Below are 144,179 nucleotides of genomic sequence, written 5' to 3'. Positions count from 1 at the left end.
TATGTACAAGAGAAATTTTGTGACTGCTTTTTTCCTCGGGGCCTCTCCTGGAGCCCTCACAGTGACAAAGGAGGGATACCAGGAGGTAAACAGTCAACCAGAATTTGACATGAAAAATACAATACATGCATCAGCCTCAAGAAAGATGAAAGGAATTATGCCTTGAGTACTAGGCCAAATTTGAGGTATCTTGCTGAGTTGATTGTCAAATTTCCTCTGTCAGATGTTAGAGACTCACCAGATGAAACAAATTGTTAAATAAGGGTTGAAAAAAACCTTCTCATATTCAATGATTGCTTTTTTCATCTTTACATAATGTACAACTCAAGTATTAGAACGAAGAGTGTAATATAGGAAGCTGCAGCAGAAGTGATAGATGCAGTCATTAGATTAGAAATGGGGAAAGTTGTCTTCCAGATTGAATATCTAAGAGTTCAAGGAAATAGGCAAAGTAAAACAAGCATCTATAATAGAACAAAGATAAAATGAGGCAATAAGGATTCATTAATTAATTTTTAAAAATATTTATGTTGTTTTCCATTTGACATATTCACTGGCTCTTTAAATTATTATTCCTGTCATTAGACAGTACTAGTAAAAAGCTGCATACTTTGGTTTGATCTGAATATATTGTCATTAAGATTTAGCAACCTAATGAAACAAGAATAAATAAATAAAATTTTCAGTGTTAAACTGTATCTCATATGTAATACTGCTATATCACTTTATGTTTTGTAGGCTTTTTATCTACATAATGTACTATTCTTATACAGAATGCAGATAAACTCATTTAATAATGAAAATTACTAATTGTTCCATAGATTCATAAGCTGGGCCATATGGGAGTTTGCTGTAGGGAACTCATATTTCATAAAGAAATAGAAATACATTTGGGGGCACATTCTAATCCAGTGTACAATACTAGAGGTACAGCTATACAATTCAGAAATCCCACATTTTAAGCAGCATATTAAAAATTTGTTTAGAAAATTTATTTTTATTAACGAACTTTTAACATCCCTGACTGACATGAAGCTCTATACAGTAAGAACAGAAATCCTTCATAACAACAACTGAGAGCAAATAATGTTATAATGATCAGTGGTTTAATATAATTTTTTCTTTCGTTGTTCTTCAAGTCCAGATTAACTTTGGGAAAATGAATATAAAATCTCCAATACCACATTTAAAAATTACAAGCAAAATATTTGCTTTCTCAACATGTTTTCTGTAAAATGTTAATATATATTTTTGCATTTCTACTACAAATATCTAAATTACAGTGAGAAAAAAAAAAAGAAATTAGACCAACATTTTGTGCCAAGACAGCACATTGAGGTCTCTAAAAAGCCAAATGAGTTTAAGTAAATTCTTTTCCTCTCCAAACTGGAACCTTTTCCTACTGTGTTTGAATCAAATGCATTAATGCACCAAGGCCCACAGAATCAGCTGTATGTCTGTGCCTGTAAGCTTCTGTTGCATTCATTTTAATGGATCTTTGAGGGTGGGATGTCAATTGCAACTGCACTTTCTGTGGAGCAAAAGGTGTAACTTAGAAAAGTTCCCTTCCTGATATGAGTGGATTTCACTTTTGTATCTGGTGTGCTTGCAAATTAAAAAGATGGGTAAATCTTCTCAACACTGTTAACATCCTCAGATTTAAATGCTATAGATTAAAGATCCAAACAAGGCTCTACATCCCTTCTCATTTCAGATGCAAGGGTGTGAACTGAAAATAAAATGCATTAGAAATGTTTGTCTCAAGATCAAAAATGTTCTGCAAATTATGTTATTAAACCAAAATATTTCCTTTAACGGAAGAAAAGAAACAAAACAAAACCCCCATATTCTATATTGGATGTTATGACCAATCCCTGGTCTTTGCAGTATCGGGCATGGAAAAACCTACAGGCAGAATACCAAGTGTTCCCATTTGACTGAGGATAAGCACAACCCAGTCAGCATTCCCAGTCTGATTTTCCAGAGCCACGGTCTCAAACTCTGACCATGGATGGGGGTCCTTGTTCAGCTTGTAAAGCTCTGCAGTGAACTTTCTCTAGATCCTGGAATCAATGCCTACACAGCCTGAGCCCACACTCATATTTGCACAGTCTTCATCAAAGTATCAAGTTGCCTTTCAGTAGTTATTGCTTGGCTTTCTGAATTCCTCATTATGGCTTCCTTTAGACAAACAGACTAGAAAACAAGGGAGCACAGACTTAGCCATACTAAGCCAGGCTTAGCCAAGGAATATGCTGCATCCTTGTCTTTTAAAAGTATTGTAGGATTGGGGTGATAATCTGTTCTCCTGTTGGGAAAAGCAGTCCTTTCTTCCTCCTGCCCAGGCAAGCTGAATGTTTACAGCAGCTCAAACTATGCTGAGGAGACAATCCACTGTTCGGAGGCACTGGACCAGCAGTTCTGAGGCAGTAAAGGATGATGGTCCTTAATTCCTGTGTCATCTGTGCCACTCACAAGCCTTCCAGAGCTTGTCACAAACCTTCTGTGGAATACATCATAGGAAGTTTGCCTGGCCAAGCTTAGACACACACTGAGAATTTACTGCAAATAAAGCAAGTGTGTCACAGCCACCTTCCACCATCCCACTTTCAGTTTAGAAATAAAACTGAGCTGCTGATCATTCACAGTCCCTGACATTACCCTGATATTTTACTATCTTCAATATTTTGTCACTGGTATCCAAGCCTGATTCTGGAGAGGTTATTCTTGTATCCTACCTTCTCATTTTCCTTGTTATCCTTAAACTGGATTGGATTTCTCTCACATCCCATTCTAAACTGGTAAATATTTCTAAGCAATTTTCCATCTCCCTACTTTTAACTAACCAAAGTAATTGCTGCAATTATTTGACCTGCTTGCAATTTTTATACTAAAACTGGTGCAGTTATGCTACTGTTCTTTCCTATATTTTCATTCTGTCTACTAACATCTAGAAAAGCCCAAATGAACATATCTCATATCCACACTTACTATAACTAAAGAAATAACTTTCTAAAAAATCTGTCCCAAATGAAGATGTATTACATGAATAATGCAAAGCAAAATCATGTGATACCAATTGGATAATGTAATCCTAATCTTACTTATCTCATAGCAATCATGTCATTGATGATTTACAATAAGGGACACAGCATAAGGTACTTTTATAAAAAACTGTAAAGATTATAGCTGAATGTAAACAAAACAATCCATGAAACTGGAAATAGCTTTAAGATCATCCTTTTTCCCATAAATATGTATGAATTTATCAAAGAAAGAAAAGGCTCAGTTATTTTATCTCATTGGCTTCTTATCACTTGTCACAAATGATAACTACTCTACACTCTCTCAATATATTACCCCTTCACTCTCAATCTGTGATTTTTCAATGTGAGAAGATTCTGCTTTCAGCAAAACACTCAAACTATGCAGTGGAAGGATACAGATTATTTGGGCACCAACTTGGACATTAAAAGCCAGCCTCTAAAAATGTAACAGTGACACCTGTCCAAGTTCCATGGACAGGTGATTGATTCTCACCTGATTTTTCCTGAGAAAGCATTAGCTACATAGTTCAGAAAAACTGTGGATAAAATAATTCATCTCTACTCCAGACAGATCTTCTGAGACTATTGAGTTTTTACCGGAAATAAACGAACACCAGTGACAGAACTAAAATGGTGCCGTTTGCATAGCTCTCTACGACCACAGATTTTTATCATAAATAGAAATAAAGCCAACTTTTTTTAATGGTTCCTGGACCCTCAAGGCTTTGACTCTAAAAATTTTCATTTTCCTTCTATAACTCTGTGTCCTCAAAACCCTGCACTTTTTGCTTCAAGTGTCCATTTTTACAATGTTTTCCTTCCAAGATTACAGGTATTGAGCCTTATATGTCTTTTAATAAGTGGCCACATTCTACAAGGCAACTTCTTTAAGAGATCAAGGACGATTCACAGTTCCTTTACAAGCTCTCTATTCTGGAGGATTCAGCAGGCTTTAATCCCTTAGTTCATGTTCTAAGAATAAAAATTTACTGTAAATTTATTACCTACAAAGGCTTTCACCAGATCAGCACCCTCATGATTTAAAACACTGTATCTGGGAGTCCTTCCTTAAATTTCACCAAGAGGGAATTAAAATGATGGAGTATCTTTCAGCTACAGCCATATAATCAAAACAAAAATGGTTATCCACTAAATCTATTTGCTGATGTGACTAATGGGAATCATTGATCTAGTAAGTTAATTACATCTTTGATTTAACCATATTTTTGTTCTTTTTGTAATAGATGTAATAGTAAAAACTCAATAATAAATTATACAGATAAATAACTTTGATTTCATTAGAAAGTTGAGCGAGCAATGTAAGAAAAAAAAATACACCAATGGAAGAGGGAGTAGATCCCCAGTCATCTGCATCATGTCACTGTTAGACAGCATTCCCTTTGCTTCAGCTCACTCCAGCCAGCTCTTCAACAGAGGGGACAAGTCCTAACATACTGAGACATGATCCAGTCATCTGCATTTATACTGAGTGCTAACTGCCCCTTCTTGGCCCTCCTTTGCTGAGTAGCACAGACACAGGATGCACCACACCTGACAGCTGCAGACATTTCAGCAAAGCAGCCTACACACCTCAAAACTCCACTTCCAAATGAAAACCAGTCCATTCATGTAACTGTGTTGGACTATATCAAATTCATACAGAATAATATGACAATTAAAAAGCTGCAAATATATTCAGGTCAGCATCTTCGTAAGTTTTTATAACCAGACTTCTGAATATTTTTGAGAAGAACATGGTCTGAGTGCAGTCCTGCAACATGCAAGATTTGACAGCCATCAAAGGACAGTTAGATCTGAGATCCTTTCACTTGAAGTGACAACTGAAATTATAAAGTTATGATGTAAATTGTATGGAAAGTACAATTCTCAGTAATATAAATATAAATAGTCACCTTTTAAAATTGATTGAGTGAATTGGAGAATCCACAGCATTACCATTTCCCTAAAGGTGTAAATTTAAATGAAGGAAATAAATGAATAGAATATGCCATCACCTTAACCCAACAACATTCTTATCCAACAGGTTTCTGACTTCAGTAAACATCAGGTCTCTTCCTGGATTTTACCTTTTTTGTGCCGCATTTGTTCAAAGATTCAAGGCTGCCTAGAACAGATACCATTAGTGGTAGGAATCAGATTCCTATAATCCAAATACTGATGTATTGAAGAGCCATTCCACTCCTATTAGCCTGAGACTTGTAGCACTTCAGCAAACTCACTGGTAGATCTATCACAGCTTAAAAAATAAGATTTTCCTTAAAATTTACATTGTTACTCCTTTTTCTTCCATATCCATTTCTCTCTCTCTTATGGATGCCTTCCATGACATCGTTTATTCTAATGACTGAGCCATACCAGCTTTGTTCCAGGATATATGGAACAATGCCATTTCTAGTGGCTCAGTATCTGCACCAGGTATGGGAAGATGAGACAAATCCTACAAATTTACTGCCATAGTAGTTGCACTGGCTGGATTAGTTACTAATGTGGTGACATTGCTGTGAGCTGTGACGTGCAGGGTACAGCTACACCAGCTGTATGTCAGCACATGTAAGTTCTGGAGACAACCAGGACTATCCACTGTTATTTTACCTAATGAGTGTCCCTGAGAGATAACAGGAGGACTTTAAAAGCCATGAGTTCCATTCCTTCATTCGCTTTTTGAGTATCCCAAAACTTTTGTGCTATACTTAGTTCAGACAAAGCTGAGTAGTTTAGCTCCTATTTCACATAAAAGTCTTACACATATTGACAATCCTTGCCCTTCTGTCCACATTTTGAATTAGTCACTGGTTTCCACTGCTTCTTTTTAAGTCAGTGAGGGGACTGATTATGTAAATTCCTCCTCTTTCTACTTTTCCTATTGCACAACACCAAATGTCACTATTATGACTTTTTCCCCTCTGTGAAAGAGAATGCAGCCTTTTAAATACAGATTTTGCTATGTGGGAGGGTTTGTCCCAACAGTAGTTTTCCTGACACAATTCTGAATTTGAAATTTAAATACTTATATATATTTTACATGTAAAGTGTGAATTGCATGGATAAATTAGACAATACACAGGCAAACCAAGAAAGGGACATAGAAACCATGAAAGGAACACCATAATAAGATAGTACTGCAAAATACTTGTGATTACTGGGTGAATTTTCTATCTTCATTTTACTGGAGGTCATGAAATGTAAATGCTAGCAAACAGGTACTGCACACATTGAAGATTTTTCTGTTTCAGCATTTTGTGATAAGGGTGCATTGTCCCCACCAAGAATATCTGAAGAAATGGTGCCCTTTGACAAATATTTTCTCCCAAGTAAAGGCAGAATTTTATGCTGAAAACAGCATAAAACAGATTTGTTTTCACAGTACTCCCTAAAAAATAATTTAAAAATTATTTAACAGGTGTAATGCAGATCAAGAGCTTTGAAGGAAGAGAAAAAATAAACGAATAAAATGGGTAAATGGAATTAATAAAATCACATAAATGAACATAAAATAAAACTTATTTATAGAATGAAAAAATAAAAGAAGGAATAAAACCAGCTTTAAAACTAGCTCTTAAAACTCTCAGGTTCTAAACCAAGAGCTCCCAAAGAAGAAATATAAAGCCACTTGAGGTCATACAAATTACCAGTAAAGTAATGAACTTGATGGAAATTCTGTTGCAAAAGTGGCTCTTGCAATCCAACCTGGGAACCAACAGCTGCCAAAGAAGCCTGGTTCTCAGGCTAACAAAGAGCTGCACTTAAAATCCTAATATCAAATACAGTGATAAAGAATAGGAACCTGCAGATAAAAACAGACAGGTTTTTTTATCAGCCATTTAAAATTAGAGTGCCTGGATAACAAACAAAAAAAGAAATGTTTGTACTCAAAACTTCAAGTATTAACTTGAATATCACTAATGAGTCACCATTTCACTGGAAAGGCAGCTAACTTCAGCTTAGAGACACAGTTTCAAAGACCCAGGGGATTGAACTCAATGGAAATTAGCACCTGTTCCTGAACATAAATTTAGTGCAAGGTAAACACCATTTTAAAGCACAGTATCTCTTTATAGTGGTGTCTGCCATGTAGAATCATTTTCTTACTCTGAATGAGTTAAGTGAGTATTATTATATGATTTTCAACCACATAGATAAATACACATATTTTAAGTTTTATTATCTAAAATTATTTCACATTTTAAAAGAAACCTATTGGTCTATTTTGAATTAAAATGTCTTTCAAAGTTTGCCTGTGAAAAGCCCTAAATCCTTTTTTATTTCTGATTCTCCTTCCTGACAACAGTTTTCAGTCATCTTATTTCCCATTCATACAACTAAAGTCAAACTGGATCTGTATTATCTGTGACTTTCACTTATACTTTACTAAGCTTTTACCTTTATTTATTAAAGCTTGTTTAAGGACTATAAAATGAATTAATGCTTGATGGCAGACCTCAGAAATAAGGTCACCTGTGGATATGTTCAGAACTGCTGCTGTGGAGAAAGATGAGCTCTTTAGACTGACAGGAAGTGTAAAGAGCATCCTCGAAGCTGCTTTGTGTATATGTGTTATTTAGCCCAGATTCTTATAGCAGCTCCATAATGAAGGACCCTTCTATCCCAGTCTAGATTACTAAAGAGAAAGACAGCTTCACTGGCACAAGATTTCTACTCAGATATCTTTCAAAGACACTTTGTGAATCACAATAACTTGGCATGAACTCAGTACTAATTAGCAGTTAAACTCATTTAGACAAGAAAAACTTCCATTTGAAGCCCAGAAATTTAGCTTTGACAATGAAAATTTTGGTTAATGGTCTCAGATACATTAGTTCTCTGCTGGAGTGTCATATTGAATATATGGTTCAGCATTCATCACAGGTAGTAATAGAAGAGGAAGACTCAGAGATGATTTTCTGGAAGAATGCAATGCAAAGAAAGTCTTTGCTGAAGTCCCAGAAGACAACAGCACAAAGTAGCTTTCCTAGTCTGTTGCTATATAATTTTGAAATCATTAAATCTAAATGAGATGCAGAAAATACAAGTCTTGGGCCTGACATCACCTGCTGAGGCAATATTCCTCATGGACATATCAAAACTGTAGAGTTGTGATATTTGTTGAAACCAAACTATAAGTGTGTTTTGTTGGAGAAGATGGGGGAAGGGATAATGGAAAGGATAGTTTTTCTCTCATAGATGCATGTGTCTCTGTGAAGAATCATCTAGCATCTTCCTGACAACCCTGTTATGCTTCCTTTTTAATTTGTTACACAACTGTCACACTCCAAACTCAATTTGTATGTTATTTCTTTTCGTTTTCTCCCCTCTTCCTCCCCACAACATCAATTCTCTCTACTTCAATTTTCAACTTGCACAATCAGCAATCCAAGCAGTCAAAGTAAGAAGTTCCATGATGGATCAAAAAAAAATATGTGCTCTCTCTGCCAGTCCCCCAGTTGCCAATACTAACAGAACAACTTAAGCCCTGAAGCATAATGTTGGACATCTTTACAAAATAAGTGCTGTAATACTCTTTCACAGAGATTTGTATTCCTTCTGCATACCAATATATTCCTTCCCTTAAAAAAATTGCTAGTATATTGGTGTGTGATACTGAATTTGAGTCTTATGTACATGAAAAAGAATGGGAAGGGGAAGAATTTAATCATTTTACTCAGAAAGTCTTTTGATTTATTTCAGTCTCAGTTTGCTCTTGTGTTGCTCTGTTTGCCCTATCAGCACAATATGCCAGATTTAATAAAGTCCATTCGTGCTTCACTGTCATTTTTATTTAAAGATTATTAAAGCACTGATATTTAGAAATTTCAGTTTAACTAAAGGTGAAGGTTTGAGTTTCTTAACTATCATCAGGTGCTTAAGCAGAAATGTTGAGGTATCAAAGGGTGGCTAAATCTCAGGTTTTGGATTGCTGGTCTTGATCTGAACTTTTGACATATGGCATTTCACTCAACTCGCTAAAAACGTCCTTCAGAAGTGATGTTGCTGTGGAGATCATGACACAAGCTAATTAGCACCAACAGATGAAGTGTTGATTTCTCACCGCAAGTGAAACCTGATATAAAAAAATAAATAACTGATAAATGTTAGTAATTAGCATTCGTAATCCTTGTTTTCATGGTTCACACAAAAAATATGGAAGGAGGTTTGCATGGACAGCCTGTATGAAAATAACTGCACCTGGGAGGGAGGAAACACGAGGCAGCAGATGGAGGAGCCACATGGACTCTTCACTTTCTTTGCTTTCCACTAAGTGCTTTCTGTCACCTGCTCCATAGCCCAAATCAGAAGGCATTGCAGGGACAGGCTGTCCCACAGTCCAGATGAACATATGGATTTGGAATCACAAGAACCAGCCAGTGTCTGTAGTGGAAGGCATTTGGCTGTGTTTTCAGCAGTTGGATTAGCAGCCACAAGGAAGTTACACAGTTACCAGGTAAACCCTGCTGGTGGATGCTGGAGTGATGCTCCAGAGACACTAACCATGAAATCCTCACTGGGTTGCCTCTAAAAGCCTTGAATTGTTGTAGCCTAATCCTCACTCTAAACATCTATACTTCAGAGAACAAAGTACAGGAGAAATAAATTGCCCTCTTAGTTTAAATTAACCATTTACACTCCTCTGTGTTCAGTGAAGAGAGATGAACAATGAAATAAAAGGTAATTCATCTCATCTATGTTAAGAGAGAATGAATAGCTCTCTGGAGAATGCTCTTTCTCTCCACTGACTACAGAGTGAGCCTGGATGACTCCTTTGGATTAGAGCTGCATCTTTTTTGATGGCTGAAATAAAGTAAGATGAATCTAGGCAAAAATTACTACAACTTCTAGAATCCCATTTATTTTTCTTTCATCTCAGGTTACCTACAATCACTGTGAACCATACAGATGAGTACATTTTCTCTGCTCATTAAATTTAATTCAGTAACATTCCTTACAAAGCACAATATAAATTTCTTCCAAAATGCCATATGCTGCTCAACTCTAATAAATTCCTACTAACCCTTCAACTCTGTTTAATTTTTGAAATCGATTATTTTCACCCCACATCATAAATTATGCAGTATTTCAGTTTATTTTAATAGTCTGAACAGCGGTCTGTGGGATCTTAAATTCTGTTCTTTAATTCTCTGTCACTTTTCCATTTTATCTTTTTACTCTTAATGGCTATTTAAAGACAAATCTACAGGAGTGATCAAATTTTAGAACTAACATTAATTAGTAAAAAAATATTATTTTAATTCAACAGAAAGACTTTAGCAGATTTAGATTTGCTTTTTTGTGCTGGAATAACTTTTAGGTTTAGTTTAGTATATATCCTCCCTGGGCTTGCGCTTCTTTCTTTTACAGAAAACGATGTAAAAATCTGCAGCTTGCAGAGGATAATTTGCATTCAAAGACACATGGATGGCAATGATTCCACATTCTTTCTGCTTAATTATCTTTCTTTCCCTCTCCATAGCAAATGTAAAGGAGAGGTGAAGAATGAGTTGGACTTTGGTTGTGCCTTTCACAGAGCACTCTGCACTACTGAACTGATGCCAGTCACAGACTAGCAGACCCTGGAGTCCCCGAAGCTGGGCAGAATTTGGATCAACAGTATTTCAGGAGAACACTTCTGTAGAAGACAACACCTAACAAGTAATAATAAGATAAAGAAATTCAGGAATATTCTGCAGACTTGCTTATTTATGGCAGTATTTGGAAATTCCAAATTTTTAATGAATTTTTGTGCAGCATATCCTTCTCAAAAAAAATATATCAAAAAGAAAAAAAACTAATGTTCAATTCATCAAATCCAGAATTATCAGCAGCATCCTACGGCTTAGGGGACCCACACTGCTATCTAGGTTATGACACAGTGGTAATAAATAGCATAAAGGCAGGAAAATGGAATGAACTTCTTGTCCAGAGCAGGACACAAAGCTGGTGAAGGGCCTGGAGCTCTTCTTATGAGAAGTGGCTGAGGGAGCGGTGGCTGTTTAGCCTGAAGAAAAGGAGTTTTAGGGGGATTGTTATCACTCTCTGTACCTCCCTGAAAGGAGGTGGTAGCCAGGCTGATCTCTTCTCCCAGGTAAATAACGAGAGAACAAGAGAAAATGGCCTCAGGTTGCACCAGGGGAGGTTTAGATTGGATATCAGGAAAAACTTCTATACCAACAGTGTTCAAGCACCAGAGCAGGCTGCCCATAGAAGTGATGAAATCACAATTCCTGGAAGTGTTTGAAAAATATGCAGCTGTGCCAATTGGGGACACAGTTTAGTGGTGAACACTACAGATTTGGGTTAAAGGTCATACTTTATGATATTAGGAGTCTTTTCTAGCATTAAAAATTTGATGATTCTATGAACAGTTTGCCATATGTCTTGAAAATAACCTGTTTAGACTTCTCTTTGAGCACAAAGGAAAGGTCAACAAACCACACTTGTGGTTCTCCCAAGCACAGTGAGTGCCAACTGCAGGGCACAGAGGAAGGCTGAGCATCAATTAGTCTGCCTAATTATCTCCACTATCTTCCCACCCCATGCTACTTAGTCAGGACCAGATTTAGTCAGGGCTGCTTTACCACATGGATGCTGGCTGACCTGCACCCTGGGGGCTGAGGTGGAAACCTCTCTCTCTGCAGGGTGGCCTGAGGCAGGGGGATTTGGGGCTGCTCCTGAGGGTCATGACAATAAGGTGGCCACAGGCAGGGCAGGGTGTCCAGCTGCTGCTTGTGGTCAGCACACACAGTGTGCAGGACTGAACTGGACATGGCTCAGACAGAGCACCCCCGCCACTACAGGCCCAGCTGAGGGGGGCCCAGGTTAAAATGGCCTCTGGGGCTCCCTTTTCACCCCAATTATGATTCAATACCATTATTGTCTCTGAATGGGACACTGCTCAGCAGCACAGCAGAGAAGGTGGAGCCACAGTGTCGGTGTGGCCTTGGACAGGAGCTCAGGCAAAGCTTGTGGCAGGCGCCGATGCAGTGGGACAGAGTGTAATAACTCATGCTTGATAAATGTTAGTAGTTAGATGCAAGCCTAAGGGAACCTAATTCACATGTTAAGCTGCTTGGGAGAGTCTTCTTAAGTTTATACCTGAGGGCAGACCACAACAGAGAGCTGAGCTGGCTGGACTCACTGCCTTAGCTTGTGGTTCACAGTGCTCATCAGCACTCAGGGACACTTCTACATGGGCAGGGAATTGGGCAAAAAAAGTACACGAGAGGTAGTGTGAATGGGAAAGGAAAAGTACCTATAAAATAGGAAAGTCTTTGATACTTGAAAGAAAAATTCAATGCTTTATCATTAGTTTTATAATAAATTCAAGCATAAATTATTAATTTGATTATCAGTGGAACTTCTATAAATATCAACCATTACTTCACAAGTTAATATTTGAAAGACATTTCATTGAATTGAAATGATTGGGGTTTTTTCTTTTTGCTGTTGAGAATTTGTCAAAGATATTAGAAAGAAGTGGTATTTAGAATAAGGCTTATGCTGCTTACTGTGTGCAAGGACCTGCCAGGACCTCTCGGAAGGGGCCTCATGTTCCCACCAGGCAGCTCCCACCTCTGGGGAGTTACCCAGGCTGTGTGCAGAAAGCTGCAAGGCCTTTCACATTAAAGTTCAGTTTTTCTAACTGAACCCTATAAACAAGGTCAGACCCAGCTAGGTACATACATATAAGGTGCATGAGAGGACAGAGAAGGTTTCTGACTTCCTGTGGGCCACTTCAGCAGTTAAAATGTGTTTATACTGGTGGTTTGTGTGGTTAACATCTACCCCATTATTCTAGCAAGTGCTGCACTAGCAGCCTCACTACCTCAAGCCCACTGGTTTCTTTTCCTTTTTGTTCTTCCTGATAGAGAGCAATTGCTCATAAGTTTTGTACTATTATGGCTGGTTCTGCAGGAGCATTTATCTAGAAATCTCCCAATCCAGGCCTCAGCAGACATCAGTGATGAAGCAGGTGCATTACATGGTCAAATATGCTTTGGCAGACAAAGTGACATTTCAGCTAAAATTGTGATTCTGCAATAAAACCAGTTTCACTGTGGGGCAAAATCAACAAGGTGTGTAAAGGCAGTGATAATTTTCAGCCTTCTTAAAGAGTGTTACAGACGAAAAAAAAAAAATCTTTCTTCAATCTCTATTCTGGTTTTACTTCACATGTAGAACACATTTTAGGACTGAAGAAGCCTTAGCACTCCAGTCTGCATACATTGCTCTACTGTATTACAATGTTATGATTTCTTTATGATTTATTATGAGTGCAATAACTGGCTTCACCTTTTAGTTTGGTAACTTCTCAAGAGAAGAAAGAGATGAATTCTATAACACTAATCCTTTTATGGATAGCTCCTAAGAAGAGAATGTATTTTTCACAAAGGAAATCTGGCAATGATAGCTGCATAACATAGTGAATGCATAATTGTTTCATCCTGACTTCAGACTGGAAGAGGTTTTTAACTATTCCTTCCATCCTACTTGCCAACAATTGGCACAAATTTCACAGATTTCCATTTGCACTAATTGGAATTAGTTTGTTTTGTAGCACATGACAATTTTGTCACTTTTTAAAACTTTTCAGAGTTTTGCAGAGTTATCAGATTAGAAACTTTGGAAATATGTGGCCTCAAAAATTCAATAATTATTTGATGCCTGCAAACATCTATTCCAAGTGGCATCTACTTCCCTTTGATATTAAAAAAAAAGTATTTTTATTTACATTCTCCATTCCATTTTTGCATACAAGTCTAAAGAAAACCTATTATAACATTGAAATAAAGCAGATGATATTTAGATGCACCCATGCTTTCATAATAATATAAAAATATCTGAAAATTCTGCATGGCTCCCATTGCTGTAAATCAGGTCTGGGTACCTAGAAATGGCTTAAATTAGATCAAATTAATTGGCTTTGCTTTTGATATATTGCAGAGGCAAAACACAAAATTATGAGCTTTGGTGACTCCACCAAGAAGGTAGCTCCATTCTGATGGGTCTGTAGTAGCAATTGACTCAGAACTAATTCTGGGTCTCTCAATACTCAAACTCCCCACCAATGGACATAAAGACTAGAATGGTCCTGCATGGCTAAAAAGCAATTTTAAATATTTTAAAAAGAGAAAATATGAATGAACAAATAAACAAAACTTATTCAACAGGGACAACATCCAAAAACCCAAATACTATGTTCTGGACATGTATTAAAAACATGGGTCTTCACAGTCAATTACTTGCTTCCATTAATTTACCTATAAGAAGTTTTAATTAATTTCCAGAAGTGTTGCAAGTGCTATTACTTTCTCCCTGTACAAATACCCATCTATCCTGACTGTTTTGAAATCTGTGAATAAATAGAAATCCCACTAATCCTGCATGAATAGCTGATCCTCGGATACTCTCTTCTGAAGAATGACTCAACACAATGAAATCCTACTAATAATTAAATTTAGGATGCAATTAAAAATAGGATGAATTTATTATGCATTTTTTAAAGTTATGATGTGCTCTCCAAGGATCTGTCCACGTAGCTCTTCCAAAAGCTTCTTGTACACCGTTAAGTAGTACAAAGTGCTGCAGATAAGTGAGGCCCCACTTTGCAAATAATGAAAGTTGTGTTACAATTTTAGCTCCATGACATCTCAGCAATGCAATAGGATGAGTAACCAAGGAAGGGAGAATATGAAATGAGAGATTTAGAGATGCTACATACTAACTAAACCCAGAGTATCAAGGCTATCAGGTGGCAAAACTCAAACTTTTTATTGCCCTGTTTTTGACAGAAAACTGCCCTTAGAACTGGACTGTTCACGTGATAGCATCAGATATTTTCATCCAGTTTCCTTATGAAAATGAAAAGCTTTCAATTTTCCAGTTTGTTCTATTGCAACATCTTCAGAGTTTTATTAAGACTTCCTTGAGACATTCTGAAACATGCATATGACTATAATATAATGAAAGATTTACTATGTAACTCCAGAGTACATTGCTCTACCTTTCTAAACTATAAGAACAGTTATGAATGTTTTTCAGTTCACGCAATTTCAGAGACCCCCACAAATATATTGCAAGAAGGAAGAAGTGTTCCTTTGTACCTCATCTCCCACCTGTATTTGCCTTGACAAGCAGGTTGATGTAAATTCAGGTCTGGTATTGATACACAGACCTTACTAAATACATTTCCTACTCAACCATTTGGCAGTTTTACCACAAGCTGTGTTGGGAACATGCTGTCACTTACTTGAAGAAGGTCTATAATTCTGTTTTGAAAATTAGTTTGCACTGCTTTATTTTTAAATTCAAATATGAACCACTCTCAGATCAAGCATTAGTAGGATAGAACAATTTAGGAACTCTGTGGCTCAACACAGCATTGATGACTGGACTGCTAGTGACCTTGTTCCAAAAACTGTCAGGGTGTTCTTGGAAAAATTCCTTCCTGATGAACCTTTATAGGTATTTTAGAAGAGGTTATAAGTCAGCATGTTACATATAAACCTTTCAGTACTTTGAAACACCTACCTATTGTCATTACATTGCAAAGGTTCCACATTGCTGGAGTTTCATACCTTCTTGATGTTCCTTGCAGGCATCTCCTCCAGGCACTGGCTCTGCCTTATCCTCACAGCAGCCACTGACTCCAGTTCCCCTCAGCCAACCAACCCACTCTTTTATAACACTCTGCTTATTGGCTACAGCTGTGGCCTGTTAAAATCCAGCCTGCTCCTAATCTTTAATCATTAACCCAGCTGCAACTCTTTAGGGGGTAAGATTACTTTCTATACTACCTTTATTTACTTATATTCTGTCCCCCTACATCTACCAGCCATGAATTTGAAGTATGAATTTTTCACGGGGAGAGAGCTAAATCTCTACCCCTCAAAAAATCAGTATCAAATGCCATATGATAACCTGACCTTAGGCTAATCTATGCATCCCCTTGTCACTCTAACATAGGTCTAGCCTGTACCTACACCTGGATCCAGACCAGTTTATTTTTATCTGTCATTAAAACTGGTATTTCCAGTATTTTTATTAGCTGCTTACTCTTTCAGTGTTTGTTTTCCACTAACACCTGTTGTCTAATGGAAATAATTTAAGCTTTAAGCTTTTTGCCAGTCTGGCTTTCAGCACATGAAAGCACTGTCAGCTGTCAGTTTTCTTAAGAAAGGGTTTAAAATAGAAAATAGCCAATATAAATATTTTTTTGTAAAGAATAAGTTTACATTTAGGTCTGCCTTGCCTCTTCTACAAGTCCAGCACATCTGCTTTGGCAAAATCACTGAAAATGAGGCAGAAGGATCAAAGAGTCCTGCATAGGTGGAGTCAGAGATGTACACTGTAAGAACACAGTCATCTACCATTAAAGTCAGTGATTAAGCAGCAAATAGACTTTCTGAAAAATTGAAATCAGCTTCCACTACTATAAGGTATGTTTTCTACAAAAAGTGATGGTAGGAAGGAATGTTCTCATGAGAACATTGTGTCACTAGGGTGTAAGAACCATAAAAGTACTTTTTTCCCAGATATGAAAGCCAAAGTGAAAAGACAACCTTTAAGAATCTCCTATTTACTCAGATCAAGTTTTCCTTCTGGATTTACAATTTCCAGATGTTTCAGGATTATAATGCCAGCCTAAATTCTGATTTGACATCAAAAGGAGAGAAAAAGAATGAATAACAAGTTTCAAAGGGAAGTAAAGGCCAAAACATGTTTATTGGAGAGTTCTTCATACATTTTTAAAAACAATTATTAAATGTCACACAGATGTCCCTGCATAAGTCACTTCTCCCAAAGCATTGATACTCCACACTCCCAGACCAGACCCTGAGTGAAATCACTCAAGTATTTTATGTCTCCATTTAGGCAGCTACAAGGCTCAGGAGGACAGGAGGTTTTCCAACCTCACACCCCTTCAGTTGCAGAACGTGCAATTGTTTAATTGGTTTGCTCACAATTACTGCAAATTTACATGGTTTTGATCCTTTAAAAAGTTATATCTGGGCAAGTAGAAAAGTTGCTTCATTATCTTTGGCCCAGCATGTGCACTATGACTCAAGGACAAGGGGTAAAGATATTCCTTTCTCAAGGGGAGCTGAGGGGAAACCAATGGGAAGAAAGAGATACTCAGCACTTTAGTGGTATCAGATTCCAGAGAGATTTCTTGAAAGAAAAACAATTAATCAATGTTTACCCAACACAGACTAACTTTTAAGGACATATATTAACTTTTAAGACATATATATATATGTGTATATATATATGTATAAATTTTAAAATTTGCATTAACAAATTTCAGATCACTTAATTCAGTATTATGTTCTTTTACTTTTATAAGTGGCTTAGATTCTACCTTGGATTTTGACAAAAATAACAGAATTTAGGATCCTTAGTACAAACAAGTTTTTTACTAAGCCTATCAGGGATAAAGCAATAATGATGTCTCAGAGCTACCAGGCCCTTTTAGTCAGTATTCTACCACAAATTCTCTCAACACTTGTGTTTTTGTAGTCACAGCAAGTTTTGGCATCTTCATTTTTTTCCTTCTGTGCTCTGGCTTGACTTTGCCTCACTCCAAATAAAAATAAAAAAAAATATTCCACCGAAATAGTTCCAACCTTTAAGTGATTATACATGTGCCTTTTTTTCTATTTGGAAAATTTTATTTCATATCTTCTTACAATCATAAGTTCAGAGCAGGGCCACATCCTCACTCAGCTAAGCTCTTTTAAGATTTATTAGCTTTGTAATAATAAGCATTGCATTTATCTCCTATTTTTAAAATAGACTATTCTTTTACTCACTTTGAACTTTCTATAAAGAAGCTAGATTTTTAAACACCTTTTCTACCTCAGCATACCAGATGATCTTTTAGGTCCCTTCCAAGACAAACCATTCTGTGATTGTAGGATTCTAAAAATAAATAAATAAATAAATAAATAAATAAATAAATAAATAAATAAATAAAGCTTGTATATTTCAAAATTACTTAATACTATGACAAATATGATATATATAATTTTTATGTTATTTTCAGAGTTTTTTGTTGGTATGGAGACATATTGCAGTGCCAAAAATGCCCTCTTTTTTCCCTGTGGCAAGTTATTTTATTCCTCTGCTTCCGGCAGGTGTCCAGGCAAGCTTAAAAACTAAAAAAAAATGGTAACGGTTGGTAGCTTCCCTCCTATAAGTCCAACATATGGCTTTACTTCTGCCTTAGAGGATGAAATTGAGTCTCCAACATCTGTGTGTCCCCAGCCCTAAGCACTTCATAGCACTTCTCCCCTTTTCATTCCTCTCAGAAGCAGGTAACTGATTCTTGTGAAACAGGATTTTTTCCTCCCAGTTTAAAAGATGACAGATTCTCCCCCCAGCTGCTTTCTTCTTTGAAACTGTTACAAAAATTCTTTTCATTGATTTATATAACCTTCTAACTTTAACATTTGACTAAATTTAGTCAACTGCATGCTCTCATACACACTTGTTCCTGTGACAATTTTGTTTAGTTTAAATAACTCTGCTCTCCCTGTTACTTTCACTCATAGTATGGAGAATCTCCTCCCAGACTTTGTTATACAAGCTGTTCCTCTTTATTTTCATCAAATATACATTTTGTTTACCTTCTCCTTACACTCTGCATTTCAATTTCTTATTTTCAGGTAAGATTCTAGACAGTATTCTTGCTCCCCACTAACCAGCAACAAAATTTACATAAGGACCTTTTTGGGAAATAATTTAATGAGAAAGAAGTTGAGCATTGTAATTCTCTTCTTTTGAATTTCTGAAGAAAACCAGACTTGATCACTCAAAAAGCAAGAAGATAATAATGGCAACACAAACACACCCACATCCACCTTGGGCTATATTTTGGCAAAGAACTGTCAATGATGGAGAAAAGTTATGAAAAGTTAATCTTGGGGACATTGTGATAAAAGATTCATAGTGAAACTGAGGATTCTACAGAATGATAAAGTAATAATACTCTGTTTTCTACAGAAAGATGAGAATGTTTTTTAATCTTCTAGCCATAACTATGTAATCTGTTGTAAAGAAACCTTCCAGACTTTTCTTCCAAACAATGAAGACAAGTGGACCTCTCCTAACAAATTGTTTTATGCCCAGTTTCCCATCTCTCTTCCTGTTTAACAAGCAACTAGTTATCTGCTTCACATTAGTAGTTAAACAGGAACTTAAAATTTTCTGCTGAATAAGCAACTATCAGGAAAAAAATTGTTATCATATAGCCCACAGTTTGGAGGATAATATGATAAGCCTAAAACTTTTCAGTCATGGTGCAGCATTGCATTTCACTCATGGTGACATTTCATGCAAACACAGAGAAGTGTCTGTCTTAAAAGTGATCTGAGACCACAACCATGAACTCCAGGGCTCTGGATCTATTATAGAATAATTTTTATTAAAAAGTTAATTTTCCCTCTGATATTCAAATAGACTGAATGTTCAAGTAATTCTTGCTCATTATGAGTCCCACTCATGTAAAACTAAGTTGAAAATGTTTGTTTCTATATAATCTTTCCAGATACTTCTTTCTCTCCTGAGTGAGGGATAAAGGTTGCTTCTGTTCTTACCATTCATTTCATATAAACTTGAGCCATTTGGCAGCTTTTTGGGTAAAGGCATATCATGCTATTTAAAGTATTAGCCTTTTTTAATCTACAGCTCTTTGAATTTGTTCTCTATTAAATTTTCAATTAGTTGTCCCCCTTAAGTCGTGTTGCCAACAAGAAATTATTCATTCTAGCACAGAAGCTCCTCAGCCACAGGAATGCATGGCTAAAAAGATCCTCATTATTTTCTGACAACTCCTTAGGAGCAGTTGTTTGAAAACACTGCAAAATAGGTTGCATTTGAATAATGTAGAAGTGCCTGTAAATGCAGCCTGATTCAAAGCAAAAGCAACAAAATGTCAAGGCTGGCTAATTTTAGAAGGGGTAAAACTGAATAGTTTTAAACTAATCTTTTCAGGTTTTCAGATTCCAGCTCTACCTAGATCCATCCCTCATCCTCGTTTTTTCTCTCCAAACATTTATTTCTGTTTATCCCTGCCCTTCTATTTGAAAAACACCAGGAGTAAGCCCACTCTAAGCTCTGCTCCAGCTCTGTGCTCAAGCCCCCAGGCCACCTCTCATTTTCTTGTCCACCACAAAGGCCCAGAAGGGAGGATGCAGGAGGGGTCAGAACCTCTGCAGGCAACCCCACTGGCCTTCAAATCTGGATATTCAAAGCAACATTGCTAAATAAGGCCATTCAAGAGCTGAAACACTTAGAAGTATTTTGGATGAGGTGTAAAAAATCACTCTCATTGTTTATTCCAGGAGTGTTTGAATATTTTTTTCAAGTATCGGCTTTATATGCTCAAGCTTTTCCTCTGAGGGTTAGAAACATAATTCCCATGTAAAGGAAAGCTGAATCTCACATAACCATGTGATTTGGGGGCTGTGGCCTCTGAGACAAATAAAATGTGTTACAAGACTCACCCATGAGAACTGGCAGGAGTGAGTGCAATGATAGCATTTCAATCATCTTAACAGAATGTTTGGAATCAAATATATAAAATCAGAATAAAATGTGACAAATATTTCTGCCAGTCTCAATTATATAAAAGTTTGTTTATATGCAGTGTACAAGCCAATCTAAGTTGGCATAGTCCCTCTAAACCAGAATGAGGAAGAAAGCTCTAGACAAATATGAATAACGCTTTTTAAAAACAAAAGCGAATCTGAATCTCAATAAAAATATTTCTCTTTAAGACATGATAAACATTATTTCTTATTTTATTTTCCTTGTATTATGTATCCTTAGGGATTTTTTAGGAAGTTGTAGAAACAGAGTTTTAAAAATAGAAGAATTAAGATGTAAAAATGCATTAAAATTGTGAGGCTTTGCTATGCTTCTTTTCATAACAGAAAACACAGTCACACCAGAAATTAATCATCACAAGCAATAACTTCTAAGAAATTGAGAATCACAGTCTATTTGTCTATAAGATGTTGTTTTTCTTAGACTACTTAACACCATGATGTCTTATTGTGGCACACAGCTAAGGAGCATTCTTTTTTGTGACTATGCTTTGAACTAAGTTTCAGTTGAGAATCCCAACAAAATATATTACGTTATGTGAAACAGATGTATCTGTTATTTTAAAAATTCCAGCCACTCATAAAAATGATGATTTGAGTGCCCAGAAACATTGTTTGGAAAAAATATACTGAAAAAAATTGGTATTATCCAAATCAGTCCCTTGCATAAACACAGCAGTAGTGGAGCAATTTACTGGAAGGTGATCAGCCTTCCTCCAGCAACACTGTTCATTGCTCTAAGTCAGTTCTCACCCTGCAGACTATTTCAGAGAAATCTTCATGTAACAATATCTCTTAAAAAACCTGCTCTTTTCTAGCCCTATTTCATTACAGGCACTTTTCGGAATCATTCAATGTGCTATTTGAAGCAGCCATCTGCATTTAAGTTATGTATGTACTGGTAAAGTACAGTACTGCTCATTGGTGTGTGCTACTGACATACATTCATAAACAGAATTATTTGACACAATGATTCAATTCAAAGCATCAAAGTCCTAGAAAACATTTTCAATGTATTTGTCTGCTCAGTCACCTCATGAGGTTCAGAAATTGCTGGTTTTTTGAAGGGTTGCCTTTTGGTAGAGGGCACTAATGAGTTACACCCAGCCAGCAGGATGGACGGTGTATACAATGAGAAGCATGTGCCAAGATGAAAACTGCTTTAGTAACTGCCCAGAAGTGCCTTGAAGGACTAAATGTATAAAAGATATATGAATAACAAAAGAAAAAGCTGAAACTACACTCAGCATAAAGAGCCACTGACACACTTCCTATTCTGGTTTACTCTGAAGAGTAGTTCTCATTTGGTTTGCTAAATGCTTTTGCTCTCATTTAATATGATGGTAGGTGTTTTTAGCATTTGCACTCCCATGCTAGAAAAGTGACCTTTTCTGTAGTATGCAGGGCAGAATTATATACTGGAGATTAAAATAATTTGCAGATGCACGTTAACATATTAAATATAAAATGCAAATGCAGAAAAATAATAAATATACAAAGTTCACCTGTAGATTTGCTTGCAAAATAATGAGTACCTTGTAGAGAACTAGAGCCCTCAAGGGGTATTTCCTCTGCATATTATGGGAACATTATAGAGAAGTTAACATGGAAATGATTGTATGTAGCACTAACAGTTCACAATAGACTCTGCCAACGACAGGCTAATTAGAGGATCTGTCCATGAACAGCTATGGACCACATCCAGTGTTAGTAAGAGCAGTGCAAAAAATGTTGTATCTTCTCTGTTGTCCACAGATGAAAGATGTGAAAATGCAAAGGCAGTTCAAAGGAGGGCCAAAATAATGAACGAAAGTATAAGAAAAATAAACCCTATTATAAGAGTCTTAAAGAGCTCAACTTATAAAATAAGTGCTTGATCATGAATACATGAAATAGTGGGAGGCCTTTGAACCTTGCTGACAATGACATAACAAGATCCAATGACTGGAATTGGAAATTAGGCAACTGAACTTCAAAGTAGCTGCAATTTCACAAAAGATGACATTTCAGAGAAATTACACCGATTAAATAGTTCATCAACTTAGTTTTACTAACACCTTGGACCTGTAAAGTGAGATTAGATACATTTCTCCAGAAGAGAATTACCTCATCTTTTGGAAGACATTTTTTGGATTGTGAGCGTGTTTTGAAAGGAAGAATAAAACTGGAGAATCTTCCTGGGTTTGAACTCCTCAAATTGGATTAGTATCAGGCATGTCTTTTATTTCTGAGCCCCAGGGAAACCAGGACCTGCACGCACATCCCCCACAAGCTCTGTAGCTCTGCATTAAGATAAGGATTAAAAATTTCATGCTTTTGGATTTTTCAAAATGCTTGTAAGGTATTGAAAATAGGTGTTTTGCCATGACACATTTTTTGGTTCAGAGTGGGGCAAAGGTTCTCACCCTCCAAAAGCAGCAGAGCTTAACTATGGGGAAGGGTAAGTCATAGAGAAGTATCACCCTCTGAGCGTCCCAATTAGTATATTTTATAAATTAATTAATTAGTTAATCATGTAAGTTGATATAGGGAAATAAGTTTCCTCTCCAGTGAGGATGACCTAAACAATCATTTTCCACAATTTTACAGCTTAAGAAGAGTAATTCTGCTTTCTCCATATCATTTTCACTGCAGAAAAATCAATTCATTATTACATGTAGTAAGCATTTATTTTCCAATCACCAAAGTCCTTGGTCTTATGTATTTTGCCTGACAAGCTGTAATATAAATATCAAACAAGTTCTCATGAACTACTACTGTTTGACCTGATTAATTAAATTAATTAAAAATAATGTAAAAATCTTAAATATTGCATTTAACATTTGGTCAGTCAGTGCAAACAAAAGGTGATACACAATACCTACATTCATATATATGCAAATATGATTAATTGCTTAAATAGAGCAATTTTACTAACAGAACATTTCTTTTCCTGGTGCTACTAAAATATGATCAGGTTTCTGTATGTGCTATTACTAATCTATTTCTTATAATTTTTATATTCCTACTGCACTTAGAGAAAACCTAGAAAAATATTTTAATGATTTCCTGCCTTGGCCCAAATGACTCAGTTATTTCTCAGGTGGCTACTAAGGATTATTATATTTTGCCCGTGTACACCTTTAAATGCATTTGAACCATGTGAGACTAATTTTCACCGTTTCATGTAGAAAGCTAGTATTCCAGCACTCAAAGTTTAAAGAAAGTTTGTGACAGAAAAATTGTGTAGATAGATAGATAGATGATAGATAGATAGATGATAGATAGATAGATAGATAGATAGATAGATAGATAGATAGATAGATAGATAGATAGATAGATACTTTTTGTACTGGCAAAAAATAGCTTATTTTGTAGATTTCTGTAAACTAAGTAGTCTCACAGATCTATAGGTGCTTATAGACCTGAGCTGCCAGATTTCTGAGTGATTTCTAGAATAATCCTGCCAGCTGTGACTCTAAAAATTCCCTTCTTGCAGAGTCCTGCAGGGTCTTCCAACGTCCTAAGTCCCACCTCCACACTAAAGGGTTTAGAAACAGGGAGATGTGACTTGTACTGAGTGGACTCCCAAAATTAATGGAAGTTTTCACCTGAATCCCTCATCAGTCATATTTGGATAGTAGCATGCCTTCACCTCCCAAGGGTGCTGTGAGGTTTAATTAGTTAATGCTTATGCAGTGCTCAGATGCCACAGCAATCTTGCCATAGGAAATCTGTCAAGTAAATACTCACTCTTCAAAGCAGGTTTCCAACAACATGACACAAAAAGATGAGGGACAAAGTTCCCACTCACTGAATGTATCTAGCAAGGCATCTTAATGTTTTGGGTTTTTTGTGTGTTTGTTTTTTTAATCTAAACAAGAAATTGAATTGGGGAAAAGAGGATCTGAATAAAATTGCCCAGACAAAAATTGCAGCATTTCTTAATTATGAGTACAGACAGAGCAACTTCCAGAAAACTCTTCTAAAGTTGAATATTTATACAATCTTTCAGAGATTAAAACACACAGTTAAATGTAGTTTACCATATATCTTTAATATCCTTCATGTACCACCATCCATCACATGTTCTACATTTTATGTAAATGAGAATCTATTTGCTAATCTCTACAATTAATTAATTTTTTATTTTTTTAACAAGCAGAAAGCTGAACTCTAGTAACTTGTTCCAGGAAATATGGCCAACCACAAAAAGATAAAATTTTAAAAAGAGTACCTTACAAAAAAGATAAGCATATGCAGAGGTCTTCAAATTTTTCAGCTCAGTGTGAGTTTTTGCTAAATTCTCTATTTCTAAAATTGGTCAACTCACATTTTAACTTGTTCAATTCAAAGTAAAATTTTGAAGTACTCAGTCTTGGGTCACACGCAATGGGATTTGTTATTTTTTTTAATAAAACATTCTAAAATTAAAGGGTAGTTGCGCAAAAGGAAAGCAGTGCCCAGAAATCACTCTCAGCCATTGAGTTTTCTTTCTGAGCAGAATATCAGCTAAGTGCCAATTCCAGCAGAAAACAGCTGAATATATGGGGATGTGCACAGGAACCCAGTGAAGATAATGGGTTCTCAACTGGACAGCTCAGCTCAAGAAGCCTTACAGCTCCCAAAGGAAAGGTGGTGGTCTTGCCCACAGTGTCTTGGCTTGTCTTGATTCCTGACTTGTGCTTCCTGCTGAGCCTTGAGCTTAGCACTGGCTGGCGCTCTGCAGTGCCAGGATGGACAGTGGCTTTGGGACAGGCAGCAAGTCCTGCTTGACCCTTTTTGCAGCTTCATGTCACGTCAGAAGCTCAAAGCTCCTCAGGGTGGCAGAAAGTCCCCTTAGGATCAGTGTGGTGCTCTGCACTGCACAGGTTAAAGCAGGAGGAGAGCTGGGCATCCGTGGTGGACAGTGTTAAATCAGTGCTACCTTGGTGAAATTTAGGTACTTCAGTGCTTGATACTGAGGCACACAACATACAGGTGGGCTAATTTTAACTGTTTGAAACCCCTCCACACGCAACATTTCAGAGCTGGGACAAGAAGAAAAAAGAAAAAAAAGAAATGAAAAGAAAAAAAAATCATGCTTCTCATCTCTAGAATTTGGGAATTTGGAGTCCATGTTGAGTCCATTTTACGAAAATTGAAAAGACATAGTATGACATGTAAAGCCTGGGCAGTGTGATCATGACTCTGGAACTCAGCAGAAAGAAAGGATACAGGAAAGCAGCTGCCCCAACAACTCAGCTGCTCCTTCATATACCAATTAGACACAAGATACTAAATGTTATCTCACCATATCAGCTCAATTGGGAGAGGCAGAAATAAAGTAGGGTTTGAGTATTTTTTGAGGCAGAGGAATCAGGAGTGTTTTGCTGATCCTTTTGACAATCTCACATTAGCACCAGGCACATCTGTGATAGGGGGCGTTCTGCTCCAAAAGCATGCTCATGTTGTTGGGGAATTTAGAAATATTTCACAAAGGTATCTTTGGGTTTAATTGAAATGTACCATTGAACCTTTCCCCAACCTCAAACTTTATTAGAGGGATATTCTTGCAATTTATACAAACTAAGCTTACCATTCCTATTCCACAAATGCATTGATGTCAGCAGCTTTTACCCAAACCCATATTTGATAACTCTGCAATTTAAACCCACAGGCTGAGTACAAAAAGCTACCTAAGTTGAAAGTAGCTAAACTCATAATGATTTGTGCTGGTTTTAATTAGTATATTCTATAAGAAGCTGAATTGGAATAAAATATTAATAGATATTATTTTCATTGTTCAGCAGGCATGATAGGTTTTTATTTCTTAAACAGTGCTAAAACTTCCATCTGATTTAAGTCACACTTCTTGACAGCACAGTATGCAGATTTCAAAGCTTGTGTCTCTGGGAAAACAAAACAAAATTAAACAAAGCCCATGCAAATGAGCATAATCAGCAATGAAAACTTGATTTGTTACCAGTCAAAACCTTTATAATTTTTTCAGTAAATTTTTGTACCTCACAGACAGACATTTTTTTGCTATATGCAAATATCACATTTCTAATCAACTTGGAGAAAATGAGATAACTTCAATGGAAAGGAAACCAGAAATACTAATAAATTTGATCAAAGTATCCTGGTGTAAAAATAGCAAGATTTATTCTGGTCAAGAAAAATAATTCTGTACTGCAACCTCACCTGATCAGTAATTAAGCAAAGGCTCCCATAAGGCTTCCCTGGAATTATGGTCTTTTAATTTAGCTTTGAAGAAGAATACCTTTGGATTAAAAAGATATGCTCTAACCTCATTTTTATTGACAGAGTTGATCTACTGCTGTAGAGTCTGGGACCTTGATAACACATACATATTTTGGATATGGACATGATCTCCATTCAAAAAATTGCAGAGGCACATTGCACAAAGAGCTTCCCCACCGGATACACCAGCCTTATTTATATTAGCATTTCATACAGGAGGTTCTGGCCTTGTAAGTGACACTGAGGAATGTATAAAAACAAAATTGAGAAGCCAGCAAAATGCCTTTTAAATAGAGGGGCATACTTTGCTTTTCAAAGCAGTATTATGAGCAAGAGTACGGTGAGAACTGTCTATAAGTGATTGAAAAATCACCTTCCTAGAAAGGTTTAATTACAGTTCTGTAATACTACAAGCACATTATTATTGCTTCAGGGAAGAGATGCAGAATAAACATGTTCCACATATACTAGAAATTCCATTATGGATTTACCCATAAAAGTATCCATAATCAAAACATAGCTCGGAAAAAAATTGGGTGAGCAAATATTGTGGGTTTTTTTCACTGACCAAAACACAAGGACAATGTCTGTCAGACAGGATGTCATCTGTAGGGGCAAAACATAAACAGTGTATAAACAATAGGTTTTGCCCTGCTTTTTACTAATTCCTTTCCTCAGCACAGGGTTTGGATGAACCCAGGTAAGACAGGAGGTTCCTGCTTAGCACTCATGCTTTTAAATATTTTTATAACTTTTCACTGAAATTGGAAAAACAAGTTTTCATTCCATTTATCTCAAAGCTGAGTTTATTAATCATCCAAATTTTGTTGTAAAAGCTGTCTTTTTGTGTATACCTTCCCATTATGATTGTATTGTTAGAAAACAAGTTTGGCGTTTCTGACATTTCATCCTGTGCTGGTGGCTGCCTGTAATATTTAAGAATGTGAAGGATATTCCCATGCTGTCATGACTAACAAGATAATTAACTAAACAGAAAAACAGAAGATGCAGAAATTAAATGAAGTAAATTGGAGATTTGAATGTAGGACATTTAATTCTTCATCCAAGAACAAAAGGGGATAAATAGAAAAGAGAATGTCTTGCAACTCGGAAGAGTCAATGTTCTCCCAACCAGAAAAGGCAAAGTAAAACCCATTCTTCTCTCTGCCTCATAGAGAAAAATGATCTTTGCCTTTATAATTCATGAAAGGGCACTTCTATTGGCTCTGTCAAGCCTCAGCTCTTCAGTATGGGAGAGCTGTAAGGGACAGGAAGCCTCCTTTCCAGCACAGGGGAACTTGCAGGTCCAAGGCTGCCCATGGGCACTGAGCCTGTCCCCAGGCAGCCTGCAGCTCCACCAGGGCAGCCACGCAGATGGAGAGCTGGCAGGAGGGGAACCATGCTGTGTTTACATCTGTCCTGGGATGCTGCACTTTCAGAGGCACAAAGACACAGCCACTGAGTCCCTCCACTGTAAACGAGACATTTTCCCACAGTGAACAGCTTGGGTATTAAAGCAGTAATGTACCATTTACCAGGCAAAGTACTACTGATGTTAATTATAAAGCTAAAACAACATTTTCTGAAGAAAAGAGGCTTTGAGGGACTTTAGAAGCTAACCATTTCCAGACCCTTAGAAATTTTCTAGGGAAGTTAGATTTTTCAAATTCCTCTCATTGAAACAGGAGGTCAGCTCTTGCACATTTTAGCTTTTATCAATGTCTGTTGCTGGAATGCTGGTTACACATTACCTTATTGTTCAGCCATATAAAGGCACATATTTGTCACAAACATTTTACATAAAAAGTCACTCAGGAACATTTGTTCACTTGTAATCAAAAAGTTCTTTTATAAATGGTACCTTTGTGGCCTTTCTGAACTTAGTCTAACAAATGTTTAATATCAAAAATTTCAAAACAAATTGTCTCAAAATGGCTGGGTTTTTTTCCCCCCACTTTTTCTTCAGTTGAACTATTACTGGATCCCAGTGTTAACAGAGTCTGCAAGCAGATGTAGATGAACTGAAATTATTTTTATCAACAATTAAAGCAAATAAGTCTCAGCAAAAGAATACCACAGTCATGGAGTCATAAGCATAGCACAAAAACACTGTCCTTCAGAAACTGCCTCACAGCTCCAGAACTTTCTGTTCTGCAAAACATGAGCAAGAACAGACTTGTGGAACAAAACCAAAAGTCGCGTTATTACTGCTTCAGCCAAAAAACAGACAAAAACCCTGACCTGAACACAAACCAAGCAGATCTGGAGGCACTTCTGCAATATACACCACAAAGGTCCATCCTGCAGCAGACAGTGTTGGTGTCATCCCTCCATCAAAAGTCTTCCTAAGAATTCCTGTACTTACTCCTCCTCAGCAGGATGGTAAGGACTCCCCATAGCACAGCAATAAAAGGAAGAAGAAACTTAATTTGCAGTGGTGTTTTACAAAGGAAGCCATAATGTGCATCCTCATTCTCTAACAATAATTAATGAGAATAATAGGACTCATGTTGACTCCAGTTTATGCTAAACTGGCACTCTGCAGTTTTACAGACAATAATTATAAATGTGTTCATTTACCATAATGATGGTTCCATGCAATATTTTAATTACAATATTTTATTTATGCACAGAGCACTCTCAATGTTATGGCTTAAAATGTTTGCATTAAAAATCCAATTAAAAATATAGTATGCTTTGCAAACACAGAAAAAGTATCTATTGGTTTGGGGGTCATAGGCTGATTTGATTAAGAATTGGAAATACCTACTCTATTTTTGACTGATTTCTTGAATGGAAAGCATATTTTCAGATAAAATACACTTTTTTTTTTTTCATGAGAAACCCAATAAGCCAGTATAAAAGCTGTTGAAAGGGAAGTAAGCTTACAACAGAGGTATTTGTTTCAAAAATTCTATCAACAATGTTTATTGGGGCTATACTGTTAGTGGCCCATGCATTCTAGATTCTGGGCTCTCTAAAATGTTGCCAATGTTCTTGTGCTGGGCACCATTCCTGTATTCTATGGACTGATGTTTTCAGGATATACATTTTTTTTCCCACAGCAACACTGACATTTTTTACAAAATGTTATTTTTAGTAGGAAAAAATATTTAATGAAATATATCTTTAGAAACCTCATACATATTTTCTACTTACATATTGGTCTTATGTTTTAAAATACAAGGAAAAAAAATTCTTCATGCTCTCCAAAGTAATCCTATACATAGGCACAAAGATTTTCTGAAATCCCTTGAAACCATGATGTAAGAATAAGGACATTGTTCCCAAAATATTAATTTAGTTTTAAGGAATAGATAATGAAAATAGTCAAACATACCTTGAAATAATATGTAAGCTCTTTTAAAAGATTTAGAAGTTGAGAAAATTTAAAATCAGGAGATATATTTTTCCCCATTAAAAATAAGCAGCTGCCTATTGAAACAAAAAATTTTTCTGTGTGTTAACATTTGAAATGGCTATTGCCACCCAGATAGAGCTGCTGAGTATGGGTTAAGGCAGATGAGAATGAGAGAGCATGTTGTCTGTCTTAGCTCACTTTGAGGTAGATTCTTTGAGAGGAAAGGATGAATATCTCACAGAGCTGATTGGTGCCAGGGCTGTTGTGGCTGTCCACAGGAAACTCACCAAAACCCCACAGAATATTTGTCCACTTGCACCATTTCAACCTACCAGTGCCTCTGATCTTCAGAAAGCTTTGTGGAGCATTTAGCAAAGCTGCAAAAATTTGTTTTACAGGGGAAACCACCTGGGCATTGTGCTGGCTCCAAACCCACGCTCCGTGAAGGAAGAGCTCTGTGAGTTGCCTTTGATTCTTCCTGTGCTCTTCTGCTTTTAAAAGGTTTCTGCTGAAGAGTTTTATCCAAGGGATTAGCTTGTGTTCCATAGTCTGGTTTTGCTCCAGCAGATGCCTATTATATCTTGAAACCTGTGAATGTCATGGGATGAGGGTCCTAGAAATAGCCTAACACCTTGGGTGGTGGCTTTTGCCTTGTTTAACAGTTTTCTTCTCAGTTAAGAAAAACTATAGAGACCCTATTAAGCAACTGTATTATTTTTGCCTAATTGCACTGCACGTTTTTTCTGCATTGCTAATTTATGTTTCTGGGTGAAAGTTAGATATTAGAACTGCATTACAAAGTTACACTTAATAAACCAATGCAAAGAGTTTCCTTAATAACTGTCTAAACAGAGAGCTTTGGCAGCTTCTATTAGAGATATATTTTGTTACTGTGAAGCTTCTGGTTGCATTTCTGGCAAGATCAGGAATCAAATTAATGTGCTATTAAAATAAATTGAGCAACATGATAATTATTGCCAGAAACGAATTAGTGAAGCCAGATTGTGTTCATTTAAATCAGATAAATAAGTACTTCCTCCTACATGTAACTGCTTGTTGTTGCTGTAAAGACAGCCTTTGAAAAAAAATTTTGACAATGCCTTCTGACAACTGCTTTTCACTTGCTGGTGAAATGACTATTTCAGTCTCTACCACTGTTTCCTATTGTACCAAATACAATTGGTCTGGTGCTATAAAGTGCTTCAAAATGAGATTGAGCAGCATAAAAATTAAGCTTCCCAAGAATTCCCACACCTTAACTGTAGTCTAATTTTTCTGAACCAGAAATATGGTCGTGTCTGTGGCAACTCCTACTCATTTCCATTAATCATTACTGAGATAATACAGATAGCCGAATAAGCAAGAATACCCAGTGAAAAGTTTTCACAATGCCTCTGTAGTGTCAGTCTCAGCATGAAGATCTGGGCCCTGGCAGACATTTTTAGCTATTTATAGGTTGAGTTAATGATATACAGAAGTGAAAACTAAATTCTTCAGTTCTTCCTTCAGAAGTACTTGACAAGTAGTCCAGCTATGCTGTCAGTAGATTTTCAAATCCAGTTTTCAAAGGTGTCTAAATGATTTTAGAAGGCTATATCCCATTTTCAGTTTCAGAAGCAAGTTACTTGTTTGTTAACTCACATTTGATTGTAAGAAACCTTTTTTTTTTTCTGCATCAACTCCATGTAGGCTTGGTTTTGGTTATTTCCTGTTGGGTTTGGGTTTGTTTGGAGTTTTTAAAGAAAATGTAAATGTCCCCAAAAGCCTGTATATTTTTTTCTTAGTCAAATAACAGTGGCAAAAATCCTTAAAGCACTAACAAGGATGTACTGTCTAGCAAGATATTAATAGAACAAACTTGCACTAACTATCCAAATCAACAGAGAGAGGCCTTCTCAGTTATAAAATGAAACATTTTAAAATGCTCAGCTTTTTAATATACTGGGTCACCCCGAGGATAATGCAGGTTCCTCTGATTTGCTCCAGTCTGATGTTTGGACAAACAACTCATGAAATTTCCTGCAGGGCCCTGAAATTTGTTTGCACTGCACATCCCTCTTCTGAAAGTAAAAGCCCCAGGAAATCTGCTGCCTTTTGTGCAACAGAGCTAAACTAAAAGCAAAGCTACACATCTTCGCTTTTCCCTGACTTTCATTTTGAAATTTCATTTAAGTAAGTATAATTGAAAGGTTTTGATTATTTTTTATTGTTCTTGGCAAGTAGTGCTTGGCTGAATTTTTAACTGTGCTTCATATGTTGACTAGTCAATTTTTCAGACAGCACATAAAAGCTAATTCCCATTTTCTCATTACCCTCAGTTACGCTTTTTACAAACTCTTGGTGGCTTGGGGCCTTTTATTTTTCTTGCTTCTTTTTAAGTTGCATAGAAGCACTCCTCCTGAGCCTAGTTCATGGGAGACGGGATTTTTTTGTTGTTGTTATTTTGAATAAGATGGTCCTTTAAGGACAGGGGCATGACTGGCATGTGCCCTGCTTCAGTTTGCTTGGCAAGGGGCCTCTGTACCACAGGGTTTTAGCCAAAAGAAACAGCCAATCTCCCCGACTCCTGCACAATGTGCTGCATGTCCTTGTGCTCCTGTGTTTGATGGGCAGAGGGAGAAGGGCAGTGCAAAGCTCATCATGAAGTCCCAGCATTTTTCTTGTCTGCAAAAGACTTTGTGTTGCTGATGAAAAGCAGATATACAATTAAGATTTGTTGTCAGTTCTCCGTTCATCCATGGAACATCTACATTTACACCTGGGCCAAGCTTGCTAGTTTAAACGGTTGCAAAACCTTTTCTTAATCAATAACAGGCGTGGTTGGTAGTTTTACTAGTCATATTTATTCCAAGGATTTTATTTCCAAAGGCCCCCACACCCACAGTAAAGGCAGACATCCAAACTCAGTAGGTGTAAACTGCTAGAAAAGTCACTTACCACAACACCTGTGTAGAGAAACTTAGTGCAGTGTTACTTCTGCACCCTGGCTGATTTCCAGCTAGATTAAGATATAACAAATAAGGAGTTATGTCTGTGATCCAGTGAAATAGGAGTTCTCAGTTGAATCTGCCAATTTATTCAAAGTTTTCTCCCTACTACATTTTTCATCCCCTCTAATGACAACTTCAGTCTTTTAATACTCTCAAAGCAATTTTAAAAAATAAGGCTCTTTTTCATGTGAGTTTTCTCTTTTAGTCCCCCTCTAACATAGACCTTGTCTTTTAAGATCCAGTCTCCATCAAAATGCCCATAAATTTTCCAAAAAAGGGATTATTGAATAACTATGTAATTATTAAATTCATAAAAACACACACATTTGGAATATTGTGAGTTATTAGTAGTTCACAGTTTGGCTCATGCCATCTTTGAATACTTTGAAATAGGTTCAACAAGTGCAAAGACACAAAGAAAATGCTGGCCAAACTGCCTCAAAAGCGATCACACATTTGATAGCAAATTTTCAGGTAGCTTTTTTTTTAGAATACAAAGGGCTTTTCAGATGTTTGAAGCATAATCTTCAATATTTAAGGCAGGAAAAATAGCCTTCATTCTTGTAGTATGTGGCAACACAAGTCTACACTCGTTGCTGAACTTTTTTAAAATAAGTTTTTTTGGGAAAAGTGCTGTTTCTTGCATATCTTCCAAAATTTTAATTAATTCTTAATTTTAAAAATTAATTAAGGAATTATTTTTCTCAGATATCCATCTGCTTTACCAACACTGGTTATCAACACTGTAATTCACATGTCATCATTGGTAATTTCCATTATCACAAACCCATTATTGTGAGTTCAGAGAAAGAACAACCTGCTCTAGAACTCTACTAAGAATACCAAAACCACAGAATAAATACAGAACAACAGCAGGAGAAAATTAACTGTAGAAAAATAAAACAGTTTGGTTCACTACCAATATGATTCAGCGACAGCTAAAACTGGGTTAAAGCATTTTAAAATAAACTGAATGTGCACACTTATGGGTAAATAGAAAGCTTAAGAATTTTTGTCTGTAAATGTATGGCCAATTTAAAAAGAAAATGTAAAATAGGGTGAGGATAATAGAAAGATCAGAAACAGTTGATATGCATACAGTTGCAAGTCCCCGGCATTTGACAAGTTGCTGCACATTAGGAGAGCAGACAATAAGACTATTTTTTACTCTCACTGCAGTTATTAAGCTGAGAGAAAGTAATGGCAGTGGACAATGATAGAGACAGAGTAAATGGAAAAGTTATAAATTCCATTTTTATGTCTAAATTATGTGACTACTGAGGCATCTATTAGGAAATATCAGGCAGAGACAAGCAGACAATTGGAAAATTGATTGAGTCATCATCTTAAAAGTCTTGGCAATACAAGAGCTGACAACTCTGAAACAGCTTTTAGAATTCTAGATTTCTTCAACAAAATGGTAAAATCAAACTTTTGAAAACTGTAAGTCTGTGTGTGTTTGTTTGTGCATATACATAAGTATTTTAATTCCCTCTTTTGTGACCAAGGAGTTTCACAGACCCATAGTGTTTAGATTTGGCTTTCAGAGATACTTTTCAAAATTTATGCTTGGTTTTTAAAATTGAAATTTCACTTCACAAATTCCAATATAAATGCAGATCTGTATGTACAAGTTCCATTAATGACTGCACAGACAGTAATGGTAGAACAATGTGTGCAATAACTGAAAATTTGTCCATGTACAAATAGAGATATGAAGGCCACTTTTAAAAACATTATCACAGTCATTATCATATCTTCAAACACCTGTAGATTTACACCTGCCAAAATTGAAACATTTTCTCCTTAGAATAGAGGATAATTCAAGATAAGTTCTTTTCTACTTTAGAAAATATTCTTCTGAAAAAAAGATGTAAAATTACTGAAAATGAATACATCTAGATTTTTAAGTCTCTAAATGAATAGTATATCTATTTTTTCACCACAGACTATTTGAATATGTGCATTTCCCTGACTCAAGAATCATGAAGAAGTAAGTACTCTACTTGAATGTTTGTCAACCTCTCTTTGCCACTCAATACTTGGTTGTTATTGCATTCAACTATTGATTATTGATGTTAATTTTATGCTTCCCTCATGCTAAGGAGTACATGGCATCAGTCACAGTCTTTCCACATCTAATCTGTTACTGCCTTCTACTTTTATCCTTTCTGAAACTGCCATGTCCTACTTTATCTCCTGGTTCTCAAATCACCTCTCCAGGATGATTTCTGAAGGGTGACTTTAATCCCACTACACCTGCCTCTATATAAACTGAGCATAAACCTCTAAGGATTGAGTATATAAACTTCACCTGTCTTTCTGGGAGGGCATTTCAGGGCTTTTAAAGAAGGCTAAAGAGCCATCAGCCCCATGCAACTCATCCATTGAGGGGATGTGTGGGAGGAAGGGAAATCACAAACAAATTTCACACATGCAACTAAGGATCTTCCAATACCTGAGAAAAACAGATGTGGGACTCTAGACTCAGCTTGTAGGGCACCTTTTTCCCCTACTCACCTCTAGTAGGGCAAAAAGATGAGGCTTGATTTTGAAGCCAGTTAAAATCCATTGAATGCATGACCAGACCCAAGCTCATACAGAGACTCAGTAGCATATCCTGTCAAGGACTGCAAGCTTTCCAAATCCCACTTGGTTGTCCTTCCCTGTGAAACACTGCCTCCCGTGTTTCTTTTCAACTGGGGCCTTTGAACACAAAGTTTTTCAAAGCAGTTCCAGAGTCATATATTAGTGGATAGCTTAAGAATATCTTTTTAATAATCTGGAGCCAATGGATTTTTTCCATGGGTAATAAGTGGACTTTAAAATTATTATTGTGCACTTTATCCCTAAAAATACTTCTCGTGTATAAGTATCCAAAATTAACAACTCATCTGGGAGATGGACTCAATAACTTTTCACTTTCTTCATATGTTTTTATTTTTTCTCTTGCATACTTCTCCAAATTTATGTCTGCTTCTTGCAAAAATATTAAGACAGAAATGGAAGGCAAAGACTGAAAGCAACTTCTGTGTTTGCTTTGAGATATTTTCCCCAAAGGAGATCTAATTGTCTAACAAGGTGACCCATTTTATTCTACTATGAGGCATCTTGTCTTTTACCCACAATGAGTACCTGAACTTCTGCTCAGGTTACCTCACTTTCACCACTTACACTGCTGTTGCAACACTGTACCATGGATGCAATCCCTTTATCTTCATTTTAGGGTGGCTTTGCTTCTGGGTAGCATCACAAAATTACTGTCCATTTGCTGCACTTAGCCATCCCCACCCTCTTCTCCTCTGTAGCAAACATCTAAAGCACACTGACTCATACCAGCTGCCTGGGAAGGTATGTGTTGCATCAGGATTCACCAGCACACCCAGAAAGGAAATATTCAGCACTGAAATATATTCCCTCTGCTGCAAACCAATTCAGTTATAAGGAACAGAGCAATTCATAGGCTGCTGGGAATGTGTGTTTTATTTCAAAACATGTCTCAGGTAATTGAGAGCAATTACTAAAATTGACAAAGGAAATAACTCCCCAAATCTGTCTTTTGTTTTAGATCCTTGTGTCTCAGACTTAAAAGCTTTACCTTCTTTCTCCTTTATATTTCTCATGCCCTACCCTTTGACTGTCTTTCCACGTGCCTCCTCTCCATGGGTTTTTCCACGTTTCCTTCAGTGCTCCCAAGAGATGGGAGCCCACCCCACAAGGCCTTCCTTTAAACACAGTTTAATTCCCTTAACAGATCCTCTGATTACTAACACAAAAATGTATTTTTGACACGTGGAAAGCTTTAATTTGATGTAATATTTAAGTGAACAAATCAGAGCATGGTTGAGGTTGGAAGGTACTCTGAAGTACCTCTGGAGGCTACCTCGTCCAGCCTCCCTGCTAAAGCAGGGTCAGCTATAACAGCTTGTCCAGGGTTGTGTCAGTTGAGCTCTAAATATCCTCATGGATAGAGACTATAAGAAAGCTGTGCCAGTGTTTGACCACCCTCAGAACAAGGACATTATTTCTTGCATTTAAACAGAATTTCCTGTATTTTAGTCTGTGTCCATTGCCTCTTGTTCTGCCACTGCACACTACAGAGAAAAGCTTGGCTTTCTCTTTACTCCTTCCTGTCAGGTATTTATGAACACTGCTAAGATCCCCCCAGGCCTCCTCTTTTCCAGAGGGAACAGTACCAGCTCTCTCAGGCTGTCTTTGCATGAAAGATACTCTGGTCCTTTGGTTATCATCATGGTTCTTTACTGGACCTGCTCCAGCAAGTCCATCTTTTTCTTTTACCAGTTAGCCCCAAATTCCATACTCAGGGGGAGGCTGCACTGGTGCAGAGTCACCATCCTCAGCCTTGCTGGCAACCCTGAGGGTACATCTTGCCTTCTTTACTGCCTCGTGTTCAGTTTGGTGTCCACCAGGACCCTGAGTCCTCCAAGCTGCTTTCCAGCCTCAGCACGGATTGGTGAACAGAGTTGTTTCCTCCCATACACAGAAGTTTGAATTTCCTCTCTGGCCATTTCTCCACCCTGCCCAGGTCCCTCTGAATGACAGTACAACTGAGTGCTGTATCAACAGCTCCTCCCAGTTTTCCATCTCCTGAAAGCTTGCTGAGGCTGCACTCTGTCACTTGGGCCAGCAATGAAGAAATTAAAGAGTGGTGGCCCCAGTATGAGCCCCTGGTGTTCACCACCAGTGACTGCCTCCAGCTGGAACTTGTGCCACTGATCACAATCCTTCAGGCCTGGATATTCAGACAGTTTTCAGTAGAATCATATATGTATATGGCACATTCTATTATGCTGTAGCTCTTTTTTCCTATTCTTTTCCCATTCTTCTAACATCGTGTTAAAAAGGATATTATCACATCCTGCACTTACTTTAATGTCCCTGACGTTCCCCGAGTGGGGCTTGATAGAGCAATGCCTGTGACTGGTGCAGTTTGGGGAACAGTAATTTTGCTTCAAGTATTGAATTTTGCTAATTTGCAGTTTTCTTCCAGAGGCACAGCCACATTTCACTTTTTTCATCTGCTGGCTTCAGGGAAGAGCTCAAATTCACAGGGAACATAAAGGAGGCCATGTAATTTCCTGCTTAAAGGTTTGCAAAACCCTCAGGTTTTGCATGTCACAGAGGCTACAACAGAAGCTATATTTCAGAAGTTGTTATTTTTGGCAGCAGCAAGAGGTCATAGTTTGGGGAGAGGGTGGGGTTACTGAAATCTTTTAAGGTATGGCACTCTTTCATCCCAACTTGGATTCATCACACAGAATCGCCTCACAACATTTCTACAGAGAAGAGGGGACCTGCAGCTTCTGCCTACCACCCTAACAGGAATTATAACGATCTGTGAAAAAGTCTAATTTTCTGTAAAAAAGCTCAGCATCAGCTTCATTTTCTCTTATGGTTATTTTTAGGCACCCCTGACACCAAGAAAATGTCACTGCAGAAACATCCTACAGCTACCATGACTTGTAAAGAAACAGCTAATTCAGCTTAAACTAGACAGCTCACTGTGGAGAGTAACATAACGACAGCAGCTCACTGCTTGATGAAAGCAGTCTTGGAGGATTTACCTCCATGAACACAAAAGGCTCTCAGTTCAAAACTAGCTCTGGCAGATTCACCTTGACTGAAGTCCCTCTGGTAACTAAATTAAAGATATGGAGGCAGGTTTTATGCATGAAGTTGAATTTGTGTGTGTGTAGGAGCACTGACATAAAACCTAGTACAAATTGGTGTTCTGGCAGGTAACAGGGTTACCAGCTGATCAGCTGGTCAGCTCCTTACAGAAAAAAAAAAAAAAAAAATAAAAAGGTTTGTGTACAACACCCAGTATCAGGTAATTCTGTCTGAGAAATGATACCTATGCTGCACTTGCAGATATTTTTCTTCAGATGGGGAAAGGGACTGCTCGGGTTTAGTTAAATGAACTAATTCATAAATACTAATTTTTGAGCTATCACAAAAAATATACTTCATTTTTAGGATGTTAGAGTTTCATGGGGCACTGGACTTACAAACAAGAAGGGGCAAACACAAATTAAAAAATTAAGAACCATTTCTGAGGTACTGACACGTTTATGTATACTTTATATAGATGTCAAATATGTAACTAGACAGCTCTCCATCCTAGCTTACCCTTGTTTTTTAAACTGTGATCCCTGTGGGTCCCTTCCAACATAGGATATTCTATGATTCCATGACTGATGAGTGGCAGGACTCACCCAGTGTGGGTCTATAATTTTGAATGCTTAACAAAATCCAAAAGAATGGTCATGTGCTAATTTACACCATGACACACGTTCTGTAAATACAGAAATGTACTAATCACTGAATGAACTACTGTAGTTCCTTCAGCTGGCAGCAAAACACATGGCTGTGGACCTGCCCAGTATAACTTTGGTGGAAAAATCCCATGTGTACAAAGTCACTTAGCATTTATCATATCAGAGTTACAGTCAGTAAAATAATACAAAATAAGTGATGCACATGTTTTCTCTCCTATCATAAGAAAAATAGGAAGATACTCCCAAAACCTCTCAAAACCTTGCTACAGTCAGTCCTCTGGTACAAAAAGCAAAGACATAACCCATTATTCCTGACATTTTTAATTAAGACAACAAATGAAAATAATATCTCAAGCGAAACTTTCTTTGTACATCATAAAACAACATCAAAGAGCACAAACAACCTTTGTGGTTCACCCTTCCACATACTCTTGCTCTTGCAGTGCCCTACAGAAATGGGGTTAACACAGGGTTTCTGGAACAGTGCACTCATCCTCCTTTCTGTTTTTTCACTTCATTTTCTCACAAAGCTGACCAGAGGGAAGGAACACAGTGCTGCGATTACTCTCTTCAAGGTCTAATAACAGCCGTGCAATATATCACTTTAAAATACATTTTTTTAAATGAACAAGTTGCCCTCGAGCCTGAAGACTGGTGAAATCTCCCATGTTAGATCAAACCAGCGCTTCTGGTGTCAGCCACAGCCCCTGCTGTGAGTGCTCCTTTGAAGTGCTCACAGGTAGGGGCAGCTCAGCAGAGAATGCCCTGCTGTGCTAAACCAAGGAGCTTGAACCCAGAGATCTTATTTTCTGCTTCTTCTGGAAAAAAATCCCGCTGAGCTGCAGGCATATGAATTCAAATAGGAGGCCTATAGGTACATTAGAAATATTGCAATTGATTAAATGACATTTTGCATGGGAAAGGAGCTCAGATTTAAGCCAGGGTCTTTTTGTCTAAGTATAACATAGCTATAAACTGAATTTCAACCTGTTTTTTAAAGCTGGTGGCTTACTTTTGCTGTGGGAGTGGGTTTTAACTACATCTGAGACTGAAGATGTGGCATCACCTGCCTCTAAAGTAGATACAGAGATGTCTCTCTGCATTGAGAAACAACTCTTCAAGTCAAGTTCCAGCTAAGCTACAGCAATGTAAAGCCAATGTTTTAAGACAGTGTATTTCTTTGTCTGCAGAGAGGAGCTTCAACCCCAGCTGTGAGTGCTTCAAAGGCATAGATTCCACAGCTGGTACTAGAGCTAGAATTAAGATGCCAGCTTCAACATATGCTAGATTTCATGATCTGAAGTTTTTCATCATCATTTTTATCAATGTATACATTTTAATAAATTGGAAGACATCTATAACACTAATTTGCAATTTTAAATACAGCTAGGCTCAAAAATATTATTTAGATGAAGGAGACATTTTAGAATTTGTGAATTATTTACATTTTTCAGAAGTTATCCTTTTCAAAGGATCAGACATATACCTCCTGTAGTTTGGTAAGGTGCTGAATGTAAGAAAGACTTGCCTTTATTAGCACATCTAGGTAGAACTTTCCTATGATCAGTCAAGGCTCTGAAATATTTATGCCATATACTGAGGAATGATTCATATCCTAGCCAAGTACAATGTTCAAACTGCAAAAAGGCCAGTGCTACTATACAGAAAGATAGCATTATTTCCCAGAATTTGTTCTGAAATAACTAAAACACTTCAAGCACACAGCTTGGCATGTGAAGGGAGAGCCAAGAGTGAGAGTGCAGCTTTTGCCACCCTGTAAGAGTGGCAAAGCAGGTGAGAACAGGCTCCTCATCACAGAGTCACTGTATCCAGGGAAGCTTGGCTCACGCTGGGCTAGAGCACAGATTTCAGAATATTGCTTAATAGAAATTCCACTGATACATGCTTCAATAATATCTCCTAGACTAATCCAGAGACACACCCCCCCTCCCCTTATCCCTGACCCACAGATAATGTGGTTCTGTCGTTCTCCATCTCCTGAGTGTGGAGCCTAAACAAAGGATGTAGAGGTAGGCAAGGGACAGAATAGGAAAACTCCTGCTGGTCCATTGTCTACAGTGTGTATTGAGCCAATAGGACTGGAAAAATATGTTAAGAACTGGCTTTTTTGGAGGCTATCAATTCCATTTTTAGTCATGGCATTCGTTTCATCTGAATTGAAGCGTACTTCAGAGTTTGCCCTTTTATTTTTAATGAAAAATCTAAGTCAATAATTTACAACCTTACTGGCAAAAAGATATCTTAAAAAAATCCTTAAGGTTTTCTTGGTGAAATAGCTTTATTTTGCCTTGTCTGAATTATTTCATACACAAAGCATTCTTGTGCATTTGGTTTTGTTTATGTGTTTCCTGTCCTTCAAAATGAAATTAAAAGGGACAAAAATGTAGAGAATGAGATGAAATCAGGAACAAAAGTGAAATTAAACTGGAGGCAGCTCGAAGCTTCCTGAGAATCCTTTCTGCATACTCATTACACCTCCCATTTCCTCCCTCCTTCTCTAGGCAAGAGGGAGCATTCCATTTTATTAGCCCACGATGAGAAGCAATACAATGTTTGCTATCTGGCCAGGCTGGAATTATTGTCAATTCTGCTGCTCTGTGCAAGAGACATTAAAGAGCATCTCTTGTTCCATACTGGGGTCTACATTTTGTCTGCAGCTATGAAGCTTTTCCAGTCTTTTTAACAAGGGCAGTACAATGTCTTTGGAGGGATTATATGGTTGCCCTTTTCTTACTGCAACTTAAAGTATAATAGAGAAGCATGGAGTAACTATAGTGCTGTAATTAACTGGAGTGGCTCTGCTGATGTTATTAACCATGAGCATATAATTCAAGTGACTTCTGAATAGCCATAAAGCCCCAGGAGTGACATACAGCTGCATATTCACTTCATAACCATCTGTTATTATCAAAATATGTTGGATTTTCCAGTTTATGGTGAAAGTTTTAAAGTAATGCTCTCTGTGAGATGTTGGAAAATGCCAGACCATTTTCTAGATGGTCAGTGACTGGGGAATTAGGCAAAAATTATAATACATTTGTACGAAATATTAGTTTTTATTTTACTCTATCAAAGCAAATACATGCTTGTAATTCTTATTATCATTTTTTCCCTCTCCAATGCAATATTCTTTTTCATTCTAATTCTTCATTCTGGGCAATTTACGTACATCTGACATAGCTGTAGCCTGCATTAGGGAGAAGTGGAAAACACAGTTCAAAGCCATTATGACTCTGCCTGCCCTGTGGTGCAGAGCTCAGCTTGTGAGAGTTGTCATGGCTCTATTAAGGTCAACATTCCAGCAACTGGTAGAGCATCTGATGCTCCTATGGTTTTGATCTGAACACATTCATTATGTCCTTCCCATCTGCTTTCCTTTACATGCTAAACATTTCTATTTCAATAACTATGTGCCTAGAATTTTACCTTTTAATTCACACAAGCACTTAAAAGTGGGACACAATCAGATCTAGGACTGGAGTTTGAGCCTAAAGTAACCAGAACTGGTTTATTACAGGTGTCTGAAGGGTGTTTGAGGTTAAGTGAATGCTGCTGCTGCTATGGACAAAGAACCTGTGTTGGTTTGAGGCTGTATTATAATTATTACCAGAATCAGAGTTAGTGTAAAATTCTCAGAGAGTAAGCAGTAAGAAGATGGTTGATGAATGACAGTGAGACCCATAGGGATGACAAATGTGACTCTACAAATGGATATGGTTTGTTGAGACACAGTAGTGTCTGGGGCAGAGGTAAGGAATTAAATGAGCATGAAGTGAATTAAATATCATGGTAAATTTTATTGGACTGGTAGAGCTTGGATAAAAACTGCCCCAAGGGATGCAGAATCAGGAGTCAAGGGAATTTATAGAACTGCCAGAGCACGGGCTTTGCCAAGCAGTGACAGCCAGATTCAGGGTCCAGATCAGACAAATTCATGGCAGTGAGGCAGGGGCAGGGTTAACATGGGGGGTCAGTTTTCTGGTCAGGGTTCTGACCTTGTCTGATGGGGGTAGGAAGGGTCAGACACAGCACCGTGGTTATTGGGCAGGATCAAAATCATGCTGGGAAGTCCTTTGTAGGATGGGGTATCAATCAACAGGGTCCATGAGCAGACACTGGCATGGCCTTGGCTGAGCTGGAGCCTGGAATTTCTGTGAATTCATTGTGCAGGGCCTGAGAGCCCCCTTGGACTGAAATGGGATCCTGGGCCAGGGTGGTGGGCTGGTCAGAGCTTTAAAGGACTATCAGTGTGCTCAGGGTCCTGCAGCAAAAGATGAGTGGTGGCAAGAGCCTCTGACAAGAACCACCTTTTGGCTTCAGAATTGGGGTTGAGGCTAAAGGCATAGATTTATGAGATAGCTTTAAACTGTGTCAGATAAACCCCCAGAATTAGGATGTGGGCTGACAACAGTAGCATGGTGGTTAGGTCTATGAAAGGCTTCACTCAAACACAGTTAAGGCTAAGTTTCACTCAGGGAAAAAATAAATATAATAAAAGGCACAGTTTATTTCTAGATCAGTATACACTAGGATGAGAGCTGTGAATTAATTTAGCTGCCTGTTGGGTTGCACAACAATGGCAAAAAAGAAAAATGAAGATAGATTTCTTGAGTTTTTTACTTCTGGGCTTGAACAGGAATAAGTTGCAGATTGATCTAAAGCAAGGATGAAGGGCTTACCTAATCTTCTTCCTTCAGAAAAATAGATGGGGTTTTGTGTTTGTCAATTTAGCATGGGCAAATACTGAACGTGGATCCCCCTTCCAAAGAGGTTTTGGTTGTAATTGACATTATTGAGTGTTAGATATTAGTAATACTATGTTTGAAGCTGACACCAAAGTGTCAGCTTTAGCAAATCTGTTGAACTAGATGGAAAATTATCCAGTCTTTCACAGGACTTTTCTGAAGCCACCCCTTTGGGCACACAATCACAGTAAGGCCAGCTGGGTACAGGAGCAGGGATCTTGGCCTCGAGAGTAAATCAGCTGGTTTCATTTGGAACAGCCTCAGGGACAAGCAGCAGAGGCTGCACTTTTACTGTGCCAGTGGGTTAGCTGAAAGTAGGACGAAGAGTGACACATTCACGGACAGTGAAGAACCTCTGAGTCTGGTGTGGTAATAGGCAAGGCAGAAGAGGATAAATGGTGCCTTCCTTTTGACTCTCCCAGGTGTCTTTCCCTAGGTTTCGTCCCATATTTTAATGGGAGAAAGAATACCAACAATATTAATATTGGACGTATATTGAATGAAACTTTCAATTTTTTGTAAATGGATTAAGTTTGACTCCAAAACAGAGCATAACTCTTTTCAGCTTTCACCAAAGACACTGGTGAAGTATCTTTTTTCCTGCAGTGGAGCCTATCTGTTCTCATTTGACCGACTTTCCCAGCATAAGTTTCTATTTGCAGATATTTTTCACACACTTTTTTGACATTGCATGGATGAAGTCCCAGGAAGCCAGGAGCTGGGGTAGCCAGCAGCATGAGCAGCCGTGACTGCTGCAGCATTTACACCTCCAGAGCCACAAATGTGGCCAAAAGTGAGGAGAGGCTTAGTCTGGGATTAGTCAGGAGCAGATGCCACTTGCAATGCAGGACAGGTCAGGAACATGAGCTTTTATGACAAGATGGATAATTGAGAGGGAGGAACGGAGAATTGTTCTGAAGAGGAGGACTTTTGTGGGTTTTTTATTTTCAGAGGCACTCAGCTACAGCCAGAGAAAAGCTACTCTTCTCAAACATGAGTGCTGACACTGAGTCAATAGCAGGTTAATTCAGCCATGTAATTTATATTTTAAGACCCCCAGCCTGAGTGATATGAATGTTTAAATAAGTAAATATAATCTATTCAGCAAAGTCTCTTCACTTCCTCCCAAATTAAGCCTTTCTCACATTTGATTTTTCAGTGTGAGTTCTACAGATTGCTAGATCAAGACATCAAAACACTATGAAATTTACATATAATTAATAAACACAGTTTTCCGGTCAGAAATCCCCTGCAGAAACCTCTGGCTTATGAGTTGTTGTTCTCCCCAAAGAAATTTGTGTTTAGGAAATGCCAGCAGCTGTTTTTCTAAAAAAAAATACAATGAGGTAATTTAAAAAGGAAAAATAATAAAATTAATTATTTTTGTTTGTGTTTTGCTGATGATCCAAAAACTCCATCAATATGCTTATTAAAAAAAAAAATGAAACAGCTTTGAAGGTACTTTCTTGCTTTCATTTCTACTTGGAAGAGTTCCCGCTATACTTACCTGTAATACAGCATGGGAGCCATTCCTGGGATAACACTTGAAGCAATCATTTTTATCCTCGCTTAAACTGGATTTCATTGGCAACCTGTAAATACAGTGTGACACTGTTGGACGCACAGATACTAAGGATGTGGATATAGGTTTAGGGGACAGTAGCTGTGCCAGTGTACCCTGCTCTTTTCACTAGGCACATATTTCTCCCCAACCTTGGGCAGGGTAATTTTATTCTCCCTGGACACTAAGAGTCACATTCTAGGCTGTGTTCTGTGTCTGTGAGGGAGGGATCAAGGACTTACATTATTACATTTATATGCAGATTAGTCCACCTTGACTCAGAGTGAAATTAAATTAAAAGCTGCTTACCTGCTAGCTCCTTCCTGACAGCAGGTAGCAAGGAAGAACAGAAATGGCATTTTCTTCAAGTTCTGCCTTGTTACTTGCCTGTCATATGCAGTAGGTAGGCTCAGGTTGTTTCATGATTTGCTGTGGTAGAGAAGCAGTAAGCCACCGACATGATGGGAATAAGGAGGGAGTTTTGATCCAGGCACTTAACTCTAAGCCAGTGTCTGCGGAAACAGTAGGTTTGCCTGGGGCTGTGGGGCAGATTGCCAGACTCTGGCCTCTGGTATGTGCTAGAAAGATCTATACATGTAATGACAGCACCCCTGAGGTTCCCTGGCGCCCATCCCCTGAGACACAGTCTCATCTGCTGACTTCTTGTTTGCTCCCGGGATGTCGCTCATCCATGGAAGAGGGAGATAATAAACTCCTCTGACTACTGAGGCTGGGATTCCTGGGTATTCCTTAGGTGAGTGAAAATAGTAGAAAACTAGAAGGCTTCAACTTCCATTTTCACATGAAGCAGTCCCCAAAATGTCTGCCAGGTCATAACTGCAAGATTTCAAGGACTAGTGAGAGACTTAAAAAGTTAAATATTTTTCCCTCTGATTTCCCCAGGTCATTTGGGGATTTGCACCCTCCATTACAAGATGCAGGGACAGAGATCAGTGATATACTCTACTGTACAAACTTAAAGAGTAAAAATAACTTGGCAGGTTAGAAACAGAAAAAGTCTGAAAACTGTATGAGAGGGACAAAACAAAAAATAATTTAAAATACATATATGACCATTCAGAAAGACATACACTGTAGGTAGAATTATCTTTAGATGGCATGTTTTCAAATTTTTTTTGTGTCTTCTGAGACTGCTTTTTTTACAAGGATCTTCATGAAAATTAAAACACATTTGTTGCCCATTCACATCTTTTCTCTTCATTCCAGAAGAAATCCTCTATGATTTAGATGTGAAATATCTCAAGGGTTTGCACAGAAGCCAGGGAAGGCAAAAATTAGTGTAGTCATAGTGATGCAACCCTAAACCTCTACAAAGTGTTAATATCATCCAGGAACAAATTCAGACGAAGCATTGTAATTCAGTGACTTCCATTTCTATGATCACAAACCACCAGTTCTTCAAAGGCATCTTTTTTGTTGTTTTTACTGTTATTATGTTACTATAAACCACTTTACATGCATAAAGAATTCCCTCGGTCATGTCCAGTCAGTTTAGTATTTACCTGCTTGGACTGGAAAATGTGAAAACATTGTCCATATGATAGATTTGGTTCTTTTGTAGTCTTACTCATCTTCTCATAGAATACATGATTTCCAGTGAGTTTAGCAAAACTTACTGAGAGGCAATTTTTATTCATTCTTAATAAACATTTTTCTTTCAATCCACTGTTTGCCTAATCTCTCTGCTCTATGCTGTGCCATGGCAGAGCTGTTATTTTAGATAAGAAAGTGCTTGGCATAAGAAGCACAGTAGTACAAACAGTAATTACAGGTACCCAGGCCTCCCAGCAGCATTCTCCCAAGTGCCAAATATCTGTGGTTACCTTTCAGGTACCCACAGCCCCTGTCTTGCCTGACATCCCTTCAGCCAGCCAGTCACTGCCTGACAATCTACCAGTAGTTCAGACCTTTGCAATAAAGCAGCTGAGACTCAGTTTATTCTTGCAGAAAAGTCCCTTTCTTTATTCACAAATCTCCTATTTATAGGAAATATCAGAAGGCACTGTTAGACCCAACTGGTTAGCAATGACGCTCAGTTCATTGGTTGGTAAATGGCCAGGGCGTACCTCTGTCAAATCTCTCTATATTTTTAGTTTGTAGGGGGATACAGTATGGGTAAATGAAGGTGGTATAGAATGTAAATCTTATCCCCCAACGAGTTGCAGCTGGACCAGTTACTAAAGATTAGGAGCAGGCCTGATCTTAACAGGCCACACCTGTAGCCAATAAGAACAGTGGTATAAAAGAGTGGGTTGGTGGGATCCAGAGTCAGATGGTGATTACTGTAAGGGCCAGGAACAGGCAGTGCTTAGAGGAGCTGACTGTGAGAAACATTGAGGAGGTATGAAACTCTGGTGATATGGAATCCTTGTACTATAATGATAGTAAAACTCTTGATATATAAGACAACATAGTTTATGTGTTTTGTTCGCTGATTCCCATGGAATAGATTTCTTGTTTACAGGTGCAAACAGTTTTCTTACCAGAATAGCTTGTTGTATTAACTGCTTTCATTCTTATGATTTTTCACATGGGAAGTTAGCTAGCTGCACTTAGAAGAAGTAACAGGCCAGCTGGTAATTTAGCAGAGTAAGGCCTGATTTTATAAGACCTTTCTTTCTATTTGTATGCAACATCAGGCTATAGGAACCTGACTAAATTTGGGTTGTCCTGTGGTCCAGGAGTTTAACTGGATCATTCTTGTGAGTCTCTTCCAATATGCTGTGGATTCTTTAAAAGCAGGTTGGTCTCAAATGTATGGACTTGAGGTGAGAGATGCTGTCATTAAGCAAGTACATATTATGAATTAAGCAATAATACTGTCTTGTGCAATGCATACCATTAGGGAAACACACAGGAAGGGTAAAGCAAGGAGGGGGCAGGCTCATTGTTCTAACCACCTTATTCAGAGGCAAAGTTTTCATGACGCACCTCCCCAAGAAATCTGTGCCATGTGGTTCAAATTATATTGCAGCGTTTGGCTTGAAATGACCCATACTATTCCACCGCTGTGTGAATATGCTTTATCTTAATCAGTACAAAAGTTGTGGGAAGAAAACCATGCCAAACACTGAATCTTTTCCTGGCATTTCTTTGCAAGGCATGGTGCCATGCACAACAACAAAACCAAATATCGGTTTCAGAGGAGCAATGGCCTAAAGTGACATTTTTCTGTCAGAATTTGCAATTGAGACTGAGTGAAATATTTTCCCCTCCTGGAAGATTTCAGGCTTTTGGCTTGAAGCATACCTTGTAGAGAGTCAACCTTTACTTCAGCCACGATGGCTTACCATTTGTTCTCTTTTTCTCTCATCCAATGCAAAGTCATCTGTCTAGGATTCATTACAACACTTCCACGTGAGATGATGCTGTATTACAAAAAAAGTGTATTCTGTGCATCCTAGCTGTCAGCCTGAATACTGTCCTAACCAGTAGTAGAGAAGTGGCATTCATAACATTCACCAGGCACTTGACTCCCTGATAAAGCTAGTTTCAATGTCTTCTACAGTTGTGTATGTGGAAGTAGAGTTCTGCACCCAGCTCTGGAGTCCCCAGCACAGGAAGGACATGGACCTGCTGGAGTGAGCCCAGGGGAGGCCTCCAAGATGAGCAGAAGGATGGAACCTCTCCCATAAGGAGAGGCTGAGAGATTGGGATTGCTCAGCCTAGAGAAGAGAAGGCTTTGGAGTGGCCTAATTGCAGCCTGATGGAGCCTACAAGGAAAATGGAGAGAGACTCTTTACAAGGGCATGTAGGAATGGGATGAGGGAAAATGAAATGGCTTCAAAGTGAAGAGAAGAGGTTTAGATCTGAGATTAGGAAGAAATTTTTTAGTGTGAGTGTAGTGAGGCACTGAAATACATTAAGTATTTGTGGATGCCCAATCCTGGAAGTGTTCAAGGTCAGGCTGGATGGGGTCCTGGGCATCCTGGTCTAGGGGAAGCTGTCCCTGCCCACAGCAGGTTGGCTGGCACTAGATAATCTTTAAGATCTCTTCCAATCCAAGTGAGTCTGATTATATGATTCTTGCAAGGAGTTGCCACTTTGCAGTTTGGTACTACAGTATCTTGTTTCTACTTGACATTTCTAAAATCTGAATTTAACCATTACAACAATTAATGGCTGTTCAAAATGTTTACGTTTCTGTGGAGTTATCTGAACTGAGGGCATGCAGATTGGTTTCTGTATTTACATATAGCATTGTAAAGGTTGCCAGGGAAACCCAGAGCACTCTTTTAGGAAGAAGAGAGTAGAAATTAATTGTGCCAATCATAAATTCTAATTAGTTTTGCAAGTGGTCAGTTACATAATTTTGCTAACATAATAGAGCCTTTAATATTTATTATTGTGTTCCTAGCATTTACTTTAGGTAAAAAGAACAGCACAAGTGTCCTCCAACATGGCACACAGAGGTCTGTAGTAGTTTAAATGTGGTAATCAGAAGAGCATCTGTTTTACAGAGTATTTATTGTAAGTCCCAATAGTGAGTACAATGTTGCCATGGATGATCTTATTACTGATTCATAGAACTGACCTTTAAAAATTAAAAGAACAGAAAAAGCTCCATTTTAAGGCAGTAGTTGGGATTATATAAAAGTGGTCAGGCCTTTGTCTTGGACCTGGATGATATTTTTATGCCAGTGTCAAAACTGTGATCCTGAACCCTCTGTGATCAGCTGAAAGGTCAAATGGCTCTTTCCCTCCTTTCCTGTAATCCCTACCTGCTGCTGTGCCTGCAGCAGGCTGCCCCTGGCTGGGGAAAGATGGAAAGCAAATAAGGAAGCTTGTGGGCTGAGATAGACATGGTTTAGTAAGTGAAGGAAAGAAAAAGAAAAAAAGCCTGAAACAAAACAAGCGGTGTGAAGGCAATAGCTGAGCAGTGGCTGTCTTCCAAAAAGAAAAAAAAAAAAACACTTGTTGTTTTGTTGGTTTTTTGGTTTTGGGGTTTTTTTTTTGTTTTTTGGGGTTTTTTTTGTTTGTTTGTTTTTCTGAGTACATGCTGCGCAGTGTGGGATATCCCTGCAGACTACAGCCAAAAGAGAGTCTGTTGTCAACACTGCTCTGGTCACAGATCCACAGTACAGCACCCAACACACTGCTCTCAGCACAATTAACTCCATCCCAGCCTGAGCTTGTACAGCAAAAAACATCTGACATACCTGGGGAGGTAACTGTGCCTCTCCAAAACTCTCCTGTTGTCCTCCTGCATTCAGTTGCAGCATACAGGAATATTTGGGCTCACCTTTTGGGAGCTGCAAGCCAGAGGATGAGGACTGCAGGGTATTCTGGTGAGAAGCCTTCATCACCTGCCCAGGCACTGTGCAGGAAACCTCCCCTCCTCCATCAGCACATTAGCAAACTGTAAGGGAAGATCCAAGGGGTGCAGGAGCCCACACTGGGTTCCTGCACCTCTTTTCTTTTCAGTGGACACCAATTAGCTAAGGAAGACACAGTAACAGTCACGGTACAAAAGCTAAATACCTTCTCTGACTACTAGATTATTTCATACAAAAGATGGTGGATAGCTGTCCTTCATTTTTCCTCAGAGGAAAGTGTTTCCAACGCTCCCAGCTGTGTACTGCAGGCACTGGCTGCACCTCCTCTGCAGCCTGAGCAGCCACCAAGGCTCATTTCAGGCAGCTGCTCTGTGCTGACTGGAGGCAGCTCCCTGTTCAGCAAGCTTGAGATTTCAGACCCTGCTTTGAGGTGTCCAAATTGACAGGCACCAGCCAAAGAAGTTCAATCCAAGATCTGGAAAAGACCTACAGCCCTCTTGAGCAGCATCTCAGGCCAGGCAGGATACACCAGGCGCCCAAAACAGAAAGGCACACCTGTGTTCAGCCAACTTTGAAATCCAAGCTCATCAAGAGTGACCTAGCCCAGTGAAGCCAGGTTCCTAATCTCTCTTACTTTCAGGTATCATTTTCAAAAATGAACCCTTTTCTATGCACTTCCTTAGAAGTTCTTGACTATGTTAACTGTTGTTAGATTTAAACTATTTCAAAGTAAATTCTTCCCTCCTGATTGCAGTTTTGCTTAACCTGGTCCACAGCAGAGGTGGCTAAACCTCCTCCCAACCCAAACCCTGCTATGAAGTAAAAGCATCTACAGATATAGATGTGACCAGAAGACAAAATGAACAGTACAATGCACTTTCAAACCAACTGAAGGACCTTGTGATTGCCAAGTGGCCCACAGTCCAATCACACCAACACATATGGTACACATATCACCTTCAGTAGCTGTTTCTGAATGAGAGCATCCCTTAATAGCCACCCTGGTAAAATTTATTTAGAAAATAGCTATAAGCAATGGATTGGTATAATCAGAGTGCTAAATAGTATGATCCTTTTGTTGTTTTAAGTAGCCCATAAAATATAATATTGATCTCTTTCAATAGTAGTAATGGAAATGCAAATATGAAATACAAATGTGGTTTTCTCTCCACAGACCTGAGAGGTGCCTGTTTTTCAAACTGGGGACTGACCCCCTTTAGATGTCTACAGTCAGCACAGAGATGCATACTCCTTGCTTTATTCCCTTCCTTCTAGAAAAACTCCTTTTACCTTCAGCTTGTTGTTTTATCTCCATTTTTCAGTTGCATCCACCTATTTTCCCTTGGTTTCTGAATCCTTTGGATGGGGACTAATTTTACAATTGTGCCTCATCTGTCACAGTAGGACTGTTCTATGATAGGAGCACTCAAATATATCTGCAAAACCAAATAAATATGCAAATAACTGTAAAAATAAGTAGCAATAAAACCAAATAACCAAAATGATGTTTAAGCAATTCTGGCTATTTTGGGCCAGATTAGGCAATTTAAAGTCTGTCATGAAGAAGGATTTGACATGAATACAGCAGAGCCTTTGCAATGTAGCAACTGATTGAACAAAACATCAGGCAATATTTCAGTGTTTCATGCAGTCAGAGGAGAGCTAGTAAATATGATCACTACTTTTCTTCTTGTTGTTTCACTGTTGAAACAGAAGAGAGACAATCAAAATAAGAGGAAGTGGATTTTTGTCTCTTTTTATCATCTGTACTTAGCCAACTTTTATTCTTAACAAGTAAAATTTACTCTGGTAACAATCCCCTTAAATTCTGTGAAATAAATAAAGTTTCAAATTGAGTATCTTAAAATTTACCTAATAACTTCATGGTTCTTGGAAATTATAAGATCTTTGAAACAGACACTTTTATCCAATCAATTCATCATAAATTAAGCATAACATTGCAACAGAACAATAAAGATGAATTCAGTTGACTTAAATGTAAATGTTATTTCTGTTTCTCTAGGTGCTCCATAACAATTGGTCAGCATTTAAATATGAGTCAATCTTGGCCTAAAATGAAGTCTGTCCTCACTTTTTTGCTCCAATATTTCTTCTGGCTATATATAATGTCATTGAATCTTGAGAGGAATGGGTATTGTTGCTCTGTCTATGCCTCTAGTGCGCACTATCACAAACACAGCTTAGAATTTTGTATCTGGTCAGTCTGGTATGAGTGTCGTAAATGGAAAAACTTATAGAACGTACCCAGCTAAATGAAATTCTACATTTTAAGTAAAAAGAGAGGAAAGTGTTCTAAATTGCATTAAAGAAAATCCCACATTTTTGCAGGAGGAAATAATGTTGCTGTGGTGTTGACCAGAGAATGAAGAAAATTCCATGAAGGAAAGATGCTTTGACCCTATAATTAGGGGATTTTAAAAATGGCATAACAATATTCCAAATAAAAATGGTGAAAAATACTTCTTTTAAAGCAAGGTCAGGATTTTATTAACATTGAACATGCAGAAGGTCCTAAATGTCCTCATGGCCTTAGTCATGAGAAGTTTTTGATAAATCCTGAGCCATTTATGTTACTGGTCACCAGTAACATGTGTGTATTTCTGACAGACTCACAGAGATCTCAGTCAAACCTCAGTGCTGCATCTCACAAAAGACAAAAACTACCAAACAGACCAAAGGAGCTCCCTGCTGCAGGCAAAGGAGAACCTGCAGAAGGTCACTCTGCAGGTACATGTTGGGAAATTTGCCATAGGAAGGGGCAGGGAGGAATGAAGTCAATTCAAACACGCAAAAATTATGTTCACCGTATGTATAATACTCATGCAACGGCCTTTTGCAATTGTAATACAGACTGCCTTGGGGGAGCTGCAGGAAGTGTTTTGCAAGGAATGAAACTGTTCTTTTAAAAGACAAAAAATTATACATGAATGATAAAGGGCACTGAGATGACAGAAATCAGTTACCTGTTCATATTCGACATGCTCCAGAGGCATATCACTGCAGTACAGATTTAACCACTAATCCAAAATTCTCTATAGCTATAGCAACTGCTCAGGCACACCTCTCCTGCTAAATCCGCAGCTGAAAATAAACATATCTTGTATTTCTTGTAAAATTTGCATCTTTGCATTTAAGCCCTTTAGTATTTCCATAACAAACTGTCTAACATGACAGTTAAAAAAATTCATTAGCAATGTGTGCATTTAAATATTGATTAAATTGTGTGTGGGTGGGTGGTTTTTGTTTGGTTGTTTGTTTCAAATAGGTTTTGGAGCATGTTTGGAAAGAAAAACTGAAATCTGACTTGACAGCACTGATTATGGGATCTATGATTTTAAATGAGTTTGGGTAGGTCCAAAAGGACATGACCACCTTTTCATTTGTAGGAATAATTTGCTGGATAATCCTAACTCTTTTTGCTGAAAAGACTCAAATGTCCAGTAGTCAAAAGGTAAAAGCAGAAATCATCTCAGTTTTTGTTTCAAGGATTTATAAATCAGTATTATTTCATCTGAGTAACATAAGGAGTTCTGTTTCTAAGAGAGGCTCAAGGGCAATCAGAACCAGAGAGGCCAAGAGAACTGAGCTCTGTTGTTTTGGTATCTACACCGCTGGTGTTTAGCAACTATTTTACCAGCAATAGAGATCTTGGATAGGTGCCCCTGGGTTTTAATTCCTATTCAGTTGAATTCAATAAGTACCCTATTCTAATGTAACCAAAACAGTGGATGCAGGAATTCAGTTTCCAGCTTTTCATTCCCTCAGCAGGAAATCATTGCTCTTTTTTCCAAATCACTGAAAAGAAAAAAAAAAAAACATCAGGAAAATATTCAGAGAATGAAAATGTTTGAAATAGAGAAGAAGGAAATAATTTACATATGTGCATTGAAAAGTTTTGAAACTTAGTTTTGGAGCTGTGCTTGCAGTTGCATTTCTTTCCCACTTACTGTTGCTCTCTAACAGCAAACTTTGTTCAATTCTGTCAGAGCCAACAGGAAAACAGTAGAATATCACCCAGCAGATTCAAACAGCAGGAAAACATCTTTGCCAAAAAATAAGTAAGTAAATAAATTATTTTTTAAATCACTGATAAGTAATATAAATAGAAGTTTTATTATTGATGTGTCCATGCTATTATCACACACTCTAGTACACAATCTTGTGTGGTTTACAGCTTGTTCACTGAGCAGGAAACCATTCAGCTTCACCCTGAGCTCAAAAGCTGCTGCTAATCTAAGTTATTTTGTAATGGTAAGAGTGGGCTAGTTGAAACTCTGAGATTTGTGGTGGTATTTCCCAAACTTTAGGCAATTCCAAGGGTGGATGCTTAGCTATAGCTAAAATGAATGTGCATTAATGCAGTCTTAATGCGATCCCTGGCCAAATCTTCGTTGCAAAATAGCTTTTGATGTTGCTTCTGAATACTAAGTACTGCTACTGCAGTGATCCACAAATATTGCTGGGCAGGCTGATACAGAGCTACAGTCTGGGTAAATTCCAGGGGCAGTCTAGCTACAGTCCAGTGGGTAAAGAGGGTCATGTTGAGAGAACCAGCACCAGAGTAGGGCTTATGTGGTTCTTCCACACCCAGTATATCTCATATATTCTCCATGGCAGAGGAATAAGAGGATGCAAGAATACCACATCAGGTCTAGGGAAAGTGTTATACTTATTTGGCAGAATGGGAAGGGAGCCATGTGGAGCGGCACAGCTGCACATGGAAAGAGAGTTTTAGCTCCTATCTCCCTAAGGAAATTCATCCCTCCAATAATACACTGAATATGTAAAGCATCAATAAGGCTGTTACAATATTTATGTCTACAATGAATGTTTGCAAAATGAGTAGAGCTCTCTGCAACAAACTTGGAGCTGTAAGTGAACATAAAATGTAAGGTTTGACCCAAGATTGTTGAATTTCCAAATCTGCAAAGTCATTTCTCAAATGCACTCTTTATCCTTGCAACTTTCACTCATTAATTTAAACTGGATTCTTTAGAAGTTTCATAGAACAAAGGAAATTTCTAGTATTTAAGGGGATTTTTTTTCTGTTTTTCTGTATTTAGATCTTGGCCAAACATACATGAAGTAATGAATCCAAATAGACATCGGAAAGGTAAAATTCGTTCACTGCTGTAAAAGGAAGTACTGTAGCCTGTTTCTTACTCAGAGCCAGTAAAAGTCTGTGATAGATCTGAACATTTTAATATCATAAAAATTAAAATGAATTGGTAGAAAAAATGAAAAGTAATGGATATCCACTAAGGGGATACCCACTAATGCAGACAACTAAAACATGTTTGCTTCCACTGTGCACCAAAAAATGTTTGGCTTCATGATGGTATACACTGCAAAAAACTAGGAATAAGTTATTCTCTTCATGCAGACTGAAAACATTAGCTTGGCTGATGGCTTCTAGAAAGAAACTGAGGGAACTTTCTCTTTTCCCTCTGCTGCTACCTTTGAAAGTAGGTATTTTGCTGTTTGCTGTTCCAAAACAACAAGACAATGACATAGGATCTCTAAACCTGTTTCCCCGACAGATTATCGTCAGTAGCAAGCATGTGTTTAAACTGCATTAATTTCAAAAGCAAATCACTTCATTTACTTAAATTCTTTGTAAATGATACTGCAGTTCACAACTGTAGCTGAGCTGAAACATTTAATGCAAAGCATATAACATTATCTAACTAAAAAGTTAGATAGCACAGCTAGCCAGATAAATTTATTTGATGTACCATATCTTTATAGTGCTAGTTTGCTTAAATGCATTCAATATCCATACAATATAGAAGATTTAGGTTTATGGCTGGAAAAAGGTGTTCTTGGAAAAATAAAACCCAGCAATCAATCATCTAACTGTAAATCTTTTATTGTTGTGGATAGCTGGCCTTAGCCCAAATGCCCACCATAACTGGTATTTATTCACACGCCTTTTTCATGTCTCTGAAGTGAAACCTGCCTAATCTTTTACTTGGTACTCCAATTAAACCTGTATTATTCAGGAGGCTTGTTTGTCTAGCCCCTCTTTATGCTTTAGGGAGATGCCTGCATACCTGAGCAGGACAAGGCTTTGCATCATAATTTTGGGCAAGACAGTAAAAAAAGTCACTCTGAAAACATCTACACAGCTCTTCCTTGCAGCATTTCCAGCTTCAGGGTTTTTTCTGCTGAAGTGGTTAGGATACACCCTTGCAGGATCACAGAGTTTATTAAATCACAGCCCACAATTCTTTATCCCTTTCTGCCACTGACTGAAACACCACAGGGACTAAAAAAAACTGTGCACTCATAGATTCAGAGAAGCCAATGGGAACAGATTTACCTTCTGCTTTCCCACTTAAAGGGTCATATTTTTGATGTTGGATTTTTGTTTTATTCCTAACCTGCCACCCTTTTAAACAAAACTTTTTTAGGTTACCATGAAACGTTAATGTTCCCACAAAATGCACACACTGTTTTATTACATTGCAAATTAAAGGGAAGATAATTTTTTCCATTTTGTCCTTTGACTTCAGGCATTCTCTGTCAACTGGCAGAAACACACCCACATGTGTGCCTCAGAAATATAACATCTTACTATTATTATAAGTGATAGTCTCTATATATCAATTTCTCAGGCAAAGCAATGAAAAATTTCCAGACTGAATAAAACATGAGTCCCCTATAACTTGAGGAGACTCTAGCCTGTGCCAGCTTTAAATATTTAGCTTGCAGTGAAAAAAATTATGCCAGAAGGTCCAGCTGATTGCAGCTACCATCTTCATAATGAAAATTATATTCTTAAATAACAGGAAGAGTGGTTTCTCACTGGTTTGCACTCCTCAGCTAGCACACAGCAAATATTTGGGCAGTTACCTTATGTAGAGGGCAGACCCATGGAAAAGCAGCACCAGGGCTGCTCCCTTCACTGGCCCAGTGCAAAGCAGGCTTAAGAAGAAAGAAGGCAGATGGAGTTCATCCCATCTCCAGTGATTCATGCAGAACAGAAGAGATGATAAACTGACCTGGACATCAAATTGTAAACTGATACTAGATAGCAATACATCACCCCACAGGCTTGTGTTGAACAGTCCCTTTTTAGCATTAAGCCATGAAATGCATGGGCAATAGCATTGATGTTTATCACTGTAACTCATTTTTAATTGTTGAGGATAAATCAGCCACGCTTGTTTTATGAACAGAAGTACAAAGGCTACAAATTAAGACACTGCCTTTTTATTATTATAGTGGTATCACCTTTAACTGGGTTTACTTCTGATTAGCACCAGTATAACTGAACAGAAAATCAGACAAGTAGCTTGCATGAATAAGTCTCCTTCCCCGTCACCCAGAAATGATCCTGCGAGCAGAGATTAAAGTACTGCCTATACTGAATAAATGAGCATTCAATGCCATCTGCTGGGGTATACAAATATATGCAGTACCAGGCTCACAGGACCAGAGGGACAAATGCAAAAAGGGTGTTTAGGCAGAAACTTGCTTCTTCTAAAACACAGCTGTAAGGGAGGGTTGTGGGATGCTGGCTGTCCTTAATACCCTTCAGCTATGGGGTACAACCCCTGGACAAGAAGTAATTCTGATTTTAACTTTCTCCTTAGCATAAAAGTGTTTCAGTGCACAATTATCCCTTTTTTCCTAAGCATTACAACATGCGGTAATTATTTGTTATTGGTTGATTGTGATAGAAAGACTTTCATGCTCTGCTTTTGAAATCAGGTCATTATCTAGCCAGAGATTCAAGATTTGTGAGGTTACAGGCAGGCTAAGGATTGAAACAGTCCAGAATGAGAGCACATACTGGGCAAGGTCATACCCATGGCTGTTTTGCATTAAAGAGTCACTGGGTTAAATGTGTAAATCAGGTGAAGTGCAGAGGCTGGGAGTCTCTGTTGAGCAGCTCTTTGGCCCTGTAGCTCATGCTCTCCTGGCTGTACCTTGGGACAGCTTCATGGGCACACAAACACCACTGAGAACAGTTTGTAGCCTGAGAGCTGGAGCGTTCCCAGATTTGGGATTTTCTTCTGCTTCGAAGAGAACAAAACACGTTTCTATTCACAGAGGGATTTCCAGACCAGGGGTCCCAGAGGTCTCAAAGTTCTGCACCAAGAAGCAAAACTCAGGAGAGGGACAGGAGTTCAAGCACATCCTTTTTTGGGTGTTTTTGGGGGGGCGGGCTTAGATGTGCTCATGGTTGTGAATCCCATTTCCACGCAGCTACTTCCTCATGCACTGTACAGGTCCACAAGCCCCTGGGTGGACCTGCTTCATGTCCTTTTTTCCATATCTCTAAAATATTGTAAATAAATACTCTAAAAACTGCAGTTGGCAGACTTTATTCCTTTATATAAGTTACTAGCTACTGCTATAATTTACAACAGAATGGGACCTGCTGACAGCTTTTCTCCTTTTTATACAGAAAAGAGAACTATTCCTGCTAACACCTTTAATTCTGTAAGTACCACATGTTTTTCCTAAAATTTTACTTTTTTTTTCACTTCCTGATGTATGTTAATATCATCTTGGCTATAATACTAACAAAAATGCAATCATCACTGGTTTTTAATGCAAAATAAGGCATAAGAATTTTAAATTATAGATGAGAACTTTTACCTTTTTTTAGTGGAATCTAGACTGGTGAAGTGACTCACCAATTCTCCATTTATGGGCTGAATCTAAAATACACCTTTATCATAAGATCAGGTAAAAATAACAGGAGTCAGGCTGAACAAGGATGTAAGTCATAAATCTCAAGATTAAATATGTAAGCAATACAAATGAAAGCTGAAAAGCAAACAGAGGACATTTCAATATCTTTCCATTTGTATTTGAAATCTGGGTTTGAGTTTCAGTTCAGGCGCATATGAAAAGACTGAAAATACCTTTTAAATCACAAAAATATGAAAATAAAGCACTGTAATTTCTGTGTTTTCATAAGGAAGTTGGACAAAGGATGACCAAAGAAGTTTGATGCAATCAATACTTATCTTCAGATTTCACAGAATGATTAATAACAATCAGATGCTCTATGGCATTAATTCCGAATAGAATGCAAAAACAGCACAGAGCAGAATTAGGAAAGAATGGTCAGGAAATTATTTACTTATGCTAAGACACTTAAAGAATTATTTAAGAAATTTCTGAGATATTAATTTATTCTCTTTGGGAATTCTCCAGAGTCCTGAGTTTCTAAAATTATGGAAAAGAACAGTGGTAACCACAATTTCTTCCAAGAAAGAAAGCAAATGCTGAGGATTTATTTGGACCTGGAAAGATTATTAAACAAAGTCAATCTGAAAGCATATTTTGGAAATAATAGGTCTGATTATGTAAAGAATTGTCAATATGACATGAAGAACATCTCATCAATTCCTCAAACTAAAAGTAATTTCCTTTCCAGCAGAAATACGACTACAATAATGAGAAAGAAAACAGTAAATATTATATATATTGCTTTTTATCAGGCCTCTGAAATTTCCCAGAAGACATTCTCACAAGTACATGCCTGGTCTAGATGAAAGTGATTTCATCTAGATGAAAGTGCTCGCACAACTGATTGAAAAAATAGCCACTCTCAGCCTAGCTGACAGTACTGATATTGAACTGGAAAGAGTGGTGCAGAGAAGAACCTGAAAACCCAGGTACCTGCAGGGTCTGTCCAGGGTGTGGTGACATTTTTGTGTACTGTGATAAAGACAAACCTCACCCTGCAATGTACTGTAAAGAACACTTCTGGAAGGTCTGCCTCATGTTGTAACAAAGATGTTTACAACATAGAGTGTGCTCACAGGAAAGTAACATTGGGGATATGAGATTCAAAGTCTTTTAAGTTGGTTGACAGTCCAGGAAAGATTTAAAGTATATTTGCTTAGTGAGGATAATAAAAAAGTATATAATTATAGGCATTAGTATAATAAAATTTGAAATAAGGTGGATAGTAATCAATTTATTTCGTGTCCTTGGAGAGTAAAACAAATTGGCTTCAATTCTAGCACTCAAGAGAAAAAGCATGAGCTGAAAGGACAGTTAACTGAAGGGTAGAAGGTACATCAGGAAGATATTGATTCCCCATTATTAATGAGAATAAAACAAACATCAGGGAATAAATTTGAGAATCAAATAAATTTGAAAGGTTCAATGAAAAACAAATTCAGAAGAAACATCAAAGAAGACCCAAGTGCATGGATGCACCTACGCTGTTGGTAACAAAATGTGACTTGTAGAGGCATGGGGTACCCCCAGTTGAGATTCCTCAGCAGCAACATTGGCTCTGTGCTGAAGGAAGGCAGCAGTTGTGTTTCAGTGAGTGAACAGTGAAGATGAAGGATGCAGCAGCACTCCATAACACAACCTTGAACAAACCTACACAAGTGTAAAGACACATCCAGAGACATCCTGAGTCACTCTCAGCACCATATTTCCATGGACTCCACTCTTCAATACATAACTCACTATCACTATCACTTGGACTGCACATTTGTTAGCACAAATTCCCCAAAACACTGAATGTTTTTATTTTGAAGTGTGACATTTATTATGAGCTAGTTAAGATATTCTTGCAAGTAACATATGTAAACAGTCAGTACAATACAAATACCACATGGATAATATTATAATAAAAGATACAGTTTCAAATGTCTGCAATGATCATAAGTTAAACACTCTCATTATATTTTCAAGAGCAGAGAGGCAAAATTCAGAGAAACATTTAAGCTGTCTCCCAAATGGCAACTTCATGAATCTAAATTAAAAATTGAGGCACTCAAACCACTTCCTCAACCACTTTCCAACCTTTCAGTTTCTGTCAGAAAATTTCCCATGCACCAAAATGTCTGGTTATGGCAATGATGTATTTCCACACTGAAATCAATCTTGAACTTAGATCTATTTGTATTATCTGTATTTCTCCTCTTCTCTCCAGAGTGAATACTTGACAATGAAGGGCAAGAGTGACTTCCAGCTTTCCTCTGAGCTATCTGAGGAGGAAGACAATATGTATGAGACTGTAAATTCTTCAGTGCTGGAGGCTGTTCACTCTTTGAGAATCCTTCCTGCCAAACCTCTACAAGAATCTGAATATGCAGGTAACATTTTCTGTCTGGGGAATCTCAGCAAAACCTAGAGTTGAAGAGGAGCAGTACAGACCTGGAGTTTTCTGTCCAGATTTTTTTTTTAATTAAATGGTTCAACTGGAAAATAACACTGGTAGGTGGAAACATGGGAAGAGCTTTGTCTGCTTCTTCATATTCGAGTTACCCTGATCTTCATTAGATTATGCTAAATTAATAATTACACATTGCTCTTTAATTTTAATATTACCTTCACAAGATAAATTCTATTGTCCCATTCCACACCGAATGTGCAAAAAACTGGCTGATCAGACCCACAGCCATTTCACAAAATCTCACTGCTATTTAAGCCTGGAAACCTTTAAGATTGAAGGCATATTAAAGAACACACTAAACTTTCCTCCAGATGATAATGTAGTATCCTTTCTAAAGGAGTTCTCTGATGCTTTAAATAGCAGTAATAAGCAATTACTGTGAGTGTATTTCTCAAGCATTCTTAACTTTGTAAGGTAGCTGCTTTAATCACCTTCTGGTTTACTGAAGATTTTCTAAGTCACATTTAATGCCTAAACATACAGAGGCAATTAATATCCCATTTATGGAAGTGAAATGTCATCCTGGCTGTGCATTGCTCCAATCCAATATAAACACTCTAAAGGTTTTAAACAGATTTAGAAAATAGGGGGGAGTCCTAGATGAGAAAGACTGGAAACCATAAACCAGACAGCTTGCTTCAGTTCACATCAAACTCAGCAAACACATTTTCTACTCATTTTTGTGGGAGTTTGTTTGATGTCTAAACAAATAGATGTCTTTTAAAGTGAGTAAATTCATCAGTGTGTGAAAGGACCACAATCAGTCTGAAAAACAGATATTCTACATTATGTTCCAAGACTAATTTGTCCATTTTATTTGGAAACTTGAAGTAAATTCCAAATACAGTTTTTATCTTGGTTAGTAGTAAAAACCTTCATTTAGCAGTCAGCATCTTATGTTGTTTATGTAAGATTGCCCTGAACTGGCCAAAAGGCATAGTTCTTGTTTTGTGATTTAAGGTAAAACACATTAAACAAAAAACTACTTTTTGCCTATGTATTATGCCCAGTAACTATAATGTGGCAAGATACAGGAGCGAAGAAAGGACTGAAAATATTTTTCAAAAGGGTAAAATTCAATGCTAAAATTTTTGCCATCTTTAGATAAATACAAGTGCCCTTGAGATATAAAATTAATGACTGAAAAACACATGTTAGCATACAACCTGAGCATTTCTTTTTGATGGCCAGGGATGCAGTTTTTTATTAAAAGCTAAAGTAAAACTTGAAATACTACCTAGAGAATAAAACCCCTACAACCCTCACAAAACCAGAACATCATAACAGCATTGCCAAGAGCAAAGGTTCAAATGAAAAACAAATTCAGTAATCTAACCACAGTTAAGGTCAAATGTCTGCCTTAACTGTTTACCAGCTTATGAAGGTTTTTATTTATAACCACAGTGGGGACATTAACCATAAAGCTGTTACCAGGATCACGCTCATGTTCTCAATATAGCTGCTATAATGGTTGTTAAGTTCTGAAAAAAAAAAAAAAAAAAAGCTATATAAATGATGAGACCTGACCTGAAAAACACATTTTGAACATTGAAACCTCTCCTTCTTCAAACATTATATTACTGAATTACTCAGGCTTGATTTTTCTTCCTCTTTTGCAGATACACGGTGCTTAAGGCCTTCAGGTACCACTTCCCCAGCGAGTGAGAACCCATCTCAGCCCCCTCAACACCCAGCTGTAAGCAAAGATACTAAAATTTTTCCACAAACAGATTTCCCCTTTTCTGTAATATCCCCCAAAGTGCAGTCCATTTAAAGTGCTGGCCACATCACGTTCATGTGCAGCAGGCAGCCCAAGTTCCTGTGAGCTGTTCCTGTTTCACTTTGCACAGATGCCCCTGTCTCCTCCTTTCACTCCTTGGCTGCTGGGCTAAGACTCAGAGGCATCCCAGCCAGGAGCAGCACCCTTTCCACTGGCCACAGCTTCTGGAATGATGGCTAACATCACACCTTTCTTTTGGTTTATTAACAGATTCACACATCTGATCCGGAGGGGAGAACAGTGCCAAATGTAAGAGGTATAATTAAAAAAAAAAACCTCACCCATTTCTGCGAACAGAAATAGTAATTTCTACTTCTATAATTAACTTTTGTACATAGGCAGAGATTACAGGTGACAGAATGGACACGGTTTTCAGAACAGCAGCTGGTTTCCAAAATAATCATCCTGCAAATTTTGCAGTACTCTTTCAACTACCTAACACTGAAGTAATTATTTACAGAAGGAGATCTATTTTATCTCAGGAGTTGTCTGCTCCTATGAGGGGAGAAAAAAAGGCCCTTCAGTTTAAAATCAGATTTTCCTTTTTGCTATGTTGTAAGGACATAAGGGGCAGGGAGAAGCCAATGTCTCCTGAACTCTTTCACCAAAAGCCTGCAAGATGTCCGCTGGGTTTTACTTCTAATAACATAATTATTTTTCACTCCCCATCCTTCTCAGTGGTTTTCCATTAATATATTGTAAAACATAATCTAATAACCAATTTTAACCAGTAATACCAAGTTTACCAATTCCCACTAGGGATTTACATCCTAGGGTGACTACTTACAAAGGCTTTTGGACAATGTTCTGACCTACTCAGAATATGCCAATGGTGGGGTACATCACCTAGCTTTTTTTTTTTTCTCTGCTGTTTAACCTTCAATCCTAAATTTGCTTCAAAATTCTTTAATTTACAGTCAAAAATGTACCTTTAATTTTTGTTCTGTTTCTTGAGGTGAAATCAGAGAAAGGCAATCTTATTCTTCAAGAACTTCATGAAGTCTCCAAATATAAAATCCTCTGATTGACAATTTCACTCAATTGTAGGATTGTTTTAAAAGTAGGTTTCCGTACACTTTTTTGCATTTCATTTACTTTGGCTATAGCAGTACCTCATGAAGTGAGCTACTGAAGGATTAAATATATTATTATCTTTGAAAAGAAACTCAATTTTTTATCTTGCCATTTTCAAATCTTTGAACACAAGGTAATATGGTTCAAAAATTGCAATTGCCAAGCCAAGAAAATGTGATCCTTTTGTGTTTGCTGTAACAGCTGATTTTTAGAAAGTATTATAATTTGACCAGCCAGAAAAATAACTCAATGTAAAACAGCATTTGCTTCCCCCCCCCTTATTTCACACTGTAATGCAAAATGTAGAGAGTAGTAATTTCTACAGATGATGAGAAAGCACTTTATAGGTTGAAAATGAAAGGTTAGATTGATTCTTGTGAGCAAATCCCCATGTAGCCTGGAAAAAAGCTGAATTGAGATAAATTCGAGTAAGCAAGCTTCAAAATCTGCAGAAATCAGTAGGCAAGGACAGTTTGCCAGTTTATCTAAAGCTCTGAATTCCACCAGGATTTAGTAGGTTGGATTTACATGTCTCCATGTGATGTGTGCTGGTGTTAAGATGAGCCAAAGCCAGTACAGGAAGGTAAATTAAACTCTGGTGTTTGAGAATGCAACTGATACATATTTTTAGTACTTCTTGAGTGAACAGTGCTTATAGAGATCACTGTTATTTTTACATAATAGTTACACTGTTTTTAAATATATCCAAACATTTTTTCATATGCCCAGTGCTATTAAGTGGCCTTGCCACAAGATGGCATAAATAGCACAGAAGACTTTTTAAAACAGTATTTTCTAGAAATGTTGAACATTTAAGGTATCATTATTTTATTCAGAAAAATTTGTTATGGTTTATTTGAAGGAGAGCTCGAGATCTGTTGCATGTGCCTTGCATTATTTAGGATTTCAGCATGTAGAACTTAGAAAAATAATTTCAATATAGCAAAAATAAAGATATTTTTTTTTAGTAGTAAGATGCTAATTAAATAATAAGTCATATTTTGATATATTTGAAAAAATAGAACTGAATTCATTGGTTTTCAGTATTTTTATAAATTTCTATACAAAAATAAAAACAGACAAAAAATGCATCCCCAACTCAATAAGCATATATATATACATATGCATATAAACTCTCTGGAAAATATTTAAATTTACTATAACTGAATAAATATCACCCTCAAATGTTTAATTCTGAAAGCAAGAGCAGAGTTCTAGAGGTAGAGCCAGGGGAAGGCAAGGAATGGGGTTGGACTGCCCATAATAATTACAACAATACCAGAATAAAGCTGCAACTTCATTTGTGAATTATTGGGTAGCACTCTACTAAGAATTATTTGCAATTATTCTTAGGAGGAAGAATGAAACTACATGGATACCAGGTAAGCAGAATCTCTCATCAATTCAATTTTTTACTGGTTATTTTGCCATTTAATAGATTTTTTAAAGCAAGCTGCCATTTTGCTAGCACTAGGCAAAGGAAAAGAGAACTCCTGTCTACATTACCTCACTTGCATGCACATGAGGATGTCTTTTGCTCCTCAGTGATTTTAAAATGCCATGTTACAGAATGATGTTTTGTGCTGTAGAGCACATAAACCCTTTGACTCTTGACACAGGCATGCCTACTTAATCTAAATTCCCCACATTTCTCTCAGGTAAGCGAAGTGGGGGTGAAAAAGCTTACAGAGATTTTTGTTTCCTCTCTTTTCCAGGAGCCAACACCTCCCCCACGGTAAGAGCACATCAGAGATCACTTACCTGTGCTCCCCGGAGAACTCAGTGCTAATGGAAGCTCGCATCCATCTGTGCTGCTCATGGTAATGAGGTGGCTGGAAGTGAGCCAGCATCCTTCCACTGCTGGCTGTCTTTGGACTTAACAGGTTCTGATGTGGAATTAGGGAGAACAAAACACGAGCTCTGAGCATTCATAGCAGGAGCTCAGGCCTGCGCCTTCAAAACCAACCTGGCTGTGCCTGCAGACAAGTCAAAAGCCCAGAAATATTGAATCTGGTTCAACCCAGGTATAAATTGCTGGGGAAAAAAAATATTCCACCAATTGAATTCGTGCCTTAGGCTCTGTTCACTGTGATAATATTGACTTCATTCTCACTTAAATCAATTTGCCTCTTTTTTTTTGCTACATATCTAAATCATGTATGGAAATCAACTGGAATATTTCCATTACTCCCACAGAAGACAGATCAAGCCCCATTCCACAAATATATTTTTCTATATATATTTGTGGAATATGCCCACAAATAAAAAATTAATTACTTCTTGATTTGGTCAAACTCAAATAATAACTGCTATAATTAAAAAATCCTTTCAAAAGGTCATCTAGGAATGGCAAGTTTATTCCTCCATGACCACACTGACTGCCCTAAAACATAAAAAGAATTTTAAAATATTATTAGCATTACATATTTATATTTGACTCTAAAAATATGAAATAGCATAAAAGGGCAGTAAATCTTCACAAATTCAAAACCGTATTAATGCAGGAACAAGAGCATTCTCAATCCATTATTCTATAAAATTTCAAAAATTTGTTTCTGTTTGTATTACAGTGGCCAGAATGGTTCTTAATTCTCTCACTTGACTTAATTTGGGTAGGTACTGTGCAGGCACACAAGGCTCCCTCCCCAGGAGCCCACCACTGAAGGCAGCTCTGCCAGGCGCTTTGGATGCCCCTCCAGTTCTGTCCAGCCAACCTCTCCATGCTGCAGCTTCCAGCTGGAGCTGGGCTGTGGCTGCCTGGTCTCAGAGCACAGACAGGGCATGTCCACATCCCTCAGAAAACACCAGGCCATGGCACCTTTGAGTTTTCTGGGATGAAGAACATTTTTTCCTCTGCGTCTGAAACTGGATTGTGTTCCGTGGACCATACACAGAGCCATACCCACCTGGAAATATCCACACTGCAGAGCTGTACTTGGCACACAAGAGCACTCTTTAGTGGCACACACACAGTGCAGTAATGTCTTGCAAATGTAGAATATTATCCAACATTACTGCTGCTGTTGAAGGGCCCTGAAGAGCTCCTGGATCTGAGCTTGGCTCAGCACAAATACATGGAAATACTCTCAGAAAATTCCAGTCTCTTACTTCCAGAACTTGCGCTTAAAACACAGTCCCTGCACCTCCTTTTTTCCCTAATAGCTCTTCAAGGTCTCTTTTGACTTCTCTAGGCCTCTGAAGATGCTGCCAAAGCAGTATCAGCCCCTTCCTCCAGAGCCAAGAATAAGCAGCCAGGTCTTACCCAAGAGGAACACGCTCAGCCGAGACCCCACCTTTCCAATATCAGCAGAAGTCACAAGGTACAGTGCATTCCTCACTTTGTTCCCTGAGAATCAAAACACTCTCGCTGCTCAAACCACAAAATTTTACTTCTGTCATACCTCTGCTTTGCTTAAGAAAGTTATTCTTTAGACAGCTGTGAATAATTGAGAGAAGTGGTATTTAGTGTAATGTGACGCTGGCATTTTTTTTTTTTTAAATGACAAAATAATGGTAAAGGAGTAGAAAAGCACACAGAATTTTCATGAACACTTCGTTTAAGATTTTTTTCCTTAATAATATTTAGAGGTCTTGCAACCACGTTTAAGTACAAAAATGCTATTTACTTAGCACAGTTAGTGAATCAAGTGCTGGGGAAGCACACTGACTGCTCCAGAGATACAGAAACTCACTCCACATCCCAAAGACATTACATGCAGCAAAAGAAATGACTCATCTGTAGGCAGAAGTCTGGCTTCAGCCCATGGGACCAATGAGTCCAAGCTACAAATCACTTCTTGCCCTTTGCATTTTGTACTCCTCAGCCACACAACACCCGTGGGCATTCAGCATCCTTGCACTTGCCTATTTTTTTATAAAGACCTGGCAGTGAGGATGAGCCACCTGAGGCACAAACACGCGTGCCCAGCTGTATGACCCAGCACATGCTCATGCCAGGCTAGGAGTCCGGTTGCTTTTTCCACAAAACACACACCTGGCCAGATGAGCAGGAACACACTCTGCTCACTGCCACACAAGCAGATGCGTGCCTGCTGTGTGACCAAAATTCACATTCAGTGTTGGACATGCAGGGAACAGGCATGACACAAATCCAGGGGTTATGATGCTCAAATGACTCCTATAGCAGCCAGAAGCTGTGTCAATCTTGTCCATCCTCCCTTAAATTATTTCAATTTCAGCTCATCAGGATGGAATTTTGCTTCATTTTACAGACGTCACTTCAAATCCTTTGGGGGGAAAATAAGCTTAGAAATCAAGAAAATAATCTTTGGCTTAAAGTATGTATTTAATGAGTGAGCTCTAATTATGGGTTATTGGGTTGTGTTTTTTTCCTGAATGGTGCTTAAATTTTTTCATGGCTTAGGTTCCAAAATATGTTGTTTGCTAAGACATTTTATTAATATGAAGTAGCTTCATATTCAGATGCAAGACCTGGCATAGAGCTGCAAAGTTCCAAATCCCACAACTGATCCCCTCCCTTGGTAGGGCAGCACAGATTGAAAGCTTTTTGAGAAATGTTACAATCCACGCTGCCAGCAGATATCAGTATGCAGAGCACTTGGATTTAAAAGGTCCTATTATAAAGCCAAATTCTGTAATATAAATACAGGTCATGGCTGTTGTACTAGGGAGTTTTATTACATGAGTAAAACAGAAGTGGAACAGAATAAGACAACACAATATCTGGGGAAGGCACTTGACAAATTTCCTACAAGCACTTCACTCAAAATATTTCTCACCCCTCCTCAGTCCAGTTACAGCTTTGTAAGGAGAAAACAGACCCATGAGCTGCAGAGGGAAGGACAATGGCACCACAGCTTACAGCCCTTTGCTAGACTGAAAGCAAAGCTGTCCCACCAAATATGTGATTTAGGAGTGCAAGTCTTGTTTTCCAACAAAAATTGGAAGACTTATAAGATTTAACACATCATTATTTATACACTCTAAAAAATAGCTTTATAAAAAAATAGGCAAGTGCAAGGTCCTGGAATGTATGTTAGAAGCTCTGATGTGATTGAAACTTGGATATGCCTGTGGCAAGCAAGCCATGCAAGGGCCATGTCCCTTGGAGGTGGAGGCCAGCCCTGCAAGCACATCTTTAATGTCATGGAACTTTACCACACACCCAGAGTCCCGAATATGAGCTTTCACACACTAAGGAATGGCCCTGGAGACCACACTAACAAATTGAAGAAACTAACACAAAAACAACTATCCAAAGCAAAACAGTTCCTCTCCTTTCTCCTAGCCTTCTTGAATAGTACTGATAATCTCCAAATTTCTTGCCTCAGGCCTCCATGTTGGTTGATGTTTTCAACACAGACATGAGGAAGAGAGCCCTTGTCCCTGTTGAAAAATAGCTCCCAGGGTTTCCTATACCAGATCTTCCTTTTGTCTTCTGACTGATTTAGCAAAATATCTCACTGTCATATTTTTTCAGTCCAGGAGACAGGCTAAACAGGGACTAAATCTCAGAGCCTTCCAAAAACTACTAGATGCTTATTCACACCTTATGTTGCTAAATAGCTTGTAAAATCTGGTACCCTGCCTCTTTCATTAGGAGATACAAGCTACTAAAAGCTGCCATAAGCTTTCATCATAACCAAAACATCTAACAGAATTTGTCAGACTCAATACCTCATCCATTTTTTTTTTGAAGGAGAATATTTCCTTCCCAGGAAAGGATACTTCTGTTGATCAGGCATATCAGGAGAAGGCAGAAAAATACCTTAACACCTATTTAACCAGGGCCATGAGGAACATTCTCCACTCATCTTTCCCTGTTTTGCACCTCCTTTCCTCTACACTTTCCATTTCAGCTCTGTAAATGTTTCACTTTTTAAATTCTTCAGTCTTTAAGGAACTTACTTCCATTTATAGCTGACTCTAACATGTGTAATAAGACTTTTTGGCATGAGATGAGAAGTGCTGAAGTTGATACTCCTCTTTTTCCCTTCCTTTCAGTATAAATCCTTAACAAAGTTGTCTTTTACCATAATGAATTCAGTGGATGCTATTCTTTTTTTAGGGAGGTCCAAGATAATTCTCCTGAAAATAATTCATGTAAAAAATAACCAGCCTCTGAACTTCTCTAGCAATAGCAAAATCCTTCCCTTGTCAAGACGTAATCATCACTGATGATGTACTCAAAGTGATTTTTATTTTATCATAATTAAATATTTTGTTTTTATTATTCTTTCTTTTCCAGACATTCATCTGTTAGGAAATCAAATACAGTAAGTATTCATCTTTGTATGTATTAGGACCATAAAATCCAGACACATTCCATGGCTATGTATGTATATGTAATAGTATTTTAGCCTATCAGGTTAAAAAACCTGTAAGAGTCACATTAGCTTTGTGTCATAAAAGTGTCCATCTTTAATGTGTGTTGCAATTTCAATACTGCTACTTCCTGAATGGATGGGGTCAGTTTCTGAATTTGTTTGCAGAAATAAAAACAAAGGTACAGTGCAAAGCTCCCTGTCCAACTATCCACATAAAGCATCTCTTGTAACTGACTGATGGGGATGCCTGTGAAGAGGGAGGCACTCTCCTTCAGACAAACAGAGAATCCACATACATTTTTACAAGCAGAAAACTGAAATTATAAGGTCAATAGAGGAGTATAATAGCATTAATGTAATATAAATACTTGAAATATAAGATGACCCATTTCAATATGAAACAAGAACGGACAAATTTTAAATCCAGTTTTAACAGTGCCTGCTATCCCCCAGCTCCCTTTGGCCTCTCCTTCCCCACTCACTTTCTACTCAGACCAATGAAGTAAAGCAGAGGTTTTTTAGCAATAAAGGAGTTTAGTTATGACAAGTGGTTTCCTATAAAACTTACTAAGAAATACAGTCCCTACAACCATGCAGAGTGTTTGTAAAATTTGGAAAGAGGTTATCATCTATAGCATTTTGTGCTTCTTACTGAATGTTTTAGTTCCTGCACTAATGTGTTCCTACTGAATTGGTTTTACTTTTCTCTCATTAAAGGGAACAGAAGAAAGGAATCTAGGGTACTTAATCCCAACTGTTTCCTTCTACAGCACGTTGAAGCACAAATCTACAGACTTGTCTAAATTTTAAATCCATTGAGTTTTCCCTCCCCGCAGCTCTGACTGAGAGGCTGTCCCAAACCTCACTCCTCTTGGTTAGAAGCTTTAGTTTGAAAGATGGAAGATGGTGACAAAAACATGGTTTGATAGCAATATTGTAGTCAACACTTACTGCTTAAAAAAAATGATATATTGGAAAAAAAGACACCATTTAAAAAAGAAAAGGTTTTTCTTCTCCTGGATGCTGACTCATTACAAACCAAATATGAAAACACTCCCAAGAAAAATAAATATCTTACATCTGTAATTAATATTTCTGGCTGAACACTGTACAGCTGCACAAATACTTCAGCTCTTAACAGACTCTTAGTTTGGTTACTTCTTAAGGAGAAATAGTGTGTCTCATGACACGGAAAAGATAAAATTTAATTTTGGTCCCTTCCCATTCCTATAGATATGAAGGCCTAGACAGTTTCAGTGTGACCTGGAGAAGAGAGTGTGCCCTTGTCAGGGTTTCAAACAGCAAAGAGCAGGTTTGAGAGAGGGACTGCCCCTCACCACAACCCAGCCAGGCTGCAGGAAAGGGTACTGAGGGGCCTCTTGAAATTGGAAAGAACAAAGGCAAAATGCTACCCAAGAATGAACTAAACCTTCTGCTCAGCTCAGAAGGACCTGGGGACCAAAGGCTGAACACGAGCCCCTGGTGTATCCTGGATAAAGGCCAAGAGCATACCAAGCTGTGTCAACAGAGGCACTGCCAAGAGAACAAGGGAAGGGACAATTCCCTTTTTACTTTACTCACCACTCACTGGACAGCACCTGCAGAACTGCTCAGAGAGGGTCAGCACAGGGTCTCCAGGACGTGCAGTGCCTGTGGAATGAGTCTGGTGGGACTGGGCTGCCCTTGCCTGGAGAGGGACGGCCCTGGGGGAGCCCAACAGCTGCCAGCCGGTGTCTGAGGGATGGTTGTCCAAGGCAGAGCATGGTGCACCACCGAGTGCACAGGGGAAGTACAAGAGGCAACAGTCTTGAAATGATGAAGGTTTCAGTCAGAAATAGGGGAAAAAATAATTATGAGGGTATGGAAAGAGGTTTCCCAGAGAGTTTTGCAAGACCTGGTTAAAGCTCTGAGATCCCAGGTCTCATCTCACAGTTCTCCCTGCTTTAAGCAGGTCCTTGGGCTAGGACCTGCCCAGGTCTTGTTCAGCCTGAATAAAACTTAAAATTTCTAAGTAATCAGTAAACATTATTGGGGAAGTAACTTATAAGGAAAGTTCAAAATGCAGTACCTACCAAAAAAACTTTTTTTTTCTCTTTAATATTTATGCATTATAGTCTTAGATGCATCAAATTAACAATCAAAATAATTTATATTACCATTATTTTTATCTGTGAATCAAAATAAAAAAGAAATACAGTGCAAGTTTAGGAGCCAAACTCCAATCTTTAGAAACCTATCATTCTTAATTTTAACATAATGTGTTGGATTAAGACTCTCCACACAGTGATTTTGAATGAAATACCTGCCATGACAGTAAAATAATTGTGCTGTCAGTTAAGGAGCCTAAAAAGAAGTGACTGATTTTAATCTTTGGTTCTCTCCAGTCAGCCATAATCAATCTCAATTTAATACAAGATCAAGGAAGGAAAACCATATTGTAAGTTGAATTGATACACAGTAGCCATCATGAAATAGTGATCTTTGCAGTAAACCACATGTTCACTTACACCCCTAAAAAGCATAATTCTCATTGTTGCTAGCAGACTGAGATCAGCATTCAGCCCAGGTTTTTGACAAAGTGATCAGTTATTAATGATTGAATGTCTATAAATGACTTAAAACTGGTGGACAGTTGGATCTGTAGTTGGGGTAAATTCAAGTTACAAATCCAAAGAAAAATATTTACTATGTTATCATTTTATACAGGTACCTGGAAGACAGCAAGGTCAGTATTCAATATTATTATAATAATTTGTTGTCTTTTCTTTATATTCCAAAACTAAAATATTATATCATTAAAATTCTAACTGAAACAAGAGACATTCCCCAGATATACATCTGCTACGCATGGAGAGAGTTAGAAACCTCAACAGTTGCTGATAAGCAGCAGAAAAAAGGAAACTTAACTTGGCCTTAGCTACAGCTATTTGGGGAGCCAGGGTAACACATTTGTCCTAAGCAAATGTCTTATGGTTTTGGGGAAAATAAGAGTGTTGGTGCCTAAAAAAAACTCCAAAAGAGATCTGCACAGAGGACATCACCCTTCTGATAATCTTGCTGCTCTACCATTATTTGAGGGTGAGAATTTTGGAATAAAGTTTTTTAAAAGCTTTAGGCTTTTAAAGCTAATTTTTTCTTTTAAAATTTGAAACCTCCAATGTTTTAAAAACATGTCAATTCTTTAAATGTACATACAGGTTTGAAGAAAAGGCTTAAACCACTCACTGTGTCCACATGCACAAAGGTCCATGACAAACAACATTACTCCAAAATACTTTGAAGATAAATACAGGTTACATGGCTTTCATGCTGTTTATACTTTGTGTTAATTTAATAAGTTCATCATTTCCTCTGGCTTTTCCTTTTGTGGATTAAGGCACCATTTCCTGATTTTCAGCAAGAAATAGAATCGGCTGCTTTAATAAATTCAATGCCTATCCTGTCCTATAAAAAGGATTGATGAACTCTCCACATACTTCTTGTTCAACATTCTACATTATTTACTATTATGTGAAGCCATATTTGGCATCAGCAAACCCTGTAATGTCCCCCATGTAACATTCAGTCCTAGTCCAAATGTTTCCCACTGAAATCATTAGCTAACTCATTCAAGCCAGACTGATTACAGCCCTTTAAGGTTTTCTATTGAACTGCCTCACCCTGATGTACCCTGAATTTACTTAATTCATTTCACAGGAGATGCTAGGTGCTCTCAGTTAGACCAAAGAGGAAATACTAAGTTCTTATCCTTTTTACTAACAGTTACAAGTTTGGGGAAGAAACCTGAAGTACCTTTTCAAGCACAACATCGTCCTCCTGAAGCCAGGTAGGAATAGAAGAATTTAATCAGTTTGTACTGGATGCTTCAAAGACTAAACATTCTGCCCTAGAAAATTGCAGTTCACTGTGCAACAACAGCAAAATGATACCACTTTCTGATGCCATGCAGTGATATCTTTTGCCCTGATGTATGTCAAGAACATCTTTGGGAATTTCTTTCAAGCCTTTGTAATTGCACAGCCAATTTTTACCTTTAATAGCATGCTGCTGTATTACATTTCTGCTGCTATTTCTGTGATAGGTTGTTAAATATATTGTATAAAGAAGTTCTGCTATCTCCAGCCTCAGAATTTCCTCTCCCCCTCATTTTCTATTTTTATTTACAAAGGATACACACCTGGCTCTCCAAAGGCTGATTATTCTTCCACAGAAATCTTCCATAGTTAGACCTACTTTGTTTTTCTAACCTATACAAATCTTTCCTTTCTAAATGTCTGTAATCTCTATTCCACTGAAATATGCAACAAAACACAAAAATATAGGAGACAGCATAGGAAGTGTATGAATGATTTAACATCCTCCCTAGACAAATACAGTATCTCTCATGCAACATTGTTTACAATAAAGGCATTTCACTGGGATAAAATTACTGTATGGAGCAAATATGACCATATTTGTGACCCCTAGCATTCTCTTTTTTATGCTTCTGTTGTGAGAAGTTATTTGGTCAGTATTCCTCCCGGTGTAACACAACAAAATACTACCTGGCCAGCCACTCAGGAGTGGTCTAGAAAATCAGAAGAGGCAGGGAGGAACTGCTCCCTGGGCCTTCCTATAGAGGCACTGGGAACATCACCTGAAATTAGCACTGCTTTACTACACATGCAGTGTATCCTTTTATGAAGACTAAAAACCCCTAAAACTCTATGCAATTTGGAAAAGTGGCTCAGAAAATAAGGAAAATCTGTCAAAAGACACTAAATACAAAATTACCACCCAAAACCTGGGAAGGCCCAAAGCTGCCATCAGTAAGAGAAAGGGGTATTCTGGGGAAGCACAGCTATGCATTGCTCTCTAATTTGACTCTTACACTGCCACTATAAGAAATATTTTTCTGACATTATTTTATTCATTGCTTTTTCCTAGCCCTCAATGTACACGGAGCTCTAAAAACATTTGCAGATCAGGTAAGAACCAGAGATTGCTTTGAAAGCCAAACTAAACATGGAAAAATCAGAATAAGAAAGAGATTCAGGTTGCTATGCTTGTATGTCTGCACTGAGGACTTTCAATGCACTTCCTACTGCCCTTGACTACACAGCATACTTTTACTCTCCTGTAACTGTCTCTGCAAATGTCCTTTTTGATCAAAAAAAATAAACCCCTAAGCTGTGCCAAGAACCTATGATTGCATAACACAAACTTATGGTAAAAGCAAATACCACCAAGAAGAACCTATGGACTGCATTACGTGTTCAGGTCAAGTAGGATTCAAATTAACTGTGGTCACTGCCAGGCAAACCAAGCCCAGCTCCCCCAGCTTTGCTTCACAGGCCCCAGCTCCCAGATTCTGGAGGGCTCCCTCCATTGAGCCTCTTCCTTCTTGTGCTGGGGTGCAAACACACTCTCCTCTGGACACCTAAAAACCCTTCTCTGGACACTAAAACCCCTTCTCTACAGAATCCATAAAGCACATCTAGGTGTCTGTTTGCTGCTGCCACTGCAGACACTTCCTACCGTCCTTACCAGGGCTTTTGCTCCTTTAGGCTCTCTGGGACAGCAGAGTATCTTTTTTCCTCTGTCAATTCCTTGCCCTCCTAAAGCAACAGGGGGAGAACAAATAAGTAGCCTTTCCCCTGCTACTCTATAATTGCCTTTAAAGTCTATATTTGGCTTAAAGAATATTGTAAGAACAAATATTAATTTTATTAAATCTTATTTCTTGACAAGGTGTCGTTAGCTCCCTCTCAGCCAGACTTGGTACATAAGCATTGCAAGAGAATTTTAATTTTACCCTTCTTATCCCACACCTTAAGACACACCAGGAAAAAGATCTGCAAAAAATACACAGCACAGGTCCAAAGCAACTATGGCCCTAGCAGAGGGGTCTCTTTAAAATAAATCTGGGGATGCCAGCCACTAAAAATGCAATGCAAACAAAAATGCAAAAATCATGATCCAATAAGCTGAACGGTAAGAATATATCACATTTTGACAAGTCAAAGTGATTGCAGAAACAAAAGGTTGATGTCTGGTGCCAGGCCCTTTGAACAGTGGTTTCATTACTGAACAGACTGACTGCCTGCTAAAGATCATGGCTCTTTGTCTATTGCTATCTTGTTTTAAAAGCAGAAGTAACACAGTTATAAATCAGAACAGGGAACAAATATGAACAAATATGAATGGAACGGTGAAAGGCAGTGAAAACCACTCCCCCTCTTAAAAGAAAGTCATCCTAGTAAAATTTAATATTGCTATATGCTACACACCAGCATAACAATAATAAACTGATAAAGTATGAGCAGATAAAGCACAATGAAATACCACCCTGACAAACAGCACTGTCTCTGGTGAGAGTAACCAGAAGGAAAAGATGGAAGCCATTGATAAACACATTTTTCTCATTTACTTTTAAAATAGACACTGGATCATTTCTCCCACAAGCATTGCATGAAAAACACAAAACTGTTTTCCGTTATACAGCAGAATATGGTGGTTTTTATCTTCAATTAACAATTTTTCCTCATGTCACATATCTGAAAATTACATTTGATCTTTACATTGAAAGGAAGCCCTTGCTTTTCTGAGGCTGTTTCTGCATCCTCACAGTCAGCCCAAGCCTCCTGTATTACATGACTTCTTGTGCTCCTGACCCAACCCCTGCATTTCCTTAGCTCCACAGAGACCTGGGTAGCTGGGTCCAGCTTGTAAAGACAGCAAATCACATTTGCTGTGGGAGAAGGATTTCAGCTACTCCAGGCCCCTGTGCCAGCAGCACTGCATGGAGAGGCACACTCAGCCAAAGACCAAAAGCTTCTCCTTAATGTGAGAGCAACCTCAGCCCTTGGTACTGAATTTGTTAACTCAAGTCACAGAGAAAACTGAAACTCAGCAGCATGGCAGAGCTTCTGAATCATCTGAGGTTTCAACAGCTTGGTAGAAACAATCCTAGTTGGCAATGGAATAATGGGAGGCTTTCATATGATCCAATGTAACAGCAACTGGGATCCAACACAAATAAAAGGACTCAAAGGTGAAAGTAGAACAGAATGAACCACTATCCTTGTCCTACATTTAGTATTTTATTTAGCATTTGCTGTTTCATTTACAGTTTATTATTTTGCTATGTCCACGATAGCCTGTCAGATTGAAGTCAATTAAAAACCATCAGGAATCTTATGTGTTAAATCTCTGGGGGCATTAATCTGAAATCATTGATGCGGCATTAGCATAAGACCACTCTTAACAGACAGCTCTAAATTTTAAAGGTTAATATCAAAATACTCTAAATTAAAAGTACTATGCTCAAAAATACTAAGTAAAACATAGTGTAAAATTAAATTATAGCTTTTAAGAATGCAACCTTTTTCCTTCTGAATTTACTTTTACAGGTTCCACATTAAGTGTAGATAATTTGACAGTGAAGAAGCCACCACCTCCTACATCATACGCAGCATGCAAAAACAAATCAAAACATTTGCTTGTAGAACAGGAAATGCAATCTCTTACCAAACCCACTGAAAAGGTAAAGAGCAGCTTTGCTACATAAAAATACAAGTCTTTATGAAACAAGATTAACACTATATGGAAACACCCCTGATCCCCTCTTAAAGCTGTGGGTGTTCAGCACGACTGAGAAAGTCCAATATGAGCTCTTGAAACAATGGATAAGACTGTAAATGTCTAATTTAATTAACAATTCCTAACAGGACTTCTCAATATAGATGCATTACCATTATATACTGTGCTGCATGTGCTTTAAATGCAGATTAGAGAGAATCTGGTTTTTATTCTGCTTGTTGTTAATTTCTATACACTGATTATGCTATCTTAAAATTAAGGATTTAAACAAATGTGAGTGGTATGTTGGAGAATACGATCGCCATAAAGCAGAGAAGATCCTGTTACAGAAAAACACTGTAAGTACCATTTATGTCAAAACATGGGATGTGAACTCCTGGGGGAAAATTTCTGTAAGCTGTCCACAATGGCATACAAGTTTTGTTGTGAACTAATCATACAATCTATAATTTAAATCTGTATCATTCAGGATGAGACATTCTTGGTTAGAGATTGTTCAAAGAAATCAAAGGCTGAACCATACGTGTTGGTTGTTTATTATGGAAGAAGAGTATACAACATTAAAGTACGGTTCCTGGAAGAGAGCCAACAATACGCCTTGGGAACAGGGCTCAGAGGAGAGTGTGTAAGTAAAATCCCATCTGCTGTTACAGCCCATGGCTTTTATGTTAGACTTCACAAGTTCTTAATACTAAATATTAGTTACAAACTCTCCCACATAACAAACTTGCTGTTTCATTAAAGTTTCTTTTACAATACCCGAATTTTAAGTGTCTCAAAATTCGAGCAGCTTCAACATAATTTAATACCAAATTTTGCATACCATGCTGAAATTCATATTTTCATCAATTTTAAAATCTTCTAAGTACTTACAATACTTCTATCTATTGTAAGTAACACCTGCAAACTAAAAAGGAAAGAGAAGTTCTATCTTTTCTGGTATACATATTATTTTAGCATATTTTTAAACTTGTGATAATTTAAGCAGGCATTTTCAAATATATACAGCTCCACATAATCTGACAGCAGGACCTAGTGCTATGAAGCAATAGGATAACAGTTGTCATGGATATTCAGAAGCAATTAAATCATGTGGGTCCCTAGCAATCAGTCTTTCAGATATGGTAAATTTCAATTAGAAAATCCCTTTAGATGAGCAAAGCTTCTTTACATAATTAAATTCAATTATAGTCATGATAAAAGTCTAATTCTTATTCTACATATATGGTTAAATGATAAACACTGTATCTTCAAGTCTTTCACACAAGAAAAAATTCATTAAAACTGAAAGTCAACTCTATAAAAATGTGATACTTGCAAAACAAAACAAAAGAACCAAACAAAGATTTTAAAAAAGACAAACACAACGTAAAATTTAAAGAATGCTCAACTACAGACCAAAAAAGCAAGGCAACAAACTCCTATGGGTCATTAGCTATGTAAATCACTAATAGAAATCCAACTCAGGTGAACCAGCAAAAACTCTGCAGCTGAATCTTCAATTATACCCTTTTCATGCATGTAAACACTTTTCAGAACTTACCTTTTGTATAGTTAGACTTTAAAAAGCCTGAAATCACAAGTGACCTGAGATGATTTAAGGCATTTGATGGGTCCAAAGTTTATATTAGAATTTTTATTAGAAAACATGGGATAGGATCCATAAGCTTTCACAAGAGGAACAATGTTTACTGGCAAGTTGTTCTTCGGGGACATTAATGATAAAGGAGGAAAAATCCTTCATTAGGCAAGCACAGTGAAACAGTTTGGAAGCTGGAAGGTTGCACAAATCAAGACCTGTACTGCATCATCCTGGTGCTGCTGTAGTGACCATCAGTATTCTGTAAAGCACTGGCTTCATTACTGAACTGAAACTCCCAGATGATTTCCTGGAATTTTAGTATGACTTAGGAGAAAGCAAGTTTAGTTTTCCATGGTTCTGACATTGTTTAGTCTTCCTGTAATGGCTCTAATACAAACAGGCTCAGAACAGACACAATGACACAAATAAGGCATGCTACAGCATAATGTAGTATATGTGTATTCTCAGTAGAGAACAAAGATCCAGAACTAAATTTTCATTAGGTTTAACAATTAGGGTAACTGGAAAATTACTTGAACAGTGCATGAACAATTTTTACTGAACTAAAAGGAAAGAGAACACAATCCCTCCCATCTCAGGAAATACCAAAATATATGACTTTGTTGTTTGTTCCAACTTCTGCACAGACAGTACATATCTTAAACAGTGGGTCGGGACTGACTAGTCAAATTGCAAAGTACAGCTCCAAAATAAGAATTCCAAGCATCCAGTTAACAACACACAGAACATCCAAGACTTGGCTCTACCAGGCCAAATCTGTAATCATGACTGCCTACCTTATGCCTTCTTCTTGGAGGATTCTTTCTCTTTAACTCAAATCTTCCCCTGGATCAAGCACAACAGAAAAAATCAGAACTGCTTTGCTGGTCAACTAAGTGTTGCACCAGGGAATCACAAACATGGCAATCTTCCACTCCTATGTATTATTTTCAGCAGTAGACATGAAAATAGAACAGGGCACAAAGGACATATGCAGTAATGAACAACCAGTGGCACCAACATTGCTCAGAACTTCTTCCTTCTCAGGCATTCTCATAGGGTTCTTCAGAACGGTTCTTTCTTGAAAATTCTCACCTCAATTTTTGCAGCTTATCTAAGGGGTTTTTTCCAAAGAAAGTGACAACACTTTGTAAGGCTGTGAATTACAGAAAATTGCTGCATGTAATTTTTTAGTACCCATTAAAAAGCTTTCCGGAGCATTCTGCTTTGCCCATCTGCAGGGATATCCTTTGTTACACCACATTTTGCAGTGCAGCCAGACCTTGCTGCTCCATCTAGATTAGCTGAATATTCCCTCTTCAAGCCAATGAGAAAGAAAACTAAACACCAACCAACATGTGCAGACCTATTACATTTTTCCACATTTGTTGATTATATTCAGAGGTTTGGTCTTGCAGTGTGTTTTCACTTTTGAATTAGTCTATTTTCATCCATTAAAAACACATTTTTCCTCACACATAAATATAATTATTCAAAGTTTCTGTATCTTATTGCAACTTCCGATTTTTACTATACAGCCTACAAGTTGTTAACATATTGTATCACCAAATAAGATTTTAAATTAACAGTTACTTTTCAAAATGTATTTCATTTAACTCTCATGAGTGCTTTTATTATTAGTTCCCATGTAGCCCTGTAAGGTCGTAAGGAGGGAAAAAAGGGATTGATCATCAGATTTTTATGGTAAAAGTAACTGAAGCTCCATGCAGCCAAATTAGTATCAAACTCAAATATAAGAAATTGAAGGATAAAAAAAAGAAAATAATTTAATCTCTTAGTGGAGCTACATTTTTGCTATTTAACCACAGATGTTCACACCTACATATTTAATATACCATATTGAGCTTTCTAAAGGCCAAATTACATAAAGCTATAAAGTTCAGATCCCCAAATGACACATACATGGAATTTAGGAACTTATATTCAAAACTGAGCACCCTTTACTTGGCTGTCGCTTTCCTCTACTCCAGACAATGTCACTATTAAAGACCCAGAGATCCCTGTAACACTGGCTTTTTTCATCTGCATAGTTCTTTTGAAAATGATGAAATACAAACCTTGCTCATATTTAAAGCTGATCATGACACAGAGTTTACATACTTTTCTTATCTCCTTTTCAAAACTAGATCTGCCACATGCAAAATACATGGTTTTAACATCTCTGTAGTATCAGTCTCAAATCCCAGTGCAGTGAAAAATGTGTAAAAATGAAAGACAGAAGTAGGCTTCTCTTTATCTTGGTGCCTGCTTTACACAGAAGATTAGAGCAGAGCCTGATGTGTATATCTGGATCTCCCTATTCCAGCCACAGATACTTTCTCCATCATCACCACTGCATTTGCAGTGACCTTTCATCTTCAAACTGTAGTCATAACAGTCACATAATTTCACTCAATTAATTTCCATGTGAGCCAAAAGGATTAGCTGCACCCACCTTCAGCAGCCACCAAACTGGCCTGGCCCATGCCAGCAGATCAGGGAGCATTCCCACATTGCCTCCCAGTGACAGGGTCATGTCAACAGTTACTGCAGGAAAAGTGGCACAACAAACAGCCAGGACCTTCAGCTCAGTGAGGTTTACAAGATAAGCATCTTGTCCACAGCTTAAATGACAACTCAGGGATGAAAGGTCTCCTTCAGGATGTGCAACATAGCCCAGAGTTACACCACCCCCCCAACACAATTGAGAGCTACACCTTTCACAAGCAACCTTGAGACCCTACTCCCATCTCCCCAGAACAGTCTGGAGACCTGCAGATAGGAAATTTCTACAGCAGCAGAGATGGGCTGAGTCTCTTCACACAGCGAAGGGAAACCAATCAAATACTGAATTTTCTTCATGTCTTTAGGTGTCTTTACACCTAAGAAAACGTGGAGTTCCATTAAAAGAGCTGAGAACATAAAATTCTGAGACATTTTTCACCCATTACCAAAGAGCTAGAAAAATGAACAATGTGGCATTAACCTAGTGAAGCCTAATTAAATTTCCAAAGCAGATGAACAATCATTGTAGACTTTCTGACTTCCCAACCAGAAAACATTCAAACACAGGAAAAGAACAGGCACTGGAAGTGTTAATTTAGAATAAAAAAAAGTAATGAGTACTTTCATAAGGCATGAAATACAGACCACAGTTTTGCCTCAGTTTTCAGTAGCAACAGTGACTCTGAACATAAGCAAAGACAAAACAAATGCATACGTGTAAAAATTATCAAAACAAAACTTGAAAAAATTACCATATTAGCTTTGAGATCAAACAATTTTCATCTTAATACAGGAACAGTTTGCCCAAATCACATCCTTAATCAGATTCTGTTGTTATAAACTAGGTGTCAATCAGGTAGGGGTGATAGACACTACCATGAGACACCACCAAGTGTAGAATGAAGAGCCATGCTTACAGCAAATGTTATATAAATAGGTGATAAGTATTAATGGTCAAAGTAAGCTTTCATTACTGTGTGCAGTTCTGGTGGTTTAATATACAATGAGTAATACAAAGGCTAGCTCAAGAGGAAAACACTGATATGATGAGAGCTTTGTGGTGTGATGAGAGCTTAGAAGGTACACACAGGGAACAGAACTCTTAAACTGAAGGACTGCTAATCATTGGAATGGGATTCTTTCACTAGGGCAGATGAGAATAAACACCTTGTGTAGCTTTCTCTTGCTGTTTGATCAGGTCAGCAACCTTGAACCAGACCTTTATCACTTGAGGAGTTGCCTGGAGAATGTCATTATTTGAGCATGAGAGAACATGATGCTTCTTGTTCCATACTTCAAAGGGATTCTATAGCAACTGTCTCAATAAACTGAATGGGAAAACAAAGTGTAATTTAATAAGGTACATTGAAGCTTGCAGTGTAAAATATCATGTACTGCTAATTAAGTGTAATTGGGGCAGGGAAAAAAACTAATAACAATTTATAGTTGCTTCATCATTTCAATATCTATTCTCACATCTGCCATCACAACCTTTTATATGTGATACTGCACTACCAGGGCTTAGAAATGCTTCCTTTCCCTAAGGAGCTAGTTGCTTTGTCCTGCATATGACAGAGACACAGAAAAGAAATATGAGGATCAAAATATGGTGCTTTTTCTTTTAGAATTGCTTTCATCTAATCATAATTCCATGCAAAATGTTACCTATTTTAATACTAACATTTGCAAGTCTTTTACTGTTATAGATTAAACCATCTAGCAACTTCACTTTCAGTCACTGATTACTATCTGTCCCCCCACAGAAATTTAATTCCGTGGAAGAGATCATTGACTTCTACAGATCCGTTCCCATAACGCTCATTGACGGAAAGGATCAGTCAGGAAACCACAGAGAACAATGCTACCTCACACATCCATTCAAGGCATGCTGACATGGACAATGCTACCTCACACGTCCGTTCAAGGCAGGCTGACCTTTGCCGCCTCATTGTCGCTGATTCATCTGTACAGATATAAACAGAACACTTGAAACGTCTCAAAAATCAGATTTGCCTCTTGAGCAAGGAGCTCCCCATAATATAATGAAGCATTCTACAGATCTACTCCATTTTTTGTTTGTTGCACTTTCACTTTGAGGGTACAAGTAAAGAATATGTCGACATATTAATTCACAGGAAGGCATTGAGACCGACTCCTGATATCTTGACAATGACTGAGCAATTTGCTTATCTTGCACTCTATCTTCTTATTTTCAGATGAAAATGAAACTTGCCCCTGCTTACCTAAATGTCACTTAAACTCTGCTAAGTAGCAAAACCTAATAAAGTATACCACAGTCATTAAATAAATATTCTTGCTTTTAAAAATACACATGAAACACTGTGTGTCACAGTTCTCACTGTCTAACAATTTCATGTGGTGTGCATATGTTTGCTCAACAACAAGCTGTGCTCAGCTGCCACTGAAGTTAGTGTCAGTTGATGCTTACAGGCACTGGAGATTTTAAAGCTAGCTGTAATTATGTAAATTCTATTATTCAATGAGCACTTACTCTCCAACTTAAGCAGCAGATACTTGTGTGCCATACCTGAGCCTTCAAACACGTACATGGTAGGACCATTATGCAGTCACTTTGAATTCATACCATATGCAAATGTAGAGATAAAAATCTTAAGTAGAAAGAGTAGATGTACTTCAAACCCAGCAAGAAAACATGCTTTAGTATGTATGAGCAAAGAACATGAGAATGTGATTATTTTTCCAGAAAAAAATACAGAAATATTTATTCATACAATTCTGAGTTTTGGAAGCCTACCTAAATTCTGTATGTATATGAAGGCAAACTACAGTTCCATATGTACATGAAGGGATTTTTCTGTACAGCATTGATAACCTGCCTAACCACACTAGAAGTTTGACTAGGTTATTGTAATATACCAAAAAAGGTATATTACAATAACCTAGTTACTTTAGAACCTCAGTTACTTTATCCTTTTAGAATAGGAACAAGAAGAACAAAACCACTCAAGCCCAAAACCACAACATTCCAACCCAATTTATGACATAATATGTAGTGGTACAAACTAGCTCTAAAAAAATTCAGCAGTTGATTATTATTTTCTTTGAATCTTTTTATTTCTCAATGCTGAGTCAAAAGGGAAGAAAACATCCACTTTAAATTATTTCTCTCAAACTGATGACACTGTTAAACTTGAAGGAAATTATTCTGACATATTTTTATCTAATAAAAGTAAAAAAACAGAAGCTGCTAAAATGGAGTTTAGCAGAGTTCATAACAAAAAGCATGACATAATCTGCTTTAAGAATTTCATAACCACAATACAATTTAACTTACAAAAGGTTTTCATGTTGAAACAAAAAAAAAAATCTACATTAAAAACCATAAAAACCCCAAGGTTTAACAATTTAGATAACAGATTATGGCAGTGACACACAGAGCTTTGCAGATGTCTACTAAAGTAAACTTGCTTACAGAAGACAAGCATTACTAGTGTACTTAAATCACCCAGGATCCACAAAGCTGAGCAGCAACACTTTCTCCATTTCCCCCAGTACAGCTTTCATGAGCAATGTTCTGATTTTGCCAGTGATAACTCTTACAAAGCAAATTCAAAACTATTTATTTGGTAGCTTCTACAGAAACAAAGTTAATTCAAGCAGTAACCTGTATTGAAGGAATTAAAACAAAAGAGGAATGCTAACCATGGGGTTTTTTGTGTTAACCATTTCAGTATTCATTTTATATGTTATGCTATAATTTTAAAACTGCAACTATTTTCACCATTGAAAGTGCAAATAGCACTGTTAGGTTTGGCATCAAAGCGTATGAAGTGGGGAAAAAAACCCTCAAGTGTACCCATCTAAAAAAATATAATTCCATTTGAATACAAAATGAGAACTGTCATTTCCTTATTATTGATGAAACAGGAAAAACAAAGTTTGTTCTGTGGAATAGTTTAGTCTGATACAAATGATACAAAAATTTTCCATGTGTACACGATGAAAAGATCTGACTTAAAGCACCAGCTATCGGAAGGATTTTAACACTGTATTGCAAAATTATGGGAAAGCAATAAGTGGTTTTGAAAGTAAACTTCAGTCAGATGTAGTTTTAAAATATTTACATTCTAATGTAGATATGATAAATATTTTATCAAAACAATGTATAATCTGCTGGAGTATATAAAAAAATATTTCCAGCTAAACTGTTTACAAAAATGCACCATCAGTGAAAAGATTTAGGGACTACCAGTTTACCAGAGAAGTCCCAGTTCAAACATAGAACACACATCCAGCATTAGAGTCAGTATTGATTTTCATATTTTTAAAACTGTAACACATTATTTTAATTGTAAGTATGTGCTTCAATATACTTCATTCTATATGATTCTAAAATGATTTAAAATTGACAAGATGAAGAGAAACATCCACAGCTCACATACAGAAACAGTAACTTCAGTGTCATCCATCCCTCTTTTGTCCTAAAAAGCTGTCATTTGGCCCTGATTTAGAGAAGTGTTTAAGCAATTGAGCAATGTTTTACACTGCACTGAAGTCAGTACACATCAGACATAATCTGTAACTAGGCACATGCTTGTATGAATTTGAGGCCTACAAAAAATAAATTGTAACAACATCTAAATTCTTAAATACGATGAAAGATTGCACTGAAAATCTGGTTCAACACTGTCATGTAAAAGCTGTGCAACGTGGCTTTTCAGTTTGAAAAGTCTTCAACAAGCTCCCTAGTAAATCAGCTCACCAACTAGAGTTCTAACCAAATACTGAGTCTGTAAATGCTTCTATCACACACAAGGTGGTACAGAGTTTATGTCTGGCTAATACTATTTTAGAACAGCCTTGAGGCCATTTAGAGAAGTGCTTTTCACTATCAGCCCAAGCGTGAAGGTATCTCTGGCTTGATGGCACCGAATCCTCCCGGTGTTCTGCTCCCTCTCATCTACACAACACAGTCTAGGTAAAGACTCAGTACTAAACAAAAGTAAATTTTTTGTGCTATCTGATCTAGCAGGAGTAACTGATTCCATAGATTTTTTCATTTACACCCTTGTACCTCCTCTGAAGACAGCAGAAGTGTTTTTATTCCACTGAAACACAGCACTTGCATTTAAATTTTACTTTTTATGTGTAATGCTTAATTTGCCACTAAAACCTATGACTTACACTTGCTGTCCATGGAGGACCAAAAGTGCATTTCCATACAGATGTGCTCGATCTTTGAAACACCATGCTGTAATAAAGCAAACTAATCCTGTTAAATTTACACAGATCTCATCATCTAAGATTTTAATCCATACAGACCCAGCACAAACCACGTACAGCATAGTATCCTAAGGTAACTAGAAAGATGTTTGCATAGCAAATCTTCTTCAAATTTTTCCTATGGAACAGATGAAGCTGGTCTCCAATACAAATTTCAATCACAAGAGTGCAAAGTGGTGCTTAATCCTCACTATCAGCTTCTCTATCTCTCTGTACCTCTACTCTCTTCTTCACTTGGCTAACAGCAGAGGACTTTTGGCAAAATAAAGCAGTTATTTCCATCCTCCATTTTAGGCAAGTTAGTGTCACTCATTAAAAGCAAGAGGGGAAACCTCCCCTAGGCTCTCACTTAACGTTTTCTTGCTTGAAGAGAAAGAACATCCCAGCCCTTGGTTGCCTCTATTAAGTGTCTCTGTCCATGACTTATCCATTCTTCTTGGTCCATATATACTCTCCCACAAAACCAACACTTAAAGAGACACCTAAGTGCTTCAGCTGGTGAAGTTTCCACCACTTGATAGTTGTTTTTGTGGGTCTTTTTTAGCTTCATTTTTAGCATACTCCGCTTTTTTGCTTGGTTTCCTGTCTCACCATCCTGAAGAGTAAGACGCTTTCGATAACGTTTGACACCAAGACAACTACTTGTCCTTTCTGACAGAACTACTTTCAGGACTTGACCTTTATACTTGTTGATAGTCTTCATGACATTAATTATCTCTGGTGAATCAACATCAGGATGGTTTAGTACCACAACTGGCTGATTACGACGAGGGCATTTTATCAACTGATTCGTTTTCAGAGGAAGAAGTCGAAGACGCCTTGCTGTCAACAGATATGACATATCAGAACTTGAAGTGGTTTCTGACTGAGCTCTTGTTTTCCTCTTAGGAAGTTCTCTGAATCTTGTTTGTCTTGCCTTATTTTTGGGACTTTTTGAATAGGGCTTGCTTTGCTTGCTCACATCACTGCTTTTCTGAAATGCTACACTAGTTTGCTTGCTGTTATTTTTAGCACTTGCCTCTCGCTTTGGTCTTTGCCTGAGTGATATAGTTTGGGACTCAGCACTTGGTTCACTCTGATTAGGCAAACATGGGAAATTACTGCTGAGTGTCTCAGAAACACTGATGGGGACTGGGCGAGGCAGGAACATTTCATTGTGATGCACAGGAGCTGATGTTTCACCCCTGTTTTCTATTCCACGTGAGCTTTGACTGCTGGTAGCATTCAGCACTCTCAGCATTGTCCCTTTGGGGATGAACACCGGGGTAGCAACATGGGAATTTTTAGTTACCCTGTTTTTAGAAGTTCTTGCAAATGTAAAGAGCTGATCTTCACTGTGTTCTTCACTCATCACACTTCTTCCACCATGTGCTTCAGACAAAGTTGCAGGCTGTTCCACTTCAGTGGCACAAACAGCTCCCTCACAGCTTCCTGAACTTTCTTGAGGCAAAAGTAACTTTTTACTAGAAGCCTGACATCTCAAGGGTGCGGATTTCATGTTAGGTTCAGCAGCAGACATGAGCTGAGCAATCTTTCTACACAGCAATGTTGCTGATTTCTTCCTGCGTATTGTGTCATCCCATCTGACATCCTCTGGAACATTTTCAGTCCCAGAGCTAAGAGAAAATACAGATGAAATAACAGGTCCTTCAAAAGGACTGCCTTTATTTTCCATCTTCTGTAGTTCAAGTGATTCCAGAAGATGACTACTCTTTTGGCTTATCGTTTCAGTTCTCTTTACTTTGCTCAAGCCACATGTTATATCCTCAAAAGCTGCAGTTTTAGTAATGTGGAAGTTTTTCCCTCCTTCAGAGGATGCAATAAATTTTTTATCAAAACCCTTTCCAGCTATACGTGCTTCAGTAGAGCTGACTGGTAGATTCCTATGTTCTTTGTCAATCCTCTTCACAGACAATGTATCCTTTTCTTTATGGACAGCAGAAAAATTTTTGCCCTCCTGAGCAGCTTCTACTGGAACAATCTTGGAATTTTTACCTTCAGAAACGGAAGCGTATTTTGGACGGTATGTATCTTTGCCTTCTTCATAACAGTACAGATCACTATGCAAGTTATTTTTTCCATCTACTTGCCCCCTTGAGGATTTAAGATCACTTTTTTTTTCAGCACTGTTCTTCACCAGAGATTGAGAACAAAGTTCTATAACACCTGAATGGACATCAATACCTTTCACCAAATGAAAGCATAATTTTGATGTATCTTCCCTCTGTACAGATATAGAGCTATAGCCTGAGAGCTGAGAATCAGAAGAACAAAAACATTCAGAATTCTTGTCATGTGTACCATCCACATTAAGCTGGTTACTAACACTAGATAATTTGTTTACATTCACTTCCATAGTTAGTAACTCATTTTGACAGACAGAAGATGTTTTCTTTACTTCTTCAGATTGTTCTATACTTTGACTCTCAAGCTCCTCTTCTGCACAGTTCACAGATTTGTAAGTTGCTTCTTTCATAGGAATTAGTTTAAGAACCAGCTGTTGTGCTCCATTCACTATTTTTAGCTCTACTATCTGAGCTAAACAGTTGGAAGGAACTACAAGTTCAGATGGTGCAATTACTGTTAAAGGCATCCCAGGTTGTAAAGGCTCTGTTTTTGGAGAATAAACCTCAACCTCCACACTTTGATTCTCACATACACTCAGTTCAGATGGCTCCAATATTGTCTCATCCTGGATGGATGATGTGTTTATGCTACATTCAACATTTTGAGATGAGCAGACTGTTTTAGTAGCTTTACTTGGAATCTCACAAACCATATTTGAAGACAAATTTGAAAGTTCATTTTGGAAAAGAATTTTATTGTATTTCTGCTTTTTACATAAAGTGCTTTGACTCTGCTTCTTTTGCTTGTGGTTCATGAGAGTACTTGACAGGCGTTTTCTGGGTGTTTCATGTACTCTTCTCGTATGTTTAACTATATAGTCATGTCTAACAGCACCATATTCACAGTGCTCACACTGATATGGAAAGGTTCCAGTGTGCTTCACCAAATGTCTCTGGAATTCTCCTTTGGTGTAGGATACATAACTACAGTGGGAACAAAGAAATTTAATTTCTTCATGTTGCCCTACATGCTTTTTATACTGTAAAGGATCCTTTGTTGAAAATCTGCATTTATCACAGTAGTATTTGCCTGGCAGAAAATTTTTTACTTTAAACATTTTCTGGGTTTTACTTGGGGTTTTTCTTTCATGTTTTTCGTAGTCTGCAGCATTGGCACCTTCAGGAACAAAATCGAAAGCTGGTGGTTCAATATGACTGCACTTCTTGCAGATGAAATTTCTGTCTTCAGTCCACTCAAGCTTCTTATGCTTCTCCATATCTTGCATTGAAATTTTTTGAACATTTCTGCACTTTATACAGCTTATCAGTGACAACTTACTGTTCTCAGCCTCAGTTCCTTGGTAACAGCAGTTCTGGTCATCTGCCCCTTTTGATAGATTTATTTTATCATCAGATTGCTTTGGGGATGTAGTTAAAGAATTATTTTTATCATTAATTTGGCCAGAGTACAATCTTGGTAAAATTTCCCTCATTTTTTTCAACTGCATTTCAGATGAAGCAACTCTGCATCATTTTCATTAAACACAACATCAACACACTGAATGTTTCCTTGGTATTAGTCCTGTGTATAATTCCTTATCAATCAATGATTCAGGCTACCAATCTGCAGAATACAAGCTTTGGAAGAAATTATGTTCAAGCAACTGCATCCATATTATATTCCATGTTCTTCGTCGATCAGCTTGCAGCGCTAAAGAATAAAAAGCAGAACATTAAGTCAATTAAGATTCAATGATCACTGAAATACAATGAACTAATAATTGAACTATTAGTGGACTACAACTGAATTACAGAGTGCAAGTTTACTCTCAATATACCACTGATTATATGCTGTATATACAACCAATAACTCTAAAACATACCAAATCAAATAATCCTTTAACATTTGCTCTCATTCAAAACATTCCCAAATTTGTGTAATTACCTGCTATCAAAACCTGAAGAGTTTATGGTATTTCTCCCATGTCATGAAAAATCTTACACTTAAGAAACATATTTATAAGCCAAACAAGATACTTGATAATAGAACTGAGCAGCAGAGTATGATTTCAGTTCATATATAGCCCTCAACTCAGGACAAGATATCAAGAAACATGCAATTTCCATTTTTATGTGAATTGCAGGGAAAGAGAATGTGACTAGGATGGTTACTAGAAACACAGAACTACGAGTCTGTTTTTAAAGAAAAGAATTTTTAAGCTAGCATGGAATTTCCCGACATACAGAAGGAAGTTCTTTTCTAATCAGTGCCAATGTTTCAGATACAAACAGTCTTGAACACTAATTTGTAACAAGATGTGATTTATGCTTCACATGTTCTCAAAGCAATGAAGTCAAAACAATCTGTGGCTGCAAAATTAATCACTTTTTCTTCTATTAATATTACAGTGTAATCACATCTATATATGTGGACAAGCATATAAATAATTCACTTCATCCTGATAAAACAGAACGTCAATCAAGCAAAATAAACAATGCAACATAAGGCAGAGGGAGTTCAGTAATATCACTGTAAAACACCAAATTAACACGTGCAATATGTTTGGCCCACAGGTTCCAGCACTCTGTCTCTCTACTATATTTAGCAGGAAGAAGATCTCAGCCTTTAAGCTTTTGGCAAGACTAAGAAACTACTATTATTTAGAAAATAAACAATCAAATTAGGCTTTTGAGACATACATGAAGTCCAACCAACACCTTTCTTATTTAACCTCATTAGCTATACTGTTGCACACACTTGCAATCACAAACAGACTCAATTGCATGAGGTTACCTCTGTTTTCCAATACACCCTACTGGCTTCTGCTCCTGAAGTCCAGACCCTCACCAAGTGTACCTACATAGACCAGGGCCTGACTGCACTCCAAAAGCACAGTGCTGAGTTCACTTAAAGCAGCTTCCCATCACAATAATCATATGGCAATCAAGAAATTAAGCTACAATACTGGAAAGACATTGAGGTGCCTGAGCGAGTCCAGAGAAGGGCAACAGAGGTGGTGAAAGGTCTAGAGAGTAAATCTTACAAGGGGTGGCTGAAGGAGCTCGGGGTATTGAAAAGGGGGCTCAGGGGAGACCTCTCTGTAGCTACCTGAAAGGAGGCTGTGGCCAGGTGGGTGTCAGCCTCTTCTCCCAGGTAAAAAGTGACAGGAAGAGAGGAAATTGCCTCAAGTTACATCAGAGCACATTTAGATAGAATATTAAGAAAAATTTTTCATTGAAAGGGTTGTCAATAATTGGAACAAGTTATCTATGGAAGCGGTGGAGTTACCTTCTGGGGATGGAGTTAACATCCCTGGGGATATTAAAGACATGTAAAGTGGCACTCAAGGATATGGTTTAGTGGTTAGCTTGGCAGTGCTGGGTTAAAGATTGGACTTGATGATCTTGTAGGTCTTTTCCAGCCTAAATAATTCTGTGATCTCCCCAGCGGCTTGACAGGAGTAAATATCTGATCCAAGAAGGTTTTCCTGCATCTTATTTGCTCACAACCCAGAAAGCAATCATACTATGGCATCAAAAGCAGCCTAGCCAGCACATTGAGGGAGGCAATTGTCCCATTCTGTTCTCATGAGACCACACCTGAACTGCAGCTGCATCCAGCTTTGGGGGCCCCAACACAAGGAAGATGTTCAGTGCCTCTCCTCTGGACCCATTCAAAGCTTATCACAGAGCTGAAGCACTTCTCCCACAAGGACAGGCTGAGAGAGTTGGGGTTGTTTAGCCCAAAGAGATGGCTTCACAGAGACCTTATAGCACCTTCAAGCACTGAAAGGGGGCTTCCAAGAAGGCTGGAGAGGGACTTTTCACAAGGGCATGCAGTGATAGGAGAAGGGGAAATGGCTTCAAGTTGAAGAAAGGTAGATTTAAATTTGATATTAGGAAGAAATTCATTACTGTGAGGGTGGTGAGGCACTGGAACAGGCTGCGCAGAGAAGCTGTGCAGAGATGCTCCAACCCTGGCAGTGTTCAAGACCAGGCTGGATGGAGCCCTGAGCAATCTGGTCTAGTGGAAAGCATTTTTTCTCATGGCAAGAGGTCTCTTCCAACACAAACCACTCAGTGATTCCATGATCTTCCTTATACTTCATCAATAACTGCTGTACCAGTGCTGCCCTAAATACAGGGCTCTTCAAAGTGTTCTGATGTCACAAACATCAGCAAAAGCAAGTTAGAAAACTGGTTAGGGACAACATAACAAGCTTTTCACTCTTAAGCAGATGGATGGGTGTACACTAAAACTCCTCAGTGGGTAGTTCCAGAACTGTAGTAATCTTGTCTCATTGCAATGCAGACAGCTGTGAAAATGCACACAATTTGAAAAATAAATCAATGGCAGCCTTGCAGGAAGGAGGAAAGTATACCTGATTGCTGTATCATGATCTGGAGAATTTTCTTCAAGCAATTCTAGCGTGGACAACATTATGTGCTCTATTACCCTGATTCTAAAGAAGACTGAAAAGCAAAATGTTTGTGGTAGTTCAGATGGAACATCCTTCCCTGGCTAGTAACACTTTCTAGACTTAAGACTAAACTGCTGACACACAAGTGTGGTGGTAGGCCTATGTTCAGGACATCCACTGCTTTGTTTCAGGAGAAAGATAAGAGGGTCTTGATAAGCTCAAGATCCAGACCAAAGATGCTTTATGCATTTCTATACAGCTTTAAGAAAGAAGTAACATGGCATTTGAAAGGAAATGGGGAAGCTATATCAGTATTTGCCTTTTTCTGCTGTTAACATCTGTCCATTAATAATGAAACTGCCCTCCATGTGAACTAACTGAAAGCAAAGTATAGGAAATTTGTGCCATCAGCATCCTTGACCACAAAAACAAAGTACAAACCCAGAGAATTTTCTTGTATTTTTTAAACTCAGTAGATTTCACTTTATGGGAGAACATGAAAAAGAACCCACAACCTTTAAAGGGCAAGAAAGTACAAGAAACAAGGTCCAACATTTTCAGAAGACTTCAATTTAACAGTTCTGGGCTTCTCAATCCAAGACTATGCCAGAAAAATTTAACAGAGGCAATTCAAAGAACAGCTTTGTGCCCTCCCAATCTCTTGCCCACCCCATGGCTACTCAATAAAATGGGGGGCAGAAGAAAACCTTGACATTGTGCAAACATTGTTCAGCAACAACCAAAACACCAGTGTGTTATCAAGACTGTTTTAGCCACAGCACTGTACAGGCTGCTTTCAAGAAATTTAACTCCATCCCAGCCAGACCCAGTAAAAGGTAAAAAAAAAGAACTGAATAACCAGTTGATGTCAAAGTAACATCTCTGCTGTCTTCCTAGCTAGTTTTTCACCATGTACCCTGAACACCAACCTGTCAATAACAAAGGTTTTGATACAAACAGCTCCAATTTATATTTATTTTGGATAAAACAAGCCCAAAATTATATTGTAATTTCATGCCTGTATTAAAAAAAAAACATTCAGAAAGCCAAGATCATAAATGTACACATGGAGGTGAACATTACATACATTCACTCCATACCACTAGGGAAGGTGGGGGGGGGGAGGAATTCCCCTAAAGATTTGTTTTGGTATTTGAAGGATTGGCAGAAACATGCTTCAGAAGATTTAATTAAAAGATAATCGATTTTTGAGTTATAATCATATGCAGTGCACATAGACCAACCAAAAAATATCATTAGAGGAAGACCTCAAAGTCTACAAAGAGTCTCAATAGAAAACAAGGGAATGGGATGGATGAAAAATTATCTAAGTGACACTAAGACCGACAAAGTCAATTCCAGTTAATGTCTTCACAGGAATGAATTCAGAAAAAGAAAAAAAATGTATTAAGAAATACAACAAAGTACCCAAATTAGGAAACATTAAAAAAAAGAGAATCCAGTTTGGAGAGGAAAAAAAAAAGCACATGGAAAAAAGACATCACAAGAAAGATCAACCAAATTTTCCCATTTACTCCTACCGAACACCTGCAATTCAGTGACATTAAAAGGTCAGACATTCAACAAAACAAACATTTCCACCTTTCACACGACAGTATCATATCTTGAACTTTGCTGCTCAAGACACAAGAGACTAACAGATGCACAGAAATTAAAAGGCATTCTAAACTCTGGATATCCCAGCTACATAAAGGTTAAAAAATAAGGATGCATTGAAACAAAGGAAAATAGGACGAAACATCCTCTGCAGCCTGACTAAGCCAAATTCAACCAGTACAAGGGTTTTTGCACTGCAGTAGGTTAAAAACCACTGATGTGGCCATGGTCAGACTGGAAATTTCTATTTACTTCAAATACATCAAAAATTTGTTCATCATTTCAAAGAAGAATAGGTCCATTCCAAGGCTTTAGGTTCCTTTAGTTCAAACTACATGCTGCTATCAATGAAAAGGGTGCGATGAGCAGGATGTATTTAGCCCATGTGAACAAATAAATGAGCCCTTACTTCAGCAAAGCACACACCTCTCATGCACAAAGATCACAGACTGCAGCCAATAATCAGGGTGTGCTTTGGTACTGAAAAGCCATCCCCAAGAAAAACAAGTTTAAACAGAATTGGAGGACACTGTGCATCACTGCATCAGGAGGATGCAGTGTATAAAATTTGAGCCACTGTGAAAAATGTCAATCTCTATGTATGCATGCTTAAAATTACCTTGCCTGCATTTTGCAATTTTATATATATATACATATACACACTCACATATACACTGACTCTTTAACATCAACTACCTCCGTTCAGCAGTTAACTGTTCTACTGACCCAACTACACAGCTGCCAATTACCAGTCACTAATTTTAGGCCTAATGACTGGGAGAGAGCCAGAGTGCTTCACTCAAGTATTACATATTGCATTAATTAAAATAATTAATTTTGTATCAAAAACAAACAATTCAAATGCACCAAAGAAATTTCGCCTACAAGTATTTCTTCTTAAAAAGCCATTTTGTCTCACAATAACAGCTCATCACACAGTCGCAACAGTTCTTGGTTTTCAGCTGAAATTCACATGAGGTTTTTCAAAGCAAAATGAATGAAGAGTGACAATGCAGACAATTAAGAAGAGCAATGACCATGCACCAAGTTTTTAGAGCTCATTTTTATTAAAAAATATACAGTTCTTTCACTCTACAGAAAAAATCAATTACACTTAAAATGTTTATTGCTTACAAAGTCATGCAAAACACCGATTGAAAGGAAATCACTATTTTTTGAATGCATAAGTGAAAATTTGTCCAATCTACTAACATTTTTGGCATTGTATGGATGCAGGTACATGTATGTACCATGCAGCATTCTACTGAAAAGGAGGTTGCTTCCCTGCGGCTCAAGGAACAAGGCCTAGCTTTATTTGTATCTGAAAGAGACACATTTCTGTCACATCATTCAACTGCTTGGTGGTCTTCCTGCAAAAAGCTAAACAAGGCACTACCAAATAACTACTGTATCAAAAGCAGTATTCTAGAGTGCCCAGAGACATTTGTAGAGTTGTTTATCATTACATGTATGACCAATTTTTTTAAATCTGTGCTGTTCATTGCATCATTTCACACAATTTACAATGATTTTCAAAGTCTTGCTGCATATCCAGAGCATACTGACTAGTATAAAGCATTGCCCTACTCTTGAGCTCTAAGGCCTGCAGGAAATACAGCAAGGAAGTATGGCACTGAAGAAAATGGGAGAAGAGGGGGAAGAGTGCCATTAAAAGCACATATCCCTCCATACCCTCATCTCAAAGCACTCATGTAGATGTTAAAATTGATTTCCACAGATTTCATTCCTGATAAAATCAGGCACATACGGTTTGTACGTGCAAGAAAAGAGCCTTGACTGCAACCACCTACTGCAGTAACAATGCACAACAGACTGCTAGAAAAATCCTGTAAAGCACCACTAGTCTTCTTAACTATAAAGCAGACTTTTTAAATTAAATGTACATTGCAAGACATTCTCGCTACATATACGATAACACTGGATTATTTTTTAGAAGAAAAATCGGTTTATATACCTAAATTACTTCAAGTGTCCAACGTAACACTTTTCAATGACAGACTGTCTTGCAACAAAATTCAATATGGGATTCAATTAAGTCAATCTTATGCCCAAACACTCAAAAGAACCTTATCAGCACACAAAACACAGGACGTTCTATTTAGCTCATGGATACATTTACTAACCCGAGAGCTCCTTTTCTTCAGGATGACCAAGACGACAAACCTGGACAACAGCTTTAGTCCAGACGAGTCCAAAGCGGCCTGATGGCGTCCACGAGACAGCGAGGACCAAAACCCTCCTTTTCTTGGGCATCCAGCCCACGCACGCACCGGCTCCCCGCGGAAGGGCGGCCTGCCCCGGCCGCGGGCAGCGCGAGGCGGCCCGAGGAGCGCGGCGCCGCGGGGGATGCGGAGCGGGGCGGGCGCTGCGCGGGCCCGAGCGCAACCTCCGCCCGCCGCCGCCGCCGCGCACTGCCGCGGCCGGCCCGCAGGGGGCAGCACCGCGCGCCGCGCCCGCTCCGGCCCCGCGGCCCCGCGCAGGGAGGGCGGCGGCAGCCGCGGGCCCGGGGCCTTACCTGGCTCGGAGCGGGACGAGGGGGATGGAGGAAGGGCAGCGTCCCTGGGCGCTGACCCCGCCAGCCGCCGCCGCCGCTGCCGTTGTCTCCGGACACAGGAGGAGCGCAGCGCCGCCCCGCGTCCTGCGCGGCCGCTGCCGCCCCGCCCTGCGGCGCTCATTCCGGCAGGGAGGGCGAGGGAGCCCCCCGCCGCCGGCCCGGCCCGGCCCCCGCCCGCGCGGCGGCGGAACTGACCTCAGCGCGCCCCGCCCGCCGCGCGTAGAGCTCTACCCAGCGCGGCACCTGCCCGCGGCCCGGCCCGGCCCGGCGGCACCGGCCCTGCCCCGGGAGAGCAGAGCCCGGGAACCCCTGTGAGGGGTGCCGGCTCCGCTTGGTGCCCGCGGGCCGCGCTGACACAGCAGGCCAAAGGATACGCTGTGCTCCCAATGTAACCTCCCTACATCCCTTCGATCCCGTTGGGTTTCGCTAGGGTATGGTGTGGGCACACACTTCACGGGCATCACTCAGTAAAGTGCTGCAATGACGTGGTTGTGTATTTTCATGTCCTTTCTATGGAATCCAGAGGATTTAACTGACTGTGTATTGCCCTATAAAGTACCTTTGATGTCACTGCATTATCAAGTCACCGCATGTTAAAAACAAACCATGCCTGACTCAGGGCCCGAAGTCTTGCCAGAAGAGGTCTTTGGAATGAAGCTTTTTCGTCTTCAAAGCTGAACACTGTTGCTGTGACACATTTTCCAATCTGTTCTCTACTGGAATGATTTGAGAGTGCTTAATCTTGTCCAGGCATGGACATACATCCTCAGGGATCTGGGATTTTGGGATAGGCTCTTCAGAAAGGGAAAATTATATACAGGGAAGTCTGGGGGGAAAGAATCCTCTCAATTATATTTGTTTTAGTTCTAAAATGAGATCTTGCCTTCAAGAGTCTGTTACATCTTTTGATTAGCCATGTAAGAAAGCATTCTCAATGCCAGTTTGTAACACTGTAGTTTACTGGATATCTTTAAACTTGTGAAGAAAGTTTTCTGGCTGATAGAGCCTGTTGGGATTTCTAGAAGGTTTTTGACAAAAACTGTCAAAGAAACAAAACTGTAATGGGCTAAGACCAAGTGTCTTCCATGAGTAGCTGTTTAAAAGTGGAGTGATTGTGTGGTCCTTGTAGCATAGAGATGAGGGGTGCACTGCTGGATCAATCTCTGCTTGGACCTGCTCAACATACAAGTGACTTGAAAAGTGAGATGGAAACTCAGGTGACAGCCTTCTGATCACACCAAGCTATTGAGGGACCTGAGGACAAAAACCCACTAAAGATCTGGGAACGACATTGCTCAGATGAATAACTAGAGAGTAAAATAGCAGATTAGATTTTGGATAGATTATGGTGTTGCACAATGAAGAAAACCATCCTGACTTCAAATAAAAAAATCAACTCTAAGATGACTAGTACTGTACAGGAGCAAAATCTTGGCCTTAGAAAAAGATTCTGTGAAAATCTCACTTCAGTGCTTAATTGAGTTGATAAAAATAAGCCTTATGCTGAGATTTGAAAGAAAGCAGAGAACAAAGCAGATTAATGCTGCTGTGTAAACTCATGGTTAAACACATTTTAAAGGCTCTTTGAGTTTTTAAGTTCCCTCAGCTCAGGAAAGACAGAGTAGTCATGGAAAAGGTTCAGTGAAAGGTAAAAAGGATGATCAAAGGTACTTCACTCTCAAGTTCATGAAAGGAACAGCTAAGGAAGCTTCTACCTGAAAAAAAAAGAAAATAAGAAGATTACTATTGATAAAGGGCTAAAAATCATGAGTGATCACTGAAATTTTGAGCAGTTACAGAGTTACAGTTGGAAGTTGTGTGTGTGGATCCCATGAAAGCCACCAGGGACAATTTGCAATTGCTGACTGGTGTCAGCTATCCTGCAGAGGTGATTATGTAGTGTTATGAAAGTTTACTTCCCTGTTAAATCAATCAGTCTTTGTAATATGAACATGTATTCAATTTGTTACCATGTATTAGTTCACAAAGTACAGTGAAATGGAATGAGATGGTGGAATTTTACTGGAGACTTTGAGTTTGTTCATACTCAAGTAAAACAAAATAAAGGACAGCCCAGCCCTGGAAATAAGGACTTTGCTTCTTGGAAGCATAGAACTGTCCATGAAAGATAAAGGACACCCATACACAATCCAGATAAAGCCAGAATTCTAGTCACTGTAATATGTCTTTGAAACCCTTCCAGTGTCATCTGGCAAAACTGACCCCAGGGAGATTTGGATCAATAGACAAGCAGCCAGAATGCTGCAGAAATACATTTGCCTGGCAAAATCTTACAATTATTAGAAATTGATAGTGTGGGTCTTAGTCATTAGTCAAATCATGTTCTACTGGAGTGTTGAAGGGTATAGGAATCATGTGTAAAACCACATTCAGGGTGACCCAGTTTGGCTGGGATACCTCACGCACATGAACAAATATTTACTCTTGTAATTCTGTACTTTGTTTCCTGGCCTCTCAATCGGTCAGCACCGATTGTTGCAAGTTTTCATAAAAGTGACCTACGCTTAGCAGATAGGTTTTTTCAAAAACAGATAAATTAGGAATGTTCCTGCGCGAGGGCGCGCGCGGCCCCAAGTCCGGCTAGCAAAAGGGGAGAAGAGGCCGACACCCCTGCACATCAGAAGCCAGCCCCCCTTGGCGTCCTGGCCTCGGGCTGGGCTGGATTGCGGACTTGGGTTCACGCAGGACGAGACGAGTGAGGAGGCGACCACTTACTGGGGGTAAAACGTCGGTTTATTGAAGAGCCCACAGGCAGCAAAAAGGGCAACCAACAGGTGGAAAAACCCACAGCAAATGGCCCCAACCACGGGGGGAGACAAAGTTTTTACAGGGAAGGGGTGCAGAAAGGAGGGGAAGCCCAGCTAACCAATAGGGGAACATGTGGGGCTGTACATAAGAAAACTGACACAAGAACTTATCCAATAAGCATAGAACAAAGGAGGGGCCCCGGGACGCCAGCCAACCACAACCCCCAGAGAGAAGAATGTTCTCGAAAGCAGGGAGGAGTGGGGGGTGATTGGGCCCAGGGGGGAGGAAAACTTTACTTATATGGTGGGATAAGGGAGGAGCAGTTATGTAACTTGGGAGATTGACAACTAACGGGGGCAGGGGTAACCATAGTAACTCAACTGTCAGGGCAATAGTGGCGGGAAAACTGGGAAGAGAGGAACCATTTATGGAGAACAAAGGGAGAACATACTTAAAATGAGGGAGCAAACTGAAAAACTTAAAAACACACTACAACATGTTCCTAAAATACAATATTATAATATTTTACACAATATTTCAAGAAATAGTTTGCTGGCCAGCAGGTTTTCTCACCTCATCTATCTGTATCTGAGAAAGTCCAGACTGCAGTAAATATACTTCATATCAGTAAAATGGAATCAGTTATCTGTTACTCAACACTGATTAAGCACTTTCACCTCTCTTCTTAGATATGTGTAGCTACCTAGCTCTGAGGTTAGAATGACAATTTCCTCTAACAAATGCAAATAGAGTATTCAGTATTTAAATAAGGCCAAACAATGTCATCCAGAAAAAAGCCTTATTATGGAATGCTTGAGAGACAATTTGCATCTTCCTCAGTGTTTTACAGCTACATAAATTCAGTCCCTCTCCTGCAGTTTTCTAACCTTTAATTGTTCAAAGTGACTCGATTTCCCGTGAATGCTCTCTTCTTTGCAAACACAAGTTGGACCCGACCAGATCAGATCCGATCAGAGCTCCTCTTTCTTACTTAGGCTCCAGCCCTGAACTGAATTAGAGCACCAAGCAGGGAGTTTCCACCTTATCTGTCCCCTTTGGTTTGCCATGTCCAAGCCAACTTTGGTGACCTCTGAATTCCCAGATCTTGCCTGGTCTTTTGTTCCTTCTCAATTTGTCCTGTGATTCAGCCACCCACAGTGCTGGTTAGGTGTTCTTGAGCTTTCCTGCTGGGGCTCCAAAGGGAGGGCTTGTTACCTGTTGAAGTGAGGGGGAGACGACCATCCTATAATGCATCGAACTCCGATTTATTGATTGATCAGTCACTTTAAATAACAGTGTTAATTAACTTCATGCATATTCCAAAATCCAGGTTTACGATAGGCTAACAGAGAAAACTCTAACCACTCCTTTTGTTTTACAATACTGACAATTGTTTACACAAAACAAAACCAGTGTTCCCACTGTGATATGAAAGGTTCCCAAAACTTCCACATCTGTTCCCAGGGTGCCATCTTTTCCCAGAGAGGGTGTTTTGCTTGTTATGGGAAGACTGCCTGAGAACCTTATTGTTTATAGAGTGATGCCTGAGAAAGTCTAATTGTTTATAGTAATCAGGCTGGGAACTGCTTTTGGAACTTGCTTTGCAACTACCTTTTACTTTTCTCTCAATTGCATGGCTTCATGGCCTTTTTCTTTAAGCCATGCTTGAACTAAACTCCCGACAGTTACCCAAGGCTTGTTACCCAAGTAGGAAATGCTGATGGCAGTGCTGCTAATTGGCAAACAGAAGCAGCATCCAAGCAAGAAGCCTCCTTAACTTCCTGCATCCTTTTGCAGCATTCCTGTCCATGAAATTGGTCCTGTCACCAGGAATTCATCACAGCTCCTCAGCTGACTCTGCTTGTCCTGTTGCCATCCTGCATTCCTTTCCATCCCCTAACAAAATTATCTGATATGAAGTGCTGATTGTTGCTTGTGGATCCATAAGAACCACAGGTAGACAGAATCACAGAATCACAGAATGGGAGGGACCACACTAGGTCATCTGGTCCAATCTCTGTGCTCAAGCAGAGCCATCCCAGAGCACATGGCACAGGTCATGTCCAGATGGTTCTTGAATATTTCCAGTGAGGGACGCTTCACAACATCTGTTCCAGAATCTGTTCCACTGCTCAGTCCTCTGCACAGAAAAGAAGTTCTTCCTCAATACTCCTGTGCATTGATTTCGTTCCATTGCCTCTTGTCCTGCTGCTTGGCACCCCTGGGAAGAGCCTTTTTCCATCCTCTTCATGAAGCCTCCCTCCAGATACTTACAGATATTGGTGAGGACTCAGTTGTCTCTTCTTGAGACTGAACAAGCCCAGTTCCTTCAGCTTTGAAGCTCAACAACAAAACCATAAAACAGCTGTGTTTAGAGAAGGTTAGCAAAAAAAGAAAATAAAGAGGATGAGTAAATGACCTACAAGATGAATCAGGTGCTCTAGGTGCTTCTCTTGGAACAGTTTTGCTTTGTGTGTTACTAAATTCACAAGCTCTTCTGTCACTGAAAATGTTGGCATAAATCAAACTCTCTAACACAATTATTAGTACTAGATTGCAGGCATTATTTTATTACAGCACTGGAGGCATGCCAGCTCTTTCCCTGAACATGTGTAGCCCTTTCAAGACTTTTCACTATTTGAACATTTTAGCAAACAAAGAAATTAATGTTTATTGGCTGTAATTTATATAGTTCCCTTCATTACTTATTATTCTGTCTTCTCTTGGTTGTTGATTGATTTGCTTCTCCTCATGCTGATTCGCCCATATTTTCAGGTTTTTTATTATCTTTTTTCCAGGTAAAGAGAGTTTCAGTACAATTGCTGAATTGTCTTTGTTAGTTTCGTCTTTATCTCAGGATTCTGCAAAATGTCCTCGTGGGTCATCAATTCTGCATTCCTAGTGTCCAGTTTCAGCAATGTATCTCTTGCCCAGGTCTGAGATCACTGAAGCATATCAAGGTTGATTACAGTTCTTTTAGCAAAACTTAAGGTTTCAGTAATTTTCCCCAACCATGTCCCCACCAGAGCAGCTAGTGGCAAACCTTGTTGTGTGAATCAGTGCATAGAGGTAATCACTAAGGTGATTCTTCACTAAGCTGAAGTGCAAAGAGTGGATTTATTTCACTGAAAACACTGGGTGGCAGAGAAACAGGCTCTGTCAGGCTTAGCTCATCCTAGGAAAGAGAGGCACATGGGGACAGTGCTCTGTCAAGCTTAGTTCATCCTCAGAAAGAGAGGCACATGGGGACAGGGGCTCTGTCAGCCTCAGTTCAGCCTTGCAGCCCATGAGGATGGGCAGCAGCTCACTGCCTGCCCTGGTGCATCAAAGGGCTTCACACATACACAGCTTATCCCAAGGCTGTGCTTCCATTATCTCCCTCTCCCAGCAGGAGGCTCAAGTATGTGTATGAGTGTGTTATCCCTACACAGCACTCCTACTTCCTCAAAACAGGTAAACAACACCAGGCATAATAAATGGAGTTTTCCCACACTGACATCCTGAGCAGAACTATTCCCTCCTCACCAAATCTTCCAGTTTTAACCCCTTCCTCCCAGCATTTGCTAAATGCTGGCTACAATGGCATATGACAGAGTGGAAAATTAGACTTCTTATGATTCATTGAAACAATTAATTATAAAAATGAGTTAAAACAATTGGAAAAGTTATTAGGAAAGTTATATAATTTCCAACACTCCTCCCAGAAAAGTAACAAAAACAATGTGCTGGAAAACCAGTGGTGATAACTCAAGTTGAAAATGAAGAAGGGCACTTTTTTGAGACAGAGTTTCTCTCAGAGCCAATGCAGTACCTTCACATAATAGTTTCTCCTGTCCCCTTTCAGGACACTGATAAAACTATAGCCAAGTGAATATGGGGGTTTTTTCACTCTATAGGCTGCAATAATGCAGTAGTACAGTCTACTAAACTCAGGGAATGCACTTTGTACAGCTAAACTTTTTTGAGTGGAACATTTTGACTTCCAGGTTAGAAATGTACCACCTGGTAAGCATTCAGAGCACTTAAAGAGAAATACAATCTTTGTTTTCCATAACGTGCACACAATAGCACTAGTCAGGATTTCAAACAGCAAGAGCAGAAGTTTCAGCTCTTGAGTTTCCCAGCCCTGCATATTGCATGCTTGGACTTTGAAGGTACCAGCTGAGTTGATGCTTTGCGTTTCTGCGGCTGCTGTTGGTGCAGTTTGATGCGTTCCCTCTTCAAGTGGCGGAGCAACGTGCGTACAGCATATGGCGCATTCTGGAGGTTTCTTTAGGCACAGCTCGCTGCTGCAGAGCAGATCTCTCGCTCCTACCCCGTGCTGGGCATTATGGCCGTGCCGAGGCTCCGAGCGGCTTTCGGGCTCGGCTCGCGGGGCTCTGCTGCCCTCCAGCGGCCGCCGCCGCGCGGCGCGCCCGGGCCCGGCCTGCCCGAGGGAATCGATCCCGCCTGGAGCGCCGCGGGGCGGGAACCGCGCGTCCCTGGCGCTGCTCGCTCCTCTCGTGCCGCGACATTCCCGGGCTTTCCACCCGTTCGTGGTGACCTCACCACCGCACCGACGGCATCTCCTCTCCCCCCGAGCGCGCACGCAGGCACAGCCTCGGCCCCGTGCTCCTGAGCTACGTGGCAGCGCCGCTGCTGCCTCTAGCCGGGCAGAACACGCTGGCATGGCATGGCATGGCACGGCACGGCACGGCACGGGACGGCACGGCACGGCACGGCATGGCATGGCACGGCACGGCATGGCACGGCACGGCACGGCACGGCATGGCATGGCATGGCACGGCACGGCACGGCACGGCACGGCACGGCATGGTATGGCACGGCACGGCATGGCACGGCACGGCACGGCACGGCACGGCACGGCACGGCACGGTATGGCACGGCACGGTATGGCACGGCACGGCACGGCACGGCACGGCACGGCACGGCATGGCATGGCATGGCACGGCACGGCACGGCATGGCACGGTACGGCACGGCATGGCATGGCATGGCATGGCACGGCATGGCATGGCACGGCACGCCACGGCACGGTATGGCACGGCATGGCATGGCATGGCACGGCACGGCACGGCACGGCACGGCACGGCATGGCACGGCATGGCATGGCATGGCATGGCACGGCATGGGCCGCTTGCCAGCGCTGCGGGGCGGCTGCTTGGACTGAGTCATGGCCACTCCAGCAAACAGCCGGGTTTTACAGTCTTACAGGAAACACTCATGTAGACCTCAGCTCGTTTATTAAATTGTTTGATTTGGGAAATAGATTTAAGCATAGGGGTGAAGGCTGTGGGCTGTGCAGTCACATAAGCCTAGTATGGAGGGGCTTGACAGCTGGCCTGCAAGCAAAGCTGAATTAATAGAAGAAATAACAATTGATGATTTTTGAGTGTATCCATAACAAGGAAAACGACAAGGCCGTCAGCATGGAAATAGATTAGAAAAGATACATGAAAATTTTTGTAAGCTAGACTACGTGCATAAGTAGATGTGTATACCTGCCTTATTAAATTTCTGTAAAACTTTTGCCAATTATATTGACACTAATTGCTTTGCAACAATGAATATAAAATTATTGTGATGTGGTTAATGACTTAAGATCATGCTTTGTTAAGAGTATATAAGCTGGAGAACATGCAGAGTAAAAAACTTTTCTTCTTGGACCCTGATCACGTGTATGTCACGTCCAGCCTAACAGTGACATTCTTGATCCTTTGGGAACTCAGCAGATGAAAGTCGAGCTGGAGAAGGAAGAGCCAGCTCAGAGTGTGGTCAGGGCAGGAACTGGGATGAGGTTCTGAACTACTGGAAACTGGAACTCCTGCAGTGGCTTTGCAGCAGACAGGCTGTGGGCAAACATTAATTTGGGGGTAGCTTGGACACTTTTTGAAGGACAGTAAGCAATGCTTACCTGAGAGAAAGAGACCCAAGGTGAGCTAGAGACCCTCCTGGCACCATGTTCCCTGCCGGTGGCTGAGCTAACAAAAGCCCTTGGGTAAGGGCCTGGGGACTGCAGCCATCAGCCAGACATCTCCAGGGGCAGCCCCCAGGAAGGAGGACAATGGGCAGTGGTGAGCATTCCTTACCGCTGCCTCAAAGAGAACGGGGAGTGAGCAAAAAAAAATTAATATCCAATCAGTTAGATTAAAAACACACCCAGTTACAAGTCAACAGTTCTGCCTCATCAGTTATTTTTGTGATTCACAGCTATTCCTTAAAAAATATTTGAAACTACCTAGGCATAGGATAACAGTCTTAAGCATGCAGTAAAATGTGTTCATGGTATGATGTGTCCTGTAAACCAATACAGCAGGAGAAATCTGAAATAGAGTCTGCATTTTACACAGAAATTAGAAAACTAGTGCTTAGCCAAATACCATTAGAAAGTCATAATACACTTTTCAGACCTTTCAGATTTCAAATTTCATTGCCTTAGATTTCTCTATTGCAACTATTATAAGAGTATTTTCAGATAACTGCCCATTCTGTGAAGTTTTGTTTTGCCATCTATGATGAAATTAGAGACAGGAAGAATATTATTCCTCTTAAATCTCTACATAGCTAAACCCTGTTAAAGCTGTAGAGGTCATAAATGACATTCTTTTATTTAAAAGAACTTTACTATGTGACTTTTTCTAAAAGTATCTTAGTTAGATACTAAAAAAAAAAAAAAAGAAAAACAGTAATGATGTAAATCCAGACTGCTCAATGAGTGCCTTTTTCTTTAGAATAATGAGGAAGAGCAAAATACAATTTGGGGGCCATTTTTAGTTTTGTTTTTCTCCAATAACTCAGAAATCCGAGACATCATTATCACTTGTGTTTTACTTTTGTATCTATGGATTTTAATTCCTGAAGAAGTAAAGGTGAAGAATTAGTAGAAGCAAATGTTTTTTAATCATTGTTAAGGTTCTAAAATTAGCAAATACATGTTTCAGTCAAGCCTGAGAACAGCATTTGCTTTTGGCTGCTCAACATCCCAAAGCACTGGAGCTGCTCTGCCAGCACAAAGCACCATGAATAGCATGAGACATACTTTAAGAAATGTGAGCCTTCAGTACAACCCTGTGTCATGATGTGGTATCAAAAATGCCTCATTTTGGATCAAAATCATATTAAGGGACATCTTTTAATTTTTTTTATTAATTTTCTTCAATTTGTCTTAAAAAGAGAAGAGAAGGTTAACATTTTTATAGCTTCTGGCTTACATTTTTTCTTGCACCTGTAGATGCTGTGAAATGTTTCTGACATCTGATAGTTAAGGGTGCCAATGGTGTACCTGTTCAATTTAAGAGAACAATGGAGTTTTTAGGACAGTCTTCCAGCAAGACTATTACTATGAAAGTTATTTCCCAGTTTATCATTTGAAGCAAAAGAACCTAAATTTTAGAAAATGCTGCAGAGTCACAAATTTTCCATACTTAAGACTGGTTTTTAAGTTTCCTGCTGCTATGGCAGCCTTAGCAATAAATGCATTTTAAATATCCCTTTGATGAGTCACAAGTGTCTATTGAACTCTCTTTGTGGTGAACTACCATTTCATTCCATTCAAAGACTCCCATTTCTTTTTTTACATCAATCATTCTCTCTCCAATCTGATATTAAGGAAGAAAGAGGTAATGTTTCATATTTGTACAATCACAAAAGAAATCTTACCAAATTCCTTGATCTTCTGACACAGTCATAAGCATAGTGAGAGGAAACATTACATCACATTACCAAGCAGCTCCAAAACAGAGCCTCAAAAACCTTGGGTGCTCACATATCTGAAAAACAACTTTGTAAGCATCAGGTACAGCACACTGAATGCTATAAACTCAGGATTATCATCTCTGCTGTTTATCAGAAATGATATCTAATAAAAAGTCACACTTGTTCCCTGTACACTACATCTGTAGATATTTCTATTTTATATCTACCCAGAAGCAAAGGATGATAATAAATTACTAGAGGTGAAGCTTAAAAATAAGTCTCTTTACTATAACCACATATCCCAAGTTAGCCTCTTTCTTTAGGAGCTTTAAACCTCTTTAGTTCTACACACAATCCCAAAAGGCCAGAGATACCTGGTGGTCTGGGGAGCTTACATGAGTAATTGGGGAGGTCTCTTAGGCTTCACCATTTAGCTGTGACTGGTTTGATGGCATCAGTCTGGACAATTCAGAGAACAGCTCTGGAGAAGAACTGTGTTGGGAGAACTGTGCTGGCTGAATATTAGACACTGGAGGCTTCTTTTTGAGGACTGGTACACCTAATTTCTTCGGCAGCTTTTACAAGCCACATTGGAAGGAAGTAGATACAAACAGCTTATGGTGAGGAAAAACATATATATGTATCCTGAAATTTTTTTTTATATATACACATGTTCAGTCTTGTAATCACCGCTTAAAAATGTGCACTGTTGTAGAAAGGATTTCTATTTTTAAATAAAAGTCAGTTAATTTGCTTTGAACAGATAATGGATGCAGGTAATCTTTTGAATACACCTAATGAGCTTATTTGGCTTTTTGAAGTCAATTTTATGTCTCAACAGGCATTTTTAGTGATATTTTTAGTTGCAGTAAATAATTTCATAAAATAATGAGGTTTTCAAGAGGGAATTTAGTTAAGCTAGAATCCTAAGACTAGAATACATTTCTTAGCAACTGCAGATTGGCATTTTTTTTAAGAGAGTACAGTCTTCATCTCCATTTCTGGAAACTATTCCACATAAAGGGAACTAATAAAATTCCAATGGAGACGCTCCTTAGGCTGTTACTTTACTGTAGTGCGTTTTAATTTGCATTACTATTGCTAAAACATGGCCTGGAGTTAAAAATTATTAAATTTACTAAGTCCTTAAAATTAACTATTTTTCTGCATAAAATCTTGAGTTTAGATTTGTAGCTTTAAACAGCCATTTTATTCTAGAAGCAAATGAATAGTCTGTTTTCATGTTATTAATGAAGTTTCTGAGAGTCCTGCTTAAATAAATCGCCCCAAGACCCCATCTACCTCTTCAAAAGAACTTTAAAGCACTTGCCCAATCCACATCACTGACCTATTTAATAACACAGGATGCTGCATGGATTGCTAGTACCTTTAACTATATTTTGTCATAATTAAAATTAAGAAGTGCAAATGGCTCCACTTTTCCACTGTAATGCAATTTTACCAATATTAAATTTACTTAATTCATGTTCCTAATTTTTTCTAACAAATGTTTATCCAGACACTTCATAACACAATTAGAAATATCATGAGATCTGTGTTCAATTCTGTGTTTAAAAGTCAGTCATCAACTGACTAAAACAAAATATGGATTTATGATTCATTCTTTTTATGCCCAGAAGTGTTTTAATTTCTCACTGTCATCTTTATTCCAAGTTTAAAAGGCAGGATTCAAAATTCACTACAGCTGATGGAGGTATTTCCATTGATTTTCACTAGGCTTTGGTCAAGCCCCAGATGTCGATGAACAAACCGAAACTCACAGAATCTCCTTGTTTACAGAAGTGATGAAGCAGGTCAAAATCCTCATTTAATCTCACTGTGGGGGATAGGCCACTGATGAAAGAGCACACTAGCAAAAGGCAGATTTTGAAGAGACGGACCTGAAACAACCTGCTGTGCAAGTGCCATTTAATTACCTTCGTTCTCTGATCTTAATTCCTCTTGATACAACCTGCTACAGAGTGAACATTTCAGAATAAACATAAGGCTATTTCTGTTCCCTTTGTTTTCAGTTACCTTTGATGCTGGCGTAATGGCTGAATGTACACGATGTTGTAGAGTGCAGTGGGAAGCTTGAAGAGAGTTTTGCCCCATGGGTGAGACTGTGTGGCCCTGTCAGACCACCCAGGGAAATCTTTGACTCCAGCTGTTTCCCTCTGCCCTAAAGCCCAATGTTTTTGTGCTGCCCTTTCCTCTCATGGACATCCTTCTAGGTTTGAAATCAGCAGCAATTGAACTGTCTCAACTTTTTCTTTCTACCCCAACATGTACATATCTTTCTTAAAGTGCATAGTCAGGTGGATTATTGCATAGGTTGTGTAAAACTAGATGACTTTTAAAAGACACCACCAGTGTTGACTCTGCTAGTGGCCACATCCATCAATCATCATTTAATGAATCTGTTCAGAGGGTGAGTCTGAGCCTCCATGCACAGAGGAGGAGATCCCAAACTGCAGGATAAGCACAGCTGACAATATGAAACAGACATTGCATTGCAGGCATACCAGTTCTGAAATGTGGAGTAACAAAGGATGAAAAGTCAAGCTATTACCTTTGCACACTTTTTCTAAGAGAAACCATAATTCTCACAAGTTCACAAACCTAGATGAGACTTCAGGTGAGAGACCTGTGAGAAACCAGCACAGCTTTGTTGTCTCCAGATCAGTGACCATTTACATCAGCTGTCAGTCCAGATAGGTGACCCAAAACTTGGGACAGTCAATTCCTCTGAGGAATTTACTTCTGCACCATAGGTCAGTATAGAAGCCTCATGTGGCTCTAGTTGACGTTCATCTCCAGGAATATTATCATAACATTTGCAAGTAGAAAGTGTTTGGTGGTATATTCATAACCCCAGCATGATCTTCAATTAACACTCTCTTTCATGAGGGAAAGACCAAAACTTCCCAAGGCCTCTTGTTCCTCCTAGCAGCACACACACACACAAATTCTTCTATTGCAAATATATCTGTCAGCACAAAAGAAGAAACTATTCTTGTCAGTGTCGGTTACCAAATGTATTTCTGTGTTTAGAATTCAGGGTAATTTATTCTAATGATTTTCCTAAGAATCTATACACACTGTTTAAATTTCTGTTTGTTCTCGTATCAGCTGTTATACCAGATAGGGTCTAGACATTTACAAGATAGGGTCTGCTGATTTTAACAACTGAGTGCTTGGATGCAAAATGAGCAGACTCACTGAAGCAGATGAATAAGCCTCTACAGAACACCCACAACATTACAATATTTTCCTCCATGCTACTGCAAGAACACAAAGAAGAAAAACAAACTCAAATAGAATATTTGACAGTATTAAACAATATTCATTCTCTTGGGATTGTCTGAATCAGAATTCTAAGTAGCCTGAAACCCTGAAAACAGTTAAATGGAAAAAATATACTCGTTTAATAGTGCTGTGCACCTCCACTGGAGTACTGCAAGTAGAGGAATTATATATGGTCATAAAAAAATTAAATCAGTTCAAAAGCCTTTTTGCTACCTCTTTAGCATATAATTTCACAGAAAATCTGAATCAGGTATAATATTGTTTCAGTCTGTTGACTCTTATCCACAACCTCAGGACAGGAAATATCTGCTTTTTTCTTCTCTTCTCCCTGTTGAAATACCATGTGTTGTGCCTTCAAAACTGTTGATAGCCCTTTTCCCCAGAGCAGTTTCTTTAATGAATGTTTAGTTCTATCACCAAGCAGTTAATGGTGAATTTTTGGTCAGAACAGAAGGTGCTCTTCATGGAAGAAGACAGGGCAAAAAGGGAAAAAGCCTTTGTTGCAATTTCCAGCTCTGTGGCACTGACAGAAGAGTCTTTGCACATCCATATGCTTAAGGCATTAATGCACAAGATAGGCAATGACAGCAGAATTAGTGTAAATATAGCATATTATACAGGTCGGTGAACCCTGCATTGCCCCAGATTCCTGAATCTAAAAAAAAATATTGCAGCATGACCAAGTGCAAGTTGTCAAATGACAATGTAAGTTTTGTAAAAAGCAAGAATCTAGAAAATATGGACGTGTCCTACCTAGTAGATTCCACATGGAATATGCATGCTACTGAAGGAAAAGTAGACAGTTATGAAGCATTTTCAATCACAAAAGCAAAGTGGAAACAGAATAAATTATGATAGACCTAAATTTATGAAAAAAAAAAAAAAGATACTGATAGAAATCTCTTTAAGGAAAAAAGTATAGGACATTTTATTTTTTAAAAATAACTACATATCATCTAAGGTAGAAATCTTAGGACTGTCTTGTGTGATGAAAACTTGGTTGAATTAAAATATGTCTCTGCATAAAAAGAGGGGATATTAACCTTTCCTATTCAAATTAGGCATGCCTTTGAAAGAGAATTTAAATTGAGTAGTAGCCTGGAAGCTTTGATTTACATCAAATAATTGGATATATATTTCTAACATGTAAAGCAGGCAGCAACTGAAAATTATCTGAATCAAAACAAGATTTTCAAAATCATCACTGAATTATTTGGAACAAAGGCCATGAGTATTGGGAACAAAACCAAGAGTGAGAAAAATATTAAAGCACAGATGATTCATGTAGGAAAATCTTCTATGAAAAAATAATAGCCTCTCTGACTGCTACTGGAATTGAAAATTATATTGCAATATCAACTAGACAGTCAAGTGCTCAGGTCAGAAAAACAAATCAAATGCTAGAAATGACAAAGAAAGGAACAGAGGACACAACAGGAAACTTTTTTTTTCCCCCCATATGAACCCCATGTGCCTGCACCTTGGCTATTCTGGGATGTAACTCAGAAACTAGAATGGGTTCAGAGAAGGACAGCAGGGATGATAAAAGTCTGGACCAGCTCTGTGAGGAGCAAGTGCCAGCACGAGAAAGAAACTGCTGAGGAGGGAATACAGTGGAGGCCTCTGCAGCCATTAGCAACAGAGAGAATAAAGGGAGACCAATTGTGTTTTACAGTTCAAGAGCAGCAGTATTACTCTCAAATAAAGCAACCAGGCAGCATGTGCAGAAAAAATAACAGGAGGTGACCTTCCACACAATGAGTGAATAAGATATAAAAACTCTTGAGATAGTGTTGTTCAATGCAAAAGAGTATTTGGATTCAATAAGTGGTTGGGCAAATGAAAGGAGAAATATCCACAGGTAACTAAGTTAAGGGGCATCACTCTCTGAAAACACCACTACGTGATCACTGGGCTTTGTATTGTGCACCAGACATCTGCTGGTTTTTGCTAGATTTGTGCGTTAGAAGGACCACTGGCTTAATGTGTCATTTTTATACTCTTAGGTTGCTGTAGTTTTGTGCTTCTGTCTTAACAGATTTTATTTGTATTGTGCATTAAGTTGATACACAATGCAAATTATCTTCTACCTCTCAAAAAAGACAGGAGCATCAGAGAGCTGTTGCTAGGGATCTGTAAACTAGAATTAAATAGTAACTTAGTGATAGTGATTTTACCATCAAAAACAGCAATAAGCATTTCTTACATAAAGGCAGGTTTGTTGCCACACAAGCAGAAGGAATATTAAAAAGTGATATAACAAGATTGCTACTTAGAAATCTAAAGGCATTTGTGGTGCTTTAACATATGGGAATTTAAGTTACCCATTGATACTTGGCTCAGATTTCAGAAAACAGCATAACTACTTTTTAAATGTTACATAATATGAATATTTAGCATATCTTTTTTCATATTATCCCTTTTAAAAAAAATTATAATCCATGAGAACTGATCAAAACCTTGGAACACTTTCAATGTTAGATAAGGTAGAAGCTTAGAGACGAGTTCATTAACTAAGCACAGAAAGGAGCAGCAGTGTAAGAACTCTAGGAAAGAAAGCTATGAATAAGGTGAGAAAAGCTCAGTGAGGTCTGTCCAAAACCGTCTTTCAGCAGTAGCAGCAGAATGACCAATGACTGAAAACAGTTAATCCAAACCTCTCTGTCCTTTAAAGGTGCTTCAAGAACCCCTACAAAACTGTTGTGAAACTACAGCATGACCAGCCCAGAAAACTCACTCCTTTGGTTTTACTGGGATTAAAGTGTGTCCTTCAAGTATTAGTGTTTCTCTGTATCTTCAATAATTGCATTCAGTTTCTTGGCTGAACTGTTTAGGGGAGTTTAGGGGAGAATTTACTGCGATAGAGCCTGTCAGTGCTGCTCAGCAATCCTGCAGTGATTGCTCCTCAGGACACTTACACTGCCTGTGCAGGGCTGTGGAGGCAGTAGCTGGGGGATGAGGGATGTGGGCTGCATATTCAAAGGCTGATATTACCTCCTGAGACTCAACATCTTGGGCTTCTTCTAATATTAACAGCCAGAGCTGGGGTCCTTCAGAAAGAGGTTCAGGATGAAATTATGATTTCACCACTTTGAATTTCTCTCTGGAGTGCTTATCTCTCTGCACTGATGTGCAGAGAGCTAGGGCACTGGGCTTGCTATGCTAATATTGAGCTTTGGGACACTCTTGCCCTTTGAAGATCTGTCACTGCATGCCAGAAGCCTGTTGGATTTTGCAGTAGCATCACAAAGCCCCTGAGGGTGCCAGGGAGGCCGAGAGCAGAGGCTCCAGCTTGGCTGGAAACACAAACCACAGAAGGTCAATGACTGACGGGTGCAGGAATGCAGCCTTGGGAGCTGGGAAGAGCTGGTTTGGGGAGCTGGGCACGGCTGGCTGGGGAGCAGGGAATTGCAAAGAGAGCAGAGATGTCATTTATGTATGTAAATCATTCTGCCCATAGTGAAAACACAATATAACAGGCAAGTGTAGATAACAGACACAGTCCCTACTAGGGGACGAAGGAAGAGCAGAAATTGCTCCAGCACCATCTCTTCCAGTCACAGAAGAGTAATGTCTGAGCAATGTCACTGCTCCATCATTGCTACCACCTCCCTCACTTTCTGTAAAGAGGGAACACTTTCTGATTTGCCACCCCCTTCCTTTTGCTCCCATGATCCAGCAGTTCAATGTAAAGATTTTTCGTTTATCAAATCCTCAGGTTAAGTAAATAAGTACATTGAAGAGCAGCTTGAAAATCTCTGTTTTCTGCTTCTACTTTCCCACAGGACAGTGTGATTTATTACCCCAGTGATTTATTATCAAACCAATGTGAAATTGCGTTCAGGAGTTGTGATAATGTGCATGCATTGGAAATGTTTAACAGTTTAGAAGTGAAATTAAAATTATGAGATGGCAAAGTGAACTGTGAAAATACCTGTTATATGAGAGAGACTAAGAACCAATGGCTCAATGAATGTCACTAGTTTTTCCATAGTGTTTAAAAATGACACTTGAATACACACAAAAAGTTGTTTCCAGAGTAGATAACTGAATCCTACCTATTTAATTTACAACACTTAGCAATGACTGCAGACCTGAAGAACTGTCTCTTTATTCCTTCATAGATGGAATAAGACATCCCATCGCTAAGTGGACTAGATTTGATTTGTCTCCCTAAAAGGCTTTATATGTTTCAGGAAAAGTCCTCCAGATGAAGTAAAGTAAATCTTATTTCCTCCTGTGTGACTATTCTGACATTAGAGCAAAATAGTCACTAGAACAATGACACACTTCAAGAGCTTTAGTAGCTAAAGTCACAGAAATCCATGCACTACCTCCTTTGTAGCTGCCATCATAATTTCTCTAGTTACCTTCTTCATCAGGCACTCTGCCTGATTTACACCTTGGAGCTTGGTGCATTTGAAATTGCATTGTTATTGCCACACCTTTGAAAGATAGAATCTGAAGTTCAGTCACCACAATGCAAATATCACCCCCACATAGGGGCCTCCCACACTGTTTGTTCTCAGCCAGGTGCCAGTGATGCAGTGCCTGTGTGAATCTCATTTGCATCTTTGTATTAAGGATGCCTGTCAAATACACAAATTTCATAGCTCTCCAGGTCCAGACTGGGGAATGTTTACTTTTTGTTAATAACCAACATAATAGAACATAATAAAGTGCAGGATGAATAAATGGGCTCTGTTGAAAGGGGTGAGAAAGTCCTTAGTTTAGGGGAGAAGTGTCACACCAATCTCCAAGGATGTCAGAGATGGAGAACTTCTAGAAAGGGACCAATAAGGATTTTTTTTTTCTGATAAATGTAATCTCTGACATAAAACCTGGGTGAAGAGAGGGGTTCCTGATTTTATGGGCCAGCTTAGAGACTTTATGGGGTTTTTTTGTTTTTTACTTTTTGGTATGAAAATATAAAAGAACAATTTTTTAAATTTTTTTCACTGATGTCATTTATGAGACTACTCATAACTGTGTAGCTGTCCTGGGTGTTTGTGAAGTTGTAAACAAATACTTTCCACACCATCTATCTTAATCTAAATCAAGTGAAACAGGATATCAGCCTTTGGATAGTATTACACAACTTTTGTCGTTAAAAGTAGGAAACTGAAATTTTCAATGAGGACATTTTGTCCCAGCAAGCTGTTTTGGGATATTCAGCTGGTAATATGTTTTTCCACAAAGGCTGCTCAAATCAGTTTGAGATGTAGAATCATATGAGTCAAGAAAGATGTAACACACTGAGGGCTGTGCCTGACACCCAGCAGTCCCCAGGGTATATTAAGCAATTGTCACTTCTTCATACAGCTTAGCACACTTTTTTCATTAATTGTTAGAAAGCATTAGGAATTCCTCTCATACCTTCTATCCAGTAATCATTATTACAGTCATTACCAAGTTAATTGCACTGAGCAGTCATGATTTTAATACTTTTCTTGTCACCTGTTTAAAAGGAGTGTATATAAGCATTATATAATGCAGCTACTTAGTGACGGCATTGGAAATGGAATTCAGACATCCAATGGAATTATACTACTCTCTAAGCTCACAGTGTTAAAACAACAAAAACCAAAATAGGAAATTGGAATGAAGGCAAAAAACTTGTTCTGTTTTAATTAAGGAACAGTTCTTACAACTTAAGTTAGACTAAAGGCATGCAAAAATATAAACCAAGATAAAACTTCCCATTACATCTTATTTTAGCTGGAACTGCAAACTGAACTAAGAATATGAACAAAAGATCAGAGCATGTGCCTCAAAGAGGGGTATATAAAAGAAAGATAATGGGCCAAAGAGAAAAGAACTGTGTTAAATTGAACTGACAGTTGTTTTACATTTCTTAATGTTGAATGAACTACCTCAGAACAGAAACAAAATATAAGAAACATTACTGTTCAGGTGCTTTTATCATGTTTAACCCTTTTTGCATAGATGAGAGAAATGGCTTCTTGAAAAGAGACAGTTAAATAGGACAAAATCCTTCATATGCTTTATATTGAAGAAAAATCACCAAAGTTCCAATAGTTCATAAGAAGAATACAGTAATACATTATAAACTGCATACTAATCATAGGAAAAATATTTGAAAGTATGAAGGTCATATCCAGTCAATCCACAGCCCAATCCCCCTGGGCTTTACCTTGTATTTTGAATAGCATAAATAAAGTTACACAAATATTTTCATTTGAAAAACAGCAGGAGAAATGGTGCAGAGTGGTAGTGGGCCAGGAGGACGCTCCGTGCCTGCACCTCTACCTGTGTCCTCCTTCCACTCCAGGCTGTTTGGAGGACAGTGGCACTCTGAACCCATACCTTTTGTTCTCTGTCTTCTCCTGTTTTCCTGGTTCTCCTGCTGCTCTGATGATGCTGCCCAGCCCTACTCCATCAGCTCCAAGTGCAGGGCTGAACATTGTGGGGTGAGATGCAGTGCACAGTGTTAACAGAGCCACTGAACCATTGAATTCAGTGAGATGCAGTGCACAGTGTTAACAGAGCCCCTGAACCATTGAATTCAGTGAGATGCAGTGCACAGTGTTAACAGAGCCCCTGAACCATTGAATTCTGTGAGATGCAGTGCACTGAGTGTTAACAGAGTCACTGAACCATTGAATTCAGTGAGATGCAGTGCACTGAGTGTTAACAGAGCCACTGAACCATTGAATTCAGTGAGATGCAGTGCACTGAGTGTTAACAGAGTCACTGAACCATGGAGTTCAGTGAGATGCAGTGCACTGAGTGTTAACAGAGTCACTGAACCATGGAGTTCAGCGAGATGCAGGGCACAGAGTGTTAACAGAGTCACTGAACCATTGAATTCAGTGAGATGCAGTGCACTGAGTGTTAACAGAGCCACTGAACCATTGAATTCAGTGAGATGCAGTGCACAGAGTGTTAACAGAGTCACTGAACCATTGAATTCAGTGAGATGCAGTGCACTGAGTGTTAACAGAGCCACTGAACCATTGAATTCAGTGAGATGCAGTGCACTGAGTGTTAACAGAGTCACTGAACCGTTTGTTATGGCTCCAGCTGTACTCCTTGCTGAGAGTTTCCTGCCAGCAATACACTGCAATAGTGAAGGCTACAAATGTATTGCAGCTGTCAGCCAGCTGTAAATAACAACCAGTTGCATTCAACATCTCAGACCAATGCAAGAATAGAGCTTGAGGAGTCTATTTTGTTTGGAAGAGAACCAAACCTTAGCCATAGTTCTGTCCAAATGATTAAACTGAAGCTGCAGTGCACTTGAAAAAGAATTTAGGATTGCTATTAAATAAAGATTGAGTACTGAAAATCTTTTTGATGAGGACAAAATGTCAGATTAATGTACTTTTGCAGTCAGGACACAGCTGTGGAAAGTTACCTCAATTTAAGTCACTGATTGAGGTGTGGGAAGTAAAACAGTGATTTCAGTTACTTCCTCAAAGAGGAAACTGGAATGAGAAGTCAGTATAACAAGTCATTTGTTTACTCCCCGACTCCACCAAACATGGCTCAAGCATGAGGCAAAATTTGCAGTTAATTACAGATGATTGAAACAGTAAAAAACAAATCTAAAAGAAGCAGAAACAGAACACAGCATTTGGGGAGGTGGCCAAGAAGATCCAGTTAAGCATCACAGCTCAAGTGAGTGGCAGCTGTAGCAGAGATCAGTAGGTCTGTGGAGGCCACAGATGTCACACTGAAGGGAGGTTGTTCCTTTGCCCAGGGACCTGCAGATACTTCATATTGGTAACAGTTCCTGACAAAGCAACACAACTTTTAAGACACTGAATGATGTTTATAGTGATTATAAAATGTAAATTGTATAGGCTGATATTAGATTATTCTAACATTTATAAGATTTATATCATGCCTGAGCTACTTCTCTGTTATTCTGGCAGGAAATGGCCTTGTCCTGGCAGCAGCAGGATGTGATGCATTAACAGCTGTACTGGAGCCTGCTAAAATAACAGCAAAGATTTTCAGATGCAATAGCTGTCCTTCAGTTACTCTAATAATGCTTTATTAAAATGCCAGCTGGAGACAGCAACCATCTCTTCTGTTGCCAAATAATTACCAGCTTTAATAACGATGGCAAGTTAAAAACTTGAATGGGCATTTCTGGCTAATGTCTATACCTAAATATCAATTTCTTCTATCAAAAGAGGACAAAGTCAAGGCAGAAGTTAGAGTAACATGGCCTTCATGTTTTATAGATGAAGTCCTTCATGAATGTGTCTACACTATAGTTTAATTTTTCACTTGATAAATACTGAATTCCTTCTCTTGCTGGCACATTTGAACTTTGATGAAATGGAGATTTTGTGTAGAAATAACTAAATTACTTAGCAGAGGTGCCATTTTAATCTTAGTGGAAAACAGAAAGTTAAATGGGGTCCATTTTACTGGGTTCTGAGTTTTGACAAGAATTAAAATAAATGTTCTTTCTTTCTGTAAAACTTGCTTGGAGAAGTGCCATCAAATCAAATCTTTCTACATCATTCTTTTATCAATAAATAAACATTTTCAGCATTTAATGCAGTTGACAAACAAGACCAGTTCCTCCAAACTGGGATTCTTTTAAGGTGCGTTTTATTTTCCCACCCCAGCTACTCCCAGCCCATCTGGAACCCATTCTGGTTCTGTCTTCAGGGAGTTAATACAGCTATTGATTAGCCATTTCTTAAAACAGCATCATTTACAAGACAGTCATGAGCATCATTTCACATAAGGTTAAATGTTTACATGAACTGATTTTTCAGAGTTATCCAGGATAAATTTATCCTTATTTTCTTGGGTATGGCTGTTAGCTTAATTTTTTTCTATAATGCCCCAATTCTTCTGCAATCAACAACACTCAGAGGACTTGTTACACTGCAATACTCAGCAAAAATGCTGTAAAATTGTCCAGGATTTCAATTTCTTCAAGGACAGTATTTTAGTTCACAGTTATGCCTATGAATCTGACATTCACTAAACACAAATGGTGAGATTAAGTCAAAGATAATCTCTGTCTGACCTAAATCACTTCAGAATAGTAGAAGTTATTAGTACAATGTGAGTCTTTCCTTCTACATGATTTACATCCCGTTTTCAAGTCCAGACTAGTCAGGGTGTCTCTATAGCTTTGAAATCTAATCCCTGTCTTTTCATAGGACTGTGGGTGGGTTTGACTAGAAAACTTCTCAGTGATAAGATATTGTTGTAATGAAATTTTATTCTGAAAACACCAAAATTTTTGGCTTAGTATTCCTCCTCTTGTGGATCCTGTTTGACAGCCAAAATTTATGAATTACAATGAGCCTTGTCAATATTGTGTTTTATTCAAATATTTCATCAATTAATTTGAATTTTATTCAGATAATGTGAGGGATGTGAAAGCTAGATCTCCTGTTAGACTGCTTTTTAAACTATTTTCTTGCAAGTCTCAAGGCAATGAACTGATGCCTCCTGGATGTCATTTCAATATCTATTTTCAGCACAGAAATGAAGCCTGAATTGCATATATTAGTATCAGGAAGAATCATAAATGTTGAAGCTGTGGGAAACAAAAATACCAAATTTGAGACCCACCAGCTGGTTTTTTCTACAGACAATGATGCAGCCTGGTTCAGAGCTATTTTCTAAAAGCCCAGCCTGCTATTCCTGTAAATGAAAATAATTTACACACTGAACTTTATAGCAGATTTCTTGTAAATTGTCTGAATAATAATCACTCTTGGGACAGTATTTCTGCTGTTATTATCCTTGTGTGCCATGAGTGGATTTCTCAGCATTTCAGTTCTCATATTTCTGTGGTTGTTTACTTACCTTCCCTTTAGCAGAAAGGGAGTGATCATATGCTGTGGCCTCAATATGACACAGACAGAGCATGTTTCAAAAACCACACACATAATCTTTGTGGAGAACTCACACATGTTGCTACAAGGCACAGAAAGCTGGTTTGTTGCTAAATGTCATTTACTTCTTCCACAGGACAGAAATAGAGTGGCAGAAGAACAGAAAAGAATCACAAGCACCTCAGCCCTCTCCTGCATCCTCCTGCATTATTTTGCCATGCCAGAGGCAGGTAGCTGACCCACCTGGGTAGCTCTGGATGACTAATGGGCAGGAGGACTTTCACAGGCCTTGACTGTGCAGATGTTGCAATCAGCTGGAAGAACATCTGAAATTCTTGAACATTTGAGTGCAGATGAGATATCATTGTAGTGCAACAATCAGTCTTAAGTCAATCTTAATTGACTGCCCTGTGAGGAGGTCTCCTCTTTCCAGTGCATCTCCTGAGGTGAAACCAATTCCATGCAGGGCAGCCCCACTTGCCAGGGCCTGCAGTCCCACCCTCCTGGTCAGCATTTGCACCCCTTGGCTGCCACTGCCTCTGCATCGAGAGTGAGCTGCCCTGTGCCCTTGGCTGTGTTATGTGTGACCATGGTTTGGCTGGTAAACCTGATCAGGGGGGATTGCTGGCTGCTGAAGGCAGGTAAACAACTGCTGAAATGCCATCTCAGTGCACCTTGTGCCTGTGTTCAAAATGGCCCTCGTTTTAGTGTCAGTATTGCATAAAGGATGTGGCTTAGAGCAGAGTGCTGAGCTCCCCAAAATGTGGGGTGAAAAAGCACAAGTGGAAACAACGCTTTATCAAGTTACTCTAACTTTTTCAGATAATAATTAAAGTTTTTATTGATCCTCCATCCTTGTGAGACCCCTGAGCACGGACTACAATTTCTTAAAATTATGTATTTGTCTTTTTGCAGCCTTTTTAAACTTCACAAGTATCTGTCAGTCCCTCCATGAGCCTCAGAGTGTCAGGACTTGCCATTTAAGAAGTACTGCTGTCCAGAGAACGCAGAGGAAAATGTGCCCCAGGTGTGCCCAGCACTGGCAATGAGCAGCTCAGAGCAGTGCAGGTAGCTCACACACATGGATGGCAACACTGGGCAAGCAGTGTGTGAAAAATGAGCTCTTCTCTCTGCAGCAGGGCATTGTCAGCCTGGTGCAAGGGGCTTGGGCACCGTGGTTGCTGATGCTTGGTACCAGAGTGAAACCCTGAAACTGGGCTCATGTGTGTGTGAGGTGATTATTCACTTTCTCTCCCAGGACACTTAGGGCTGAGACAGCATCAGACATTTAGTATAGACAGCTGTGAGCCTGCATTTTGTGTGCTATACAAAATTATAAGTTTCTTTTGCCATTTCTCTGGCAACCACTTCAATTATGCAGGGAAGACTGCCTTGGCATCTTGAGTGTGAGGGTTGTTAATTTTACAGAACAATCCCTTAAATGGGCAGAAACTCAAATATAAATGCATAATGCTGGATCAACTGCGCCTACCTGAAAATGTACACTAACATCCATGGCAATTATTCTTGAAAAAACAATTGGTTAGTTTCAGGGTTTAAAATATTTATAGTAACACATGCAAATGTAAAGCAGGCTGTGCAATCGAGTCATTGGGACTCTATGCACAGGCATCCTGGCAATTGTTTACCTCTCTTATGGCCTTGTTGATGTACTTGAGCAAATCACTTCATTGCTGGTCCTATGTCACACCCAAGAATGTCTGAACTGTTGTTAGATACTACCAGAAAAAGGAACAATGTGTGAGAGGTATCTTAATGCAAAAAAAAACTGCATCGAGAAACTTTATATCCTTCTAGGAATTACTGATTAGAGTGCCTCAGAGATAACTAATCCTATGCACTAAAACAAAATCTCAAGTTGAAAGTCTCAAAGATAACTCATGCAGGTAATAATTATTCTGCATATGGTGGAGACTTGGCCAACTAAAACAATTCAGTGAAAAAAGTCCCATCAAAATACAGAAAATACTATGTAGGAAAACTTCTTTTGTATAATTTCTATTCTCTTAATGACAGAAACATATTGTACCACCAAGTGTCAAATGGGGATAAAAAGACTGAACTCCTCCAAATTGCTTTAGGGTATCTTTCAAAAATTAAACACGCATGGAGTTTTGTCATTTCTGATCACACCACAATATACAGGGAAGTACAGACATGAATTAATCTACCCATGAAATTCAATAACACATGTTTACATGGTCAAGAATGAGACTCATGGAAACAAACAGTAAATATATGCTTAGAAAATAATTATAGCTACTGTTGTTTTGACTGACAATGAAATCAGTCTTGCAGTCACCTACTGTTCTTACTCAAGCAGGAAAAAGTAAAATTGCAGACAAACTGGCTTACACAGAGTAGTGTTAGAAACAGTAGTAAATAGGCAAATGGGAGAAAATACTGACACAATTTTTTGACACAAAATTGCATAGAGATGAAAACCCTCAACAGACATTACAGAGAGAGATATATACATACAGTTATTATATTGAGAGATATTGATGACCAGATATATCACTTTATGGGTATGGAGAGATATATATGCACTTAAATAAGCCACCCTCCCCAACTGGTGACTGTTTAAAATAAATGTGTAAAATTGTTAAGAAATCAGTGTTCTTAGAAAACTGAAAGTACTAAAAATGTGACAGGGAAAATTAAGACAAGTGTGAAAATATTTCTAGGGCTGTATGAAGAAAGTTTATAGAATTAGTTTAAAAGTTTAACATAATAACTGTGGGTGGGGTTTTTATATCTCTCTGAGAAATTATACTACTGTGATACTTGTACCAAATTCAAGTACAAGATTGACAGCTATAATGCTAATCATTAAAAAAGTTAAGCTTCTGGTTTGTACATTTCAAGAATATTAGATATCATGACCCATAAAGACATGAAAGAGGATTGTTATTTAAAGGCTGAGATTCAGAAAAATAAATTAGTCTGGGAAAAAAAATTGAATCAAATCAAACCTCTTTAGCAAATAAAGAATTCATACATAATCACATCTACACTCTCAGATATAATCCATAGGAAAGGGGTTTGCTTATAAAGAGTATCACATTTTGCAACTTATTCATAGTTGGAACAGAGGATGAATAAAATGGAGTGTGACACAATGCCAGAATGTGTCACAATAATGGCAAACCTGCAGTTAGACCATCAAGCCTGCTTGAGACAGGCATAGAGACAGGCACATGTGAGCCAACACTAACCTTGGAGCTCTGTGGTTCTCTAATCTAACAGCTGCCCATAACAAAAAGGACATGACATAACTCTGCTACTTTGGCACCTCAATAATTCAGCTTGCTCCTAAAGTTAGGTTTTTAATGATTAACAATATTTTTGGCACTTCTGGTCCCTAAAATACCATTCTTGTTTTGCTGAACTAACAAAACAGGGGCTACCCAGTAAATCAGACCAGTGGCATGCAGTATTGCTCTATAAATCAGCGGTTTTGTTCCTGGATTATCCTGTAGGCATCTGCAAAAGACACTAAAGAGAAAATAAACACATTTTCAGGCTTAAATTGCCTTCAAATAATTCTCAGGTCCTGGAAGAAAATATTTATAGGCTTGTTAATTGAAAATGGTGCTGATGTTAGAAGGAGGTTTCATCATAAGACTTATCTCTGAAGGACTGAATGAAAACTGGAAAGAGGGATTGCAATGTTCTCTATACTTAGAGACATTACACTAGTTTGATGTTAAAGTTGTCATGGGCTACACTGCAGGGTACCACATCTCCCAAACAGGCAATAGATTGTTCTTGGACACCATCTGTAATTGTCCTGAATACAACCATTGACTGCAGTAAGCAGGTGGCAATTATAGCTGTGGGATTAATGACTGTGACAGCTGTGGCCATATTCCTCTTCCAGTTAATACCATTTTATACAGGAAAGATACATTTTTTACGTGCTATAATGTTTAATATGAGGGATGCCTGGGGAGTCCAAACACATATGCTTTGAATTCAGTCATTTTTGAACCTGAGGCTACTAGCTAAATTGTATCCTACTCCACATTGCTCCTGGATAATAACGTGAATTGGGAGTCTGGACAACTCATTAGGGCACAGATGAGCTACATTTTTAAAGTATTGAAGAAAGAACTTGTATTACTTCCTACTCTTTGCTTAGAAATATTTGGATTTTTCCATGTATGCGGTTAGGGCTACTTAGGAAGACAAGAGCTGCTGTTGCAGCAATATCTCTTTCTGCTCATCTGTTATGACAGAAACTGTCTCGGTGACTGTTTATTATCCCAGGATGGGTCCTGATCATGATTTACAAGCCAGTGCCTTATCCTATCTCTTAAATTTGGGTTTTTACAACCCAAAGGCTGGAAGCTGCAGCCACACTGTAGTGTTTGCAAAATGCCCTGCTCCAAGCAAGCATAAACTGGCGTTCAGTTCTTCACTTTGTATCTCACACTTGTCATCTGTGTGCCACCACCAGCTGAGATTTTGTTAGCTGGTATTGGGAAGGAAAAGTATTATGGGCAACCCAAGTGACTACAATGGCTGGATGAGTTCCCTTCCATTTTTGCTTGGAGGTACCTGGGATCTCCAGAGATGAAAAATTACAACATGAGAAAGACACAGTCAGAAACTCTGAGCCTTTTGAAGAACACATATCTCCACTGAAGTTGTCTTTTGCCCGTCCAGAGTTGTGCTCTAAATATGAAACTCAGATGATGGTGTCATGAAAGAAAGAAGTGGCAGTGGTTTATTTCAGTTATGGAATATTCTCCAGTGAAAATATACACACCCTTCTTGTGCAGCTTTTATCTTAGACTTATCAACCCTAGTATAATTAATTCTCAAAGCACTAATTAATCTGTCATACCTATTTTGTATGGCAATGCAAAACCCCATTTCCCAGTGGGTCAGTATGCAGGATTCTTGCCACATAACCATTTTTTCCCCATGTAAAACAAAAACATTTTCCTCCCAGTGTTGATCACTGATTTCATATCAAATAAATCATTATGTCCACTGTAGCAGTGGGTTTCTGGACAGGCACTAAAAAAGGGCACAAATGAATGAATGACTGTGCTTGTGACTGGCCAACTGCTCCTTTGCTAAGCATTAGGTCCACCTAGTTTATTATTTTCAGGAGCAGAGAGGAATTATTCTCATCCACTCCATTCCTGCTCTAGCAGACTGGCCAAAAATGAAATCAATATTTCATCTCCCAGGAAGAAAGCAGGGATAGAAAGGTGATGTTTGTTCTTGTTACTGCAGTGCTACTACAATGCTGATGCTTTGCAGAAGGTAAAAGAGCCCTCAAGGCTGTGACTGACTTCATGAGATACTTGGAAATTCCACTGTAATTCCACTGTAAAATTCATTGCATTATAGGATTTCAGGCCTTTCTGCTGTCTGTCACTAGTCTGCTATAGCAGTGGTCTCGTAGGGCTAATTTCCCTCCAACACGCCTTTGAAAACTTGCCTCTGTTATGTGTTATTTTTAAGGAAATAAAAAAGTGTAATGCAGGAAGAACCTAATGAAGCTTTTGACCTTTACTGGGCCTAGTGTCACTTATACTATTTTTAAATTTCAGATTTTTCTTGATCCAGATAGGATGAGAATGCACTTATAATTAATTGTGGACATCAACAGACAAGAATACAAGAAATTCCAGTGACTGGATTTTTTCTCCCAAGTAATGCAGAGCTTCAAAAACTAATTGCTGTATACCAAAAGGAAAGTTTGATTTGTCTACAGAGCAGAGAATCTCTGCCACAATTATTTCTATCAAATAATTGCAGACTGCTATTTTTTCAAGCAAATACTGTGACTATTGAACTACAGCAATTGCAATTATGTTTGAGAAAAGCTCTATTACCTAACAATTTTATGGACAGTTTGTTCTACCTCTTCACTAATTGTCTCCACCTATAAGCATCATACAAATGATAGTTTCAAAGCCACAAAAACAGACAATCTTTAATTTCACACTGTGTACCAGTTTATATAATCTAGCAAATCTTCCATGTCTATAAATAAAAATGCTCTGAAAAGGTAAGGAAGGGAAGACCATGTCTTTCTTCCTTGCATCATTCTGGGAAGGTTTGGCACTGGAGACCTTTTGTTTGTCCTTTTCTCAAAACAGAATTTTTTCTTTTCCAAATAGTTAATGACTGTTTACATGGTTCAGAGAATTTGTAATTATCATGACAGAAAACGACAATAATCTGATGCAAGAATGAGGGGATGTGTGAAGGTGTTAGCATGCAATTCAGACATTTCATTACACTCATTCTTGTATAAGTAGCCAAAAACCTATTGTACATCTTTAAGGAGAAAAATAATTACAACTATATGTCCAATGTTAAAAAAAGCAGTCCTATCTCTGAAAGAGATTATACTATTTTGATCAGAAATCTGTATTTAATAAAAAGAGATATTTTTCTTTTCTATCCAGCTTTCCTTCTATTATTGACAGCATTTTCAAAAATCAGGATTATTTTAAGATGCTTCAAAAGCCTAATGGTTAAATCTTCTTACCCACCCTAACAGATTAATGTCAGCTAAAGGGACTAGCATGATACAAGTATTGATTCAAAAGCCACTCTTTTCCTTGGATAGAATCTCCTGGCTGAAGCATTCTGACAGACAGCCAAGAACCTGCTTCCTTTCTCTCCTTTCAGGCAAGGCACAGAGGGACCCAGCACAGAAACTAAAGAGAATCTTTCTAGAGTGTCTTCCTGACAAGGAAATGTGCCTCTGCTTTTGTGCCACCTTCCTTCTTATTTTAAATACTTCCTCTCTTCACCTGGGGAGTTTCTACAAGAGTTCACAGGCAGAAAATAGATCTCCTTTTAACCTTCCCCTCCCCAGCTCTCTCAGTAGCCTCTCTCTTTTTCTGGTCCTTTTGGAACATCAATGGTGCTGCCAAGACAATCTTTGGGGAATCTCTCCAAGCCCTCTCACTGAGATCCATACCATTCTCACTGCTGGAAATGCTTGTCCTGGTATGTTCTGGAGTTACAGTCACCTTTTCCATGGCAATTTAAAATTATATCCTTCTTCCTCTTCTTCTTCTTTCTTCTTCTTTCTTCTTCTTTCTTCTTCTTTCTTCTTCTTTCTTCTTCTTTCTTCTTCTTCTTTCTTCTTCCTTCTTCTTCTTTCTTCTTCTTCTTTCTTCTTCCTTCTTCTTCTTCTTTCTTCTTTCTTCTTCTTTCTTCTTCTTGTGTCCTTGTTTGTGTTTGCTTTGCAATGAAACACTGAGCTTCCAGGAAGACTTGCATCTGCCAGACCCTGAGTATAAAACTTTCATTCTGTGCTCTGAATTTCATGCCAGCCCTAGCTGTACAGTGGGCAAGGTTGTTTAGTTCTTCCTTTATGTAATTCTGGCCCTCTTCTGTTTTCACAAAGCATCCAAGTTCTATGCAATCAGGAATTTTCATTTTTAAGCTCTTACTGAGTCAGAGTCATGAGAAAAGATTTCAAACATGAGCAGTCCTAGGAATGATGCTCAAGGAGCTCCCTTGGCCAGTGTTCCATGTCCTGGTACATTCCTTTGCAACACAGCCCACTGTTCCCTCCTTCCTCACCAGTTCCCCATCCATTCTCACACCAGTTCCCATCTGTGATGACCCATCCACAAGGGGAAGGAAGCACCTGATCCACCCTGTGACTTAAAGCCAACTTCTCTGGGTCTCTGCACCATCTTCTATGCCTTAGTTAGTTCTTCTCCATAATATTTCTCCATAGCCTTTGGGCTACAGGAAGGCTACTAGGAGCGTCCTTGATTAATGAAACCTGACAGCATCAATCCATCTAAAATGTAAGGACTTCTACAGAAATGTCAAGCACATTTCACAAAAGAATGATAATGTAGTGTTTACAGAAAGCCATGTGAGATTCATATCTTTGCCTTTCTCTAGAAAAGTGGGAAGACCTATCAGGACAGCCTGGTGCCATCTATTCTGGTATATCTATATTGCATTTTACCCTAATTTCCAGGTAGTTTTATGTCCTCATAATTATTCTTAAAATATGCACAAATTATTTATGTCCTCCATGTGCTTCAAAATTTATGCATTTACTCCTGTTGCAGTAATTGTCCTAATTTGTTTGTTTTGTCAGGCTTCAAACCAAGGATGGCTTTCTGAATTAGTAGACATTTTAGCGTTTAAAGAAATCTCCTCAACACAAGCACAGCAGAGCAAGCAAACAAAAATTATCAGCTAAATTTTAGTATATTTGTTTTAGCATCCTTCAGGTCAATTAAGGAATAAAACTGATTAGGCTTGAAAGGATTTCTTTTGATCCACATTCATCATGGCTGCTGCACACCATCCACCAGGCTGAGGGGAGGCAATATCGAATGTGACATGCAAAAGCAAAAGAAAACATTCATTGTACAGATAGATAACAGGCAATAAAGCAGACATGTGATTTTCTTTGCCCCTTTGAGTACGCCAAAACCTGCCTTTTTGCTTCCCAACATGGAATAAAGGCCCAAGAGATTCCAGGAGAGATTCCAGGCTGCAGGGCACTGAGTTGACTCTCTGTTCTTCTCTGCAAGATCCAGTCAGAGCTGTATGAATCTCAGGAAGGACTCTAACATTTTCTTCTGACATCATCAAAGACCCTACTCATTCTGTGGCCAAGAGGAAACCCAGATTTGAACCCTAAGACTCGTCAAGCCCAGAGTTGTGGTAGTGTGTGGGTTCTGGCTGAGATGGATTGCCTGTACAGCACAAGGCCTTCTCTCTCTCACACTCCCCCCACCGAGGAGGCTGGGGATGGGCAAGGGTTTGGGAGGGGATCCAGCCAGGACCCCAGCTCGCCCCAACTGATCCCAGGAACATTCCAGAACATCTGATGCCGTGCTCAGCAATATGAGGTGGTGAGTTTTCTGTCTGAGGGGTGGTTGCTCAGGGGCTGCATCAGCAGCAGTCAGTTGGTGGGAAGTGATTCCTTTTGCATTACTTTGGGTTATTTGGTTTGGTTTGCTTTTTTTTTTTTTTAATTCTTTCCTTTTTTTTAAACCCTTTACTTATTATACTGTAGTTTATCTCAAAGTATGACTTTCCTAATTTCTGCCATGCCAGTTCTTTCTTCTATTCCACTGGGAGCTGTGAGCAAGCAGCTCTGTGAGGCTGAGCTGACATTCAGGGTGAGCCCATCACAGTCTTTCCTGGCACCCAACACAGGGCACTAAGTGTTCATGAGAATAACAGATTCAATCCTAGCATGGTAGAGGAAACTAATTCTGTATCTATTTAGCAGTTGCTGGTTACAATATTTAGTAGATTGTTCTTGACACTGATTTGTTTGTTCCCTTACCTGCTCCATACCACATTCCATGTCTTGCTGTACATCATATTAGAGAGTGTGTGGAGGGCTGGTTTTGGCTTTTGTAGTTTGCTGTGCTGTGTATCATTTGTTTACTGGCTATGAGAGTAATCTGGTATTTGGGCCTAGCCCTGCAGTCACCCCTATACCTCGGGCATTGTCATGGAAGCAATAAACAACTAAACCTTTTCCCTTTTTTAATTTGAGAGTTAATTTATGGTCAAGATGAAGAATGGCACCTTCCCCATCTGCAGTGAGATGCTTTCTGCCTTGTTACAATGGCTCCTCAGTCCCTCCAGCATCCTTGGGTAATCAGAATGCACATACTGCTGTGTCTCAAGAACCTGTTCTGACTTTTCCAAGATACACCTACTCAGGAATTTCACACAGGAACACATCCTGAAGCAGGATGGTTATGGGTGTATGGGAGAATGTGGGTAAGTGCCTGGAACAGTTTTCATCTTTGAGAATGTGGCACTTCTCCCCAAGGCAGAAGGATGAGAAATCTGATGTGCACACTGGGGAGAATTAATCTTGGGTGAGATAAGCCATGATTTGAATTACATGGTGCCATTGCTGTATGATGCCCCTGCTGTGTGAGACTGTACATCACCATTAACAGCAAAATACCTTCATGTTAAAAAGGCTGGTTTCGTCTAAAATGAGCAGTGAGCAAACAGTGCATCAAAGAGTGGAGTCTACCTACAGGACCTGGCTTTTGAACACTCTTTAAGCCAAACTGACTCCATGTCTGAGCCATCAAAGCAGTGTTGTGTTTGGGGTGTCCCACCCGTGCCACAGTAAAAGCTCAGTGCAGTGGTGGGAACAGGCTGGCACCAATGCGGAGCGAGGCAGGGCTGCTGGGGCTCATCAGTCTCTGTGTGCACACTCCTCTGAGAACAGACAGCAAACCCAGACAAATAAAAGAACACAGTTATAAACCTAATTCTCACATTTTCAAAAACCAGACCAGCCTGATGACCCCATGTGCCCAAAAGGAAGTCCATGCCACCACCTGTCCATAAGAAAAACCCATCTGGATCAAGAAGATATGGTTGTTTATATGATAAATGTGTTTACATTGATTGCACAGCTCTGTCCTTCTGCCCCTCTGTCCCACTTTTGCTCACAAGCCCATGCTATAATCCCACACAGAGCACTGTCTGTCTGATCAGACCAAACTAATGACACTCTGGGCTGGCAGGAGAAGCACAATACATATTCTCTCATACACACAGAGTTTAACTCCATGTTTACAGATGGGTTGATTTTTCACAGCAGTAAGAGCATGCACTAAGTACTTTATGTTTTCTGCATTTGTATAATGAGAAAAAAAGGTTTAAAAACAATTCTGGAATGGAGAAAAGAGAAGATCCCTTTGCATCCCAGTTCACACAATTGTTTTGAATTGAAGCTGCATACTCCTAACTGAGAGTGAGCTCCCTATTTTACCCGGTATAAAGTCAGACTTATTGTTCACAATTACTGTCATGTAGCAAACAACACATATTGCTCTGGGAATGCCACTCATCAGGCTGGGAAAGACAGGATTTTATAATTATGTTACAGCAACTAGCAAAGAAAATATTTCATTGCATGTTTACTTCTTTAATAGACATAACTCTCATATATTATAAACTATTTATAATCAATTTATTATATGTACATATACATATACATATACATATACATATACATATACATATACGTATACGTATTAGATTTGGGTTCTTCCACATTCATAGCTGTGCACAATGTTGACTTTCACATCTGTTGATAAAATTCCTATTTATTTCTAAATAAAACATAAATAAAATAGTGTTCATCCAATTTAATTTTCATTTTGTGCTGATTTATGAGGCAACTTGCAGGTACAGGCATATGGTAACATGGGAATGCTGCAGCTAAATCAGAGTGCATTATTTCAGTTTGTGATGGCAAAGTAAGAACCACGTGCAAGTCTGTTTGAACATTATAAGAACAGGAACAAACATTCCTGTTCTGGGGAACAGGAATGTTTTTTTGCTGGGGATTATCAGAATTTTAATATTATGTGGTAGGCAAACCACTACAATGTAAGAAGTGAGAACAGATGGGGGGAACACTAATGCTTTCCTAGACTGCAGAGCACAACTGGATATTGTACTTCAGTTGTCACCAGGCTCCAACATCCATGTACAATCTCACATTCAGCTGATAGGAAAAGTGATGAAAGACAATATTTTAATAAATTAAAATGACATCATTCATGCTGCAAGTGAGGACCATCATCCCTCTTAATAAGTCTATGTCATCAGCTATGAAATTCAGGTACAATGGAAACAATGGACAAGAAACACAAAAGAACTTCACACAAACTTGGAGGTATGTTAAATACAGGGGAGAAAAAGATCTCTCAGTTCCTTTTCTGGAACACTAATGGAAAAAAAAAATCAAACTTTTGATTAAAAAATATTACCAAAGCAACAGCTGTGCTGTAGGATATTTATTTTGAAATTTGTTCTTAACATCTGCACTTGCATTCCCAACTGCTATCTCAACAGAGCAAGATAAGTCACCCTATACATTAAAAGGGTTGCTTGAGTATACAGTGTAATAAAAAAAATATATCTTGTGTCTTTAAAATTATAGCAATATGTAACCAGGTTTCTCAGAAAGTATCTTGCCAAGCCTGGCAGTTAGGCTCATAAAAAATACCAGAGTCAGGGTCGGAGCCAGCCCTGACAAGCTTGCAGTCCTGCAGGTGGCCATAGGTCAGACAGGGAGATGCCAGTCAGAGATTCAAGCCTTTATACCAGCCCTTCAGCTAAAGAAGTGGTCATGTATGAAGTTATACAGGGTCTGACAGCTTCCCAGAAATATGTCATGAAAGTATGATACCCTTTATGAAAGCTTTGAACCTCTGATGGCAGGTCGGGCTCTAAAAATACAATGTGGGAAAAGTCCTGCAGAGAGGAATAAAGGAAGAAAACAATCTGAAGAAAAGACTGGAGCCATTACTGGAGCAAGGAGAGCAAGGTAAGAGAGGAGATCGCTGCTGAACGAGATGGAGCTACAAAGACCTTCAAGACAGAGATGAGGCTTTTAAAGTGATTGAGGAAACAGGGGAAAGGAGAAACAGCGGCAGATGCTGGAGAGTGTTGTGTTTTGAGTGAGGGGGAGTGAAGAGAGACAGTTCCCAGTGAGACTGCAAGGAAAGAACTTATATCACAGGAAAGATGCCCAGAGGACTGTGGGTATAGTTAAAATGTACTTAACTGAGAGGAGGGGAGGAACAGAAGGACTTTCCCAGCCAAGCCGGGATGTAGAGGAGGGAGGAGTTTCCTTGAGCCGGGAGTCTGAGTGACAGCGCGGAGCAGTGCTCAATAGCAACAGATTAAAGGCAGCAGTGAGAGGATTAAGGGCAAGAAATAAGAAGCTTGGTGGCACCAGTGTGTTACACCTGAGCTGCCAGGGAGCCATTCACTGCCGTGCCAGGGATGTTCTGCATCGCAGCACAGGACACACAGCACAAGGGCAGGAGTGGATTCATGATTCCCCAGTGAAAAACTAATGACTGGAATAGCTTGACAAGCTCTCCAGGATTAGCACATAAAGTTCTGTACCACAAACTCTTTCCTTCAGAACATTTGCTCTCTCTGGCCCATGCTGTGGACCAACTCTGTAGACTGCCTGGATTCTTCCCAGGTACCTTCAGTTTTCTATGAGCTCTGGCAAGCATCCTTTTTAGAGTGTAAAACACTTTCTGCAGTTTATATTTAAAGCGTGCACATGTGTGCAAGATCTTCACTATTGACCAGGAAAATGGAGATTGGTCTCTGTTAGACTCCTGTATCTGAGATTTTTGAGCCTTTAAAGTCTTGTCATTCCATACAGCTTCAGCATATTTGATCTACCAGTTTCTTCTCTTATAGTTTTTGATTTTGCAAAATTAACATTAATATTTTCACCTCAAGACTTTTTTGACTTGTATTTTTGTATTAATTGAATTTCAGTCTAAGGAACTCAAAAGCTTTTTTCGAAAAATATACCAAGAATAATGTTAATAATTTTGCTGTGATCCAACTCCCTCTTTTCCTGATTTATTTTCACCTAGGGTCTCCAACATAAGCAAGACAGATTTTGTTTCCTAATATGGCTATTTTATTTTCCTTATAATTGAAAATGGATCAGACACTCAACAGTTATATAGGAAGAAAAGTTACCTGCACCACATCTTTTATATTAAATACTAAGAAAATGTGAGTTACAACAAAGTTCATGAACTATTTTAAAAATTTGAATGCATATAGTAGAAAATCTTATTCTAGGATATTCCAATAAGGCATGTTTTATTAGCTAATAACTAAAAAGAAATCATTTGTTAAAAATAGATAAATGAACAGAATCAAAAAGTCAGAAAGAGAATTAAGCAAACTTATTCCTTGTTCAGAGAAATACAATTAGCAATATTTCCGTGTCCTAATCTGCCCTGTGGAGAGGGTGCTTTTAAGACATGCAACATATAACTAAGCATTAGTCAATATAATCCTAATATTTGTCCCCACAATCAGGCTTAAAAAATAAAATAGTCCCATTCTTTTCAGAATAACTGGGAAACCTGAATTAATTTATAATTAACAAGCAGTGCAATATAGGGAAACACACTTGATATAGCTGTCATTATTCTCTTCATTATGAACAAAGGCTAAACTGACACTTCTCCCATTCCACTCTCCAAATATCAGCCACCCACAGGTTAATGGCTGGCAGCAACAGCCCTGGTTGAGGGGAGCAATCTCACACCTACCTGCAAACAGCACCCAATATAAGAGTTCTCATGACCTTCTGATTGCATTAGGAGTTAAAATGTTTGTGTCAGCAATTTACATAAAAGTATAGCAGATTTTAATTCCTGTGCCAGAAAGAGAGATGGGTTGAAAGTGAGGATAGTGCCAGACAGGGAGAATAATGTCAGATGAATACCTACGTCCTTTTTGTCCTACTAGAAAGAGTGGAACACCAGCTACCAGGCAGTGTCCCTCCCCAGCATGGACCAGGCAGCTTCACACTTTGCATTTAGATTAGCAGCTGCAACAAAAACCTCTTCAAGCAAATCTGGAGCTGCCATTTCCACAAAGGGTGCAAAAAGCCCACTAACCAATAATAGAATATAATGTCATTCTAATAACAGAAATTTTAAAATGCAGCCAGCTTAGTAGAGAAGGCCAACTACTTACAAACACAGTAAAAATTGTCTGTATTGCCTGTATGTTCTGTAAGGAAGAACAATTAACAGCAGTTATTGAGAAATTGTTTCAGAGTACATCTCTGCTGCTTCTTGACTCCTGGAAACCAGGTGTACACTCCTGGGGATACCAGGAATACCCCTGGGAACAGTGTCACAGACATACAAACTCACCAGTTTTGCTTGGTAAGAAGGACAAAAATCCTAAAACTCAGCCTAGGATCCCAGGAGACAACACAAGCAGGGATGAGATTGGCAAGTGAATGAGCATCAGTTTAAAATGAGCATCAGTTAAAAAAAAATCAAATCTACTGGAATGTCTCCATGTCTCAGTAAAAAGGGATACAGACAAAGACTATAAATATTTTATATGTAATTGGCTCTACATTTTAACAGTGACTGCAGCGATTGCTGAATCTTGTCATTCTGAACAAGGACTGTCCCTGCAGACAGGCACTGATTAATGATACATTCTCTGAAATTTGAGGCACAGAGACCTTCAGACTTCAAGAACATTTTAAACTGAATTTATATGTCCTTCCTATTTCATTGAGTTCACTGTTCCATTGTGTCACATTTGCTTACAAGAGAAGACTTGAGACCATAACTGGCTGACATTTTTCCTGTTTTCTTGTGGCACATTGACATAACATTTGGAAAAAATTATGATTTTGAGCAAAATTTTATTAAATGGAAGTGGTCACTCTGATCATACATGAAGAAAAAGTCTATGCCCCCTGGAGAACTGTATGTCTTTGCCATTGCCATTTATGCTTCTATTTACAGTCCCCATTTTTTACCTGATCTCATTATCAGTGTATCACAGTGGTACTCTATTAATGAGACTAAAATATATCCTCATCAAGAGGCTGAGTCAGATTTTAATGTGTTTTTGAGAGAGATCCCCACAGCCAGATAATTTCCATTGTCTAGGAATGTTAATAAATGACTGACAAACTCCTTCCATGTCTTCATTGACTTAACATGGTCCAAAGCACAGATAATGGTGAGTTCTGAAATCCTGACCTTCTCAAAAAGCCTTCAAGGTCACTGTTAAGGATGAGCATTGGAAATTAGGGTCTCTGCCAGAGGGTTCCAGATAACATGACTCAAGACTATTAAATGTGTTTCAAGTAGATATAAACAGAAGTATAATATGTTGTCCAACTACTATTTTCACTTCTTTAAAGTTTTCCTTTTTACTATTTTTAGGCATAGTCCCCGTAAAGTACAACTCCCAAGAAATTCATGTACTTTTGTTACCAGATCGAGTCAGTCTGACTGGACACTCTGCCCATCTCCAGGAGCAAAGGAAGCAAAGTTATGATACATCAAGCAGAAACTCTTGTGCTGGAGACATTTCTTCCCTTGGCAAGCAAGATAAGCATAGAATCCCACAGGAGGTATCAGGTTTCTGCTGAGTACACAGTAAAAAGACTTTACTGCTTAGACATTTTAAGATAGATATATCAGGTTACAGAGGCTATGGGTTCCCAGCACTCTCTTGTCTTGTGTGGTAGCTCTGCCACTGGAAAATCCCCTTCTTCAGTTCTAGAGACAAAGCTCTCCTTCCTCATCCTGCATGTGTGTCCTGGTTTAGGACAAATTAGGGGAAATCTCCAAAAGGGAGCCCCCCAAAACAAAACAAACCTCCAACCACCCCTCCCCCAATACCGGGTTTGGGAAGGAATTTCTCGGAGGAGCAAAGTGGAAAACAAAACCTATTTATTTACAAGTAACAAAAGAACACTCCCCAACACAAGAAAAGAAAAGAAAACCGACTGTGTTGTGAGGGCGTCAAGTTTCTGTTGCAAGCTCCAGGTGTCCTGGACGTCTCAGGTCTGGTCCGGAGCCGGTCCAGTATCTTCAGGGAAGGGTAAGAAAGAGGGAGCAAAAGAAAAGGAAAAAAACAGCGCAAAAAGCAGAAAGCAAGCAAGCAAAGCGGCTAGCCAAGCCAAGCAGCCAAAAAGCCCAAAAGCAAAAAGGCCTGGTCAAACACTCCCCCCTCTCTTCCCCGCCCCGCCGCAGCAAGACGGCTGGGGGGGGGGGAAGAGAGAAAAGGCACAGCTGCCAGACACAACACATGATATTGGGATAAAGGCTGTCAACCCACGACACTCCACCCCTTATCCCATATCGTGAATATACAATAAAAACTTCCATTTCACTTACTCACACCTTTGACACTTATGCATTCCTCTCATCTTACTTGCTCAGACCTTTGACACTTACAGTTTCCTTCTGTCTCACATTCAACAAACAATGACATTCATATATGAGTCTCATCCCACAATCAGGTCTCCCTGAGGCACACACCGTGTTGTTCCATCTTTCTGCATTATCCACCATGTATAACCTGGTCCTTGAGCAAAGACAATCCCACGGATGGGTTTGTCTGTACTCGAGGCAGGGTTGATCCATACTGTCTTTCCCAACAAACCTCTGACGTGGGCCACTGGGGCTTTATTCCCATCTACTATATTAAGGAGCTCACACTGAGCAGGACCCGCTCGGTTGGTGGAACCTCGAGTGTTAACTAACCAGGTAGCCTTTGCCAAATGCTGCTCCCAGTTTTTTAAAGACCCCCCACCCAATGCTTTTAAGGTGGTTTTTAACAATCCATTATACCTTTCCACTTTCCCTGCAGCTGGTGCATGATAAGGGATATGGTATATCCACTCGATGCCATGTTCCCTAGCCCAAGTATTAATAAGATTGTTTTTAAAATGAGTCCCATTATCTCACTCAATTCTCTCGGGAGTACCGTGCCTCCAAAGGACCTGCTTTTCAAGGCCCAAGATAGTGTTACGGGCTGTGGCATGAGACACAGGGTAGGTTTCCAACCATCCCGTGGTGGCTTCTACCATGGTAAGTACATAGCGCTTGCTCTGGCGGGTTTGAGGCAGTGTGATGTAATCAATCTGCCAGGCCTCCCCGTATTTGTACTTAGACCACCGCCCTCCATACCAGAGGGGCTTCACCCGCTTGGCCTGCTTGATGGCAGCGCACGTCTCACAGTCACGAATAACCTGAGAGATACTGTCCATGGTTAGATCCACCCCTCGGTCTCGTGCCCACTTATAGGTGGCATCTCTACCCTGGTGGCCTGAGGCATCATGGGCCCATCGTGCTAAGAATAACTCTCCCTTATGCTCCCAGTCGAGATCTATCTTCAACTCCCCTATCTTTGCAGCCTGATGGACTTGCTGGTTGTTTTGCTGCTCTTCATTAGCTCTACTTCTGGGGACATGGGCATCTACATGGCGAATCTTCACAGGTAACTTCTCTAACCGAGTAGCGACATCTTTCCACTCTTTTGCGGCCCAAATTGGTTTTCCTCTTCGCTGCCAGTTCGCCTCTTTCCATCTCTTCAGCCATCCCCATAGAGCATTGGCTACCATCCAGGAATCGGTATACAAATAGAGCCTTGGCCACCTCTCTCTCTCTGCAATACCTAGGGCCAGTTGAATAGCTTTGATTTCAGCAAATTGACTGGATTCACCTTCTCCTTCAGTAGCCTCTGCAACCCGTCGAGTGGGACTCCACACAGCTGCTTTCCACCTCCGTTTCATCCCTATGACGCGACAAGAACCATCAGTGAATAGAGCATAACGTGTTTCTTCTACTGGTAACTGATTGTATGGCGGAGCTTCCTCAACCCGGGTCACTGGCTCTTGTTCCTCATCCGCGACACTAAAGCTTTCACCTTCAGGCCAATTTGTAATTATTTCCAGGATCCCAGGGTGATTTAATTTCCCAATTCGAGCGCGCTGCGTAATGAGGGCAATCCACTTACTCCAAGTAGCATTGGTGGCATGGTCGGTAGAGGGAACCTTTCCTCTGAACATCCATCCCAACACCGGTAGTCGGGGTGCCAGAAAGAGTTGTGCCTCTGTACCAATCACCTCCGAGGCGGCTTGGACTCCTTCATAGGCGGCCAAGATTTCTTTTTCTGTTGGGGTATAGTTATCTTCAGACCCCCTGTAGCTCCGACTCCAAAATCCCAGTGGTTGGCCTCGGGTCTCGCCAGGTACCTTCTGCCAAAGGCTCCAGGACAGACCATGGCTCCCGGCTGCAGAGTAGAGCACGTTCTTCACATCTGGTCCCGTCCTGACTGGACCAAGGGCTACAGCATGAGCGATCTCCTGCTTGATTTGGACAAAAGCTTGCTGCTGCTCAGGGCCCCAATGGAAGTCGTTCTTCTTGCGGGTAACCAGATAAAGGGGTCTCACAATCTGACTATACTCAGGGATGTGCATCCTCCAGAAACCTATAGCACCTAAGAAAGCTTGTGTTTCCTTTTTATCAGTTGGTGGGGACATGGCAGTGATTTTGTTAATAACAACCACAGGAATCTGACGCCGTCCATCTTGCCACTTCACCCCCAAGAACTGAATTTCTCGGGCAGGTCCCTTGACTTTGCTCTTCTTAATGGCAAATCCAGCTTCCAAGAGAATATGAATTATCTTCTCTCCTTTCTCGAACACTTCTATTGCCGTGCTCCCCCAAACAATGATATCATCAATATATTGCAGATGTTCTGGAGCCTCACCCTCTTCTAGTGCAGCCTGGATCAGTCCATGACAGATGGTAGGACTGTGTTTCCACCCCTGGGGCAGTCGGTTCCAGGTATACTGCACTCCCCTCCATGTAAAAGCAAACTGAGGCCTGCATTCTGCTGCCAGAGGGATGGAGAAAAACGCGTTAGCAATATTGATGGTCGCGTACCACTTTGCTGCCTTAGACTCCAGCTCGTACTGCAGTTCCAGTATGTCCGGTACAGCCGCACTCAGTGGTGGAGTCACTTCATTCAAGGCACGATAGTCCACAGTCAGTCTCCATTCTCCGTCAGATTTTCGCCAGGCCAGATAGGGCTGTTAAAGGGTGAGTGGGTTTTACTGACCACCCCTTGGCTCTCCAGTTCTCGGATCATTTTGTGGATGGGGATCACGGCATCTCGATTCGTCCGGTACTGCCTGCGGTGCACTGTTGAGGTGGCAATTGGCACTCGCTGCTCCTCTACCTTCAAGAGTCCTACTGCAGATGGGTTCTCTGATAGTCCAGACAAGGTATTCAATTGTTTAATAGCCTCTATCTCCACTGCAGCTATTCCAAAAGCCCACCTGAATCCCTTAGGATCTTTGTAATAGCCATTCCGGAGGAAGTCTATGCCCAAAATACACAGTGCCTCTGGACCAGTCACAATCGGGTGTTCCTGCCATTCCTTCCCAGTCAAGCTCACCTCAGCTTCCAACAAAGTCAACTGTTGTGATCCCCCTATCACTCCAGCAATGGAAACAGGTTCTGTCCCCACGTGTTCCGATGGCATTAAGGTACACTGTGATCCAGTGTCAACCAATGCTTCATAGTCTTGTGGCTCTGATGTGCCAGGCCATCTGATCCACACCTTCCAAAAAACCTGGTTCTCCCGTGCCTCTTCCTGGCTGGAGGCAGGGCCCCTCTAAGCCAGATTGTCCTTCTTTCCTTGGGCATATGCCTTAGAAGTTCCTTCAAGGGGATCGGACATGTCATCGTCATCATTATACTTAACATCTCGGCTACGAGCGACCGGAGCTGCTATCCTTTTGGTGGTACTTTCTCTTTTCTTCAAATCCCACACCCGTTGTGCCAAAGCAGCGGTGGGTTTTCCATCCCATCTCCTCATGTCTTCTCCAGACTCACGCAGAAAAGCCCATAACTCAGTCCGTGGGGTGTACCTTCTCTCCCCATCAAAGGAGTGCCAGCGTTGGACACCAGAACCTCTAATTTGTACAGCTGAGATTTGAATAAGGTCCTCCTTAATCTCTTCCCGGAGTTTCTTATGATTCTCCTCAATTTTATCCTCTAGTTTCTGCAGTCAGGTTTCCACTGCTGCAATTCTGGCATGAGTTGGGCCATGCACAGCATCTGCATACGCTCGAAGCTTCTTTGCCATATCGAGCACAGTCTCATATGTATCATCCCGCTTCATTATTGCTAGGGCAGAAGCGTATTCAGGTGGCCCAAGTCGCACAAGTTTCCTCCACATTACAGGTGTGCATGGTACCAGGTCCGGATTCCTAGTTGTTGTATCATCTGAGAAAATGAGCTCTGCCACCGCCATCTCTCTCAGGCGTTGGATCCCCTGTTCTATGGTCTTCCACCGTGTCTGCTGCATATAGAGATCATCCGTACACAGGTATCGTTCTGCTACGCTTCTTAGGACCCGTTCCCAGAGGCTGTGAGGGTTAGCCCCCCTCATCATACCTTGATTGATGACAGGATCATGTGACAGGGATCCCAAATGCCTCGCTTCAGTACCATCCAAAATCGTAACCTCCCCTGCAGCATCCCAAAGGCGGACTAACCAACTAATTATAGATTCATCAGGTTGTCGTCTGTAATCCTTTCTTAGGCCTCTGAGGTCCTTCAGAGAAAAGGAGTCAATATTAGCTCCAGATTCTGTGCCCCTTGATGTGGCCTCTGATTTTGGTGAGGGTCCTTCTCCTGCATCATCATCCTCATCATCCTCTACCTTTCGATCGGTCTTGCCTTTACACTTTCCACCTCTTAGCTACACTTTCCACCTATTAGCTGCAACAGCCATGGTTTGGGGCCTACTGTCTGATGCAGCTGCTAGCCTGGAGCCTGGGATGTTAGCTGCAGCCTGGGTCACTGGGGTAGTAACTAACTTATCTCCCTGTTCCCTTTCTGCTATCTGCTGCTCCACAGTATCTAGCAGAGTACGGTAAACAAATGCCAAGGCCCAGCTCACTGCAGTAATCCTTTCTTCCTTAGTATTACCATGGCACTTCTCCCTCAAATACTTTGCCACCTCGACTGGATTCTGAATTTGATCAGATGGAAAGTCCCAGTCTATAGGATCAGAAAATCCCTTTAAAGTC

The 144,179-nt window shown here is 39.1% G+C and overlaps 2 protein-coding genes across 3 annotated transcripts; one reads left to right on the top strand and one right to left on the bottom strand.

Annotated features, from left to right (window-relative positions):
- Positions 1 to 56,261: 56,261 nt before the first annotated feature.
- Positions 56,262 to 85,298, top strand: CLNK (cytokine dependent hematopoietic cell linker). The gene is made up of 16 exons (XM_058803808.1): positions 56,262 to 56,301; positions 59,605 to 59,639; positions 62,107 to 62,269; positions 63,969 to 64,045; positions 64,340 to 64,385; positions 66,557 to 66,585; positions 66,919 to 66,938; positions 68,395 to 68,523; positions 71,433 to 71,460; positions 74,218 to 74,236; positions 75,274 to 75,337; positions 76,438 to 76,478; positions 78,903 to 79,036; positions 79,353 to 79,430; positions 79,562 to 79,717; positions 84,943 to 85,298. The coding sequence occupies exons 1-16, from the start codon at positions 56,277 to 56,279 to the stop codon at positions 85,069 to 85,071; spliced, it is 1,173 nt and encodes a 390-aa protein (XP_058659791.1). The 5' UTR covers positions 56,262 to 56,276; the 3' UTR covers positions 85,072 to 85,298.
- A 952-nt stretch (positions 85,299 to 86,250) lies between these two features.
- ZNF518B (zinc finger protein 518B) lies at positions 86,251 to 99,302 on the bottom strand. 2 transcript variants are annotated; one of them, XM_058803807.1, is made up of 2 exons: positions 99,085 to 99,302; positions 86,251 to 92,221 (listed from the first exon to the last, which is right to left on the bottom strand). In XM_058803807.1, exon 2 carries the CDS (start codon positions 92,016 to 92,018, stop codon positions 88,794 to 88,796), a length of 3,225 nt encoding a protein of 1,074 aa, XP_058659790.1. In that variant the 5' UTR covers positions 92,019 to 92,221; positions 99,085 to 99,302; the 3' UTR covers positions 86,251 to 88,793. The 2 variants fall into 2 exon arrangements, with proteins under 2 accessions (XP_058659790.1, XP_058659789.1); XM_058803806.1 differs by lacking the exon at positions 99,085 to 99,302 and adding an exon at positions 98,693 to 98,935.
- Positions 99,303 to 144,179: the final 44,877 nt, after the last annotated feature.

This window comes from Ammospiza caudacuta, chromosome 4, assembly GCF_027887145.1.
Source record: "Ammospiza caudacuta isolate bAmmCau1 chromosome 4, bAmmCau1.pri, whole genome shotgun sequence".
NCBI lineage: Eukaryota > Metazoa > Chordata > Aves > Passeriformes > Passerellidae > Ammospiza > Ammospiza caudacuta.
This window is presented reverse-complemented; position numbering and strand designations above follow the sequence as displayed.

Coding starts and splice junctions, on each gene's coding strand:
- CLNK (XM_058803808.1), top strand. CDS start 56,277: ATGAATCCAAATAGACATCGGAAAG. Junction 76,479..78,902: donor TAAAAACATTTGCAGATCAG/GTAAGAACCAGA, acceptor TTACTTTTACAG/GTTCCACATTAAGTGTAGAT. Junction 79,037..79,352: donor TTACCAAACCCACTGAAAAG/GTAAAGAGCAGC, acceptor CTTAAAATTAAG/GATTTAAACAAATGTGAGTG.
- ZNF518B (XM_058803807.1), bottom strand. CDS start 92,018: ATGCAGTTGAAAAAAATGAGGGAAATTTTACCAAGATTGTACTCTGGC.